Genomic DNA, 141,550 nt, shown 5'->3' on the forward strand with positions numbered 1-141,550 from the left:
TGTAGAGGATATTTTTTTAATATTTGTATAATAAAATTTTTGGGGATTATATGCTTGCATCTTTATCCTTCAGCGCTTTCTGGAGCGGGGCTATCCATGGACCCAGAAAAGGGCTGAGAAAGAGGCCATCCTACGGTCTGCCCGGGCCAAATTAAAATTAAAAGGTGGGATCTGGCACGATCGCAAAGCTATACAAAAACAGTTTTGCGACCTGACACGCCTACACCCAGATCTGGTCGAAGAGTATAGTAAAAGATTATGCCCAGATACAATGCTTACATGATTTTTGTATCTCTCTCTACAACACTCAGTAATGTATATATTCAGTTATGCTGCTAATCTGTACAGATGTAGTATGGCTAACACACAACCTCTTAACTCAAATTTCTTAACTCACCACGTAATCTTGAAACAAAAGCTATTTTATAAAATAGCTTAACGCATTTAATTGCATTAAGTTTACATAACACGTCTCATAAAACATGTGTGTTAACGCTACTACATCCGTATTTCATCCCGTTTCAAATGATTACTTAATACCTGGTGTGACATGTACCAAATCTTCCGGTTACATCATACATCTCTACCTCGTTGAGATTGTATATATAGCTATACACACAGCGCGGTACTGATGTATGATGTCACCGGATGATTTCATACGTTTCACACACACATAAATATATATAGGTATTTTTGTTTATATCTACATAAACTGCAAACATCATTCAGTATTCCGGTCCAAGTCCCCAACCAATACATCCATTCCCCACATAATTTGCATGGGATTCAAGATTATATATATATATCTATATATATCAGCAGATCTTCAAAATGCGGCTTGGCTGGCAGCCTTAAAAAATTATATACCCAACATAACACCATCCAATAACCCCTTCTCTGATTTCCAAACTGTTGTTTGGTTTCCCTAAATGTCAATAACCCAGCCACAATACCCTATTGGGCACCTTCCTAACAAATCCCCTGTTGCTTCATCCTACCTTGTAACTTAGACTATTTTTACCCATCTATAACACTGGTTTTGGCATGTTATTTACCAACAAAATGAGGCAAATCCACTTTTGGTATAATTCATATAGGAATTTCTTGATCTTTACCTTTGTTATGAATTCTGAGTTGTTTGTCTAAATTCTTAACATCGTGTCATTATTACAGGTCAACCCATTCCCTCCGTCCGCCACCACAAAAAAAAGGAGGAGTGTGAGGAGCAGGCGGAGGGAGACCACTTCCCCCCAGATGTTAGCGCTATGGAGGAAGTTGAGACGGAGGAGGCCGGAACTTCCCAGCCACCAGATTCAGCCCCCCCAGCTCCAGAAGAGGAGGAGGAAGAGGTGGTCTACACCCCCCACCAGGAGGGTAAATATGTGCACACATTACTATAATTCGGTATACGTAACATATTCACAAGCATCCCAGGATCCCCTCACCACCCTGCATCTCCGGAGCTGCAACGCACATGTGTAATGAATCTGAAAAATAGCAGCCCTTAGTTAACATGGCTGCCTGTGTAGCTGAGCAGCATTTTCACCCCGGTTCACAAAAGTTTATGCCTGGGGGCAGGGTGTCTGTTGGTCCGTAATAGACTGTCCCTCTGCGTCAAGTCAGGTCCCGCTGAGGCCTACTCTTAATGGCCGGCTGTGAAGTGGTTAAAAGTGGCAACAATGAGGGAACAACAGAAACTAGTGTAATAATAAAATAAAATAAATGTGACATACTCTGTAAACTACCGAAAAACTATTAACTAACCAAATAAATAACATACTCTCTCCGAACTATCACTAAGCAAACCAAAATATAATTAACGTAAAGATCTAAAGTTATTGTATTTAGATGTAAATAGGCAGTGTTTAAACACATACTACACACAATGCACTAATTGTCTTGTAAGTAACCGTAATTGAAATAAATAAAAAAAAATCTTTTTTTTCTTCAGTAGTGAACAAGTGCAGAAAGCACTTGGAAGAACTTAAAAAAGATTATAAAAAAGACATGCTGGAAATGAAAATGCTGCGGCAGCGAGTCAGTAAGAAAGAGAGGGAAATGGAGCAAAAGTACCTTCTCAGATTTAACCAAATGGACAAGCTATTATCGGAGCTCAAAAAGTTGCCCTAGAGGCATGTTTTGTTATTATGTTTGTTATTAATACCGTTTTTCAGTTTGATACAGCGTTCTTTCGTTTTTTATAATGCAATGTTACGGTGTAATTTTATAAGTTAGCTGTAAGGCCACTTTATTCCAGGGTCAAACTCATCTTGATCAGGACAGACAGCAGAACAAACAGCAGTAGGTACATGGTAACACTGTAGTATATAGCCCACACATAACCCAGCAGTGTCAGGACCTACAACAGCAAGTATCGGTAACGGTAGAGTATAAGGCCCACACATAACTCAGCAGTGTCAGGACCTACAACAGCAAGTATTGGTAACGGTGGAGTATAAAGCCCACACATAACTCAGCAGTGTCAGGACCTACAACAGCAAGTATCAGTAACGGTGGAGTATAAGGCCCACACATAAGTCATCAGGGTCAGGACAGACTTCAGCATCAGCAGCAGGTGGATGTTAAGGGTCCAGTATAAGGCCTACACATAGCTTGGCCTAACTCAGCAAGACAGCCAGCAGCAGGTTCGAAGTATTCAGCAGGAATTTGTTCACATAAATGGGCCCCCACCAGACCAGGACAGCACCAAAAATAAACCAAGACACCTCTGACAGCATCATGTTGTAAGTGTGCAGCAGAAATGGGCTAACATGAAAAAAAATACACTATTTGACTTTCAAATTTTTTTGGTTAAATAAATAATTCTTTTTTTAAACAACAAAATGAGCTACACACGACACAACGCGTTCCTGCGACTGCTAGAACTTTCAAGATCGGGCACATCGAGTCTGTGGCAGATAAATATTTTTAATAACATTTTAACAATAACCGTCCTTTCTGGCTACTTTATTAGTTTGTCATGGAAAGCCACTATAGCTTTCATTATTTGACGGTTCCTCTTATCCATCTTCCGAACCTTCTTCGAAACCCGCTGAAGCAGCATATGGAGAGCCAATTGATCCTTTAGATGCTCCTTCTGGAACTTGGCCATTCGTTTATGGCATTTATAGATTACTGTATGTTTAAAATAAAATAAAATATTAATGCAATTTAGTTTAGAAGACAATTAGTGCATTGTGTGGAGTAGGTGTATAAACACCAGATTTACATCAAAATTCAGAAGTTACACATGTTTATGGTCATTATAGTGTTTTTTGGATTAGAGAAAGTTTGAATACAGTTTAATGTTATTTCTTTGGGTAGTTTATATTTTTTAGCTACTTATGCCACTTGCACACAACCGTATGCCCTTCGAGACATACGGTCCATGAGCATGCCATATGTCCCAGAGCGGCATACATCATGCACATGGGAGCGCACAGCAGCAGAGGTTACTATGATACTCTCCGCATCGTCCACCCGTGGGACTATAGTCCTGTGTTCATATGAGTGCAGGACAATCGTCCCATGGGTGGCCGATGCGCACAGCATCAATAGTAACCTATGGTTAATACACATTATTGGCATAGTAACCTATGATGCTGCGCACTCCCGTGCGCACGTTGTAAGCTGCTCCGGGACATAGAATGCTCATGGACCGTATGTCTCGAAGGGCATACGGTCGTGTGCAAGTGGTGTAAGTGTCTAAAGTAGCTAAAAATATAAACTATAAACAAATATAATAAATCTAATATTATTCGGGGAAAAAAAAACAATTCGAAATCACGATTTCGATCATTGCACCCACCCGTTGCCGTACTGGTGCTTATTCCTGCTTGGCCTGCCTGACCGAGGTAATAGTCTAAGCCCGTCTAGCCAAATTTTCGTTTATCAAACTATTAGAGATCGGCTGAATATTGCTATATGTTCTTTTTATTGGAATATCTGCGAATATTCAAAAAAACGAATATATAGCAATATTGCGAATATATTCCTTATTTAGAATATTCTTAATATTTTTATTTTTTATGTGTACTGTTAATCAACTTCAGCATACTCCTCCCCGACAATCGTTCCTGTCACCATGGGAACACCTGTGGGTTAGAAAATACCATTGGATCTGAGTTTTCCCTGAGATCGTGAAAACTTAGTTCCCATGGCATATTCTAACCCACAGGCATTCCCATGGTGATGGGGACGCTTATCTGGGAGGAGTATGCCAAAGTGGAATAACAGTACAGATTGAAAAAACAGACGAATATTCTAAATAACGAATATATTCGCTTTATTGCTATAACTTTGTTTTTTAGAATATTCGTCATATTCTAAAACAAGAATATATAGCAATATAGCGAATATTCGTAAAATACACATATAGACTGCAATTTAGCTAATATAGTGCTATAGTATTTTTTTTAATAGTGTATATTTTTTCTAAATCTGAAGTTCAGAAGAGAAAAAAAAAATTAGACTATGAAAAAAAGATTATAGCACTAAATTACAGTCTATATGTGTATTTTACGAATATTCGTTATATTGCTATAACTTTGTTTTTTACAATATTCGTCATATTCTAAAATAAGAATATATAGCAATATAGAGAATATTCGTAAAATACACCTATAGCCAACCAATGGGAAAGTTGCCTTATACAGTTAAAACTTAAATCACATATTATTCGCGATAAATATAATAATGACAAATTTTCAATTTCGACGAATATAAGACGAATATTCAATCCAATATTCGCGAAATATCACGAAATCGAATATGGCACCTCCCGTTTATCACTAGTTTGTTGGATTTCTATTACTCTACTACACCTGCTAGTAAATTATCTGCCACGTAGAAATATAATTTCTACCAAAAACAGTGATTGATCAGGTTAGTGATGTCTGACTGCTATTATTTTGAACACAACTGTATGTCCGGGTTCATCTAAATTATTTGCCATGTAGAAATATCATTTCTACCAAAAACAGTGATTGATCAGGTTAGTGATGTCTGGCTGCTATTATTTTGAACACAACTGTATGTCCGGGTTCAACTCTGAACCCGGACAACCCCTTTAACGGTGTTAGATTTGTTTGGAACATAACCACTTGGTCTAGAATCATTAGTTTACATATACTGGGCTTTAGCATACAACCACTTGGTTTAGAACCATTAGCTTTAATTGTACTCAGAGGCAATCCATAATGAGCAATAACGAGTCAGACCTGCTTGGAACGTATCGAACGCACTCAGAGGCAGTACATAAAGAAAGCTAAGCAATAAAGTGCTTACTATCTGGTGATCGGAAAAGTGCAAGTATTATCCATACAATAGTGCATATTATATATCACATTGTTGTACCTGCAAGAGAAATACAAACAATGGGCACAATACTTGAACGTTGCTGAAAATGTAAAGCGTTAGAGTGATAAGGCACATTTTTAATGTAATAGAATAGTGTAATAAGGCAATAGAGTCACTTTAGAGTCTCTTTCGTCTGTTCTTGAAGGTAAAGTACATTACACTCTGGGGTATTACACTTTGCATTTATAAGAAACCTGTACTGCCATGGACTGGAACGCTATCATCCGGTTCTGTTTGAGAACCCATGAAAGTTGAGTTTGAGTATGGAGGCCTCATGGTGAGCTCTTCAATCCTGCCTTTGCTTTGGAGCAACACAATTGCTGGTGTGATGATCTGGGGAGCCATCACATACGACAGTCACCCTGGCAGTGATACGAGGGACACTAGCAGCAGAGCGATATGTGCAGGACACCCAGCAGACACGTGTTCCTCTCATGCAGGGCTTCCAACTGCCATATTTCATCAGGTTAATGCCAGCACACAGCAAGGGTTTCACAGGTAAATCTCCTCGAGATTACAACACCTCCTTGTCACCAGATTTATCAAGAATTTATAGGACCCGCTGGGATGTCAGCTTCAGCAACCTACATTTTTGCAGGATTTACAGGCCTATCCGCAACATCTGTAGGTAAATGTGCCGCAGGATACCATACAGAATCTGTATGCCTCCATAACCAGTGGCGTAACTACCATAGCAGCAGACCATGTGACTGCTATGGGGCCCAGGGCAAGGGGGGGGGAGGCGAGTTGGGATCATCTCCTCTTATACTGGGGGTGAAAACTTGGTCAGAACTCTACCCTCTAAAGAAATAACACTTAGCAAACAAGTCAGTGGAAAAAATGGCCCAAGGGTCATTGAAAGGGGTTTGGGGGGCCTGGTTTGATCTTTGCTATGTCCTGTCCTGTTTTGGGGGCCTGGTTTGATCTTTGCTATGGGGCCCTTAATTCTCTATGTACGCCACTGTTCATACCCAACTGTATCTCATCTTGTATATAGGCTAGAGGTAGCCCAACAGGGTTCCTAGAGTCTCCTCTTCCATGATAAAGTTATCCTTTTCCCTCTAATATTGTGATCACTTACATATATCATCATTACATTCACACATAGAAAGTTTCATTGCATTCCAACAACTCCTTTTTGGGACAGTATGTTTTTTTTTTTAGCAATGAGTATATTTTTATTTCATGTACCGTATTTTCCGGCGTATAAGATGACTTTCTATTACTAGAAATTATTTTCAAAAGGTCGTCTTATACGCTGGGTATACTCAGATCCAATGGTATATTCTAACCTCCATGCGTTCCCATAGTGACGGGGACACTTGCCTGGGGGTTAGAATATACAGCACCACCTAGTGGGAGGAGCAGGCACGTGACGTCAGTGAGTGAGCGCCGCCCGCACTGCTTGTTCCCGGAGCTCTGAATAAGGTACCCTAGTAAAGAGATGAGCACTCATTTAAAGTTAAAGTTACATATTACAGTTAATAAATGTATACTCCTCTGAGCGTCGGGGAGGGGGATCTGTGGATGGCACTGTTTAGGGGGGATCTGTGGATGACACTGTTATGGGGAGGGGGATCTGTGGATGGCACTGTTTAGGGGGATCTGTGGATGGCACTGTTATGGGGAGGGGGAATCTGTGGATGACACTGTTATAGGGAGGGGGATCTGTGGATGACACTGTCATGGGGTGGATCTGTGGATGACATATATAGCATAAGATGCTATATAGTGTCATCCATAGATCCCCCTCATAGCAGTGTCATCCACGGATCCCCCTCCCCATAGCAGTGTCACCCACAGATCTCCCTCCCCATAACAATGCCATCCACAGATTCCCCTCATCATAAGGCTCCATTCACACGTCCGCAGAATGGGTCCGCATCCGTTCCGCAATTTTGCGGAACGGGTGCGGACCCATTCATTCTCTATGAGGACGGAATGGATGCGGACAGCACACAGTGTGCTGTCCGCATCCGCATTTGCGGTGCGCGACCCCGATCTTTAGGTCCGCAACTCCGCAAAAAGATAGAGTATGTCCTATTCTTGTCCGCAGCTTGCGGACAAGAATAGGCATTTCTATGGGGGTGACGGGCTGGTGTGTTGCGGACCCGCAATTTGCGGGTCCGCAACACACCACGGACGTGTGAATGCAGCCTAACAGTGCCATCCACAGATCCCAGTCAGTTCCCTGGACTGGAGAAGATCATCTTGAAGACAGGGAGGGCTGGGCATTCAGGGGTAGTCTTATACGGCGAGTATCACCCAAACCCTATATTTTTAATTGAAAAGTTGGAGGTTGTATTATACGCCAGAAAATACGGTACATTTAAGTACTATTTGAAATGTCCTATATATTGCATGGTAATATTTTGGCAGGATAACATATTTCTAGTTTTATATATGCAGAATGAAAGTTTTTAACTCTGCCTACTCCCTCTTAGGCCCCATGCACACGGCTGTTCCATGCACATGGGACCGCAATTTGCAGTCCCCAATGCACAGGAAACATCCATGCGGATTCCGCAGACGGATCGACACAGCCGCAATACGGGTACAGCTGAACAACGGCCGTGTGCATGAGGCCTTACTCTGTTATCCTATGTGGTGTTGTATTGTAAGGTTCTGGTGGCTATATCCTGGACATTGTCGGGTATATAAAACAAATGCTTTATATATAAATAAATAAATAAAATAATGGATCAAAAGAAAAATTATGCAAACGATATTGACCCGCAGACGGATCCAGACGGCCGCAATACGGATACAGCCGGACAACGGCCGTGTGCATAAGGCCTTACTCTGTTATCCTATGCGGTGTTGTATTGTAAGGTTCTGGTGGCTAGCCTGGACATTGTCGGGTATATAAAACAAATGCTTTATATATAAATAAATTAATAAAATAACGGATCAAAAGAAAAATTATGCAAATGTAATTGACCCGCGAGATGGACTTAAAAATTTAAAAAAGAGTTCAATTGAGAACCTGATTATTTTGTGCAATCAGTAAAACAGGGTACAAGCATCTATGCAAAAATATAAATGGTTTATTATACAATAGTTTAAAATACAATAAAAAATGAATCAACGTAAATTTCAATAATATACAATGATATGCAGTACCCAGAATTCGCCACTATATGGTGCCAACAAAACACTAAATGACAGATACGAGCCCTTGCTCTGCCCAAAATGATGACCAATCTCAGATATGAGGTAGTATTGCAACAAAATTTATAAATTATTGGCTTGACATCAAACTAGGGAATATAAAAATTCCCAACAGAGAGTTTCTCCAATATTAACTATCCCCTTTATTCAGTTATATGCATCATAACTGAAATCAGAGAAAATATTGATGTAGCAACTAACGTTACACGTCCGCAAATGAGCAGGTATCTGGCTAAGTATTAAGCCAATTAATTTAGATCAATACTACATAAAACAAAAATATACATTACCCAAGGGGGCAGTCAGCTCTCAAGAGTTTTTCCGATAATCCAAATCTTTCTCCAGAGATCTCTCTTTCTTTCTTTGTTTTTTTCCTTTTGCTGTCTTTCTCCTTTTTTTTTTGGGGTATCTGGGTATCTGGTTTCTTAACCCAAAACGTATCAGATTAACACAACCTCCTAGTTTGGAACTTTCCAATCAATGTTGGATGGGCGTGTGCATTGATAAGGAGCGTGACGTCATAATACTACCCAGAATGCACTTTTGCTACTGGTGTAGTATTAACTGCTCATATCTAGGTGGCACTGTTGTATACACTATAAGCATAATACCATTAAGGGTTAACTCATACATGCCTTGATATTTTTAATACTACACACCTCTGACATCTGGAGGCCTTGTCTTAGAGCCGAGGGACAAACTTTGATACATGAATGTATACTTTGAGGAACATCTAGAGAATTTTCACACTGTGGAATTCATGTTCAGATAAGAAATACAATGAAGCCTCTAAATCTGCAGGTGCCGTGTATCTTCTAACTGTCTAAATATATAATATTTTGTTACAATAACACTAGCTTTTTGAACGGCACAGTAATCTTCCCATGGACTTACTTCAGCCTACATGAAAATCCATACAAAATAGTGAATATAAATCAACATTGCTCTTAAAGGCAATGAATACCCATTATAATTAAAATAAGTAGATATAACTGTTTACACTTATGAAAAGGCACAAAAAATCCCCCTTCATTACAATATAATCCATTGCAATAAGTTGGGTTATGTTGGAATGTCCAAAAAGGCTTTTCATATGAATCCTTCAGAGACATTAGTTCTTGTTTAAACTGTTCATTACTCTCATGAAGATTTATTGAATGAGTCAATAACTTTGAGTGTAAGTTGGTGGTAACGACAGTATCCTTTACAATGGAATATAAGTCAGATAAATGTTTCTTTTGATTTTCCATCTCAGCATGTATACTCATCAGGTTCCTTTTCAGTGAACCAATCTCAAGTTCCAATGTCTTAATAGAGATGGAATTAACAGCTGATACACTGGTGGCAATGACAGTGCCCACTATACCAAAGATTTTGGCGGCTGAAATTGCAGAAATGAACCGCTTTGGTCGTCGACTTGTTGAAAACTGTTCTCTGGTCATGGTTTTCCTTGTCTGTTCCAGGATCTGTGTAATCCTTTCTTGGGACTAGCCGATGTGCATTTGATACCACATCTTTATCTCCGGAGACAAAATCTCAGAAATGTTGAACTATCTTTCGATGAAGATATGTGGATCCAAACTGACATAGATCTTTTGGAATAGAACCCTCTTATTCGTCAAGATGAATCCCGTGGTATCCTGCAGCATGATCTCAGATGAAGGGCCTGGTATAGCAATCGGCTCGGCCTGGAACTCCTTCCCCAAGATCAGGAAGATGTAGATAACGGCAACAACCTTCAATTCCATCTTGCGCCTATAATATATTGTATGACAAATATAAGTACATACAGTGGGATGCGAAAGTTTGGGCAACCTTGTTAATCGTCATGATTTTCCTGTATAAATCGTTGGTTGTTACGATAAAAAATGTCAGTTAAATATATCATATAGGAGACACACACAGTGATATTTGAGAAGTGAAATGAACTTTATTGGATTTACAGAAAGTGTGCTATAATTGTTTAAACAAAATTAGGCAGGTGCATAAATTTGGGCACCACAAAAAAGAAATGAAATCAATATTTTGTAGATCCTCCTTTTGCAGAAATTACAGCCTCTAAACGCTTCCTGTAGGTTCCAATGAGAGTCTGGATTCTGGTTGAAGGTATTTTGGACCATTCCTCTTTACAAAACATCTTTAGTTCATTCAGGTTTGATGGCTTCCGAGCATGGACAGCTCTCTTTAAGTCACACCACAGATTTTCAATTATATTCAGGTCTGGGGACTGAGATGACCCTTCCAGAACGTTGTACTTGTTCCTCTGCATAAATGCCTTAGTGGATTTTGAGCAGTGTTTAGGGTCGTTGTCTTGTTGAAAGATCCAGCCCCGGCGCAGCTTCAGCTTTGTCACCGATTCCTGGACATTGGTCTCCAGAATCTGCTGATACTGATTGAGTGGAATCCATGCGTCCCTCAACTTTGACAAGATTCCCAGTTCCTGCACTGGCCACAAAGCCCCACAGCATGATGGAACCACCACCATATTTTACTGTAGGTAGCAGGTGTTTTTCTTGGAATGCTGTGTTCTTTTTCCTCCATGCATAGCGCCCCTTGTTATGGCCAAATAACTCCATTTTAGTTTCATCAGTCTACAGCACCTTATTCCAAAATGAAGCTGGCTTGTCCAAATGTGCTTTAGCCCACCTCAAGCGGCACTTTTTGTGCTGTGGGCGGAGAAAAGGCTTCCTCTGCGTCCCTCTCGCATACAGCATCTCCTTGTGTAAAGTGCGCCGAATGGTTGAACGATGCACAGTGACTCCATCTGCAGCAAGATGATGTTGTAGGTCTTTGGTACTGGTCTGTGGGTTGACTCTGATTGTTCTCACCATTCGTCGCTTCTGTCTATCCGAGATTTTTCTTGGTCTGCCACTTCAAGCCTTAACTTGAACTAACTGTGGAAACAGACAGCTGAAATCTCTGAGACAGCTTTCTGTATCCTTCCCCTAAACCATGATGGTAAACAATCTTTGTCTTCAGGTCATTTGAGAGTTGTTTTGAGACCCCCATGTTGCTACTCTTCAGAGAAAATTAAAAGAGGAGGGAAACTTACAATTTACCCCCTTTAATACTCTTTCTCATAATTGGATTCACCTGTGTATGTAGGTCAGGGGTCACTGAGCTTACCAAGCCAATTTGCGTCGCAACCTCTTGTGAATTCTTGGAATTCCTGCTGCTCACAGCTTACACACATCACAGCTTACAGACGACGCAGATTGACGCTGAGAGGATAGGATCACTACTGGAGAAGACACATTAGTGTCTGTAATATAGACAACATGTTAGACATCTCCTCCTTGGCCTCAATTTTAGGGTCAAGAACACTGCAAGGCAAAGTAGCATTAGAAATCAGATTAGAGTCTTTAGCTCTGAGCTCTGACCCCGCCCTGCCTGCATTATGGGGCTGAGCTGGGTCCTGCAGTTGCCCGTAAAAAAGACTCACGCTGTTTTTCAGTGGACACCTGGGACATTTTACAAACGATCTCATGTAATTTGGCCACTTGATCTGCCAACTGATCCAATCGATTGTTTGGTTTGCACACAGTTTGGACTTGTGGTGTACCCTTATTAGAAGTGGGTGACCGACTTCTAGGTGAAGTAGGGGATTCAGGCCTACTTTCCTTCTGTTGTCTGGGCCTGTTATTCCAGCACCTGTATCCCTGGGGACCCCTATTGTAATATTGGGGATGGTAGTTAGACCTCCCAGCACCTTATTTATCCCCCTCTGGCCCACTGGGGTTCTGAGGTTTTGTTTGCTTGGGTTCTACCTGTTGCCGCTGGGTTTGTTGGACAGGTCCTGTAGACTGATAGAACTTACGTGGCTGCATTTCAAATTTGAAGCCAGGGTTTACCTTAGCTTCTGCTACTTTTTGTTCTGGGGACTTTTTATATCTCCTCTCACCTGTAGCATGGCATTCACTGATATTATACAGTGAGGTAGCAGCCGTCACCAACCTGTCCAAGGGAGCCTTGAGATCAAGATCTCTAGCTAGGCTAAGCTTAATTTGCATGGGCATTGCATCATAAAACAGTTGTTTGAACTCCTCAGACTCCCAGTTTGGGGATCTATACGCCAACCCATAGGCATTTTTAAGGATAGGGAGGAATTCCCGGGGACTCTGATTGGGTCTACATGTGAGTTTATAGATATCACGTTTTGCAGCAGTCATTCTAATTTGACCTCGTGCAAAACATCCTGCCAATCATGAATTCCCCTTTCCCTAAATGAAATAAAGTAGTGGCGATATTTACCATCAAATGCCCATGGTAGGAATCTCATCCTGTCTGCATCAGAATTCAATTTTAAAGAATCCATGGTGGACTGGTACAGTTCTAAGTGATTCTCTAAAAAGGGTTCTCCTGAAATTGCCAATTTGGGTACAGTGACATTCAGAAACGTAATGATACTCGTGGAGTTCTGATCCTTTTCTCAACACTGAGTATTTTTCTTTCTAGAGCACACCTCAGCATATGTTGGTCGTCTAAAACTCTCATCCCCCTGATGGGCAATGGTTGCGTGGTAGGGAATGGATCACGCGCTTTCCCACCTCACTGTCACAATCACTCACGCTATGCTCACTTCCATCAGACCCACTTGGCACAGGTGACTTAACCCTAAAATTTCTCTCTAGAGGAGAATGTGGAGGGGCACTTCTGTGGCCTTTTGTGTCGCTAGCGCCTAGTAAGGCAGTTATAGCTTGAAACGCCTGACTTAATTGGGTTAAGGCCTCCTGTGTAATCATGCCATCACCCTCGGGTGGCTTAGGGTCTCGGATGGATTGCGCTTTAAGAGCATGGGATGACATATCTATATTTTGGGGTGTGAGAATTGGAGGGTCTAGAGATCCCTCATGATCAGACAGATCACTTTCAACATTCGCTACAGTTTGGCTTAGTTTGTTTGCTTGCTGCAGACTGCTATAACGGATGTGCAGCTCCTCTGCCTCACTTTTTAATTTGTGATAGGCAGCATGGCTGTGATAGAGCTCGCATTTTAAGTCCTCGATTGATGCCTTTGCAGATTCTAATCTTTCTTCCATATGGGATACATCTCTTTGCATTTTGGTTATATGCACATCTACTCTCTGAGAAAATGTTGACCTCTAATAATGCATACAAAATTGATGGCAGCATCTTTAAGGGGTGTTGGTTTTTACTGGCGGTATTTTTAAGCACATCAAGATAAGTTAGATGTCTCCTGACTGTGCCAAATGGCGTCCATACATCCACACATTCTCTCTTGGCTTCTGCCTGCAACTCACTTATCCATGCAGCCACATCATGAACCAAATTTAAATGTGAATTTAGATATTCAACAACGTTAAGATTAACTGCTCCAGGCTAGATGGACTATCTCCTGGTGCAACATCGCTACCCGCTTCACTACCGGCTGCACTCATTTTCTTACAACAAAGTTATACACAGATCTATGAATAATCTGGTTAGCCAAGAAAAGTATGGAACGTTTTGCTATTTGCACAAACAATCAAAGAATTAACTCGATTCGGTGGGACCTGCATCTTATGTCGGGTATATAAAAAAAATGCTTGATATACCAGACAACATGAAGGTTGGTTTGTACAGGCCCAGACTAAGAACTTTACACTGTCCGATCATTGGGGCTGAAGATTTATAAGGACACTCATTGTTGTTAATTGTCCTGTGTAAATGTGCAAACACAGGTTAATAAGGTGAAAGCATTGTTGGTGCGACACCCAAAATCACAGTTTCTGAGCAGAAGATCGTCCTGTACAAATTGGATCTACTGCCTAGAAACAATAAATCTGTATGGGGACGAGCTTACAGACAATGCAGGTGTATGGAGAGGACGTATATGGAGGTGTCCCACATCAGGAAGAATATATAGGGGGTCATTTATTATCCTGAAATACGCCTATGTTAGGCGCATTTCAGGCGCAGATTGCAACTTTTCCCAGCTCACACCAGGTCTAAAAAAGTGGACATGGCGTGGACGGGGAAGGTCTGAATTCTGTTGAATTCTGGGGTAATAGAAGGACCCCCAATGTGTGTGATGAGCAGATATGAGAGGTAACCCTAAGTCTTGCCTGTACCCCGCTTATATATGTTATTATCTAGAAATTATTACCTGGCTTCTCCACTCGAACCATCTCTAGATCAGTTGCCAGTTTTTTTTCACGCCAGCACAAGGCCTTGTACTTTTAACTGTGAGACAGAGAAATGTCCTGACATGAGTCGCTACAGATGACAATATTCAGTTCCCCATCAGAATATACCCATGACCCCCCTCCCCCACTACAGGCTACAACATATGCAGGAATCTACAGGCCTCAGTCCTCCTTAGCAGAGGCCTGTCTGAGGGACAGTACAGAAGCTCCAGCCGCCGCCCCTGCACTACGGTAGTAGGTGCGGGGCAAGATGATGGTAAAGGCAGCTGTCACCTCTGTCTGGCTTCTGGGATGTCCCGAATGATCTCCATAACTTCAGGCTCATTGCCCCATATCATTAGAGCCCAATCAGGTCCATGATCTCTCCCTGCCATTGTGAGAGGTTCCTGGTCTGCTTTTCAACAGGTAAGGTGGCAGGTATCTCCTTTACTACTCTTGGACAGGGCAGAACCAACATTTCCTGATCTGGATGAGAGTCAGCAGTGCACAAGGAACAGCTCCAATATGGCCGATTAACCCCTATTTTACCAAAGTGAAGCAACTTGTGCAGTTTCTCACTTTTCAGCAACAAAATAGAAAGTTTTAAATATCAACTTAGGCCAATTGTAGTAAGACACAAAAGTTCACCCTGTGTGTGATGCGATTTTAATTAGGTTGACCATATTTTGCTTGTCAAAGAAGAAGACACCCCCATCCACACCCATCCTCCCTGGAATCGATTTAATCAATTTAGACTGGCTGACTCTACTTTCTAACAAAGTGACTTATAGGTGACGTCTTAAAGATTTCAGTTGTTGAGTTTCCCTTTCTTCTCCTTTTGGTCCAGACCATCATGTACAGATGTCTTTGGTCAGAAGTGTGCCACCTCCTCGGCTATATAAGAAGACACCAGGATTAATAGATGGCACACTATAGATGGGACTATTACAGATTTTACATTAGGGACCAGGAGACCAGGTTCAACTTCTGACTTCACTCATTGCTTCTGCAGTCAATCCCCTCCCTCTATAACAAAGAATCCCCCATCCACCTGCCACTTTCACACTGCCATCCTGGAGCATTTTCTAATATGGTGCCCATTTCGGTGCCAAAAATACTGTACTGCCAAGATAAAAGTACAAAAAGAAGCAGCTACAGAACTAGAAAAAGATGGGGCCTAATGCAGACTTTAGGCATCAAACCTCAGACCAGATTCCACCCCGATTTGCCCCGAATTAATTTGGCTATCTAAAACCCCCACCCCCTCTATCAATCAGACCTCAGATCAGTACTTAAATCATGACTTCTATATAACACCCCTTTCTATCAGACCTCAGATCAGACCCTAAAGTAATAGTCACTATAACACTCCCCCCCATCAATCAGACCTCAGATTAGACCCCAAAATCATGGCCCCTTTAATACTTCGCCTTATCAATTGAAACTCAGATTAGACCTCAAAGTAATGGCCCCTGTAACATCCCCTTCATAAATCAGACTTTAGAGCAGACCTCAAAGTAATGGCCCCTATAAAATCCCAGCTCCATTAATCAGACTTTAGAGCAGACCCCAAAGTAATGGCCCCCAGATGAGATAGATCACTCCTCACTCTCTTCTTTTTAAACTACTCTAACTAACTCTGCCCCTCCATTGGCATGAAGTTGGACCAGCCAAATTATACCCATAGGGGAGGAATGGGATGGTAAGTCACATTTCTGTTGCCAAACACTGCCAATAATACCCTATCTGCTGGTGTACAAGGTCATTACATTACACTACAACTATTTACAATACTAGTACTTCCAGGTCTGGGAAACTACACCTGGACCATTTCCAGGTGCTTAGCAGAAAATAATTTGGTGTCAAAACGCTTTTTATATGTCCTGCCTGTAGCAGCCAGCCACCATCGCTTTGTTTGCATTACTAAGAAACCTGTACTGCTATGGACCGGAACTGTATAATCTGTCTTTACCAATGAACTCGGTTCTGTTTGAGAACCCACGATAGTTGAGTTTGAGTATGGAGGCCTCATGGTGCGCTCTTCAATTCTGCCTTTGCTGTGGAGCAACACACTGTCCCAATTGCTGTTGTGATGACCTGGGGAGCCATCACATACGACTGGGTTGCCACCTTTCCCAACAAAAAATACCGGCCAAGTTAAGCCACACCCCAAAGGGTGTGGGGCATGACTTAACATGAGGTGTTAAGTTGCTGTCATACTATGGCTCCCAATAATATTAATGCCCCCCAGTAATATTAATGCCCCCATTAGTGCTGCACAGAAATAATAAGGACCCCATTAGTGCTGCCAAGAATAAATAATGACCCCATTAGTGCCCCCAGCAATAGTAATGCCCCCATTAGTGCACCCCAGAATTAATGCCCCCCATTAGTGCCCCCCAGTAAGAGTAATGGTCCCATTAGAGCCCCCCGGTAAATATAATGCCCCCATTAGTGCCATCCAGTAAAAAGAATGCCCCCATTAGTGCTCTCCAGTAAGAATAATGCCCCTATTAGTGCCCCCAGTAAGAATAATGCCCCTATTAGTTCCCCCAGCAATTGTAATGCCACCATTAGAGACGTCATCACGCTGGAGTGCAGGTCCTGTCCTGAGCTTCCAGTCAGCAAGCAGCGATCACCGAAACGGGAGCAAATGGAGGAGGTGAGTGCTGGGGGCACTAATGTGGGCATTATTCTTCCTTAGGGCCCTAATAGGGGCATTATTCTTCCTGGGGGCACTAATGGGGGCATTATTCTTCCTGGGGGCACTAAGGCCCCTTTCACACGAGCGAGTTTTCCACGCGGGTGCAATGCGTGACGTGAACGCATAGCACCCACACTGAATCCTGACCCATTCATTTCAATGGGTATGTGCACATGTGCACATAAATATAATGCCCCCATTAGTGCCATCCAGTAAAAAGAATGCCCCATTAGTGCATTCCTGTAAGAATAATGCCCCTATTAGTGCTCCCAGTAAGAATGCCACCATTAGTTCCCCCAGCAATTGTAATGCCACCATTAGTGCACCCCAAAATTATTGCCCCCCCATTAGTGCCCTTAGGAAAAATAATGACCCCATTAGTGCCACGAGGAACAATAATGCCCACTCCTGTAGCGGTCAGGGGAGGCCAAGCTGTATGCAGAGTGTAGCACTGCCCCTTCTGGCTTTGGATCGCGTTGAAGAGAGGCGCCACACACGGGACTTGAGTGTGATGTACGCTCGCGGATCGCGAGATTTGGATGCGCGCAAGAGAGAGGAGGACCGTCGCATTGCCAGCCAACCTCCACGGGGATAAATGCAAGTAAAGCCACTGACCTTACTCCTCAGCATGTAAAAAAAAAAATCCTCCATCAGCATTTAGTGTTTCCCTCAATAGTATCTCCGGCCTGCACCGCTCGTCTTAAAGGGCCATACAATTGTAACGGTTGCCTATAGCAACACCATTCAAAACTTGCATAAAGTCAAATTTAGTCTGCAGCATTTAAATAAACTGTCATTGCCATGTCTGTTCAGGAGGAAGCCGTGCAGCCCGACCTCAGCGGATCCCCTGCAGCAGCCGCAGCTGGCTCCAGTGCACCACCAGCCGTTGCAGCAGCCAGCATGATGCCACTAACCATGCCCTACTACTTTGGGGCCCGTTGCCCGTTGTTTCCCCCTGCACTCCGGGAGGTGAAGTCCTGGCCTAGCTCTGAGAGGAGAACACTGGGACAGATCTTTGAGAGACTCTACACCACCTTCGAACCCAAGACTGTGTCAGAGGTCAAAATGAGGTTATTCAGCACGAAACAACAAACTGGTGAGTCACTCAGAGACTTTGCATTGTCTTTACAAGAAGCCCTTAGAGCTGTGGTTCAGGTAGACCCCCCGTGAGGCAGAGAACCAAGACAGAACTTTGAAAGAGCAATTCATTGAAGGTGTTAACACTGACAACCTAAAGAGCCAGTCAAGAATGTTAGCTGCACAACACCCAAGTGTCACCTTCCTGGACTTTAAAGAGCTATCCATTAGCATTCTGGGAAAGAGTCCGCAGCCAGAGCCTCCTAAAATTGCTGAAACTCCTGTCCATATGCCTGCTACCCCTTCCACGTGTTGTCCGGTAGCCATTCAGGCAGCTCAAACTCCGGTCCCTAATGCCAAAGCAGTCTTGACAGAACATGTTAACTTCTTGACAAAAAGCCTGGAAAAGGTGTGTCTGAAATTAGAACAGTGGGAGAAGCCTTTATTATTGGAGGATGAGACACCTGTATGAAAAGAACTTTTCCCTCCTGACTACAAAGATATACAGGGAGTGCAGAATTATTAGGCAAGTTGTATTTTTGAGGATTAATTTTATTATTGAACAACAACCATGTTCTCAATGAACCCAAAAAACTCATTAATATCAAAGCTGAATATTTTTGGAAGTAGTTTTTAGTTTGTTTTTAGTTTTAGCTATTTTAGGGGGATATCTGTGTGTGCAGGTGACTATTACTGTGCATAATTATTAGGCAACTTAACAAAAAACAAATATATACCCATTTCAATTATTTATTTTTACCAGTGAAACCAATATAACATCTCAACATTCACAAATATACATTTCTGACATTCAAAAACAAAACAAAAACAAATCAGTGACCAATATAGCCACCTTTCTTTGCAAGGACACTCAAAAGCCTGCCATCCATGGATTCTGTCAGTGTTTTGATCTGTTCACCATCAACATTGCGTGCAGCAGCAACCACAGCCTCCCAGACACTGTTCAGAGAGGTGTACTGTTTTCCCTCCTTGTAAATCTCACATTTGATGATGGACCACAGGTTCTCAATGGGGTTCAGATCAGGTGAACAAGGAGGCCATGTCATTAGATTTTCTTCTTTTATACCCTTTCTTGCCAGCCACGCTGTGGAGTACTTGGACGCGTGTGATGGAGCATTGTCCTGCATGAAAATCATGTTTTTCTTGAAGGATGCAGACTTCTTCCTGTACCACTGCTTGAAGAAGGTGTCTTCCAGAAACTGGCAGTAGGACTGGGAGTTGAGCTTGACTCCATCCTCAACCCGAAAAGGCCCCACAAGCTCATCTTTGATGATACCAGCCCAAATCAGTACTCCACCTCCACCTTGCTGGCGTCTGAGTCGGACTGGAGCTCTCTGCCCTTTACCAATCCAGCCACGGGCCCATCCATCTGGCCCATCAAGACTCTCATTTCATCAGTCCATAAAACCTTAGAAAAATCAGTCTTGAGATATTTCTTGGCCCAGTCTTGATGTTTCAGCTTGTGTGTCTTGTTCAGTGGTGGTCGTCTTTCAGCCTTTCTTAACTTGGCCATGTCTCTGAGTATTGCACACCTTGTGCTTTTGGGCACTCCAGTGATGTTGCAGCTCTGAAATATGGCCAAACTGGTGGCAAGTGGCATCTTGGCAGCTGCACGCTTGACTTTTCTCAGTTCATGGGCAGTTATTTTGCGCCTTGGTTTTTCCACACGCTTCTTGCAACCCTGTTGACTATTTTGAATGAAACGCTTGATTGTTCGATGATCACGCTTCAGAAGCTTTGCAATTTTAAGAGTGCTGCATCCCTCTGCAAGATATCTCACTATTTATGACTTTTCTGAGCCTGTCAAGTCCTTCTTTTGACCCATTTTGCCAAAGGAAAGGAAGTTGCCTAATAATTATGCACACCTGATATAGGGTGTTGATGTCATTAGACCACACCCCTTCTCATTACAGAGATGCACATCACCTAATATGCTTAATTGGTAGTAGGCTTTCGAGCCTATACAGCTTGGAGTAAGACAACATGCATAAAGAGGATGATGTGGTCAAAATACTCATTTGCCTAATAATTCTGCACTCCCTGTATATCGTAGAGGCCCTGGCAGGAGCCCAAATGGCCACTTCAACGCCCGCAGGCAACCTATTTGCACCTACTGTCATATGTCAGGGCATACGGAAACAATGTGCTGGCGGTTAAAAGAGAAACCCTTGAGGCTAAGGACCGCCCCTCGAGAGGTAAACCAGTAGGTCCACAAGATCCCAACTGGATGCCCAGATATGTAAGATCCCGTCCGGAATTGGCAATCCGAATTAACGGAGTTCCCTTTGTTGCCCTACTGGAAACTGGGTCTCAGGTCACTACCATCCAACGCCCTGCATTTGATAAATACTGGGACCAGAGCCAACTTACGCAACCGCCAGAATCCTGGTTGTATCTTACAGCCAGCAACGGAAAACCTGTGTCAATACATGGTTATTGGGAGCCAACTCTGCAAGTAGGAGAAACCACCCTACCTCGACAAGGTATTATTGTTATACAAGACGGAGACAAAGATGGCTCTTCAGTAATCCTAGGAATGAATGTCCTTAGGTATTGTTACACCAAAATTCTTGAGGCATTACGCCAATCTATGCCTACTGCTGCATCTGCCTCCAAAAGGATTATACAACAGGCCATCCGTGTGCTAAGAGCACAACAGAAATTCGCCAATGAGAAAGGGGAAATCTGATGTGTCCGCATCCGAGGTAACCAACCTGTGATCCTTAAACCAAATACCGAGACACTCATATGGTGCCGTGCCGCCCTGGGAATTCAAGGTCAAGACTACCAAGCCATTGTAGAGCCCTTCGTGCTAGATGATCATCCTCTAGTCAGAGCTGCGAGGAGCTTAGTGACTGTCTCCCAAGGTAAAGTGCCTGTCCATCTCCTAAACTTGAATGATCACCACATTACCCTCACTAAACACTATCCTGTTGCTCAGTTATTGCAAATTTAGGATGTCATCAGCGTGCCTGCAATTAAAGTAGAACAATCTGCGCAGGGCTCCAGTACTTCCGAACATGCTCTGCCTGCATCATGGTGGGAAGAACTCAACATGGGAGACAGCTCTACGCCCAAAAACCAAATTGAAGGAGTTTTGAACATTGTGAAGGAACATCATCAATCCTTCACTAAGCACTCTACGGATTATGGGGAAGTCCGTGGAATCAAACATACTATCCCTACCGGCTCTCACCCTCCAATAAAAGAAAGGTACCGGCCTATACCACCAACGATGTACCAATCTGTGAAACAAATGATCTGGGAGATGAAGGATTCCAATATTATCCAAGACAGCCACAGTCCATGGGCTGCACCACTAGTTCTTGTCCGGAAAAAGGATGGAAACATCAGGTTCTGTGTGGACTACAGAAAACTTAATCAAATCACCCACAAGGATGCCTATTACTTACCCAGAATTGAAGAATCCCTGACAGCACTGGGGTCATCAGCCTATTTCTCTACTCTTGATCTGACCAGTGGATACTGCACAGGTACCCATGGCTCCTGAAGACTGAGAGAAAACAGCTTTTACCACCCCCATGGGCCTATTCGACTTTAATTATATGCCCTTTGGACTTTGTAATGCACCATGAACATTTCAACGACTAATGGAACGCTGCTTAGGCCATAGAAACTTCGAGACTGTCCTACTCTATCTGGATGATGTCATTATTTATTCCAAATTCTACGAAGACCACTTGAAACACCTTGCAGAAGTCTTCCAAGTCCTCATTAAACATAGACTCAAGATCAAACCATCTAAGTGCTACCTGTTGAAGCCAGAAGTCAAGTACCTGGGACATGTTGTCAGTGCAGAAGGTGTTAAACCAGACCCGGAAAAATTAGCTGTAGTCCAGAATAGGCCTACTCCTATCACAGTAAAGGAGGTGAGAAGTTTCCTTAGTTTTGCAGGGTACTACAGACGCTTCATCCCTCACATCGCCCAGATTGCTGAGCCAATTCAAGAACTCCTAAGAGGACATCCAAAGAAGTATCAGAAGACTCAGATACCCGTGGAGTGGAATGAAGACAGGGAAATTGCCTTCCAACTCCTGAAAAAGAAACTAACAAACCACCTGTCTTGGGATATCTAGATTACCAACAGCCATTCCATCTCTACACTGATGCCAACCAGAAAGGCCTCGGAGCCGTTCTGTCCCAAATGCAAGAAGGACACGAAAGAGTGATTGCTTACACTAGTAGATCCCTGAGAGGAGCTGAAAAGAATGACCGGAACTACAGCTCTTTCAAGTTAGAGTTCCTCGCACTTGTGTGGGCTGTCACCGTTCCTCCAGCCAGGTTTGGTATTTTTCATATGTTCATGCTTGTCACTGTTGTTTTTGTTTTTTTTACCAGGTTTACAGTGGTATTCCACTTACACTCTGGTTGTCCCTACTTTTCATTTATGTTTAATTTTGCATATGCCATTTTGTTGGCGCATATATACCTGCATGTAGGGCCATATTTAGCATATCTTTTTTTCTGGTGTATCACACTGACAACAGTGATTTTTTTGCAACATTATTACTGCATTATGCTTGGTACTGGAGGTTTTTTATCCACACTCCTCAGCATTTCTTGATTGATTTGAATCGCAACTTTTTAAAGAACTGTGTTCACTTCACAATTGCCAGAAAATCAGAACAACAGCTTACCATCCCCAAGGTAATGGACTTTGTGAAAAAATTAACCAGACCCTAATAGAAATGCTTAGAGCTGTGCCACCTGCTACCAAGAATGATTGGCCTACTCTTCTGCCTAAATTGATGTATACCTATAATAATATCATTCACTGTTCCACTAGATATACACCTTACTACCTAATGTTTGGTCGACAAGGTAAACTACCTGCTGACCATACTTTGGACGAACAAGTGCCTGATGCCATCAATCCATTGCCAAAAACTGATTGGGTGAGCGAGCACCAAAGATGTCTAGCTGATGCACAAGAAATTGTTCACCACCGCATGGAACATGCTCATAAAAGGCACCAAAAAGATTATGACCAATCTGCCAAAGCAGAGCCTCTTGAAATTGGTGATTATGTGTGGCTAAAGAACAATTATCGCACCAGCAAGTTGGACAGTAAGTGGGAAAGAGACCCCTACATCGTTTCAGCTATTCCCAATCAAGCAACTGACACCTATGAGATCACCAGAGAAAACAAATCACCTCAAATAGTACATCGCAATCGTTTAAAACTGTGTAACAATGAGAAAGATAATCCAGGAGGAATCCTTCCAGATGAAACTGTTGTAGAGGAACATCAGCCTCCAATTCAAGTGCCTGAACTGTTGAAAAACTAATGACAGAAACAGATCCTCTAAAATGGTTTCTTACACCATGGTTAAACATTGCTGTGCCTGCTCCAGTTAGTACAGTGTCACATCAGCCAGAGGAACCACCTCAAGAAGAAGTTTCAGTGGTGCAAGAAACTCCAGAAGTACCAAATTCCCTTTGCGCCAAGGCCAGAAGAAGGACCACCACTTCGCAGATCCAGTCGGATTACAAAGGGACAGCCACCTGCCCGTTATAGGGAGTATCTACTGCAAACTCAGAGGAGAATGCTTCCAGCTATCCTAGTTTAATGTGGATTACAATTTCGCTTCTTAGTGAAACCACAGAGCCAGAGTAAGAAACTTCTTGACTCTGATTATTTCCTTACTCCAATGACTCTCTACAGTTTTCTTTGTTTTGTTGTCGCAACGTTTAAGCCTGTGCTCGGAGAAAGACTCAAACGTACCTGAGCCTGTGTTGTTCATCATCTTTACATGCCCTATGCTCAGGGAACAGACTCATGCCCTGTGAGCCTCCTGACTTTCATCCCTGTTTATTATTTCCCCATTACGGACTATCCTGGTTTATTACTATTCCGCTGTGCCAGGTCAGCGCCCCTGTTCATCAGTCTCCAGAGAGAAGAAACAACAGCCCCTTTTCACTTGTTTACTAAAATTCTTGATGTTTGCCTGATATTTACATTTGTGCCTAACCAATTGCTTTTCAGTCTCAAGAAAAAGTATTGTTAAGGGTTATGGTAGTGTTCTTCATGCCTGCAGGATTGTTCTCTTTTTGTATTTTTCAGGAGACCTTCATCTTCGTGGGATGACACAGGTTAAACAAGGGGGTTATGCAGTGTCCCACTACCCACATGGGTACTGCAAAGTCATAGTGTTATGCTTTGTATGCTTTATATCATCTGTGTTATGCCGCAGTGCATCTTTATGCATAATCCCTGCCTACAGATGTGTTAGATTTCATTAAACTGAGCCTACCACTAGGGGGAGACAACACATCCCATATATATAGCCCAGCTCAGGCCTAGTCTTGGCAAATTAGTCTTAGCTCTCAGTCTGGAGTCTTCAGCCCTGAGCTGAAGTGGTCCACATACTCAGAAGGATATTAATTCAGAAAGCACTAGAGAAACAGACATCCAAAGGGTTACGGCCATCGCTATACACGCCTTAGGACCTTTGGAGTCAAAAGTGAAGGATTTACTGGCCTCCGGCAGCCTCACTGGCCTGCACTGGGATAACAGAGACCAGCGTAGAAGTCTTCTACCAGTAAGCATAAAACTTATATCATTAATAGCCTGAGAGACAGACATCACACATGTAAGCAGTGGACATCTTGCACTTTACCTCTGTCCATCTTAAAGAGACTGTATTTCATATCTGGATGTATTAGAGACTGTTTTATACTTGGATGTTACCGTTACCAGGAGCAACGTTTAGTAAAAGTTATAGGTTGGAATGCACCATCCTTGTCTCAGTCTCCAATTTCTCAGTTAACACTACAGTAAATGGTTGTACCACCATAAAGGTACTGGCGTCACGACTACAAGGGACCTTGCCATAGGCACATTAATGCAGACCATCAAGGGCACCTCAAACCACCATCTGGCCTGTGTACCTTACACCATAGTGTGCCCCAGAGAATTCCTGTGACGTTCTCCTCTTCACTTATGCAGGCCTGCCCAGGGACGACATAACCGTGAGTAACCAGAACTGTATTTACCTCGGCCCACCTAATGCTCACACCGTGACCTCACGTATAATTGGTTTATTTTTTAAATAACTAAACATCTCCAGGGACACAATATTACACGTATGTTCCAGAGTGGGCATTTCTGCGATGTATTGTGGAAGATGCTGAGGAGAATGGGACTTGACTTATTAATGGAGAGGGAAATATTGGGAGGTATAGTGACTCCGTGGCTGGTATGTGTAATTTACAGGATGTTTTTGCTCCTGTTGTAGGCTATGAATATATTATATATCTGCAGGGTTTATAAGCCTATCATAGCTGATTGTGTGTCACAGCAGGAGGTAGAGCAGTGGTCTCCAAACAGAGCCACGTGTGACTTGCAAATCATGGCTGAACGATTAGCTGTAAAGCTGTTGAGTTATGACCATAAGCAGCGGCTACAATGGTTGCAGCCATATCCTAACCCCCAAAAACATATTCTGTCCCAGTTCCTTAAAGGGGCTGCTCACCTTTGGAGGCCTTTCTATCAGACACCTCCTCTCTACCCCCACATCACATGGACCTGCAGAGGGAAGTGTACTTACCTGCTCCCCACTGGGTTTCGGCTCCTTTGGTTCTGTCACTGCCTTGTTGCAGTCTCCGTATGTCAACATCCGGTTTGATTAGTGTCTTGTGGTCATGTAGGTCACATGACATATCCCCTATGTGTCACATGAACCTGACACATGGGGGTCACGTCACTGATGTTCAATGTGAAAAGTGTTTCTGAATTATTATTTTTTATTATTATAATAAAAAAAACTGAATTCTCATCTTTTCACCAAGAATATTTTATTTTGCACAAAAAGTGAACATATTCATATCTTGGCTATAGCTGCATTATTTGGACCTCCTAGATTGAAATGGGAATCCTAGAGCATCACAGTGAAAACCCACAGACTTCAATTGGAGTGTTTGTTCTGCACGAGCGACCAAAGCAGTGCAAGTCTCTAAGGTTTTATCTATTGATCCATGGTCAGTAGAAAAACAAGGATGTGTGAATAGACACATTAAAATCAATGGATACATGTGTTTTTTATAAAGAACTGGTGTGTGAAATAGGTCTACCCCGAGGGTCAGGGGCGTAGCTAAATGCTCATGGGCCCTGGTACAAGAGTTCAGCTTGGGTCACCCCCCTTCCTTCTTCAGCAGTTTGTAAAGGGGCAGGGAAGCACATAGCCTTTCTGCTGCCTGAGGTAAAAATTGAAACGACCCCCCCATACCAACTGATGACCTATCCTCAGGACAGATCATAAATATCAGAACAGCGCGTGTCCGACCCCGGCACACCCGCCGATCAGCTGTTTAAAGAGAAGGCAGCACACATATGAGAGATTCTTTCTCTGCTCTGTTTACCTGCTTGCCGCAGAAATTTCAGTGGTGAGCAGGTAAACGGAGCAGAAAAGGCAGCGCTCATAGGAAAAAAAAAAGCCAACAACCCCTAATTGTAAAACATTACATACAGTGCTACAGAACTTACAGGAGAATACAGCCCACATATGTACCTCTTACATCCAGTGATGTCTCCTTAGACCTTCAGACCCCTACTAGACTTCAAGATTACCAATGAGACCCCCATTAGACTTTCAGACTCCCATATCAGACTTCAGACCAGACTTCCAGACTCCCATTAGACCACAGATCAGACTAAAATAAAAAATTAACTTACCTCTCCTGGTACGGCGGTCTCCCCGTTCTTTTCTCAGGTCCCGCGCAGCAGCTACCTGACTGCCTGCAGTGTCAGGTGACAGTGCGCTCTGTATGTCCTGATGCTGCAGGCAGCCAGGACACAGCAGCACGGGCCCCGAGAAGAGCAAGCAGGAGGAGGGGTAAGCACAGCACTCACTAGTATTCCCGTTATAAGATGTATTGCATCTTATAAAGGGAAAATTACAGTACCATTGGCAAGGGAGGCCCTCTGGGCTGTCGAAATTATCTTCTATATAAAATATAATCTTCATATAAAAGAGAGGATCCTAGAAAAATAAAATATAAAATGATCGGATCCTCTAGGCTGACATATCACCTCTAAGTTCTTTGATAAGGAATCTTAATTCGTTTTGTGCAATCAGTGAAACAAGGGACAGATATTTATGTAAAAATATATGTAATAATTTATTTATAAATGAGTAAAATCCAATACAAAACAGACATAAGATAAATGGAAAGAGAAATTTGACGCACTACCAACAAACCACAACTAGATGGTGGTGTAACCCAGTATTACTTTCTCACAGCACAAAACTATCAAAAAGCCAATTAAATATATATTATAAAAAATTGAAGATAAAAAGGATAAACATGGATTAATATAGGAAGAATAACTGATCTTTATGACCAATCAAAAATATATATATGATATTAATATGCTATTATACCCCACTCAGCAATCAGACTATGGAAATATAATTTCCCAAGGTTTTTTCCTCTACTTAAATAATGTCTAATCTCCCATTAGCAATATGCATCTTTGCTAAGAGGACAACTTGGGAGGTGTTTAACACTATATGTTCCCACAGTATGGGAACTCTTGACTATATGCTGAGAGGAATATCTTATTAATACCACGATCAGTAAGCATAATATACGTTAACGGGTCAAGGATGAACAGGAGTTTCGGGTGTTATCAGTTCTCAAAACTTTTCCAGTAGAAAAAAATTCATCCAAGTTTCTTTGTGGTAAATCCTTCTTATGGACAATTTTCTCTGTGCCAATGTTTCTTTGTAGCAAGTTTTCTTTTTTTGTGTTGTAGTATTTTTTTGTAGTTGTAGTTGTCCTAACCTCTTACATGCATACTTTATACCCCATGCTATCTAAGAACTCATCCCCTTCTAGATTAGGGATTTCCAATCAGACAAGGTGGGTGTATTCGTATGCAGATAAAAATGACGTCATTTTAACCCTTGAAATACTGGTGAAAATGACATACTATTATCTATCTACCTCCAGATGGCACTGTTGTACCACATAATAATTTCAGACATTTTAAGAATTAACACATATAAATGGCTTCATTATACAACTTAAACTTTAACTTCTCCCACCTTATATTAATTAGGAGGGATTCTTCTTTGACACTTTAGAATCACTTTCCCAGACATCACGGATCCAACTTGACAGTTAACATACCATCTTATTTATGGTCAGATAAGAGAACAATAATCTTTTAACTTTTCTCCTGGTTTGTGTACCCTAACTGTCTCAGCTATTGAGTAATGATGTGTGAAATAACATCAGCTACTCTGAATGGATCCTACTAGGAAAATTCAACTTAAATGCTCTTCTACATCTCCTAAGATTTTATATTAACTTAGTGAGATACACATGGTATAAAATACACATTAACAATATTTGGTTAGACCTATATACTATATAATATAGTATCATCAGATACATTGTACAACAGGGCCCCCCTGGCTTAGGGACCCGGTCGCAACTGCCACCGCTGTGATCCCTATAGTTCCGTCAGGGTGAAGGGTTAAAGGGCATCTGTCAGCAGGTTTGTACCTATGACACTGGCTGACCTGTTACATGTGCACTTGGCAGCTGAAGGACATCTGTGTTGGTCCCATGTTCATATGTGCCCGCATTGCTGAGAAAAGTGATGTTTTATCATGTGCAAATACACCTAAAGGCTCTGCTCGCTCTGCAACTGCCACGAGGTCTATACTTTCATTGACAGGGCCAGGTGTGATCACATTTACACTGCCTCATCCTGTCAACTATAGTGGAGAGGGCAGGGCAGTAGCAGAGAGAGCAGAGCCTCTAGGTGTAACAACAACGTAGTATTAGCATTGGGGGCCAGTATTAGACTAAGGGACAGTATTAGGAGTCAGTATTAAGGCTAGGGGTCAGTATGGCGTAGTATTTGTATAGGGAACCAGTATTAGATCTAGGGTCCAGTATGAGACATAGGGACAGTATTAGGGGGTCAGTATTAGGGTTAGGGGTCAGTTTGGCGTAGTATTAGCATTGGGGGCCAGTATTAGATCTAGGGTCCAGTATTAGGGTTAGGGACAGTATTAGGGTCAGGGAAGGTATTAGGGGTCAGTATTAGGGGCAGGGGCGGACTGTAAACGTAAAGTGGCCCTGGAAAAAAATTATAAAAATGGCCCTGTTTTGTAGTCGGGTCCAAATTGATGAAAGGCAGGGCCAACACAAGTAGGTGAGGCCAGCAATACCATATTGTGGTATATTATACCCCCAACAAATCCAAATACCACAATCCGTCACAAAATACTGCCAGCAGTACAAAATACATTACTAAAAACTTCCATGGGCCAGCGGTCTGAAGGGCTCAGGCGGCCCCCTGGGCATCGGCCCACTGAGAAATTTCCCTGTAGGTCTATGGCCAATCCATCCGTGGATATAATGGAGATATCTGGTCACTTGCATGCAACATTCAAGTGCCACATTTAACTGTATGGCAGGAATTATACCAGGAATTGAACCAGAAGTGAACCGAAGGTAATTCCCTTTCCATTACACATCCTGTCATCATTATCCTCTCCATCTCTATCTCCTAAACATGTTTTCTTTTGTATTCACAATCATCGTCTCTCCATGCCCCTCAGACTATTTCATTACCTCACTATTCCTACACCAGACAAAGATCTATTTATCTCAGCATCCCTTCTATCCTCTCACCCAGCTACTTCTGCTGAACTCCTAAACACTCAAACCTTCTCATCTAAACACACTTCCACCTCTTCCTTAAAGAGGTTGTCTCACTTCAGCAAATAGACTTTATTATGTAGAGGAAGTTAATATAAGCCACTTACTAATGTATTGTTATTATCCATATTGCCTCCTTTTCTGGCTGGATTCATTATTTCTTCTCATTATACACTGCTCGTTTCCATAGTTACAACCACCCTGCAATCCACCAGTGGTGGTTGTGCTTGCATACTATAAAAATAAGTGCCGGCCTCTCTGGTGCCCGGGAGAGCGCACATAGGCTAGTGCTTTTTCCTATGGTGTGCAAGCACAACCACTGCTGAGGGATTTCAGGGTGGTCGTAACCATAGAAATGAATCCAGACAGCAAAGGAGGCAATATGGACAATCACAATACATTAGTGCCTTGTACTAACTTCCTCTACATAATAAATGCCACTTGTTGAAGTGAGACAACCCCTTTAAGGCTACTTTCACATCAGCGTTTTTCATTCCAGTTTTGAGAAACTGGGGTGAAACACTTCCGTTTTGTCCCCATTCATTGTCAACAGGGACAAAACAGAACAAACCAGATCAGTATGCATTCCGTTCCAGTTTGTTCCATTTCACAGACCGGACACAAAACCGATTTACAATGATTTTTAAGCCGGATCTGGTTTGTTCAGTTTCTATTTATTATGATCGGATCCGGATGTATTAAATGATACTGAAGTGTTTTATTCAGGTTTTGAGATCCTGTGGTGTATCTCAAAACCTGAATAATAAAACGCTGATGTGAAAATGATGATTACTCACCGGTAATTTGATTTTCCAGATCCCACGACAGCACCACGAGAGAGGGAGGATTTGCACCTAGAGACAGGAAATCTACTGAATAAAAAGGCGAACACTCTCCTCCCAATTCAGTGTGATATCCAAGCATCTGAGGAAGTCCGCCCATATAATGTTTAGATGATCGACAATAATTCCAACTTATACAGTACAGACCAAAAGTTTGGACACACCTTCTCATTCAAAGAGTTTTCTTTATTTTCATGACTATGGAAATTGTAGATTCACACTGAAGGCATCAAAACTATGAATTAACACATGTGGAATTATATACATAACAAAAAAGTGTGAAACAACTGAAAATATGTCATATTCTAGGTTCTTCAAAGTAGCCACCTTTTGCTTTGATTACTGCTTTGCATACTCTAGATGAGCTTCAAGAGGTAGTCATCTGAAATGGTCTTCCAACAGTCTTGAAGGAGTTCCCAGAGATGCTTAGCACTTGTTGGCCCTTTTGCCTTCACTCTGCGGTCCAGCTCACCCCAAACCATCTCGATTGGGTTCAGGTCCGGTGACTGTGGAGGCCAGGTTATCTGGCGCAGCACCCCATCACTCTCCTTCATGGTCAAATAGCCCTTACACAGCCTGGAGGTGTGTTTGGGGTCATTGTCCTGTTGAAAAAAAATGATGGTCCAACTAAACGCAAACCGGATGGAATAGCATGCCGCTGCAAGATGCTGTGGTAGCCATGCTGGTTCAGTATGCCTTCAATTTTGAATAAATCCCCAACAGTGTCACCAGCAAAGCACCCCCACACCATCACACCTCCTCCTTATGCTTCACGGTGGGAACCAGGCATGTAGAGTCCATACGTTCACCTTTTCTGCGTCGCACAAAGACACGGTGGTTGGAACCAAAGATCTGAAATTTGGACTCATCAGACCAAAGCACAGATTTCCACTGGTCTAATGTCCATTCCTCGTGTTCTTTAGCCCAAACAAGTCTCTTCTGCTTGTTGCCTGTCCTTAGCAGTGGTTTCCTAGCAGATATTCTACCATGAAGGCCTGATTCACACAGGCTCATCTTAACAGTTTTTCTAGAGATGTGTCTGCTGCTAGAACTCTGTGTGGCATTGACCTGGTCTCTAATCTGAGCTGCTGTTAACCTGCGATTTCTGAGGCTGGTGACTCGGATTAACTTATCCTCCGCAGCAGAGGTGACTCTTGGTCTTCCTTTCCTGGGGCGGTCTGCATGTGAGCCAGTTTCTTTGTAGCGCTCGATGGTTTTTGTGAGTGCACTTGGGGACACTTTCAAAGTTTTCCCAATTTTTCGGACTGACTGACCTTCATTTCTTAAAGTAATGATGGCCACTCGTTTTTCTTTACTTAGCTGCTTTTTTCTTGCCATAATACAAATTCTAACAGTCTATTCAGTAGGACTATCAGCTGTGTATCCACCTGACTTCTCCACAACGCAACTGATGGTCCCAACCCCATTTATAAGGCAAGAAATCCCACTTATTAAACCTGACAGGGCACACCTGTGAAGTGAAAACCATTTCAGGTGACTACCTCTTGAGGCTCATCAAGAGAATGCCAAGAGTGTGCAAAGCAGTAATCAAAGCAAAAGGTGGCTACTTTGAAGAACCTAGAATATGACATATTTTCAGTTGTTTCACACTTTTTTGTTATGTATATAATTCCACATGTGTTAATTCATAGTTTTGATGCCTTCAGTGTGAATCTACAATTTTCATAGTCATGAAAATAAAGAAAACTCTTTGAATGAGAAGGTGTTTCCAAACTTTTGGTCTGTACTGTATATCATTTTTTTTTGTTTATGCTACACCCATGTGAAAATAGGAGAACCAGAATAACTCAGAAGGGAGGGAAAATAAGGATGCTGTTGTAGGCTCTGGAAAATCAAATTACCAGTGAGTAATCTTAATTTTTCCCTTCACCCACGACAGCACCACAAGTGATTTACCAGAGGAAAATTCAGGGTGTGAGAGCTGAAAGAAGTCCCTTTTCCCCAAAAGAAGACTCAGAAGAGGAAGAGCTCAAATCAAGCCGATAGTGCTTATAAAAGGTTGTATGAGAAGACCAGGTAGCCGCTCTGCAAATATCCTCTATGGGGACTGAGGATCTTTCCACCCAGGAGGTAGCAACTGCCATGGTAGAATGTGCTTTAAGACCCAGAGAGATGGCAGAAACAATCCATCTAGCATTGGAACTTTTGGTGGCCGCCTTTCCTTTATTCACTCCTTGAAAGAGGACAAAGAGTGAAGAACTTTTTCGCCAAGAGAATTTTCTTCTTCCGACCTTGGGTTTTTAAAAAAGGTAGGAAGTACAATCTCCTGGGACCTATGAAAATTTGAAGCCACTTTTGGAAGAAAGGCTGAATCTGGACGAATTAATACTTTATCTTCTAAAATTGTAGTGTATGGAAGATTCATGGATATGGCTTGGATTTCATTAACCCTACGAGCTGATGTTACTGCTATTAGAAGACATAATTTTAAGGTCAGACATTTAATGGAGCTGGCATCCAAAGGTTCAAATGGTGGCTGAGTCAAGGCCTTTAAAACTAGGTTTAGGTCCCAAGGAGGAGGTCTATGTGAGGCTATCGGGGTGGATCTGGCTACCGCCCTAAAGAACCTAGACACCCACGGGCACCCTGCAATATCTTGATCAAGCAAAGCCGAAAGAGCCGAGACCTGAGCTTTTAAGGTACTACCCGCCAGACCTAGTTCTTATCCCTTCTGAAGGAATTCTAAAACTAGGTGAATGGGAGCAGAAGAGGATTTCCTTAAACTGGATATGCGAAAAATCCAAAAATGTTTTCCAAACTCTAGCATAAATGGCCACTCTTACCTCTTTCCTACTCTTAAGCAGAGGAGAGATCAAGGCATCAGAAAATCCCTTGCTACCTAGTAATCGCCTTTTAAGTTCCAGGCAGATTTTTTTATATCTGGGTGAAAAACTGGGCCCTTATTAAATAGGTCTCGGATCTCTGGAAGTACCCAAGGGTCTTAGAGCGACATGATCCGAAGCCACATGAACCACGATCTTCTCGGCCAAAACGGGATAACTCTTGCGCCATCCTCCCTGATTTTGCTTAATACTCTTGGAATCAATGGGAGAGGAGGAAAGGCGTAGGCTAGGGGAAAATTCCAGTTCTGGAGGAAGGCATCTATCCCACAAGGGGATCCCGCTGGATCTAGGGAGAAGCAATATTGCACCTTCTTGTTTTGGAACGTAGCAAAAAGGTCAATTACTGGATGGCCCCAGAGAACCGTTATTTTCTTGAAAAGGGACTGGTTCAGACTCCATTCACCCTGAGATAGAAAATGTCGACTTAGAAAGTCTGTCTGTCCTTTTTTGTTTCACTCCCCTGAGGATCGTCTGGGCTTCCTGCATCAGAATTTTGCACCTTGTACCCTCCTGTCTGTTCAGATAAGAGACCACTGTCCTGTTGTCTGTCATAATCCTGAGATTTTTTGCTCTTATTCTTGGAAGGACAGACCTCATTGCTAGACCTACTACTGCTAGCTCTTTTAGGTTGGAGGATCCCCTTCTTTCAGAAGGAAAGGATTTCCCACTGAGGAACCCTTGAGTGTAGCTGTGCCCATTTTACCGCCGGGATACATGACATGAGGGACCCTAAAATAGACATTTGCTTCCTTATAGAGACTACTACTGGATTTTTGGTTAGATCTCTGATTCTCTCTTGAATGAGACTGACCTTTTCTTCTGGTAGTACACGTTTTTGGGAAGACGAGTCTAGGATCAATCCCAGAAAAGTCTGAATTCTGGAAGGATGTGGTTTTGACTTTCTAGATTTAAGACCCACCCTAACTTGTCCAGAATTTCTGATACTGTTGAGACCACTCTTCCACAAGCTTCTTCTGTTTTTACGATGATTAAAAAATCGTCCAGGTATGGTATAAAAAGAATATCTTCCTCTCTTACATGAGCTGCCATCTCTGCTATTATCTTTGTTAAGACCCTTGGAACCATAGAAAGGCGAAACGGAAAAGCCTTAAACTGAAGATGTTGTAACTGTCCTCCTATTTTTACTGCTACTCTTAAGAATTTTTGATGCCCGAGGAAGATTGGAACATAATAATATGCATCTTTGAGATCGAGTACAGAAATGAAACAGAGACTATAAGATAAGTAATAAACTTTCTTTCTCCTCTCTTAGTCTCCATTTTGAACTTTTTTATTTGTAGGAATCGGTTTAACTTTTTTAAATTATAACTGTCATATATATTTTTTTTTCAGTATTGGATTGTGGTGATTAATATCACCTTGGTGGTCCTATTTCAACTTTTCACTGTGTACTCAATTACCCCTTAATTCCACATTTTTGTTCCCTGTACTGCCTATTTTTACCTGTGCTTAAAATAGGGTTGCTAGGCATGGTCCCTCTATCTGTTGAAGGATGGAGGACGCAGAAGCAGGCTGCATGCAGGCTCACATTACTGACAGCTAGGGACTGTAAGTAAATGATTAAAGCCAGGTCCTCCCCAGCAGCTGATAACAGTGCCTGGGCTGTGTGCACTTCACCCTGTCCCTGCACTTGGCAGACGCTCCCTCACTCAGCAGACTGGGACAATGCAGAGTCGAAGCAGCGCAGAGCAGGGAAGGGAGATCTGCCATCTGCTCAGTTTATAAATGAAAGCAGCATGTGGTAAGAGGACCCCTTTGTGCTGCAGGAGATTAACCCTTTAGGGGGGAGGGCTCTGGTTACTGACACTTTTGGGGGTAACTATTGTTACTGGCTAGTGAGGGCAGGCGGGATTAGCCTCAGGGTGAGGGCAGTGGCGGCCATCTTAACTGAATAGTGAAATTGCAGTTTTATGCAGACTGGTTGCTAAGGGCTGAATCTTTTTAAATATGGGGTAAGTCAGTCTAATAGTAACTGATTCTGGAATATCATGTTATTAGTAACTACATATATGAAAATTGAAATTAGGGTCTAAATGTGACAGTTATCCTTTAAGTGTATTATTGTTCTGAAAGAACCATCTGGTTTCTTTACCAAAAACAGGGGGCAGTAAAATCCCTCGCCTTCTTCCCCCTTTGGTACCGGAACTAAAACCAACTTCTTGACTAATTTTAGCACTTTTTCTTCCATAGCAGAAATTCCTAGAGCTGAAGTCAGATTTTTTGTGATTACGAATCTTACCGGAGGGACCATACGAAATTCTAGTTTTAGTCCGGTGAGAATGGTGTCTAGAATCCATGAGTTTGAAGAAATCTGGGACCAGGCTGGGAAAAAAAAAGCTTTAATCTGCCCCTTACCTGACTTCTGGCGTCATTGTTGATCCTGTTTCTTTTCATCTCCAAAGGATTGGTTGAAAAAGTAATTTCTACCCTTCCTTTGGTTCCTAAATCTGTCCTCCCTTGTTTTTTTTTTATCTCCTTCTTGATTACTCCTAAAGAGACGAAAAGGACGATTAAATCTACTCTTAGACGAGAAGGAACCCTGAAACCCTGGAAATATTTTATTTTTATCCTCAGCCTTGTCTAGTAGATCATCCAGTGTCGGGCCAAAAAGGTATTCCCCTGCACATGGAACATCACATAGCTTATTTTTTTATGGGAAGTCACCCACCCAGTTTTTTAGCCGAATTCAATAAAGCGGGAGATCTAGCTGACAACAGAATCTGCTGAAGCATCTGCCAGAAAATCTGCAGTTTTTTTTATAGTGGGCAAGGATGCTAATATTTCTTCTCTGGGACACCTGTTTTTTAATTGACTTTCCAGCTCAGAGAGCCAGACCATCAGGGAACGGGTCGTACAAGTTGAAGCTATACTTGTTCTGAAAGAAGAGGTAGACGCTTCCCAGGCCCTTTTTTTAAAAAGACTCAGCTTTCTTATCTAACGGATCCTTTAATATTCCCATATCATCTAAAATACTAGATACTTTAGATATAGCTACGTCTATCCTAGGCACCTTATCCCAAGTAGCACAGTCTTCTTCTTTAAAAGGATATTTTCGCTTAAGGTTTTTTTAAATATAAACTTTCCTGTTAGGTTTCTTCCACTCCCCTTTAATTAAAGGGGTTCTGCATTATTTTTAAACTGATAATCTATCCTCTGGATAGATCATCAGCATCTAATCGGCGGAGGTCCGACACCCGGGACCCCTGCCGATCAGCTGTTTGAGAAGGCAGCGGCGCTGGCAGTAGTGGCGCGGCCTTCTCGCTGTTTACCGCAGGCCCAGTGAAGTCACGGCTAGTATTAATGGCCTGGGTGTGGCTAAACTCCAATTAAGTGAACACAGCTTAGCCCCGCCTAGGCCATTGATACTAGTCGTGACGTCACTGGGCCTGTGGTAAACAGCGAGAAGGCCGCAGCACTACTGTCAGCGCCGCTGCCTTCTCAAACAGCTGATGTGCAGGGTTCTCGGGTGTCGGACCCCTGCCGATCAGATGCTGATGATCTATCCAGAGGATAGATCATCATTTTATAAAAACTGCAGAACCCCTTTAAGGCTGACACGTTCTTATGAAACGGGAAGGTGCTGTGGTGCCTGGATTCTAGACCCCCAAACATAATATCCTGGATGAACCTAGGTTCCTTTATTTCTTCAATGCCCATAGTTGATCTTACAGCTTTTAAAAGTCTATCCGTATCTTCTATTGGAAAACATGGTTTACCACTAATCTCGCCTTCCTCAGAAGAAGATAGGGACGAATTTCCAGAATGCCAACATAAGGAGGAGTGCATTTCATCTTTTTTTAGAATCAGATGAAATAAGCTCCTGTGCTGTATCTAGCCGCCTCAACTTTGGATCTCTATTCCTGGCAGCTTTTTTTTAGAGGAGAGAGAGGAATTGACCTCAGATCTGACCAACGCCTGAAGACATTTATAAAATGACGGCGATTCCTCGGCCACTGTCCTATCAATACAGCTCTGACACATCCTCTTCTCCCACTCAGACGGAAGGTAATACAGATTTACAAAGACCACACTCCTTATTCTTCTTTATTGAAACGACCTTCCTAGGTTTTGTCTGTGACACATTTAGGTATAAGGGTATCAGAAGAGAAGCAGGACTCAATATGCCCCAGAGCACTCACCCCTCATAGGTACCAGGGCTGGAGGGACTCCAGACTCTTCTATGTGCTTCACCTCCTCCATGCTTCCCACTGACTGCCAACCAGGATACTGATTAGGATGCCATTCTCTGATCCCCAGTGTGCCCTTCTCATAGGTGCTCTGTAATGACGTCACCTGCTGACGTGGCACGCCGATCCACGTGTTACAATCGCTTTCCCCGGCCTAACTCCTTGCCAGAAGCTCCTCCTCCTCAGGCCAGGAAGTCCGTGCCTTCTAGCGCATCAGCGATGCCGCCAGGCACTCCACGCTCCAGCACACAAGATGCTCCCTCTGGAGACTTGCTGTGCCTCTGCCCATCCCCATTAGCACACCAACCGATGCTGCATATTACCTCTGGGGACTGCAGGTATGCCCAGGGCCCTTTTCAGCCCAACAACAGGGGTCAGTATAGGAGCACCACCGGAGGAAGGATCTGAAAGTAACTGCAGGCTTCCCCAGAGACAGGAAACAACACTGAAATGGGAGGAGAGTGTCTCACTCCTCTAACCTGATTCACCTGACCACTGCTCCCCCAGTCTCTCTATGACAAGCATTATGGAGCTTTCATTCCATTTGCAACCAACTTTCCTACATCCACAACCTCTTTATTTCCCAGAAACTTACATTCCTAGGCCTTACAGAAATATGGTTGACACCCACTGACACAGCCTCCCCTGCCGTACTATCCTATGGGAAACTTCAGTTTACTCCCCACTCTGAAAGATGTGGTGGTGGTGTTGGCCTCCTACTATCAGGAAACTGCTCCTTCAACCCATCTCCACCCGTTCACAACCTCCCGTCTTTCGAAGTCCACTGTATCCGCATCTTCTCTCCCTTCAATCTCCAAATAGCCGTCATCTACTGTCCAATACTGTCCAATACTGCATTTTTCGACCATTTCAAATCCTGGCTTCTACATTTCCTCTCTGCCAACATCCTCACTATCATCATGGGGGATTTCAACATCCCAATTGTCACATACAACTCATCCAAACTCCTATATCTTACTGCCTCCTTTGGACTCACAATGGTCCTCCACAGCTACCCACAGAGACAGACACACTAGATCTTGTCTTCACCTGCCTCTGCTCCCCAACTAAATCACTCAATCTCTACCCGCGGATCACAATCTTCTTACGTTCTCAATCACTCTCAAAAGCCCAGATAGGCAATGTGAGCTGACAATTAAAGAAATATTACTTTCCATAAACAGCATACACATAGTATTATAAAGGGCTTGCGCAAGTAAACACAGTCTATTAGTATGTCAATCCTATAATGTTTACTTGCACAAGCACTTTACTATATAATACTGTGTATTGCTCCTATATGTATGCCATTTATAGAAAGTAATATATTTCTTTAATTGTCAGCCCACATTGCCTGCCTGCGTTTTGTCCCATCTTCTGTGACCATCTGAAAATTATTTTATATGTAATAAAAGACAAAAAACAAACATGCAATAATAAAGAAAGTTGAATTAGTCTTACCGGTAATTCCTTTTTCGCGAATCCTCCATGACGGCACCTTACTTGGAGATTATCCTCCTCCTCCAGCCAGGCAGGGACAGGAAGGTTCAAAAGGGCCCGCCTCCTCACTTATCTACAGTGTCTTCTGGACTTGACAGGCCCTAAACTTACACACTCATTCGTGACCTTCACCAGTTACTTATCTATTCACTGTTATACATATTAAACCTCATACATATAACTGTAGACTAATTATTTAATTTTATAACTAGTCTTTTTTTTTTTTTTTTATTTGGGGGGGGGGAATATAAGCGGTGCCGTCATGGAGGATTCGCGAAAAAGGAATTACCGGTAAGACTAATTCAACTTTTTCCCTCCCCTCCATGACGGCACCTTACTTGGAGAACTAACAGATTAGTCAATTAGGGAGGGACAACTGCTTGTAAAACTTTCCTACCGTAGGATAGGTCTCTTTTAGAATCAATATCTATCCTATAGTGTTTTACAAAGGTATGAGGATTCGACCAGGTTGCTGCCCTACAGATCTGATCCAAGGAAGCGGATGCTTCCTCCGCCCATGAAGTCGATACTGCCCTTGTTGAATGAGCCTTGATATTTACCGGGGGTCATTCTCCTATTGCTATGTAGGCTTCTGAGATGCCCGTGTAATAGAAGGTTTGGACGCTTTTAATCCTTTCCTACCCCCTAAGAATTGGACAAATAGGTTATTAGATTTTCTCCAGTCTTTAGTTTCTGATATATACTTCAGAACACACCTTCTGACATCCAAAGTGTGAAAAACCTCTTCTTTTTTAGATCTGGGATTTTCACAGAACGAAGGGAGAACCACCTCCTCCATTCTATGGAACTCCGAGACAACCTTAGGTAGAAAGGAATTGTCAAAACTTAGAATTATTCTGTCGTCCCTGATCGTCATGAAGGGTTTTTTAACCGAGAAGGCCTGTATCTCATTAACCCTACGTGCAGAAGTAATGGCCACTAGAAATACTGTTTTAAGGGTCAGATATCTGATATTTGCTGACTCTAAGGGCTCAAAGGGGGGTTTAGTGAGACCGGAGAGGACAGAGTTTAAATCCCACGGAGCGACTAGAGGTCTACTCCGGGGTCTGAGTCTGACGGTTCCCTTCATGAAGCGAATGATCCACGGATTAAGAGCTATTTTTTCATCTAAGTAGGCACTTAATGCTGAAATTTGAACTCTAAGAGTGCTAGGTTTTAACCCTTTATTAAAACCTTCTTGAAGAAAATCTAGAATGGACAGAATATTCCCCCTAGAGCTAGAAGTATTTTCTGAACACCAGGAAACATATCTTTTCCAGATTTTGCGGTAAATTTTATTAGTGACCTCTTTTTTGCTGGCTAGCATGGTATTAATTACTCTGTCCGATAAACCCTTAGATTTTAAGACTGCCCTTTCAGGATCCAAGCAGAGAGGTGCAGACTTTGCGTCTTTGGGTGGAAAACTGGCCCTTGACAGAGGAGGTCTTCCAATCAGGGTAGAATCCAAGGATCCTCCCTGGACATCTTTGCCAGGAGAGGAAACCAGGATCTCCTCGGCCAGTTGGGAACAATTAGGATTACCTCGGCCCTCTCTTCTTTTATTTTCCTGAGAACCCTTGGAATCAGAGGCAGAGGTGGGAAACAGTATGCCAGTTGGAAATTCCAAGGAAGAGCTAGCGCATCTGTTCCTGCACTTCTCGGATCCCATGGATCCAGGGAAAAATAAGTTGGTAATTTTGCATTTATTTTGTTTGCAAAAAGGTCTATTTGGGGAAGACCCCACCTTTGTGTTAAGGTCTGGAAAATTTCCTCCTTTAAACTCCACTCCCCCGGATCTAATTTCCTGCGGCTGAGGAAATCCGCTTGGATGCTTTGCGTCCCTTTTAGAAAGACCGCTGACAGGGAGAGGAGATTCTCCTCCGCCCACAGGAAAATCTTGTTGGCTAGGGCTTGTAGTTGTTTGCTTTTTGTTCCTCCCTGGTGGTTTATATATGCTACCACCGTCTTGTTGTCGGATCTTATTTGTACGTTGGACCTCTTTAACTCCTCTGAGAAGTAACTCAGAGCCTCCCACACCCCCAGAAGTTCCCGGTGATTTGATGAGTACCTCCTCTGGGATTGTGACCACTCCCCTTGGGCTGACACTGTTTGGAGATGTGCTCCCCAGCCCCATAGGCTGGCATCCGTGGTGAGGATCACCTGATCTCTCACTATGCATGGAACTCCCCTCTGTAAATTTAAATTTAATTCCCACCATTTTAGTGAGGACCGAATGTGATCCGGAATTGTTATAGGACTGTCCCGGGAATCTTATTTCCGGTTCCATATTTTTAACATAAACGTCTGAAGAGGACGGGAATGTATTTGCGCCCACTTCACTGCCGGGATACAAGCTGTAAAGGATCCTATCAGGGCCATCGTTTGTCTTATGGTGTGGGATCTTTGTTGCCTGAACTGTTTTACTTGGGATTGGATTTTCGTGATCTTTTCTGCTGGTAAAAAGCATTTTTGGCTCACCGAGTCTATGAGAATTCCCAGAAAAACTATTTTTTGCGTGGGAACTAAGTGGGACTTCTCCCGATTTAAAATCCAACCCAGTTCCTCCAGTCTGTCTATCGTTTTGGATAGATTGGTCTCTAGGTCTTCCTGGGAGTCCCCCACTATCAAAAGGTCATCCAGGTATGGAACTATCATTATTTTTTTCTTCCTCAGAGGGGTTATTGCCTCTAGCATGATTTTTGTAAAAAGCCTGGGGGCAGTCGTTATCCCAAAGGGTAGAGCTTGAAACTGGAAATGTTTTAGCTGCCCTTGGACCCATACCGCTATTCTCAAGAACGGTTGAGACCCTGGATGAATGGGTACATGAAAATACGCATCTTTTAAATCTATGGATGCTAGAAACTCCCCTTCTTGTAGAACTTTGACCGTGGCTCTTATAGATTCCATCCTGAATTTTTCGTACTTTATGGACCTGTTCAGAGCTTTCATATTTATAATGAGACGCATTTTCCCGTTTTTATTTTTTTTACCAAGAACACCCTGGAATAACAGCCCAGACCGACTTGGTCCGTAGGTACCGGAACTAAGACGTTCATCTGAACTAGAAATTCGATTTCTTGCTCCATGCAAAGCTGGAGATGTTCCGAGCTCTAAACTGGAGTCTGAATCCTTAATTTCCATGGTATCCCTGACCGCTTTTAATAGATCCTTTATATCATCAGATGAAAATAGATAATTTTAAAAATCTCCATCAGTCGGAATTATTACTATCCTCATCGCTATCTGAAGAAACATCAGAGGAAGATGAAGAGGTTTTTAAGGGGGATTTTTTCCTGGGCCCGTTTGGAAGTTGATGGAACATTAGCGGCTGCAGAAAAATCTGAGAAAGCGGTTTTTATTTCCTGCTTAATCAGGCACTGCAATTCCTCTTTCAGGGACGGGGCTTCTTCCCTAACAATGCTATCAATGCATTTCCCACAAAGTTTTTTAGCATAATTATCGGGGAGTTTGGCCGAACATACACGACATCTAGGAATTTTAGATTTCGGCGATGCTTTACAGAACTATCTGTCACTCTTCCATACACAAAAAAAAAAAAAGGGAGATGAGAAAGACTTAGTAACAGTGCAAGCAGCATTCCATACTCACAACCTGGATGTCACTCACAGCTACAGGTTGGTCCATAGCTTCCTCCTGATCCATATGTGCAGATGTCTTGAGGCTGCAGGATGCTTGCAAACTCTCTGGTCAGAGGCCGACATCAGACTTGACCAGGGCGCCAGTTTTTAAAACCTACATATGGCCGGAAGTCTCCCCAGGACCTCCGACGTCATCCTGGCCGGCAACTCTCCGGCTACCATAATTAGGCCCCCAGATGACATCACCGACCGGAGCCGAGAATCTCGGGCAGCCTAGAAACTGGAAGTACTCCTTTGAGTGTCCGGTTGCCGTGGCCTGCCACTACGCGCTAGCGCGCGCAAGTTTTGAATAGGGAGAGGACAGCGGCAGGCATCCAAGGAACAGACTTACTTGCCCAAGGTAAGACCGTGGCTGGCGCAATGCACCCGCCATAGCTCCCGACCGGAGCACGAACGTATTCCTATCTTCCGCCTGGCAGGGACAGGAAGACACTGAAGATAAGTGAGGAGGCGGGCCCTTTTGAACCTTCCTGTCCCTGCCTGGCTGGAGGAGGATAATCTCCAAGTAAGGTGCCCTCATGGAGGGGAAAATGTTACTTTATATATCTCCAGCTGTTGCCATTTCTTTGGTTCCTCACAAGACTACCCTTGCCTGCTCCTACCACAATGGACTACAAGAGATCATGCCTACTCTGGAACTCACTAACCCAGTACATCAGACACCTCTCTCCTCCCCCCCCATAAGTCAAATCTCAAAAGTAACCTCAATACCCACCACTTCAGGTAAGGCTACTTTCACACTCCTGTTTGAAGGAGCTCACGAGCGGACCCGAACGCCTCCATCCAGCCCTGATGCAGTCTGAATGGAGCGGATCCGCTCAGACTGCATCAGTCTGGCGGCGTTCAGCCTCCGCTCCGCGGACAGCTGAACGCTGCTTTCATATAAATATCCATATTTATTAGTACATCATTTAAAATCACTAAGCATGATTAACAATTAAAATAAAAACACAAATGACTGGTGATCCATGACTGTAGGTAGAATTATATATAAAGTGCTCGTGCAAATATATCATGGTCAGTACGTGCATTGCTCAGTGTGATGCTTTACATTGAGCAATGTACTTACTGACCATAATATGGTTGCACTAGCACTTTTTATTTTATCTACAATCATGGACCACCAGTCATTTGTGTTTTATTATTTTAATTGGTGTATTGTCAATCATGTGTAGTGATAATTTAAAATGTACTAATAAATACGGCTCTTCATATGATTATGGTGTTTATTTCAACCTGCACAAGTAAAAAAAAAAAAAAATGCAGTTTTATTCTCCATCAGCGCTATAGTGCCAGCCAGAAGTCCTGGGGACAGCGGCCTCCTTGCTTCAAGTCAAGGTACTCTAACCGTCCCCTCTTGCCTGAGTGCGACAGCCTACAGGGCGGCAATGATTCCCCAAGTCTCACACACGTGCGGTACACTGTAGTAATGCGCTATCCCATCTCCTGCTGCAGTTAGCCAGGTTTCAGCAGCACATGCGCAAGACTTGGGGAATCTTGGCCGCACTGCAAGCCGTCACTCAGACAAGAGGTGATGGTTAGGGGGCGCGGTTACCTTGACTTGAAGCAAGGAGGCCACTGCCCCCTTAACTTCAAGCTGGCCAGCACTATAGCGCTGATTAATAAAACTGCGTTTTTTTGAACTTGTGCATCAAACAGGATGAAACATTATTATTAACAGGCTGCTAGCTACTATGGGGTACTGCTGGCAGGTGTAGATGCATTTTTGAGGTGACAAGTTCCCTTTAAGTGCATCTATATTGTCTAATACCCTCTTGATGTACAGCAGTTTTGCATTACATACTGCACATCCATTAAAACAGGATTTTGCTGCTGCTTGTCTAGATTTACCCCCATCTCACTCACATGCTCCTTAGTATAAATTGTGTGGATAGTAGTGTTGTGGTCACATGCTTGACAGGCACCTCCTCTGGTTGACTGATTTTGCCCTGGATCTGATTTAAGGGGTTGTCCAAGTTAAAAAAAAATAGCACTGAAAATCTGATGGGCAGCAATATATAACTAAGCAAGTTTTATGCAAAAAAAAAAAAAAAGAAACCGAATATATCTATCCATCTCCATCCTCATTTCCCTGCTTCTTTTCTGGCCCTTTGTTTACATGCAATAAAAAACTCTGCCCCCTGCCCTGCTAAAGGAGTGGCCACAAGAGCTGCCCTGAGTGACATGTCTGCCTACTGGGAGACTCTGCAGCATGTTGTATGTGTAGAACTACAAGTCTCACCTGTATAATGACACTGCTAATACACAAAGGATCTTCCCCCTAACTTCTTGTGCAATGCTCTCTAGTCTGTCAGCTCTTGTGCCCAGAATTGTCACTGCCTGCTGCTACCCAGTCTGTGCAGCTGAATGGGTTAAGAATCCTAGGAGAGAGCAGACAGTAAAGGGGGCGTGGCCAGCATAGTGATGTCTTGTTTACAGGCTCGTAAATGAACTTTATCAGAGCAGGGAGAGAAGCTGAAATCACAGGTCATGTGACCCTCAGTCAAATCTGATAAACCAGGCACTGCAGATAGTGAATTGTAAAGTTGTTATATTTGCCTAGTTAGGAACATAAAAAATAAAAAAAACTCAAAACAACCCCTTTAAGCATAGCAACATCTTCAGGTAGCTGGTCGGTCCCAACTCTTCCAAAACCACCACCCATTCAACCGCAATGTATGCCACAGACATCGTGCCAACACAGGGCCTGCTCAATACTCTCTTCCAGGGCATAACATTCTTCTGACAAAACTGCAGATCGCAAGCACCACCTTGCTTATTCTTGGAATGAAGTGCTGCCCAGCTCCAGGAAAAAAAAACCTGGAAAGCACAGATTTAGCCTGTGTGATGTACTGTATATGTAGATGTGATCGGTGTTAAAAAAACAACCAAAGTTACAGGGTAATAACTGCCAGAAGCTAGGGCTTCTACAAAAAGTACAACACAAACAAAAATAACAAGTACTTTTTATTATATCATGTTGCACTTTACAGCTGGAATTCTGGGAATTCAAAAACCACATCTTTGCCTGTGAGTTTCTTGTAGACACCAGAAAATGTTTCAACCTTGATGGGGAAAAGAGAAAAAAAAAAAAGTTATAAAAAGTATTCAGGAGGGAACCAAGAACTCGTGCGACAATTCCCCACACCTCCTACAATACCATAAGCAGAGGTAAATGTGCATTCACAGCAGCGATCCAAATGTGTATATGTACCTTATTGAACCTTGCCGTCACTTTTCTGCATGTGCCAATACTCCATTGTATGCTGGTACTTCTATTCAGGGTGGGTTAGGGAGCCCTAAATAAATCTTATGAAGATGAGCTTGCCCTGGCTGGTGGCACTGCTCAGTGTTAAACTCGCTCAAACCAGAGCGCTTCGTGACATCACTAAACTGAGTTACAGGTATCTTGTCGTCAAAAAAATCTCCAATGCATTTCGGATAATTGTAATCCTTTGAAAGATAATTATTCAAAATGTGTTGGAGCTTTTTTTTGGCACTCCGATACCTGTAACTCAGTTTAGTAAGGTAGGATGGCTTGGCCCTCTTGCACCAGTTAGATAGGTGCTGTGGTTGTGGGTTCCTAGCCCGCAGAAACGTCAACATAGAAACTTCAGCACTCCAATCAATATGGTGATATCCAGGAGTCTGTCTTATGCAAGGCAACTCAAAAGGTGATAGTGTGATGTGTCGTCAACTTAGACCTTTTTCAAACACAAGTTGCCAGAGAGATTAGGGAGAAAGGATAGAAGATGTATTGAGCTGGTAGATGTGTATCCACACCATGAGTAACACTAGTTATGCTAAGTCAGTGTTACTCATGGCGTGGATACACATGAGTTGAGCTGGTAGACATTTATCCCTTTTCCCTAATCTCTGGCAACTTGTGTTCGAAAAAGGTCTAAAGCTACTTTCACACTAGCAGCAGGATGGATCCGACAGGCTGTTTACTCTGTCGGATCCGTCCTGCTGCCATTTCACCGTGCCGCCGCTCTGTCCATTGACTATAAAGTGGACGAGGCAGAGCTCCGGAGCAGCACAGCGAAAGGCTGCCTGACTAAAAGTACTGCATGTCCGACTTTAGTCCAGCGGCCTCTCATCGCGAACTGCTGTGCTGCGCTGGGGCTCCGCCCCCATTATAGTCAATGGGGACAGAGTGACGAAATGGTGGCAGGACGGATCAGACAGGGTGAACAGCCTGTCGGATCCGTCCTACCGCTAGTGTGAAAGTAGCCCAAGTTGACCAAACTGCAACACTCCCCTTTGAGTTGCCTTGCATAAGAAAAATAAAGACTTCTTGATATCACCATATTCATTGCAGTGCTGAAGTTTCCATGTCAGCATAACTCTGCTTCGTGACGTCACTAAACTCTGGTTTGAGCGCAAGTTAGCGAGTTTAACACTGAGCGGTGCCACCGGCCGGGGCAAGCTCATTGCGATAGATAACCATGGTGCGGTAGTGAATTGAAGCTTCTCACTCACCGCTCCATGGCCTCCTGACTGCACTGGCCAGGGCCTTGCGTGCACACAGTCAGGAGACAATCGCGCTGGCTGACGCTGTGTGTGACGTCAGGTCCCAACCAGTGCATGCTGGGAAGACAACGGGGGTCCATCTACTGCAGACTCCATCAGCCAGCCACACACCCTGCAGGAAAGGTACGTATATTAGCAGGGGCCTGAATCTACTGGGGGGGGGGGGGTGGCTATGGCATGGGACTGATGGCACTGGCTGTGGGACACTTCATCTTTACACTGTTTGGAAAAAAATCTGTTACACAATTTACACATCTTAAAAATTTCTTGAACAGTTTTGTAATTTGTATACATACAGAATATATCACAATATATTGTTATATCACATGCTTCAAATTACATTGTGGTCTAAAATCTATATCGCATCACCTAGCCCTAACATACACATTTGAATCGATTCTGTGAATGCACGTTTACCTCTGCTTATGGTATTGTAAGTGGTGTGGGGAATTGTCGCACGGGACCATACTATTGATATTAGTTTTCCTGTTTTTGCAGCAGTACCGCAGCATCAGCTACAAGTTTACATAGGATAAAAGCACCAGTGTAATAGTTTTTAAAAGAAACTTTTCTAGAAAATATTTTTGTATCCTGCATGGTTTGTCTCCTCAGTCATCGCTCAAGAGCTCTGAGAAGTTGTAGGAATATACAGGACACTGTCCACAGCAGCCAGAAGACTGGGGACAGGCATGATCTCCAACGTCGTGGAACGGGACTGTACGTCACTGCGCCACAAGACGCTACGCTCCCATACGCCACAAGGACAGAGCCTGCAGGAGCGACCCTACAGGATATCCACGTTGGTTAAGACAACACTCCCTCAAAAAGCTATGAAATAAAGAATGCAAGTCAATTCTAAGCACTAAGCAACACCTTCACAGGATAGGGTTGTGGGTAGATTGTGATAAGCTATCCAGAGTATACATGCACCCTGCGACTCACTGCAATGGCACATCTGCCTAGCAGAAGGGAGTGACCCCTCCTTACATAATTCCAGACACTAATCACAGGAGATCCTTCTGAAGTGACCCCACAGGCAGGGAAACCAGGCAACAACTGCAGTGCAAATAAGGGTTTTCTGACATTTAACTACAGGATAGATCATCCGCATCTGATCGTGGAGGTCTGACACAAGAGACCCCCACCAATCAGCTGTTTGAAAAGGCACCAGCACTTCTGCGAGCGCCGCGGCCTTCTTGCAGTTCAAGCACAGCGCCGTACATTGCAGTACAATATCTGCACATTTTCTATGAAGGATATGGATGGACCAAGTCTTCTACAGCAAGAAATTCTACCCAATCTGGCTAACAGACAAAGATAGAAAAGGGAGCCCCCCCCCCCCCCCCCCAACCAATTTTGTAATTCGATTGAGGGCACAGCCACACCAATGCTGCAGATTTTTGGTAGCAGAATTGCATCTGGAAAAAGCCACAGCATTTAAGCAGCAGACAAGATTAACAAACGAAGAGACTTCGGTTTGGATGTAACAGCCGAAGCTCGCTTCCCTCATCTGCTGCTTTCAACCATGGCACTGCAAATGTTACAAGTAGAGGAGGCAAGGAATTGTCCAAAAACAGCCTGAGAAAGAAAAGTGGCAACCAATGCAGAAACTGACTGCTGGCCACCAGAAAGATGCATGAAATACAGAAAATCTGGTCTTTGATATGTGAACATTTATGCTTTAAGGATGCTTTGATACAGCCAAAATAGCAGGGGTTGGTAGAGCAACGCTTTAGGAAATGACACTAGCCAGGACAATATATTCCACAGCTGTAGAAATCCCCCTAAGTGCCTTTGTAGACCTGACCAGAAACCAGATGATACAAGAGCCAATGAACTTTACCGAATTCAAACTACTACCTTGTGTTCAACATTGTTCTGTTGTGCCTTGTCCAGATGGACTTTGATGAGCCGACTGCCGTCCAACTTCACACGGATCCTCTTGCCCACAATTTCACTTGGGAACACCAAGTCTTCAAGGATGGCATCATGTACTGCTGTCAGGGTACGACTATGAAAAATTAAATCTTGTGTTTATGATGCCAGGGCAATTCTTTATGACAAGGGAAACAATTATACAAAATAGTATTTTTTTTTTTTTATGTGATTTTCCATATGACTGGACTTTTCTAACCCTCAATATATTTAGAAGTGTATCCTGCATGGTTTGTCTCCTCGGTCACAGCTCGAGAGCTCTGAGAAGTTGTAGGAATATACAGGACGCCGTCCACACCATCCAGAAGACTGGGGACGGGCATGATCTCCAACGTCGTGGAACGGGACTGTACGTCACTGCGCCACAAGACGCTACGCTCCCATACGCCACAAGGACAGAGCCTGCGGGAGCGACCCCTACAGGATATCCACGTTGGGGCCACAAGCCAGAGGACCTATATAGGCAAACACTACAGAAACTGCATAAAATCAGGTGAAAAACATGAGAATACAATGCAAAACTGGATAATGGTCAGAGGGCATGGTGCCGAAACCACAGCATTTTCTACCAGCATATATAATCGGGTTCCAGAAACCTCATTTGAACAGGACCTGTCACCACTCCTGACATGTCAGGTTCTGCAGTATCGTTGCTTATGTGGCGTCCACTTACTATGTGGTGCCATTTTTCTGTTATTCCTATTAGAAGCTACAAATAAATTGATTTACACTATACAGTGAGGGCAGTATACATGCAGGGACACCCCCCTTGACAAGGGGAATGGGAACACCCAGTAGTACATTTATCCTTAAACTGCCAACTCTAAAACACCCCCAAACTTGCATTCTGACACTGTGCTCCCATAAACCAGCAAAAAGATTTCTTGAGAGGACTCCAATTCATTTTACTGCCGTTGTCGAAGGCCAGCGTCAGAACGCATATGAATATGAAGATAAAAATTACAAAACCAGACTTTACGTCAGTTATACTACTCGCTGCTTGTAATAGTTGGGGGTGTTTTGGAGCTGACAGATTCCCTTTAACCCCTTCCAACCTCTGCCATACATGTATGATGGAAGTCATGTCTTTAAACATGGCACCCGAACAATTACAACACATGGCGATCAAGGGAGCCGTTCATTCACGTGGAAGGTCCATAGAAACACAGTGAACCTCCCATAGGTTACACAAAGACTAAAAAAAAAAGTGGTATGGCTATAATGGTACTGACCCAGAGAATGAATAGGTCAGTTTTAGTGCAAGGGGAACGTAGAAACAAAACTGCCATAATAGCGTTCCCCCTGAATTTTACACCATTTGGAATTTTCCAGCGTCCCACTGCATCATATGCAGTATTAAATGGTGTCATTAGAAAGCACAACTTGTCCCACAAAACAAGCCCCCATTATAGCTATGCGAGCTAGGGGGCTCCAGAAGGAAGCCAAAAAATGCAAGTGCTAAAAAAGGAAAATCCCAGGGTCTTGAAGGGGTTAGTCTTACAGGGATAATGGACAACATAGTTAGAAGAAAATAAGGCCCAAATTTGCCGAGGGAACAAGCATTTATTGCAATATTTCAGAAAAGGTTGGTCTTTAAAAAAAAAAAAAAGTTTGTCACATGTGGATTTTGACACATTCAGCACAGAAATACAAAATCTGCATCAAATACTTTCATGTGTCCAAGTAGCCTAAAAGTTCATATTCTCACCACTCCCGATGAGAAAACTAAAATGTATGCCGGTAGAAAAAGCACATGCTGATGGTAGTTTAGTATGGTCAAAAATGCTGAGCTTTCCTCTGACATGCATAGTATTACACTGTGCTAGATTATACCTGTGGATTTCATTTAGTATGTTTTTCAAAGTCTCATTTACTCAGAGCAAGTTTGACACCAGTCTATGATAGAATGGCCCCCAAACATAATTAAACCTTACCTTCTGGGACGCTTCTGCTTGTTTTTCGTGCGGCTTTTCCTTGTTGGTTTGGGCAAGATCCTTCTCTGCAAAGAATAAAAATGAATGCTTGCAGTATCTCACAAATTACCAATGCTTCTGAAGTATTTTAAATAACATGTACATCATGTACTTAAATTCTATCAATCTAAAATGAAGTTTAATACTATTCTCTGGGAGCCAGGAATTCTATCTAGAGACACCTTGTTCTTGTCACGGTAGTTGGAATGTGGACCTTCAATACACATACATGCTCAGATGGGCCTGTTACGTGTGGGATTAGGAGAAATAGCCATCAGTCCACAGCTAAAGGTGTATAGGCATATTTAGCAGATAAGCAAAAACAATGCAACAGCACTCTGCAAACAAAGGAATAGTGCAACTCGTACAGAAAATGTACTAATTCTACGTTATAAATGACTCAGCAAATACATTTTGTACAAAGGTAATTGTGCCTGTCCACCAGCGTCAAGGTGATCTCTTTAGGACAGGAACCTACACTAAATACTACCTCCGCTGGTGCTGTACTGGCCTCCATTAAATTCAGGTTCCACATGCATGCCAAGCCCACTCTATTTTGCCTCTCGTGGTGTCAAAAGGCTTACAAAAAACATGTGGAGCCTGCATTCCCTAAATAGAGGCCATTTTTACACCAAACAGGTATAGTGTGGGCTCAGCATGCATGTGGAACCTGTAGTCCCTTAAATATAAGAGGCCAGTATGGCACCAGAGGTAGTATTTAGTGTAGGTTCCTGTCCAAGAGATACCCTTGTCAGTGGTGGACAGGCACAAATAATTTTGTACAAAATGTATTTGCCAATAATTTTAGCACATTTTCTATAGGAGTATGGCGCTATTGTATTTACAATATTATTTGTGTTTGCAGAGTGCTGTTGCATTGTGTTTATTTTTGCTCTTGTGCTTTCAGCCATGGTGACGTGCACTTACACACAGGGTTAGTCAGCACATCCAAGATTTTGCAGATAGCTGTGCATAGTACAGCACTTGGTATACATTAGATCTGCACAGTTGTGTCCTGTTCCCAGAACTTCCCTCCCGTGACTTAAAATGGCTGCTTTTGACTTCGCTTCCCAGCAATTAAGGGTATAACTAATTCAAAGGCGACAGCCAATACGGCATCATTTCCTGTTAACTAAGGGCAAAATAAGGCCTCATGTACACAGCTGTGTTTTGCAGTCCACAAGCCACATATCTCAGCTGTGAGCGCAACACCGCCTACCCCACAGCTAAAGAAAAGGCTGATTTAACTTCCACAAAGCAGACAACAGGACAGGTTCTATTTTTTTGGCAGGATGGACTTACAGGCGTGTAGTTTGCATCTGTGCTGTGACCCCACTGAGATGAAACTACAGCCATGTTCATGAGGCCTAATAGTCTGAATAAAAGGGCACACTACATTTGAATTAACACTTGTATCCTGCATGGTTTGTCTCCTCGGTCACCGCTCGAGAGCTCTGAGAAGTTTTAGGAATATACAGGACGCCGTCCACACCAGCCAGAAGACCGGGGACGGGCATGCTCTCCAACGTCGTGGAACGGGACTGTACGTCACAGCCCCACAAGACGCTACGCTCCCATACGCCACAAGGACAGAGCCTGCAGGAGCGACCCCACAGGATATCCACGTTGGTTAAAAGTTATATATTTAGTTGACTCCACAGAGAAAATGTACTGACCAAGTGGTGGTTTCACAATTTTGGGTGAGCATCAGGCAAATTTTACCTACCAGACGACTCAGTGGGGAATTTAGAGATTTGTGGACAACTTGCCTATGAAGCCAGTCACTGTCAAGAAAATGAAATTTAATCCAGCATTCAATTGCTAGTGCTTCAAGACTGATCCAAATCTCAGCAAGTTCTTGCTTGTAAACCCTGCCCACCTTTGCCCTGACTGACAGTTCACATTTCTCGACATTGGTTTCAACAGAAATATCAGGCACCAAACATTCAGCCCAACGCAGGAACAGCATCAGTGTAATGCACATGCAGGGTTCTCAAGTTGACAGAGCTCTTGCTGGGACTGGACCAGATAAAAGTTCACATTTTTAATTAATAAAACAAAGTTCTAAGAACAGAAAATAGGAAACGTGTCCACATTCCCTACCGAGACCTGGGAGTCGCTTGGTACTCACAATTAACCTGATAGACCAACTAGGACAACCATATATTTCTAAAGGGACTTGACTGCTGGAGAAACTTTGCCTCCTCCCTGTAGATCTACACGTCATTACAGGGGGGGACTGAACATTGCATGGCACATACCTGAGCAATAAAGACTACATGCTTGCCACTGAACTTTTTCTCCAGCTCGCGCACCAGCCTGACTTGGATCTTCTGGAAAGATTTCAGCTGAGGGACTGGAACGAAGATGATTATTGCTTTTCTACCACCTCCAACTTCAATTTCCTGTGAGAAACAACAACATGTAGCTACCACTGGTGTCCCCCAAAACACACGCCATTTCATAACTGAATATCCTAGATTCTGCATCTACTGCAGTTTTATAGAAACTGAATTCATAAAATGTGATAAGTAGTATTGAGCGAACTTGTTATTAAGTTCGGCGTACAAGGTTCGGGTTATCTAAGAACTACGCTATGGATCCTGGTACCATGGACCATATAAGTTATGGTCCAAGGTAGCGGAATCCATAACGTGGAAAGCAGTGGGGACCAGAAAAGACAAAGACCGCTCACCAGTGGAGGCAAGCAGTGCTTTGCCATTTTATTAATTATCCACCCAGAAAACACCTACTTTCCTTCCAGTTCAGTGCTCTCCCTCTCGGATGTATTAATGAGCCGATTACTATTATCACGAGTATTTAACAGTTCTCGGACATGTTACTAGAAAACATGTAACCCACAGTAACAAATACTAGTGCAGACTGAATTCATTGTATCCTGCATGGTTTGTCTCCTCGGTCACAGCTCGAGAGCTCTGAGAAGTTGTAGGAATATACAGGACGCCGTCCGCACCAGCCAGAAGACCAGGGACGGGCATGATCTCCAACGTCGTGGAACGGGACTGTACGTCACTGCGCCACAAGACGCTACGCTCCCATACGCCACAAGGACAGAGCCTGTGGGAGCGACCCCACAGGATATCCACGTTGGATGAAGCCCTTTAGGAAATCTTGAACGCATGTTAAGCACTGTTATATTAGTGCTAGAGGTGACCTAATTTAAGTCGTACCTGCAGTTAGTAATCGCCACATAAATGGGGGAAGGGTGATGTATATCAGCCAAGGGGAGCACAACTTTTAAATAATCTTTGACAGGCTCAAAAGTCACAAGTAATCACCTTATGTGTACTGACCAATTGACCACCCCCTCTCCCCCAGTCCAGCCACTGTGCTGGACACTAGAAACAGAAGACATAGCCCAGCACACGGAGTCAGGTTGTACCTTAGCTGCAGTAATGTTTAGTTCCCTTAACTGAGCTTTCAGGTCTGAATTCATTTCCAGCTCCAGCAGAGCCTAGAAGGAAAAGAAGGAGATTGAATGATCTGTAGTTCACCAACAAAAGACATTATCAAAGAAATACTTTCATGTATCCTGCATGGTTTGTCTCCTCAGTCATTGCTCGAGAGCTCTGAGAAGTTGTAGGAATATACAGGACGCCGTCCACAACAGTCAGACGACCGGGGACAGACATGATCTCCAACGTCGTGGAACGGGATTGTACGTCACTGCGCCAAAAGACGCTACGCTCCCATACGCCACAAGGACAGAGCCTGTGGGAGCGACCCCACAGGATATCCACGTTGGGTTATAGTCAAGGGATGGTGAGAACATCTGCAGTGTAGTGAACAGCATCAAACAAAGACACATCAACGTATCTTCCGACATTAGACATGTGAAAGGATGCCATCAGTTCTCATGGGACAGGAACCAAACTGATTCCCAAACCCAAGTGGTGTCCACAGAACTGCCAGGCAATCCCTTTCTTTGTGACCCTTATCAGAAGGACTACGCCCCTGCATCACTAAAATCAGCAATCTAGGAGTACAGGCTCTTTATGGGGTTAGAAGCATTTCACCATTCTGCAGGCCCACTGTGAAGACCACACACTGTATAAATGAGAAGACAAACAACGCCATAATGGGATTACTGCGGTTTGAAGGGAGTCTTTCACCTAATCTGAGCGTTTTAGACTGCTCAGATCAGGTTATAGACTCTTTAACCCTCATTACGATCATACCCGTTTCTTATGTGTCCCTCGCCCAGATAATGAAAATAATACTTTTTAAACTTATGCAAATTACCTTCTGAAGGTGCCCAGAGGCGGCGTTACTGGGCGATGTGCCCAGAAAAACACACCTCCAGCCGGCGGACGTCACGAGCGGCACCAGAGGACGGCGGGCTGGGAACTGGCCCACACCTGCGCACTGCTCTGCCCATTATGGGCAGAGGAACATCCTTTCATATTGCGCATGCGCCAGCCAGCTGTCTTTAGTTGGCCGGCGCATGCGCAATATGAAAAGCTGTTCACCTGCCCATAATGGGCAGAGCAGTGCGCAGGTGCGGGCCAGTTCCCAGCCCGCCGTCCTCTGGTGCCGCTCGTGACGTCCGCCGGCTGGAGGTGTGTTTTTCTGGGCACATCGCCCAGTAACACCGCCCCTGGGCACCTTCAGAAGGTAATTTGCATAAGTTTAAAAAGTATTATTTTCATTATCTGGGCGAGGGACACATAAGAAACGGGTATGATCGTAATGAGGGTTAAAGAGTCTATAACCTGATCTGAGCGGTCTAAAACGCTCAGATTAGGTGAAAGACTCCCTTTAAAGGGTTGTCTGGTTCTTACAAGAGCCATAAATGTTATAAAATACAAACAAACCCCACCCGCCTCTTCAATGCTCCACCAATCCAGCACAGATGCTCCAGTCGTGCCCATGGTCAGATGCAGTACTACCGGCATCACGGCACATGTCTGAGGCTGTGAGGTGCCAATATACTGTCACTGCTGGCAGCCTGTGCTTAACTATGGGCTCTGGATTCCTCAGATGGACTGATGAGGGGAGTAGTGTGTTTATTGCATGATATGACAGTGTGGCTTTCCTTCAGAATAAGACGACCGCTTTCAGCATAAAAAAATACCCTACTGGATGTAACTGCCGCATGTGGACAAAACCCTGCCGCACACGGCCGCTAATCTATGCACCATATTGAAGGTAAGGCTACAGTTTCACCTCTAAAATTGTGCAGCCATTGGCTCCTACGGGTCATCAGGGCTTCCATGGCACACTGCTGCTGTGGCACGTTAAGCCCAGCCTTACCCAACTTTCTAAGGATACTTTCATACTAGCGTTTCTTTTCCGGCACCGAGTCCCGTCCTAGAGGCTCTGTACCGGAAAACAACTGATCAGTTTTATCCTAATGCATTCTGAATGGAGAGCAATCTGTTCAGGAGGTCTTCAGTTCAGTAACTGTACGGTTTTTGGCCAGAGAAAATATCGCAGCATGCTGCAGTTTTCTCTCCAGCCAAAAATCCCAAACACTCGCCGGAAGGCCTGAACCAGCATTAAAACTGCTGCATTCATAGATCGGTTCTTCCGGTCCGCATCTGGATTGCAGGATCCGGCAGGCAGTTCCGGCGACGGTACTGCCTGCCGGAATCCTCTGCTGCAAGTGTGAAAGTACCCCAATACCCTCTGTTTCAAGGTCTCAGCTATGTCCAGCTGCTGGATCTTCACGCATGATTATCGGGCACACGCGTTCATAGGCACGCTCATTCCCAATAACCAGCCAGTATAATGTCCGCTGATTGGCATCTAACATCAGGATGACAGACGCCCAGTTACACCTCTAATCAGGAACTAGCTGTCTATAAGGCCTCGCGCACACAACCATATCTTTGGTCCTTGCCTAATTTGCATTTTTTTCTTGCGTGGATCAAACATGGGACAGCATACAGATGTGCAAGAGGTCTAATCAAGAGGACTGAATGGGGGAGGAAGGACTGCGGTACCAATCGTTCCTCCCACATTCAGTCTGCATCACCCCGTGTGGTTAGGCCAGTGAAAACGAGCGCCAATGGATGCATTTCCATCCATCGGCACTTGCACTACATGAACATCGGGCAGTGTAGTAATAGTACCCCAGCCACATGTGTTGTATGACTTCAATAGCGCCCTGGCACAAGGACATTACACTGCAATCTACCCGACATGTGCCACCAGGAGCTGTGTCAGCCGCCAACCACAACTCATTGCTGGGGCTTTCAAAGGCTAAGTCCACAGATGGGTGGGCTCGGCTACCCACCAGAAGGTCCGCTGGCGACCTGATGTAGCACTCACCTGGGAGATGCCAGACTCAAACTCGTCTGGCTTTTCGCCATTAGGCTTCACGATTTTGGCGCTCGTGCTGAACATGGCCTTTCTGGAAGAGAGAAGAGACACGTTAGTGGAGTCCTGATGCCCCCCCCATCACCCCCTCCCCACCCATTACACACAGTGCTGTATCCTGCATGGTTTGTCTCCTCGGTCACCGCTCGAGAGCTCTGAGAAGTTTTAGGAATATACAGGACGCCGTCCGCACCAGCCAGAAGACCGGGGACGGGCATGCTCTCCAACGTCGTGGAACGGGACTGTACGTCACTGCGCCACAAGACGCTACGCTCCCATACGCCACAAGGACAGAGCCTGCGGGAGCGACCCCACAGGATATCCACGTTGGGTTCAGATTATCAGTCATCCCTTTAAGGCTTCCCTATACTAAGCAGATCCAGTCTTATAGAATAGTAAGGGGGGGCTCTAAACAATCAATGGACTAGGACTATTACTATTTACAGTGTGACACCCTCTCCGGCACCATGACCACCATTAGCCAAGCAAGCCCTTAAAGGGGTACACACAACCGCCATTACAAGCCCCCACACATCTATAGAGACCTGAGGGACCTCGCACACTGCACAGCATGGCGGCCCGGCTCTACTGCACTGTAATAACCAGTCACTCCCTGCACACGGTACATTCTAGCACAGCGGCAGGACCACGTGACCTCCCCGCGCTGCCTCAGTCACCATCACCACCGCCCGCCGCACTCAAGTCTACAACCATCCGGCCCCATCCACCTCAGACACGGCGCTCCTCAGCCACATCCTCGCATCTGCGGGAAGAAGGGAGCCTTTACCGCCGGCGTGCGCAGCCATTTCGTGCCGCCAACCAAAGGAAGAGACAAATAAAAGAAACAATTGGCTCCGGACGAGTCGCCGCACTCACCGTCCTGTTTCAGTGACGGCCTAGGAAGAGAGCGAGATCCCGCGAGAGCGGCACAGATCTCGGCCGAACGCAAAGGATCGTGGGAAATCAGCGGCGAATATTTAACTGTGTTGCTCCACCCCTTTACGTCAGGAAGCTGGCGGAAGCGAGGCCACTAGTGAGGGCGGAAGTGGAGACGGGCGGAATAAAACTAATTCTTTTTTTTTTTTTTTAAGGGAATTGTGTTTTCAGCCAAAGGATTGCTATAAATATAAGGTAATATGAATCCATGGTGGCAGCTGTAGTATAGCATCCGATGCAGAAACCCAGGATCACGGGAGCTGCTGTGTAACTACAACTCCCAGCATGCACACCCACTCAGCTGTTCTTGTAACTCATATAGAAGTGAGAGGAGGATTCTGGGAGTTGTAGTTTCAGAACAGCAACCACAAGACGACGATGCAAGTAGTTTTTATTGCTGTTGCTTTGAAGTTAGTGGGTGGGAAAAGTAGCATATCCACCAGCTGGGATTTGCAGTTGAGAAAACTTGCTGCAGAATTGCCTACCGTAATCCGATCTCTACAGCTGTGCAGTGCAAAGATATGGATTATCTACCCTCAAGATAAAGTCTCTGTCACACGTCCCCGTTCATTGTAATGTGTGTATTCAGACATCAGTGTTTTAGCACGGTCCGTGGGTCCGTGTTTTTGGCACGGATGCAATACTCTATTTTGTCTGTGTTCACTGATCCATCACGCCCATTATAGTCTATGGGTCTGTGAAAGCCACGGATGCCATCCATGTTGCATCCATGTTTCACGGATCATTAGGAAGAGATTCTTCGAAAATAATTTTTCAGCGGTGCAGTCAGTGAAACACGGATGGCACATGGACAGCAAAAAACGGACACACGGATCCATCATGGACAGCTTCACAGATGCATCACTGACCACCTTCTCGTGGACTTCAGCATGGACACAGACGTGTGAATGAGGCTTAAAGGGGTTTGAATTAAGAAAATGAAAATACCGGTACTTAAATATTGCTTTCTTATAAATATATTCTCAAATACCTTTCATTAGTTATAATGGCTCGTTTTGTCCAGGGAGCAATCATAAGAGGAAATGAAATGGCCGCCGTCCTATTTGTGCACACAAAACCTGTCCTAATCACACAGGAGGACAAGTTACCCGTATTTTTCGCCCTATAAGACGCACCGACCCATAAGACGCACCTAGGTTTTTGAGGAGGAAAATAAGAAAAAAAATATTTAGAACCAAAAGGAGTGCTTTTGGTGGGCTTTGAACTAATGGTAGCCTGTGAATGACACTATTATGGGGGTCTGTGGATGGCACTGTTATGGGGGTCTGTGGATGGCACTGTTATGCGGGTCTGTGGCTGACACTGTTATGGGGGTCTGTGGCTGACACTGTTATGGGGGTCTGTGGCTGACACTGTTATGGGGTCTGTGGCCGACACTGTTATGGGGTCTGTGGCTGACACTGTTATGCGGGTCTGTGGCTGACACTGTTATGCGGGTCTGTGGCTGACACACTGTTATGGGGGTCTGTGGCTGACACTTTGATGGGGGCGTCTGTGGATGGCATAACACTGCTATGGGGGGGATCTGGGGGTGACATAGGATCTTATGCTATGTGTCATCCACAGACCCCCCCCATAGCAGTGTCAGCCACTGTGAATGACCCCCAATACAGGGGGTGGGGGCTGGCATCTACACTAGTTTTGTAATGGCAGCGGGGCCCAGTGCAGTCACTGTATTCTATTGCACCGAGCCCCGCTCACTGTACTAATCGTATCTACGGTAACTGCAGGCAGTGTTTAACTATAGAATATGTTCAATCCAGCAGCCTGTACTTACGACTGCAGGAGGCTGGGCGGGCACTGGCAGTGTAACTCACTATGTCACGTGCCCGCGCCGCCTGCTTCATTCATAAAGTGGGCGGAGCAGGCACGTGACGTAGGAAGTTATGCTGCCAGTGCCCATCCAGCCTTTTGCCTGCTATGGTCGTAAGTACAGGCTGCTGGATTGAATATATTCTATAGTTTAACATTGCCTGCAGTTACCGTAGATACGATTAGTACAGTGAGCGGGGCTCGGTGCAATAGAATACAGCGACTGCACCGGGCCCCATTGCCATTACAAAACTAGATGCTGGCCCGCCAGCCCCTCCTAGCTGATACACCTCCGACCGCGCTGTGCAGCATGCGGTGTATCAGTGTAAACGGCATTTGCCCCATAAGACGCACTGCCATTTTCCTCCCACTTTTTTGGGGGGGAGTGTGTCTTATAGGGTGAAAAATGCGGTACTTCACAACATTGAGGTAAAAAGCTGCCTCATCCTCCTCTCTGCTGTACTTGTCATGGATTATGATCTTGAATACAGATGATAGCTCAATCTCTGGGGAATTTATGAGGAGACATGAAGTACAGAGAGGACGGACTGTGGTAATTTGGGGCTGTGGTAATGGAGACTGTAAATAAGTGCTGCTGCCCATTAGCCACACCTCACCCTCCTTTCGTGTCTCCTCATCTCCATTCCCACAGAGATTCACCTATATTCAGGATCATTATTCCTGACAGGCAGAGCAGAGAGGAGGATGAGGCAGCACTATGGCTCATTGTGGTGAAGTAACTTGTCCTCCTGTGTGATTAGGACAGGTTTTGTTTGTACTGATAGGACGGCGGACATTTTATTTCTCCTAATGATTGCTCCCTAGACAAAATAAGCCATATAATTTATAACTAATTAAATGTTTTTGTGAATATATTTATTATAAAATAATATTTCAGTATTTTCATTTTTTTAATTCCTGGAGAACCCCCTTTAAATCATTAATATCAGATCAGCTTGGGTTCCGACTCCCTTCACCAGCACCAACTAGGATTGGCAACCCAAATTTTTCTTTTTTCTGGACAACTTATCCCAAAATCACTGACAAACATTTTTATGGACAAATTGAAAAAACATAATGATAAGGGTATATAAGGGTGGGGTCACATCACGTTTTATGCCTCCCTTTCGATGTATACGTTAGAAAAAAAAAAAGGATCCAAAAATGCAGTACACCACGTTCTTATGTCTGTGGAGGCTCCAGTCCTGGTTTTTGCTCACAGTGATTGATGGAGATCACTGACCAAAACACTGACATGTGAATGAGGCTTAGGCCCCTTGCACACGACCGTTTGTATTTTGGGTCCGCAAAAAACGAATCTGCAAAAAATACAGATGACATCCGTATTTTACGGAACGTAACAGCTGGCCCCTAATTGAACAGTACTATCCTTGTCCGTAATGCGGACAATAATAGGACGTTATATTTTTTGCAGAGATACGGACATACGTAAACGGAATGCACACAAAGTAACTTCATTATTATTTTTTTTGCGGATCCATTGAAGTGAATGGTTCCGCATACGGTCCGTAAAAAAACCGGAATGGACATGGAAATAAAATACGTTTGTGTGCAAGAGGCCTTAAGTCTGCAGGACAATGAGGGAGCTGCTGCAGAGCTGACAGGCAGCAGGAGGAGAGAAAATAGTAAAAATATATAGAAATGTGACATTCACAGGTCGTGCTCCATTTTTTCTGGAAGAGTAAAAATACTCCTCTTACCATTTTTGAGGAGTATTTTCAGCCGATGAGGAGTACGAAAGTTACAGTAATTCAGATAGTTAATACGAAGGGCTACATAACATTAAGGGGTTACTATTTATGCAGGGAAACCATTACTAGTATCTAGGTCACTGTTGCTCTGAGGGGGTCGGTACCACTGAGGTCACTGTTGCTCTGAGGGGGTCGGTACCACTGAGGTCACTGTTGCTCTGAGGGGGTCAGTACCACTGAGGTCACTGTTGCTCTGAGGGGGTCGGTACCACTGAGGTCACTGTTGCTCTGAGGGTGTCGGTACCACTGAGGTCACTGTTGCTCTGAGGGGTCGGCACCACTGAGGTCACTGTTGCTCTGAGGGGGTCGGTACCACTGAGGTCACTGTTGCTCTGAGGGGGTCGGCACCACTGAGGTCACTGTTGCTCTGAGGGGGTCGGCACCACTGAGGTCACTGTTGCTCTGAGGGGGTCGGCACCGCTGAGGTCACTGTTGCTCTGAGGGGTCGGACCACTGAGGTCACTGTTGCTCTGAGGGGGTCGGCACCAGCTGAGGTCACTGTTGCTCTGAGGGGTCGGTACCACTGAGGTCACTGTGCTCTGAGGGGGTCGGCACCACTGAGGTCACTGTGCTCTTGAGGGGGTCGGCACCACTGAGGTCACTGTTGCTCTGAGGGGGTCGGTACCACTGAGGTCACTGTTGCTCTGAGGGGGTCGGTACCACTGAGGTCACTGTTGCTCTGAGGGGGTCGGCACCGCTGAGGTCACTGTTGCTCTGAGGGGGTCGGTACCACTGAGGTCACTGTTGCTCTGAGGGGGTCGGCACCGCTGAGGTCACTGTTGCTCTGAGGGGGTCGGTACCACTGAGGTCACTGTTGCTCTGAGGGGGTCGGCACCGCTGAGGTCACTGTTGCTCTGAGGGGGTCGGTACCACTGAGGTCACTGTTGCTCTGAGGGGGTCGGTAACCACTGAGGTCACTGTTGCTCTGAGTGGGTCGGTACCACTGAGGTCACTGTTGCTCTGAGTGGGTCGGTACCACTGAGGTCACTGTTGCTCTGAGGGGGTCGGTACCACTGAGGTCACTGTTGCTCTGAGGGGGTCGGTACCACTGAGGTCACTGTTGCTCTGAGGGGGTCAGTACCACTGAGGTCACTGTTGCTCTGAGGGGGTCGGCACCACTGAGGTCACTGTTGCTCTGAGGGGGTCGGTACCACTGAGGTCACTGTTGCTCTGAGGGGGTCGGTACCACTGAGGTCACTGTTGCTCTGAGGGGGTCGGTACCACTGAGGTCACTGTTGCTCTGAGGGGGTCGGTACCACTGAGGTCACTGTTGCTCTGAGGGGGTCGTACCACTGAGGTCACTGTTGCTCTGAGGGGTCGGCACCACTGAGGTCACTGTTGCTCTGAGGGGGTCGGTACCACTGAGGTCACTGTTGCTCTGAGGGGGTCGGCACCACTGAGGTCACTGTTGCTCTGAGGGGGTCGGCACCACTGAGGTCACTGTTGCTCTGAGGGGGTCGGCACCGACTGAGGTCACTGTTGCTCTGAGGGGGTCGGTACCACTGAGGTCACTGTTGCTCTGAGGGGGTCGGTACCACTGAGGTCACTGTTGCTCTGAGGGGGTCGGTACCACTGAGGTCACTGTTGCTCTGAGGGGTCCGGTACACTGAGGTCACTGTTGCTCTGAGGGGTCGGTACCACTGAGGTCACTGTTGCTCTGAGGGGGTCGGCTACCACTGAGGTCACTGTTGCTCTGAGGGGGTCGTACCACTGAGGTCACTGTTGCTCTGAGGGGGTCGGTACCACTGAGGTCACTGTTGCTCTGAGGGGGTCGTACCACTGAGGTCACTGTTTGCTCTGAGTGGGTCGGTACCACTGAGGTCACTGTTGCTCTGAGGGGGTCGGCACCAGCTGAGGTCACTGTTGCTCTGAGGGGTCGGACCACTGAGGTCACTGTTGCTCTGAGGGGTCAGGTACCACTGAGGTCACTGTTGCTCTGAGGGGGTCGGCACCACTGAGGTCACTGTTGCTCTGAGGGGGTCGGTACCACTGAGGTCACTGTTGCTCTGAGGGGGTCGGTACCACTGAGGTCACTGTTGCTCTGAGGGGGTCCGGTACCACTGAGGTCACTGTTGCTCTGAGGGGGTCGGTACCACTGAGGTCACTGTTGCTCTGAGGGGGTCGGTACCACTGAGGTCACTGTTGCTCTGAGGGGGTCGGCACGCTGAGGTCACTGTTGCTCTGAGGTGGTCGGTACCACTGAGGTCACTGTTGCTCTGAGGGGTCGGCACCACTGAGGTCACTGTTGCTCTGAGGGGGGTCGGTACACTGAGGTCACTGTTGCTCTGAGGGGGTCGGCACCACTGAGTCACTGTTGCTCTGAGGGGGTCGGCACCACTGAGGTCACCTGTTGCTCTGAGGGGGTCGGTACCACTGAGGTCACTGTTGCTCTGAGGGGTCGGTACCACTGAGGTCACTGTTGCTCTGAGGGGGTCAGTACCACTGAGGTCACTGTTGCTCTGAGGGGGTACAGTCACCACTGAGGTCACTGTTGCTCTGAGGGGGTCGGTACCACTGAGGTCACTGTTGCTCTGAGGGGTCGGTACCACTGAGGTCCACTGTTGCTCTGATGGGTCGGTACCACTGAGGTCACTGTTTGCTCTGAGGGGTCGGTACCACCTGAGGTCACTGTTGCTCTGAGGGGTCGGTACCACTGAGGTCACTGTTGCTATGAGGGGGTCGGTTCTGACCCACTGAGGTCCATGTGTGCTCTGAGGGGTCGCACACACTGAGGTCACTGTTGCTCTGAGGGGGTCGGCACCACTGAGGTCACTGTGCTCTGAGGGGGTCGGACCGCTGAGGTCACTGTTGCTCTGAGGGGGTCGGTACCACTGAGGTCACTGTTGCTCTGAGGGGTCGGTACCACTGAGGTCCACTGTTGCTCTGAGGGGTCGGTACCACTGAGGTCACTGTTGCTCTGAGGGGTCGGTACCACTGAGGTCACTGTTGCTCTGAGGGGGTCGGCACCACTGAGGTCACTGTTGCTCTGAGGGGGTCGGTACCACTGAGGTCACTGTTGCTCTGAGGGGGTCGGCACCACTGAGGTCACTGTTGCTCTGATGGGGTCGGTACCACTGAGGTCACTGTTGCTCTGAGGGGGTCGGTACCACTGAGGTCACTGTTGCTCTGAGGGGGTCGGTACCACTGAGGTCACTGTTGCTCTGAGGGGGTCGGTACCACTGAGGTCACTGTTGCTCTGAGAGGGTCGGCACCACTGAGGTCACTGTTGCTCTGAGGGGTCGGTACCACTGAGGTCACTGTTGCTCTGAGGGGGTCGGTACCACTGAGGTCACTGTTGCTCTGAGGGGGTCGGTACCACTGAGGTCACTGTTGCTCTGAGGGGGTCGGCTACCACTGAGGTCACTGTTGCTCTGAGGGGGTCCGGCTACCACTGAGGTCACTGTTGCTCTGAGGGGGTCGGCACCACTGAGGTCACTGTTGCTCTGAGGGGGTCGGTACCCTGAGGTCACTGTTGCTCTGAGGGGGTCGGCACCGCTGAGGTCACTGTTTCTCTGAGGGGTCGGTACCACTGAGGTCACTGTTGCTCCTGAGGGGGTCGGTACCACTGAGGTCACTGTTGCTCTGAGGGGTCGGACCACTGAGGTCACTGTTGCTCTGAGGGGGTCGGTACCACTGAGGTCACTGTTGCTCTGAGGGGGTCGGCACCACTGAGGTCACTGTTGCTCTGAGGGGGTCGGTACCACTGAGGTCACTGTTGCTCTGAGGGGGTCGGTACCACTGAGGTCACTGTTGCTCTGAGGGGTCGGCACCACTGAGGTCACTGTTGCTCTGAGGGGGTCGGTACCACTGAGGTCACTGTTGCTCTGAGGGGGTCGGTACCACTGAGGTCACTGTTGCTCTGAGTGGGTCGGTACCACTGAGGTCACTGTTGCTCTGAGGGGGTCGTCACCACTGAGGTCACTGTTGCTCTGAGGGGGTCGGTACCACTGAGGTCACTGTTGCTCTGAGGGGGTCGGTACCACTGAGGTCACTGTTGCTCTGAGGGGGTCGGCACCACTGAGGTCACTGTTGCTCTGAGGGGTCGGTACCACTGAGGTCACTGTTGCTCTGAGGGGGTCGGTACCACTGAGGTCACTGTTGCTCTGAGGGGGTCGGTACCACTGAGGTCACTGTTGCTCTGAGGGGGTCGGTACCACTGAGGTCACTGTTGCTCTGAGGGGGTCGGTACCACTGAGGTCACTGTTGCGCTGAGGGGTCGGCACCACTGAGGTCACTGTTGCTCTGAGGGGGTCGGCACCACTGAGGTCACTGTTGCTCTGAGGGGGTCGGCACCCACTGAGGTCACTGTTGCTCTGAGGGGTCGGCACCACTGAGGTCACTGTTGCTCTGAGGGGGTCGGTCACCACTGAGGTCACTGTTGCTCTGAGGGGGTCGGTCACCCTGAGGTCACTGTTGCTCTGAGGGGTCGGTACCACTGAGGTCACTGTTGCTCTGAGAGGGTCAGTACCACTGAGGTCACTGTTGCTCTGAGGGGGTCGGTACCACTGAGGTCACTGTTGCTCTGAGGGGGTCGGTACCACTGAGGTCACTGTTGCTCTGAGGGGTCGGCACCACTGAGGTCACTGTTGCTTGAGGGGGTCGGCACCACTGAGGTCACTGTTGCTCTGAGGGGGTCGGTACCACTGAGGTCACTGTTGCTCTGAGGGGGTCGGTCACCACTGAGGTCACTGTTGCTCTGAGGGGTCGGTACCACTGAGGTCACTGTTGCTCTGAGGAGGGTCAGTACCACTGAGGTCACTGTTGCTCTGAGGGGGTCGGTACCACTGAGGTCACTGTTGCTCTGAGGGGGTCGGTACCACTGAGGTCACTGTTGCTCTGATGGGGGTCAGGCTACCACTGAGGTCACTGTTGCTCTGAGGGGTCGGCACCACTGAGGTCACTGTTGCTCTGAGGGGGTCGGTACCACTGAGGTCACTGTTGCTCTGAGGGGTCGGGGTCGGCACCACTGAGGTCACTGTTGCTCTGAGGGGTCGGTACCACTGAGGTCACTGTTGCTCTGAGGGGGTCGGTACCACTGAGGTCACTGTTGCTCTGAGGGGTCGGTACCACTGAGGTCACTGTTGCTCTGAGGGGGTCGGTACCACTGAGGTCACTGTTGCTCTGAGGGGGTCGGTACCACTGAAAAACAAGGTGCTCAGATCCGGGACCCCCACTATATTTCTCAGCAAGGCCACTCACCCCGCCAGTGAGGATCGCGCGCCTCCTTCCTACCTTCAGAGCGGTGTGTCATAAGCTCTGGCACCCGCTCAAACTGACCAATAACAAAGCTCCTCACTGTAAGGAGCCTTGTTACTGGTTGTTTCAGGCAGCAGCAGCATCGCTGCGCTGACTGTGCCGTTCACAGCGCTGAGGAATGGCAGGGAAAAGTCTAAGGCGTATCGGTATGCCTTAGACATTTTCGAGGGAGTAAAATGGCCTGAACAGGCGTCTATGATGCTTGTACAGGCGTTATTGCGACCTCTGGCGACATTATCATCAATGTACGGACCCATGTAATAAAATGATGTTATTTTTACCACACAGTGAACGCTGTGAATACATTTCACAAAATAATGCAAAAATTGTTGTTTTTTAATCTTTCCCCCTAAAAATAAAATAATAAAAGTTGTTTACTACACTACTTATACCCCAAAATGGTTCCTAAAAAACCTACAACTAATCCCGCAAAATAAAAATTTTGAAGAAAAAATTTAAAAGTTATGACTGCTAGAACACAAAAGGGAAAAATATTATTAGCCCAGATTTTTGCTAATCTGACATGTGTCCCTTTATGTGCTAATAACTTTGGAACACTTTTACTTATCCAAGCCGTTCTGAGATTGTTTTCTCGTGACACATTGTACTTTGTGACAGTGTTAAATTTGAGTCAATATATTTCACCTTTATTTATAAAAGAATCCAAAATGTAAAAAAAAATTGAAAAATTGAAAATTTTCTAAATTTTAATTATTTAAAGGGGTTATCCCATCTTAGACAATAGGGGCATATCGCAAGGATATGCCCCCATTGTCTGATAGGTGCGGGTCCCACCGCTGGGACCCGCACCTATAAGGAGAACGGAGCAGAGAAAGTGGAGGAGGGCGCACTGCGCATGCGCAGCCGCCCTCCGTTCATTTCTATGGAGCCGCCGAAAATAGCCGAGCGCTGGCTCGGCTAGTTCCGTCGGCCCCATAGAAATGAATGGGAGCGTTGGCCGCGCATTCACTTCAATGGGAGAGGCGGGGAGCTGCGCCTGGTGGTGGTCGGACCCTGGGAAACCCGGGGTCCTCCAGCCACAACTCTCCCCGGCTCCGTTCTCGTTGTAGGTGCGGGTCCCAGAGGTGGGACCCGCACCTATCAGACAATGGGGGCATATCCTTGCGATATGCCCCCATTGTCTAAGATGGGATAACTTTTAAGACAGATAGTAATACATCATACAATGGTTATCATTCAACATTCCCCATATGTCTGCTTTATGTTGGCATAATTTTGTAAATGTCATTTTTTTTTTTTAGGACGTTAGAAGGCTTAGAAGTTTAGAATCAATTTTTCAAATTTCCAACAAAATTTCCCAAACCATTTTTTTAAGCACCAATTCAGTTATAAAGTGATTTTGAGGGGCTTACGTAATAGAAACCACCCATAAAGGACCCCATTTTAGAAACTACACCCCTCAAATTATTCAAAACTGATATTACAAACTTTGTTAACCCTTGAGGTGTTCCACAAAAATTAAAGGAATATGGAGGTGAAATTTAAAAATTTCACTTTTTAGGTAAAAAAAAAAGGTGTTTATGTTAATAAATTTTTTCTTGCAACACAGCAAGGGTTAACAGCAAAATAAACCTCAATATATATTACTCTGATTCTGCAGTTTACAGAAATACCCCATATGTGGTGGTAAACTGCTCTATGGGCACGTGGCAGTGGTCAGAAGGAAAGGAGCGCCATATGGATGTCACGGACGTTCCCGCGTCAGGTGGCAGGAGATCGGTGAGACTGGCAACACATGGTTTGATCTGAAAGGTTTTCCTTGTGGATCAATAGGCGTCTGTGTTGTTTCTTGAAATGGCCACACCCCTTGCCTGAGGTGTTGCTATTGTGGTCATTTAACCTTCCTTATTTATTGTTGCTTCTCCCACAATGTTGTGCGGTTTTTAGCTTCAGATTCAGTTGTGGATTGCTGGTGTGTGGATCTTGAGTTCCTGGTGCTTCCATAGCCCCTTTGAAGTTAAGTCTTTCCTTTCCCTTTTGTATTTTGTTTGGGTTCTGTGTGTTGCATTTCCCTATTGTTTGTATTAGGCCTGAAGGAGACTCCTGTTCGTCCTTCCATTTGGAGGAACAGGTAGTCTCGTCCCTGCCATTAGTACCAGGGTCCTATAGGGCTAGATAGGACTCTAGGTATTCCTGTATATGAACTCACCTATCTCTGGGGTCTGTTCATACTGGTAGTAAGTCAGGATCTTGGTTAGGGTTTTACTAGGAGGTGTCCATCTTCCTTCCCTAGTACTCAGGCCTGATTTCCTGTTCCCCCCTTCCCTCTTATGCTCAGTGTGGTGTTTCCCTCCCACACCGAAGCATGACAATGGATTTTAGAGGCAGGATTTCGCTAGAATGGTTTTTAGGCACTATTTTGTATTTGAAGAGACCCTGACGTACCCCTACAGTAGAAACCCTCAAAAAGTGACAGGCAGGAAGGAGCGCCATATGGCTTTTGCAGTGAAAACCAAGGTGCCATTGGTTTTTATTTTTTAAGTGATTGTCTTATGTGGGAGCTAATTTTTTGCGGGATGAGGTGATGGTTTAATTGGTACCATTTTGGGGTACATAAGACTTTTTGATCACTTGGTATTAGACTCTTTGTGAGGTAAGGTGACCAGAAAATGGCTTTTTTGACACAGTTTTTTTTTGTGATATTTTTAGAGAGTCGGTTGGTACAAACATGGCGATACCTAATATGTCTACTTTTCTTTTTCCCCCTATTTTTTACTATTTTTTTAACTTTATTTTGGGAAAAGGACACTTTTTTACTTGAATCTTAAATTTTAATTTTTTTTACTTTTTTTTTAACTTCTTTTTTCACTTTATTTTTTGTCCCATTCTGGGACTTCAACTTTTGGGGGTCTGATCCTTCTGTATTGTAATGCATTGGCTGTGAGTGTATTACCAGTGAAATACACTTACAGCTTCCTGCCTGTGAGATCCACAGGCTGACACGGTGTCCCATGAGTTGTGCGCCAACAAGATTTACTGCAGACACAGATTAAAAATCTCCAATAAAAAATACATTTTTGGGAGGGTTTTTCCAATTTTAACATAACTGTTAGGGGTACTCAACTGGCGGACCGCAGTCCAAATCTGGACCGGGCACGCCAGCTGTCCGGACCCACTGAGAAGAGAAAAGCAGAAGAGAAAGGACCTGCCATACAACGGGTGAGAAGAAGCAGGACAGGACCTTTGAGGTGTTCCAGCCAATTGATGTGCTGCACACAGGCAGCTTCACACAAACTACCAATGACTGGTAGGGAGGGAGGAGTTGGCTCCGCCTACATTGTTTCTGCCCTGAGTGAGTCTGTCTGTGATGGTGTTCTGTGGATGTGCAGAGCAGGTTTCTTCAGCTTCTGCAGTGGAGAAGTGGCCTCCACATGTAAGGAGGAGAGGTCTGCACCAGGTCAGGGCTGCAGGGGAGAGGATGGCTGTCCAGCACTGGGGGGAGGACGCCTTTCTCCTTCCTAATACATTTGGACGTGTGCTGGCAGCAATCTGTGCTTTCTTGGGGAGACTGTAAAAGCATGCCATCACGGGGTGATGGGGAAGCAGAAAATCTATTTCTGACTTATTAAAGGAGTATTCCCATCTTAGACAATGGAGGCATGTCGCTAGGATATGCCCCCATTGTCTTATAGGTGCGGGTCGTGCACCTATCTTGAGAACAAAGCGGGGAGCGCTGTGGCTGGAGGACCCCAGATTTCCCGTCCACCACCAAGCGCTAATCTCCGCCTCTCCCATAGAAGTGAATGGGAGCATGCCACGCATGCACAGCCCATGCTCCCATTCATTTCTATGGGGCAGACGGCAATATTTTCGGCGGCCCCATAGAAATGAATGGAGGGCGGCTGCGCATGCGCAGTGCGCTCTCCTTCACTTTTGGGGCTCCGTTCTCAATATACAGTACAGACCAAAAGTTTGGACACACCTTCTCATTCAAAGAGTTTTCTTTATTTTCATGACTATGAAAATTGTAGATTCACACTGAAGGCATCAAAACTATGAATTAACACATGTGGAATTATATACATAACAAAAAAGTGTGAAACAACTGAAAATATGTCATATTCTAGGTTCTTCAAAGTAGCCACCTTTTGCTTTGATTACTGCTTTGCACACTCTTGGCATTCTCTTGATGAGCTTCAAGAGGTAGTCACCTGAAATGGTTTTCACTTCACAGGTGTGCCCTGTCAGGTTTAATAAGTGGGATTTCTTGCCTTATAAATGGGGTTGGGACCATCAGTTGCATTGTGGAGAAGTCAGGTGGATACACAGCTGATAGTCCTACTGAATAGACTGTTAGAATTTGTATTATGGCAAGAAAAAAGCAGCTAAGTAAAGAAAAACGAGTGGCCATCATTACTTAAATTAAGGTCAGCCAGTCCGAAAAATTGGGAAAACTTTTAAAGTGTCCCCATGTGCAGTCACAAAAACCATCAAGCGCTACAAAGAAACTGGCTCACATGCGGACCGCCCCAGGAACGGAAGACCAAGAGTCACCTCTGCTGCGGAGGATAAGTTCATCCGAGTTACCAGCCTCAGAAATCGCAGGTTAACAGCAGCTCAGATTAGAGACCAGGTCAATGCCACACAGAGTTCTAGCATCAGACACATCTCTAGAACAACTGTGAATCAGGCCTTCATGGGAGAATATCTGTGCTTTGGTCTGATGAGTCCAACTTTGAGATCTTTGGTTCCAACCACTGTGTCTTTGTGTGACGCAGAAAAGGTGAACGGATGGACTCTACATGCCTGGTTCCCACCGTGAAGCATGGAGGAGGAGGTGTGATGGTGTGGGGGTGCTTTTCTGGTGACACTGTTGGGGATTTATTCAAAATTGAAGGCATACTGAACCAGCATGGCTACCACAGCATCTTGCAGCGGCGTGCTATTCCATCCGGTTTGCGTTTAGTTGGACCATCATTTATTTTTCAACAGGACAATGACCCCAAACACACCTCCAGGCTGTGTAAGGGCTATTTGACCATGAAGGAGAGTGATGGGGTGCTGCGCCAGATGACCTGGCCTCCACAGTCACCGGACCTGAACCCAATCGAGATGGTTTGGGGTGAGCTGGACCGCAGAGTGAAGGCAAAAGGGCCAACAAGTGCTAAGCATCTCTTGGAACTCCTTCAAGACTGTTGGAAGACCATTTCAGGTGACTACCTCTTGAAGCTCCTCAAGAGAATGCCAAGAGTGTGCAAAGCAGTAATCAAAGCAAAAGGTGGCTACTTTGAAGAACCTAGAATATGACATATTTTCAGTTGTTTCACACTTTTTTGTTATGTATATAATTCCACATGTGTTAATTCATAGTTTTGATGCCTTCAGTGTGAATCTACAATTTTCATAGTCATGAAAATAAAGAAAACTCTTTGAATGAGAAGGTGCGTCCAAACTTTTGGTCTGTACTGTAGGTGCGGGTCCCAGCGGTGGGACCCGCACCTGTAAAACTTTACATTTTGGCTTCCATAATCATAGGCATTAGGTGTTGCTGAAAAGTGTGTAGAGGGTTAATAAGTAAGATTTGATAGCATTTGTCATCACTCAGAATGTTGTGGCACATAGTAATGTATTGCGTCTTATCCATAATAAGTATGTTGCATCCCTTGTCTGAGGGTTTAATTATGATGGATTCATCACCTTCCAAGGAAAAGAGCCCCTCAAGTTCCTCCCTTAACATGTTAGAGTGGCGAGGGACCTTATTCTGTAGGTGACGTAATTTCTCTGTTACTACCTCTACAAAGACGTCCAAGGGAAACTTGTCACCTACGGGGGGGGAGGGGGGGGGGGTTTAGTGGATGGCAACTGTAGATTGGTATACGGTCCCTCCCCAGGATTCCTCTGTCCTTCTGACCATAGGTCTGCCAAGATGCAAACATCTGGCAGATCCTCTGGGTCAATCCCTAGTTCAATACATTGACGCTTGTCATGGGTCTGGAAGAATTTCTTCAGTTTTAATTTTCAGACAAAAAGATTAAAGGGCTTCTGTCACTCCACTAAACTCCTTTTTTTTTTTTTTGGTCTCCTTAAAATCCTTATGCTGCGATTTCTCAATATATATGGCTATTACTCTGTTTGGTTCAGTAGTTCTATCAAAAAACTGACTTTTATATTATGCAAATTACCTCTCTAGCAGCAGGTAGGGCATTCTCGATTCATAATGACGCCCCCTCCTCATGTTGATTGACAGGGCCAGCAGACGCGCTCGTCCTCTGACTGGCCCTGTCTGCGTTTTAAATCTCGCGCCGGTCTTCAGTTGGCGCAGGCGCACTGAATGGAGGAAGCTCGCTCAGCCGCTCCATCCTCAGTGCGCCTGCGCCGGGTGTACATGTGACGTCATCGGCGCAGGCGCACTGAGGATGGAGCGGCCGAGCGAGCGCCTGCTCCGACTGAAGACCGGCGCGAGATTTAAAACGCAGACAGGGCCAGTCAGAGGACGAGCGCGTCCGCTGGCCCTGTCAATCAACGTCATTATGAATGGAGGATGCGGCTGCTAGCAGCAGGTAGCCGCCCTACCTGCTGCTAGAGAGGTAATTTGCATAATATAAAAGTCAGTTTTTTTATAGAACTACTGAACCAAACAGTGTAATAGCTATATATATATTGAGAAATCGCAGCATAAGGATTTTAAGGAGACCAAAAAAAAAATAATGAGTTTAGTGGAGTGACAGAAGCCCTTTAATATCTTTGACCCACTCAAAAGACTGAAACGTCTGAGTGGGTACAAAGGAAAATCCCCTCTGTAACAGGGATAATTGACCCTCAGTTAGGCTGGTTTCACACGGGCGTTGCGGGAAAATGTGCGGGTACGTTGCGGGAACACGCTCGATTTTTCTGCACGAGTGCAAAACATTGTAATGTATTTTGCACTCGCGTGAGAAAAATCGCGCATGTTTGGTACCCAAACTTCTTCACAGAAGTTCGGGCTTGGGATCGGTGTTCTGTAGACTGTATTATTTTCCCTTATAACATGGTTATAAGGGAAAATAATAGCATTCTGAATACAGAATGCATAGTAAAACAGCGCTGGAGGGGGTTAAAAAAATATAAAAAATTATTTAACTCACCTTAATCCACTTGATCGCGCAGCCGGCATCTCCTTCTGTCTTCATCTTAGCTGTGTGCAGTAACAGGACCTGTGGTGCCGTCACTCCGTCATCACATGATCTTTTACCATGGTGATGGATCATGTGATGGACCATGTGATGACCGGAGTGACGTCACCACAGGTCCCGTTACTGCACACAGCTAAGATGAAGACAGAAGGAGATGCCGGCTGCGCGATCAAGTGGATTAAGGTGAGTTTAATTATTTTTTATATTTTTTTAACCCCTCCAGCGCTATTTTACTATGCATTCTGTATTCAGAATGCTATTATTTTCCCTTATAACCATGTTATAAGGGAAAATAATAATGATTGGGTCTCCATCCCGATCGTCTCCTAGCAACTTGGCTCTATACACCACCACAATGGATTTGAAATAAAACAAATAAGATGTGCTTTTACTGCAGATTGTCAGCTTTAATTTGAGGGTATTTACATCCAAATCAGGTGAACGGTGTAGGAATTATAACAGTTTCAATATGTACCTCCCACTTGTTAAGGGATCAAAAGTAATGGGACAATTGGCTTCTCAGCTGCTCCATGGCCAGGCTGTGTGTTATTCCCTCATTATTACAATGAGCAGATAAAAGGTCCAGAGTTCATTTCAAGTCTGCTATTTGCATTTGGAATCTGTTGCTGTCAAGATGAGATCCAAAGAGCTGTCACTATCAGTGAAGCAAGCCATCATTAGGCTGAAAAAACACAACAAACCCATCAGAGAGATAGCAAAAACATTAGGCATGGCCAAAACAACTGTTTGGAACATTCTTAAAAAGAAGGAACGCACCGGTGAGTTCAGCAACACCAAAAGACCCGGAAGACCACGGAAAACAACTGTGGTGGGTGACCGAAGAATTCTTTCCCTGGTGAAGAACAGTTGGCCAGATCAAGAACACTCTCCAGGAGGTAGGTGTATGTGTGTCAAAGTTAACAATTAGGAGAAGACTTCACCAGAGTGAATACAGAGGGTTCACCACAAGATGTAAACCATTGGTGAGCCTCAAAAACAGGAAGGCCAGATTAGAGTTTGCCAAACGACATCTAAAAAAGCCTTCACAGTTCTGGAACAACATCCTATGGACAGATGAGACCAAGATCAACTTGTACCAGAGTGATGGGAAGAGAAGAGGATGGAGAAGGAAAGGAACTGCTCATGATCCTAAGCATACCACCTCATCAGTGAAGCATGGTGGTAGTCTCATGGCATGGGCATGTATGGCTGCCAATGGAACTGGTTTTATTGTATTTATTGATGATGTGACTGCTGACAAAAGCAGCAGGATGTTTCGGGCAATATTATCTGCTCATATTCAGCCAAATGCTTCAGAACTCATTGGACGGTGCTTCACAGTGCAGATGGACAATGACCCAAAGCATACTGCAAAAGCAACCAAAGAGTTTTTTCAGGGAAAGAAGTGGAATGTTATGCAATGGCCGAGTCAATCACCTGAGCTGAATCCGATTGAGCATGCATTTCACTTGCTGAAGACAAAACTGAAGGGAAAATGCATCTCCAGGGATGAAACCCAGCGTCTGGTGATGTCTATGCGTTCCAGACTTCAGGCTGTAATTGACTGCAAAGGATTTGCAACCAAGTATTAAAAAGTGAAAATTTGATTTATGATTATTATTCTGTCCCATTACTTTTGGTCCCTTAACTAGTGGGAGGCACATATGCAGACTGTTGTAATTCCTACACATTTCACCTGATTTGGATGTAAATACCCTCAAATGAAAGCTGACAGTCTGCAGGTAAAGCACATCTTGTTTGTTTCATTTCAAATCCATTGTGGTGGTGTATAGAGCCAAAAATGGTAGATCTGTGTTGATGTCCCGATATTTATGGACCTGACTGTGTATATCTTACCATTATGTGATGCATGCCAGATTCGGAGCGCCCCCACCGCGTATGGGCACTTCCCCCTCCACGATTGGCCACATTTCTTAGCGCTTTCCTCCCACCTTATGTTCACCCTGATATAACGAGCGGGCACGCGCGGGTATACAAGCACCGGTTAGGCTGCACACCACATATGCAGCGAGACCGCTCCTACGCACAGTTAGGTAGATTACCAGTTTCAGGGCCACTCACTAGCTCCTGATGTGGTGTCCGCAAAAGGGTCCCAGGAAACGCGTTGAGCGAGTTAGGCTACTGATACTTATAAGGACATCTTGAAGCGGTCACTGGTCTCGGTCCGCCTGGCGTCCGCACTAGAGCGAGTAAGTCACTAGACGATCCGCAACAGGATACAGTGTTGTGGTGTCTTGGGGATCTGATAGTTTGTTTTCTCGGGGCACAGTACCGCAGACAGGGCTCACAACGGACTGTTGTCTATATAGTCCCTGCTCTGTTACATTTGGTTCTTTATGGTACGTGACTGTGGAAACACTATCACCCTGCGAATGAGGACCAATCGTCTCCCTTATCGACTGCAGGGTACACTCATTTCTTTTCTTGCTATATACTGGTCATATTTAAGGGTCACACGTGAACATCCATAGCGGGCACCCACTCTCTGCCATGATGGACCTCTATGCCTTATAGGATACTGGAGCTCTAAATATTACCTCCTGTATGCTTTGAGCTGTATACCCCATCTGCTTGTTTATGTAACCTCCCAAGGGTGAACGCTATGTATATTTTTATTTAATTTTTGTTTTAACCGTCTTGTGCAGGCAGTTAGACTTCTGTAAGTTAAGATGGAAAATTTGCCAATACGCACGCCTTTTTTCAGTAAGGCTACTTTCACACTAGCATTTTTACTGGATCCGGCGCGGTCCAGCAAAAACGCTTCCGTTACTGATAATACAACCATCTGCATCCGTTATGAACGGATCCGGTTGTATTATCATTAACATAGCCAAGATGGATCCGTCATGAACTCCACTGAAAGTCAATGAAGGACGGATCCGTTTTCGATTGCGTCAAACGGATCCGTCCCCATGCTGCGGTTTGCTCTCCGGTATGAGAACGGAATGCATTCTGGTGCATTCCGTTCTGTTCAGTTACGTTTTGTCCCCATTGACAATGAATGGTGACAAAACGGAAGCGTTTTTTAACGGTATTGAGACCCTATGACGGATCTCAATGCTGAAAAATAGTAACGCTAGTGTGGAAGTAGCCTAAGCTGATCCTTATTAGATGACCAGCACAAAGTGAAAGTACCAGTCACACAGAAAAACTGTTAACTCTTTGTGAAACAAAGTCTGAATATTTTTAATGAAGGCCCCCGGCGGCTGTTCTCGGACCTGCCTGCTCCCGGTGACCGCATTTGTTTCAGACCGGCTTACGCCACAGGCACAGGTAAGGGCTTACCTGTGCATCGCCGGACTTGTGAGTTAAGATGGCAGCCCGCATGTGTTCGCGGGCGAACAATGCGAACTGGCCATCACTGAAGACGATACGGTTCCAGTCTGTAGCAGTCCATTTTTCTCGTTCACAACACCACTGCAAAAGAAGGTGAAGGTGGATGACTCTGAATGGATGCAATGACACCAAAATTCCTTGTACTAAGCGCCTGGAAATGGTTCGGCCAGAGACAGGGGTGTGTAATGAAGGTGTCACCTGCGTCTGGATGATGGACAACGAAACTGTGGGAGCTTCTCGTACTTGACGATGGATTCATTCTCTCTACAGGTGGTCACCATGTATGTGTGCCCTCATGTAACCACTGCTCCCAACACCTCCGAACAGCTAGGTCAGAACGGCCTAGATGGCGGGGATGCGGGTGCCACAGGCTGTGAGACAAGAACACAGAACTCCAGAGGCCGGGCCCCTGTTGGAGGGCAGAGGAGGGCCAGCGGGTCCGGGCCATCCAAGAGCAGCAGTGGTAGCAGCAAGGTGTTTGGAACAGTATCTGACATCCCGCACCTGTCTGCAGGTAGCCTAAAGGGGTTTGCCACCACTGCAGAGGCTACCTTCCCCCTTGCATCACGTGAGTAACAGACAGGAGGGGAAGGCCGCTGCTGCTGCAGCCAGTACTTGGCTGCAGTGGCGTTGAAGCGGATGACGACAGCGAGGGGCAGCTGAGGCCTGGGATCAAACTATCACATAATGCAAGAGGAGCAGGTCACCACGGCTGCCAGAAATTGGCTGCAGCGGCGTCAAAGTTGAAATCCTTAGAGCACAACGGAGCAGCAGAGGCCGGGGAAAGAAGGAGCGGAGAGCCAGGGAGCAGGTCTGGACAAAAGGGGGAGGGGGGTTTGCAGAACCCCTTTAATATTTGGCACAGCCCCTTAATTGTATAAAAAAAAAAAACACCTTACACAATGATCTGCTTTGTGTATCAGCTCTTCATTGTTTTAAGATCTCTGCTTGCTGTTTATTCACATGCAGTGGCAGTGTGTGGCACAGTAAAAAAAACAAATGACATTCAATAACAGCAAGCAGCGATGCTGAAAATTCTAGGATACACTACTAATGTATTATTAGTACAGCGAGCGTACTATTCATTATACAGCGGCAGCTGAAACTAGAACAGCGCGGTGTATGCAGGATTATTGTGGAAGACCCCGGAGACTAGCGCTGGGCGGGAAGCCATTATTACTAATCTCTTCGGAGCCATCATTTACACAGGAGTCTATATGGGAAACCCCCTCCTCTAGCTGCGCCTGCGAGCGGTCTGGAGTTCTGACTCTCCTCGCTTTCCGTAGTCAGCGTGCTCGCCGAGCCCTCATAGGGTCAGCTGACCTCTACATCTGGCGTCCAATCAGGAAGCTGCGCCGCCGAGTGTGTAGGTGAGTGAGTGGATCAGTCAACTACAGCTCCCAGCATTTATCAGGGTATGATGGGAGTCGTAGACTGCTGTAGTGTTATAGACAGTGTTAGAGCGGACATGGGACGGGGTTGCGTTTTGATGCCGGTTTTTGTTAACCCTTTTATCACTGGACTCTTTGTGGTGGTCCTATTTGTGGGTGCCTGTAAAATGAACCTGTGCACAGGGACTGAGCAATATGAGGACAGCTGGTAGACTCCACTACCATTGCCTCCTCCCTGCGGACATGGTTACTGAGGAGGGGTCCCAAATCTAGGGCGAGGGACTGGTGACAAGTTGTGGAGTAGTTGCCGATTCCACACCAAACATCTTTGTAAGCTGCATGTGAGGAGGCTAGCCGGTTACTTTTAGCGGCAGGGGACTCCGGCAGGTGAACAGCCTGTCTGATCCGGGCTGCGGCTGGCTCACGCGTGCCCCCGGGCTGCGGCTGGCTCACGCGTGCCCCCGGGCTGCGGCTGGCTCACGCGTGCCCCCGGGCTGCGGCTGGCTCACGCGTGCCCCCGGGCTGCGGCTGGCTCACGCGTGCCCCCGGGCTGCGGCTGGCTCACGCGTGCCCCCGGGCTGCGGCTCCGTCTCCATTGACTATAATGGGGGTGGAGTTCCTGCGGCAGCACAGCAGCGCACACCAAGAGGCGGCCGGACTAAGGGTACTTTCACACTAGCTTTTTTGTTTTCCAGTATTGAGTTCTGTCACAGGAGCTCAATAACGGAAAAAAAATGATCAGTTTTAGGCCTCATGCACACAACCGTTTTTTTTTTAAGGTCCGCAAAAACGGGGTCCGTTTTTCCTTCCGTGGGTCTTCCTTGATTTTTGGAGGATCCACGGACATGAAGGAAAAAGTCGTTTTGGTGTCCGCCTGGCCGTGCAGAGCCAAACGGATCCGTCCTGACTTACAATGCAAGTCAATGGGGACGGATCCGTTTGACGTTGACACAATATGGTGCAATTGCAAACTGATCCGTCCCCTATTGACTTTTAATGTAAAGTCAGGAGTCCCTATTATACCATCAGATCGGAGTTTTCTTCAATCTGATGGTATATTTTAACTTGAAGGGTCCCCTTCACCATGGGAACGCCTCTATGTTAGAATATACCATCGGATTTGAGTTACATCGTGAAACACAGAGGCGTTCCTATGGTGATGGGGACGCTTCAAGTTAGAATATACTAAGAAGTGTGTACATGACTGCCGCCTGGCAGCACCCGATCTCTTACAGGGGGCTGTGATCAGCACAATTAACCCCTCAGGTGCCGCACCTGAAGGGGTTAATTGTGCATATCATAGCCCCTCCCTCCCCGGTTTGAATATCATTGGTGGCCAGTGTGCGGCCTCCCTCTATTGTATTATCATTGGTGGCCAGTGTGCGGCCTCCCCTCTCTCCCCCCAATCATTGGTGGCAGCGGAGAGTTCCGATCGGAGTCCCAGTTTAATCGCTGGGGCTCCGATCGGTAACCATGGCAACCAGGACGCTACTGCAGTCCTGGTTGCCATGGTTACTTAGCAATATTAGAAGCATCATACTTACCTGCTGCGCTGTCTGTGACCGGCCGGGAGCTCCTCCTACTGGTAAGTGACAGGACTGTGTGGCGCATTGCTTAATGATCTGTCACTTACCAGTAGGAGGAGCTCCCGGCCGGTCACAGACAGCGCAGCAGGTAAGTATGATGCTTCTAATATTGCTAAGTAACCATGGGGAGGGGCGCACACTGGCCACCAATGATAATACAATAGAGGGAGGCCGCACACTGGCCACCAATGATAATACAATAGAGGGAAGGAGGGGGGGGGGGCCGGGGGGAAGGGCGCACACTGGCCACCAATGATAATACAATAGAGGGCGGGGGGGCCGCGCACTGGCCACCAATGATAATACAATAGAGGGGGGGGGGGCTGCACACTGGCCACCAATGATAATACAATAGAGGGAGGGGAGGGCTGCACACTGGCCACCAATGATAATACAATAGAGGGGGGGGGGCTGCACACTGGCCACCAATGATAATACAATAGAGGGGGGGGGGGCGCACACTGGCCACCAATGATAATACAATAGAGGGAGGGGAGGGCTGCACACTGGCCACCAATGATAATACAATAGAGGGGGGGGCTGCACACTGGCCACCAATGATAATACAATAGAGGGGGGGGGGGGCGCACACTGGCCACCAATGATAATACAATAGAGGGAGGGGAGGGCCGCACACTGGCCACCAATGATAATACAATAGAGGGAGGGGAGGGCCGCACACTGGCCACCAATGATAATACAATAGAGGGAGGGGAGGACCGCACACTGGCCACCAATGATAATACAATAGAGGGGGGGGGGCCCCGCACACTGGCCACCAATGATAATGCAATAGAGGGAGGGAGGGGGGGCCGCACACTGGCCACCAATGATAATACAATAGAGGGAGGGAGGGGGGTCCGCACACTGGCCACCAATGATAATACAATAGAGGGAGGGGGGGGGCCGCACTGGCCACCAATGATATTAATACAATAGAGGGAGGGAGGGGGGCCGCACTGGCCACCAATGATATTAATACAGTAGAGGGAGGAAGGGGGGGCCGCACTGGCCACCAATGAAATTAAAACTGGGGAGGGAGGGGTCTGCCCCCTCCTGCCTGGCAGCCCCTGATCTCTTACAGGGGGCTATGATACGCACAATTAACAACTTCAGGTACGGCACCTGAGGGGTTAATTGTGCTGATCACAGCCCCCTGTAAGAGATCGGGTGCTGCCAGGCAGCAGGGGGCAGTCATATACACAGTTCGTAGTATATTCTAACTAGAAGCGTCCCCATCACTATGGGAACTCCTCCTTATTTTTATTTATTTTTTGAATTTTGAGAACTTCTTGCCAGTAAAAAAAAGAAGTTGCAGTGAGCTGTCCAGAAGTAAGATCAGTTGAAAACTGCATACCCCCCCCCCCCCCCCCCCCCAGAAATGACTGACACACCAATGGGCATCAAAATTGGCACAAAACAAGAGATTTAAAAGGGTTTTCTGAAGTTTTAATATTGATGACCCTGTGGATAAGTCATCAGTATCTGATGGGTGGAGGTCTGACACCCGGGACCCCTGCAATCAGCTGTGTTGAGAAGGCACCGGTACTCCTGTGGGTGCTGCGGTTTTCCCCGTGCTCACCAGTCACAGCACCGCACATTGTATAGTGGTAGTGCTTGGTATTGCGCTCGGTCCCATTCACTTCTATGGGACTGAACTGGGCTTAGGCCACGTAACCGATGAACATGACATCACATGTCTTAGGGAAAGCTGTGAGAAGGCCGCAGCGCTACAGACGATGCCTTGTCAATCCAAGTGCATCCTGCATACATTTCAGGCTCTCTTTAAAAAGAAACCCAACAAACCCCAAATAGAATAGTTGTAGAGATGGACGGTAGCAGGACGCTATGGAGAAATATATGGTCCACACATCGCAGTGGATGCACATTTTTAGAAATAAAAACTATGGATGTGCAGAATTTAGAGAACTACGGTATATTTTCATACAGCCACCCTTGCAGAGGACTGCCTCAGTATATATTACATGGTCAGGTTCTATCTGCTACATACTGATGAGTGTGCTATATAGTATATCTTTTACGTGTAAGGGTAGAAAACCTTGAAAAACAGCCAAAAATAAAATGCTAATCTAAGAGCAGTTTCTAAGTTAGCGCTAGGACACACTATGGCGGTATTCATATACTGGTGTACATCAGTTTCCTACATTAACCTTGACCTGTATGTTTCCTTCACTCTGCAGGATGTGGGGTGCTGGTGTCCCCTATACAGAGACTGTCACAGCTTAGTCCTTCTTCATAGGAGATGTTCAAGATCTCAATGAGCATCTTATCTTTAGCATTGCCGAGTATACGGTATACAGCAGCCACGATGTTCTATGCGGTGAGGAAGGGGCGCAGTCCAGGAGTCTACAAGACCTGGTAAGAAAGTCCTAAAATATCCCACATTGGTTTTCTGATTGGGGTGACTGTATTTATGGACTGCTGTAGTCCTCAGGGGTTCTATGACTATATCATAGAGGGCAGGGGGGTGATTATAACAGGTCCTCTGTAGGCAATAGTTGAGTCCTCTGACTTTTTATTTTATTTACTTATTACCCCCCCCCCCCCCCTTCATTTCTGTTCCCATCAAAGGGCAGAATGTAAAGAACAAGTGGACCAGTTTCCAGCAGCAAGGTACAAAAAGTTTGCTTCAGAGGAAGAAGCCTGGAAATTCGTAAGGGATAACCCGGAAGCTTCCTCCAGTCGTTTAGAAGGTGAGGGAGAATCCTCCGACTCTGACTCAATCTCTTGTCTTTTTTCCTTGACTTCATACATGGCTAATAACTAGTAAAAACACATTAAGGGTCCATTCACACGTCCGCAGAATGGGTCCGTATCCGTTCTGCAAACTGCGGAACAGGTGTGGACCCATTCATTCTCTATGGGGCTGGAATGGATGCGGACAGTACACTATGTGAGAGAAAACTTAGTCCAGCTCACCTTCCTGGTGGAATATGTGATCCCGGCTCCAGAGGCCCTAGGGGAGTGTTCCCTTAGCAGGCTGCAGGTAACTTGAAAAGAAAGGTCCCGGAGGCAATGGAGATCCTCTAAAAGCTCTTCTTCATTGTTCACATAAGAATAACGGACACAGCCACATCGTTCACAGCATAACGTTGACGCGTTTCGGGTTGGTACCCTTAGTCGTAACACTTTGCTATGTGTGACCCCACAATTTAAAGGAGTTGGAATGCTCCTCCCTCCAAAATCCAAGAAGGGGAGGGTGGAGCCTCCAACCCCATAGGCTATCACACAGTGCATCACACCTTTCGTTGAATACAACAATCACTAGTGTAATTGGTAACACACTGCGCTGCAGTTCTCACAGAGAATGATGTGGCTGTGTCCGTTATTCTTATGTGAACAATAAAGAAGAGCTTTTAGAGGATCTCCATTGCCTCCGGGACCTTTCTTTTCAAGTTACCTGCAGTACACTATGTGCTCTCCGTATCCGCATTTCCAAACCGTGCCCCCCGATCTTCCGGGCTGCAGCTCCAGAAAAAAATAGAACATGTCCTATTCTTGTCGGCAATTGCGGACAAGAAAAGGCAGTTCTATGGGGGTGCTGGCCGGGTGTATTGCGGATCCACGATACACTACGGACGTGTGAATGGACCCTTACTGTAGTACAGCGGTGACATCAGTCTTTTTATCACTGAAATATATTTATTGGAATACGAAAGCTGAACAAAATATTTCTAAATTCCTGTGAGTAAATGAGCAAGACTTTAACCCCATAAGGACCCGCGCCATACATGTATGGGGGGCTGATCAGGCGGGTGCAGGAGCTGCGTCCGCCTGATCATCGGCAGGGGTTCGGCAGTCGCAGATAGCCGGACCCCTGCTGTATGCGCCGGCATTGGTGAAAACACCGCTGCCGGCGCATTAACCCTCGCACTGCCGCAGTCAGCGTTGACCGCGGCACGTGTGGGATCATGCCAGGGGCGGGGTGGCCACCGGGTCCCCGTGCTGCTGTGATGGGGACCCAATGGCACGGAAGGCAGCCCGATGTCTTCCTTAGGCATCCTGGCTGCCTTCCATGACAGCCTGTGAGATCCAGCCCCCTGTATTACACTGATAATACACTTACAGCCAATGCATGACAATACAGAAGTATTCTAATGCATTGCAGAGGGGAACAATAAATAAAGTGAAAAAAGAAGTTTAAAAAAAATGTTTTAAAGGGTTTCTGTCACCTGAAAAATGGGTATTAAAGGGCTTCTGTCACCCCCAAAACTCATTTTTCATTTTTGGGCATATTAAAATCCTGATTGGACGACTATTCCCTATATAGGGCTCTTACCTTGTTCTGTGGCTTCGTTTCATTAAAAATCGAGCTTTTAAAATATGCAAATTACCTCTCTACCAGCAAGTAGGGCGTCTACTTGCTGTTCGCAGCCGCATCCTCCTTTTAAAAAAACGCCCCCTCCTCCAGTTGATTGACAGGGCCAGCGAGCGCTCTCCTCCTCCAGCTGGCCCTGTCAGCATTTCAAATCTCGTGCCTGCGCCTTACGTGTCTTCATTCGGCGCAGGCGCTCTGAGAGAAGGACGCTCGCTTCCTCAGCTCGCCTGCGCCGATGAAGTCTTCTCTTTCGGGTTTAGAGGTAACGTCATCGGCACAGGCGCACTGAGGGAGTGCTGAGGAAGCGAGCGTCCTTCTCTCAGAGCGCCTGCGCCGAATGAAGACACGTAAGGCGCAGGCGTGGGATTTGAAATGCTGACAGGGCCAGCCGGAGGAGGAGAGCGCTCGCTGGCCCTGTCAATGAACTGGAAGAGGGGGCGTTTTTTTTTAAAAGAGGATGCGGCAGCTACCAGCAAGTAGATGCCCTACTTGCTGGTAGTGAAGTCATTTGCATATTTTAAAAGCTTTATTTTTTTTTTATTTTTTTTATGAAATGAAGCCACAGAACAAGGTAAGAGCCCTATATAGGGAATAGTTATACAATAAGGATTTTAATATGCCCAAAAATGAGTTTTGGGGGTGACAGAAGCCCTTTAAGCTGGCTGACATTAGCGATGTGCTAATGTCAGCTGAACATAACTATATTAGAGCCATCTCACTGCCTAAAGCCTTTATTGAAAAAAAAATAACTTTTATAATCTGCTAATTAGCCTCTAGGAGCAGGGGGGGGGGGCGTTGAACCTGCTCCTAGAGGCTCAGTTTGCCCACCTTTTTTCACGCCCTTCTTCTCTTGATTGACAGGGCCAGGCAGCGCTGCTCTCTTCCTGCTGGCTGTGTCTGCAGTGTAAATCTCGCGCCGTTCAGTATTCAGCGCAGGCGCAGTGAGGAAGCCAGCAGCCGCCGAGCGTCCTTCCCTCACTGCGCCGAATACTGAACGGCGTGAGATTTTTTTAAAATAAAGGCTTTAGGCAGTGAGATGGTAAAAATAAAGTACAATTTTATTTATTTTTTTAAATAGGGAAAAAAGAAAAGTAGACATATTAGGGCCCTTTCACACCTGCGTTATAGTCTTCCGGCATAGAGTTCCGTCGTCGGGGCTCTATGCCGGAAGAATACTGATCAGGATTTTCCTAATGCATTCTGAATGGACAGTCCGTCCTTCAGGATGCATCAGGATGTCTTCAGTTCCGGAACGGAACGTTTTTTGGCCGCAGCAAATAGCGCAGCATGCTGCGCTTTTTGCTCCGGCCAAAAATCCGGAACACTTGCCGCAAGGCCGGATCCGGAATTAATGCCCATTGAAAGGCATTGATCCGGATCCGGCCTTAAGCTAAACGTCGTTTCGGCGCATTGCCGGATGCGACGTTTAGCTTTTTCTCAATGGTTACCATGGCTGCCGGGACGCTAAAGTCCTGGCAGCCAAGGTAAACTGTAGTGGGGAGCGGGGGAGCAGCATACTTACCGTCCGTGCGGCTCCCGGGGCGCTCCAGAGTGACGTCAGGGCGCCCCAGGCGCATGGATGACGTGATCGCATGGATCACATGATCCATGCGCATGGGGCGCTCTGACGTCATTCTGGAGCGCCCCGGGAGCCGCACGGATGGTAAGTATGCTGCTCCCCCGCTCCCCACTACTACTATGGCACCCAGGACTTTAATAGCGTCCTGGGTGCCATAGTAACACTGAAAGCATTTTGAAGACGGATCCGTCTTCAAATGCTTTCAGTACACTTGCGTTTTTCCGGATCCGGCGTGTAATTCCGGCAAGTGGAGTACACGCCGGATCCGGACAACGCAAGTGTGAAAGAGGCCTTAGGTATCGACCAGCTCTATAAAAATCACATGACCTAAACCCTAAGGGGAACACTGTCAAAAAAATAAAATATAAACTACTAAAAAAAACATTTTATTTGTCACCTCACATCACTAGAAGTGCAAAAATAGTACCAATCTAACAGTCACCTCATCCCGCAAAAAATGAGCCCCTATCTAAGACAATCGCCCAAAAAATTAAAAAATTATGGCTCTGACTATGGAGGCACTAAAACATGATATTTTTTTGTTTCAAAAATGCTTTTATTGTGTTAAATGTAATTTTTTTTTTTTTTAAAGTAGACATATTAGGTATCGCCACGTCCGTAACAACCTGCTCTATAAAAATACCACATGACCTAACCCCTCAGATGAACACCATAAAAAAAAAAAACGGTGTCAAAAAAGCCATTTTCCATATTCCAAAAAGTGTAATAGCAAGCAATCAAAAAGTCATATGCACCCCAAAATAGTGACAAACAAACAAACAATCATCTCATCCCGCAAAAATGATACCCTACCTAAGACAGTCGCCCAAAAAATAAAAAAAAACTATGGCTCTCAGAATATGGAGACACTAAAACATTATTATTATTTTTTGTTTCAAAAATGCTGTCATTGTGTAAAACTTAAATGAATAAAAAAAGTATCCCCTCCAACTTTCCTGTCTTTGGAGGGATAGCCTGTAGTACATTTGTCTCTCCCCGTGGTTGCCCTTAGTTACCTGCGGTCTCCGATGTTGACACGCGGTACAGTGGTGCGCGATGGCTGGAGGCTCCTGAGCACTGACGGGCATGAAAAAGATCACTTGGCCCGGGGGGAGGAGCCCCTGCTCCGCTCTATAGTGAAGGAAGCTCTAATCCAGAATGAGGCCTGGAGCGCACGTATGCGTCCTGATGCATCACGTGAGGTCGGGGGAGGTGCAAATAAGAGCACAGAACCCGGAAGTGAGCTTCCGGTGGTTGATTCCACTGAATTAAGTGTTTGCAGCAGTGTTGCTGACCGAGCGGACCGTTTTGAATTAGGAGAGCGGTAATCCTCTGGCAGCCACTATAGAGGAAGACAAGGACACAGCTGAAGATCCAGTGTCCACTCCGGCCTTGGTACCTATTGGAGGGGTGAGAGGCCTATGGCCATGTATACGTATAATTTTTTTCATGGCATTATGTATATGTGTTTTCCAGGGAAAGCCTAAAAAAGCTTTGGCTAAAAGGTAAAATAAGGAATGTTCTATATGTAGATGTTCCCTGGCTTCTGATTATGAAAAAAGACTATGCCAGACCTGCATTAAAAAAACGGTGGCGGAGGAGTCGCCGTCATTTTATAAATGTCTTCAGTCGCTGGTCAAATCCGAAATTGACTTGTCCCTGGCTTCGAGAAAAGTCAGTACATCTAAGGAGCAGAGGCCTAGGAAAACACAGCCTTTGAGTAACGTTTCCTCAGATTCAGAAGAGGGGGAAGATTTCCTATTCGGACAACTCCTTTTACTTTTCTGGAAATGAAGGAAAGGAGATAGGAAGGCCCTTTTTTCCAATTGAGGATGTAGATCGTTTATTAAAAGCGGTTAAATCAACTATGGGAATAGAAGATTCTAAGGAACCAAAATCAGTCCAGGATATAATGTTCGGCGGCCTTGAAACAAAACATCTAAGATCTTTCCCAGTTCATAAAAATTTGTTGACATTGATTACAGGGGAATGGGAAAGACCTAACAAGAGGGTTTATATTTAAAAAAATATAAAGAGAAAATATCCTTTTTCTAAAGAGGTTGCAGCACCCTGGAATAAAGCACCTAAAATACAGTACAGACCAAAAGTTTGGACACACCTTCTCATTCAAAGAGTTTTCTTTATTTTCATGACTATGAAAATTGTAGATTCACACTGAAGGCATCAAAACTATGAATTAACACATGTGGAATTATATACATAACAAAAAAGTGTAAAACAACTGAAAATATGTCCTATTCTAGGTTCTTCAAAGTAGCCACCTTTTGCTTTGATTACTGCTTTGCACACTCTTGGCATTCTCTTGATGAGCTTCAAGAGGTAGTCACCTGAAATGGTTTTCACTTCACTGGTGTGCCCTGTCAGGTTTAATAAGTGGGATTTCTTGCCTTATAAATGGGGTTGGGACCATCAGTTGCGTTGTGGAGAAGTCAGGTGGATACACAGCTGATAGTCCTACTGAATAGACTGTTAGAATTTGTATTATGGCAAGAAAAAAGCAGCTAAGTAAAGAAAAACGAGTGGCCATCATTACTTTAAGAAATGAAGGTCAGTCAGTCCGAAAAATTGGGAAAACTTTGAAAGTGTCCCCAAGTGCAGTCACAAAAACCATCAGAGCGCTACAAAGAAACTGGCTCACATGCGGACCGCCCCAGGAAAGGAAGACCAAGAGTCACCTCTGCTGCGGAGGATAAGTTAATCCGAGTCACCAGCCTCAGAAATCGCAGGTTAACAGCAGCTCAGATTAGAGACCAGGTCAATGCCACACAGAGTTCTAGCAGCAGACACATCTCTAGAACAACTGTTAAGAGGAGACTGTGTGAATTCATGGTAGAATATCTGCTAGGAAACCACTGCTAAGGACAGGCAACAAGCAGAAGAGACTTGTTTGGGCTAAAGAACACAAGGAATGGACATTAGACCAGTGGAAATCTGTGCTTTGGTCTGATGAGTCCAAATTTGAGATCTTTGGTTCCAACCACCGTGTCTTTGTGCGACGCAGAAAAGGTGAACGGATGGACTCTACATGCCTGGTTCCCACCGTGAAGCATGGAGGAGGAGGTGTGATGGTGTGGGGGTGCTTTGCTGTTGACACTGTTGGGGATTTATTCAAAATTGAAGGCATACTGAACCAGCATGGCTACCACAGCATTTTGCAGCAGCATGCTATTCCATCCGGTTTGCGTTTAGTTGGACCATCATTTTTTTTTCAACAGGACAATGACCCCAAACACACCTCCAGGCTGTGTAAAGGCTATTTGGCCATAAGGGGAGTGATGGGGTGCTGCGCCAGATGACCTGGCCTCCACAGTCACCGGACCTGAACCCAATCAAGATGGTTTGGGGTGAGCTGGACCGCAGAGTGAAGGTAAAAGGGCCAACAAGTGCTAAGCATCTCTGGGAACTCCTTCAAGACTGTTGGAAGACCATTTCAGGTGACTACCTCTTGAAGCTCATCAAGAGAATGCCAAGAGCGTGCAAAGCAGTAACCCTGGGTTCACACCTGAGCGTTTTACAGCGCGTTCAAACGCGCTGTAAAACGCTTAAGACATGAAAACCAATGCTTCCCTATGGGAAGGGTTCACACCTGGGCGTTTTACAGCGCGTACGAACGCGCTGTAAAACGCCCGACGCTCAAACAAGTACTTGAGCTTCTTTGGGGCGTTTTGACGCGCGTTTGTGGCCATAGGACACTGCAGTCAATGACACAAACGTGCGTCAAACGCGCGTTTACTATTACAAAAAACTGTGCATAAAAACGCGCGACTAAAACGCGCGTTTGAGGAACGCTTAGGTGTGAACCCAGGGTAATCAAAGCAAAAGGTGGCTACTTTGAAGAACCTAGAATATGACATATTTTCAGTTGTTTCACACTTTTTTGTTATGTATATAATTCCACATGTGTTAATTCATAGTTTTGATGCCTTCAGTGTGAATCTACAATTTTCATCGTCATTAAAAAAAGAAAACTCTTTGAATAAAAAGGTGTGTCCAAACTTTTGGTCTGTTCTGTAGATGTAGCTATTTCCAAAATAGCTAAAAAGACATCCTTACCTTTTGAAGACATGGGATCATTAAAATATCGCTTAGATAAAAAAATGATGTTTTTTTTAAAGGGGGCCTGGGAATCGTCTACTTCTTACTTAAGACCTTCTATTGCCTATACCCGTACTGCTCGTTCCTTAATAATCTGGTTGTCGGAGCTAGAAGATCAATAAAAAAATAAATGTCCTAGGGAGGAAACTTTAGCATGACTTCCAACTATTAAAAAAGCAGCAGATTTTTTGGGTGGATGCCTTGGCAGATGCAATTAAGTTAGCGGCTCATTCCTCTGCTCTGACTAATTCTGCACGCAAGGCCTTATGGCTGGAAAAACTGGAGTGGGGATCTGCACTCAAAAAAGAGGCTTTGTGCGGTGCCCTGTGAAGGAGAATATCTTTTTGGTTCATCATTGGATGAGTTGTTAGAGAAAGCAGCGGACAAAAAGAAGGAATTTCCTGTACAAAATGTATTTTCCTCCAGGGGAAGATTTAGTCGGTCCTTTCGTTCCCAGAGAAGAGGGGGCGGGGGGGGGGAAGGTTTCTTCTTTAACAAATCCTTTAGAGACAAGAAAAAAACAAGTAAACAATGACGCCAGGTGCCATGTGGGAGGAAGATTAAAAAATGTCCTTCCTGCATGGAAGCTAATCTCCAGGAGTCCTTGGATTTTAGACACTTTAAGTCAGGGACTAAAACTGGAATTTCGCTCTCTACCTCAGCCGAGATTTGTAATAACAAAATCCACCTGGATAGAAAAGAAATCTATAGTGTCAAAGTTCTATCCCTAAAAGAGAAAAATGTATTGGTACCAGTACCAAATTGTCAGGAAAGAAAAGGTTTTTACTCTCCTCTTTTTCTAGTCAAAAAACCAGACGGGTCTTACAGAACCATTATGAATTTGAAAAAGCTAAATCGGTTCTTGCTGGTAAAAAGATTTAAAATGGAGACTATAAAATCAGTGATAAATCTTTTGTTTCCAGAGTGCTTCATGGCAGTGTTGGACTTAAAGGATGCTTATTTTCATGTCCCTATACATCTGGAGCATCAAAAGTATTTACAGGTAGCAGTGTAGATAAAAGGGGTCATCAACCACATGCAATTCTAGGGCCTTCTCTTCGGGTTATCAAAGGCTCCCAGGATTTTCACTAAAGTGGTGGCAGAAATATCTGCTCATATTCGAGAAAAAGACATACTCTTTGTCCCATATCTAGACCATTTTTTTATTGTAGCAGAGACCAAGAAGGCCTGCAGCAGAGCAGTGCAAGAGGTGATCCGGATCCTGAAGATGTTGGGTTGTATCCTGAACAAGGAAAAAATCTAAACCGAATCCGCTTCAGCTTCAACAATTCCTAGGTCTGATTCTAGATTCGAGAAGGCAGATGTGTTTTTTACCAGAAGAAAAAAATCTTAAACCTAAGAACAAAGATACAGACCTTGATCAAACGTCCAAAAATGTCATTAAGGAAAGGTATGTTGATTTTAGGAAGCCTAACTTCATGCATTCCTGTGGTCATGTGGGCCCAATTTCATTCAAGGGAACTTCAATGGGAGATATTGACAGCCTGGCAAAGGGGAAAACAGCCCTTAGAATTTAAAATAAAGATCTCAGCTCAGACGTTACACAACCTGGGATGGTGGTTGAATGTAAATAAATTGAGTCAGGGAACACCATGGATAATAATCGATTTACTATGCTTGACGACCGATGCAAGCCCTTGGGGCTGGGGCACCAATATTCAAAATTTATCCTTTCAGGGACCATGGAAGGCGATTCTGAAATCCGCCTCCTCAAATATGGCAGTGAAATTTGCAATTCTGGAGGTCCTTCCGTTAATTTCAGGCAGGAACTTGAGAATAATGTCAGACAACAGAACATGGTATCTTATATAAACAAACAGGATGGTACCAGATGTCGAAGTCTGATGTCAATGCTCAGCGACATTCTTCAGATAGCAGAACAAAACTGCAATTCTATCTCGGCAGCCTACATAAAAGGGATGGAGAAGGTACAGGCAGATTTTTTGAGCCGTCATTTAATTTCCCAGGGAGAATGAAGCCTAAATCCGAAAATATTCAGAAAGATAGCAGACAGTTGGCGTCTTTCGTGTGTAGACCTTTTTTGTTTCGATTCAGAACAGAAAGGTAAAAAAAAAATATCTCCCTGTCCCCAGAAGGATTCCCCTGTGGTCTAGATTCTTTTCTCCACAGGTGGAATCTTCCACTAGCTTATGCCTTCCCTCCTTCCCCTTGATTCCCAGGGTTAAGGAAGTTGTCAGTGACGGATCCATCGGTTCTCCCAGCAATCCACGACCTTCTTTCTCAGGGGCCGTGTTTTACCCTCAGGTAGACAGTCTCCATCTGACAGCCTGGAACTTGAAAGGCAGCTATTAGCTAAAAGAGGTTTTTGTGATGAATTAATAAATACTCTCTTGAAAAGTAGGAAGGAAGTCACTGTTTCCATCTATGCTACAGTCTGGATTTTTTGTTGTTGTCATTTGCAGGGTTACACTTTACAGACCTCCCATGTCTGGCTCCAGTTACTAAGATCTTGTAGTTTCTTTAGACAGGGTTACAGTTAGGGTTATCCCCCAACACCTTAGAAGTTCAGGCTTCAGCACTATCGGCTCTTTTTAATGAACAGATTGTAGCAAATGCATGGGTCATATGATTTTTTTTTTTAAAAACGGTCACTAAAACAGCTTTGAAATTGTCACCAAGAGTATCTCTTGGGACTTGAATCTTGTTCTGAGTACCCTTACTAAACCTCCTTTTGAACCTATTGTGCAAATTGAACCTATTGTGCACAATGAAGATGTTTTCTCTTAAATTGTGTATCTTAGTGACAATTACCTCAGCTCGTAGAATTAGTGAGCTTCAGGCGATCTCTATTAATGCACCTTACACTACCATTTTAGATGATAGGGTTGTTATCAGACCTGACCCCGCATTTGTTCCAAAAGTGTCCATTAAGTTTCATAGGTCTCAAGAGATTATCCTTCCATCTTTCTTTGTGAATCCAACCCCAGAGGAGGAAGAGGCTTTCCATTGTCTAGATGTTAGGAGATGTTTACTTCATTACTTATCTAAGACTAAAGATGGGAGGAAGTCCTCCTTGATGTTTATTATTCTTTCCCTGAAGAAAAATAAAGGGTCAGCAAGCATCTAAAAAAAAAAACCTTGGCAAGATGGAATACTTCTGCAGTATCCCTGGCCTATTCATCTTCTGGAAATGAACCTTCAAAAGGCCTTTACACTCATTCTACTAGGGCAATCTCTACCTCTTGGATGGAAAAAGCTGGTTTCTCTATCGAGGATATCTGTAAAGCAGCAGTCTGGTCTTCACCTTCTACCTTTTTCAATCACTATCGTCTGCAGTTGAATTCACCTTCTGGTTTATCTTTTGGTTCTAAGGTGCTTTCAGCTATTATCCCACCCTAGGAGTTTCTTGGTTATCACTCTCGTGGTGCTGTTGTGGGTGAGGGGAAAAATGAAAATTTACTCTTGTCGGTAATTGGGTTTTCCTGAACCCACGACAGCACCCATATTTCCCTTCCCTTTTCTTTGGTGATGGGGTGATTATTCACGGGTGTATATATATATATTATATATATATATATATATATATATATATATATATATATATATATATATATATATATATATATATATATATATATTTATTTATATTAATTATACTAACTGAAGTTGCAGTGGAGTCTCCGCCTTTTTGTACTTCAGGTTTCCTGTCTTTGGGGGCGGATCCTCTCTCTCGTGGCGCTGTCGTGGGTTCAGGAAAATCCAATTACCGGTAAGAGTAATTTCATTTTTGTCACCTTGCATCACAAAAAGTGTAATACCAAGCGATCAAAAAGTTATATGCACCCTAAAATAGTACCAATCAAACCGTCATAAAAGAACCCCCTACATAAGACAGTCGCCCAAAAAATAAAGAAACTATGGCTTTAAGAATATAGAGACAATAAAAAAAAAAATTTTTATGCTTTATTATGTAAAACTGAAACAACTAAAAAAAGTAGTCATATTTGGTATTGTCGCGTCCGTAACAACCTGCATTATAAAAATATCACATGATCTCACCTGTCAGATGAACATTGTAAATAACAAAAAATAAAAACTGTGCTAAAACAACTATTTTTTTGTTACCTTGCCTCACAAAAAGTGTAATGTAGAGCAACCAACAATCATATGTACCAACAAAACTGCCACCTTATCCCGTAGTTTCCAAAATGGGATCTTTTTTTGGAATTTCTATTCTAGGGGTGCATCACGGGGACATGGCATCTTAAAATTTTCCCAGTGAAATCTGCCTTCCAAAAATCATTCTGCGCTCTGCTGTGTGCCCATACAGCAGTTTACAACCACATATGGGGTGTTTCTGTAAACTACTGAATCAGGGCAATAAATATTGAGTTTTGTTTGGCTGTTAACCCTTGCTTTGTTACTGGAAAAAATTGATTAAAATGAAAAATCTGCCTAAAAACTGAAATTCTGAAATTTCATCTACATTTTCCTTTTAATTCTTGTGGAACACCTAAAAGGGTTAAGAAAGTTTTTGTAAAATCAGTTTTGAATACTTTGATGGGTGTAGTTTCTAAAATGGGGCCATTTATGGGTGGTTTCTATTATGTAAGCCTTACAAAGCGACTTCAGACCTGAACTGGTCCTTAAAGTGGGTTTTGGAAAAATTTTTAAATTTTAAGATTTACTTCTAAGCCTTCTAACGTCCCAAAAAAAGAAAATGTCATTTCCAAAATGATCCAAACATGAAGTAGACATATGGGAAATTCAAAGTGATAACTATTTTAGGAGGTATCACTATCTGTTTTAAAAGCAGAGAAATTAAAATTTTGAAAATTGCAAGTTTTTCAAAATTTTAGTTTTACTTTTTTATTTATATAAATAAAAATGTAATATTTTGACTCAAATTTACCACTGTCATGAGCTATATGTGACGAGAAAACAATCTTACAATGGCCTGGATAAGTAAAAGCGTTTTAAAGTTATTTCCACATAAAATTACACATGTCAGATTTGCTAAAAATGGCCCAGCCCTTAAGGGGTTAAGGCAGACTATTAGTAAAACTAGGCCATAAAGTATACCAAAGTAAAAAGCATTGCTCAAAGTAAGCCACCCAATAGTTATAATAATCTTTTATATAGCACCACCATATTCCACAGTCCTTTATGATTCATAGGGTTCATGTTTTGGAGATGTTCTTGAGGTGCAAACGACAAGAGTGTGCTGGTATCCAAGTGATTTGATATGTGGAACAAAGGAAAGATCTGAGTAAAACATGGCCCCAAGACAGTGGTCATGCTGCCCGGGAGTTGTGATAGTACCGCAAACTGAAACTGAAATATCAAGTTTAGGTTGGTTAGTAGATGGGGAAAGACAAGAAGTTCAGGTTTTGAGAGATTCAGTTTTAGATACAAAGAGGTCATGATGTTAGACGATCACTGGTGTTTTGGAGTAAAGCTGGGGTGATGTCAGGGGATGAAGTGTATAGTTGGGTGTCGTCAGCATAGAGAGAGTACCGAAAGTCTGTCTGATGGGAGAACAGTCGAAGACCTAGTACTGAACTCTGAGGAACTCCAACATCAAGAGAAAGAGGAGAAGTAGAGCCATCGAATGCTACACTAAAGGAGCGGCCAGAGAGATGGGGAGAGAGCAGTGTCCTTATTAAGGCCAATTGAGTGGAGCATGGTGAGTAGGAGTTTGTAGTCGACCGTATCAAATGCTGCAGAGAGATCCAGTAGAATCAATAGAGAATAGTCGCCATCCCTTCTTGCTGTCAGGAGGTCGTTAGACACTTTAGTAAGGGCACTTTCTGTAGGGAGGAGAGGGTGAAAGGCAGATTATAAGGGGTCAAGATGAGAATTTTCAGAAAGATATTTTAAGTGAGAGTAGACGAGACGCTCAAGGAGTTTAGAGATGAACAGGAGGTTAGGCACAGGTCGGGTCAAGAGATGTGTGTGTTTTTGTTTTTTTAATTAGTAGGGTTAGAACAGCATGGTTTGCAAGAGAACGGAAATATACCAGAAGAGAGAGGGGTTAAATATTGTAATGAGGTGAGTGATGATAGTTGTGGAGAGGGACTGGAGAAGGTGTGAGGGAATAAGATCACTGCTGCAGGTATATTAGTTGGTACAGAGTCAGAGAAAAGTCTAGATAGCCTGAGATTATGCCATCTATAAGATTAGTAAATCTGGGCCTATGCATTTATTAACTGAAATGCACTGCTGTGCCTGTAATAAAGATGCTTATGAAAGTCCTCTGGAAAAGTATTGTCTCAGGCAGATCCTCCCAAAATCAGACCTAATGTTAAAGGGAGTATCACAGTTCAGACTATAACCCGTCTATAGGTATTGATTTTATATAAAGTGGCAAATTCTAGTACTCTAATTCACAGGCTACCACCCTTAAAACTTAGCTTTTAATGTTATCTAAAACATACACAAAAGACCCTCCAACATAGAACAAAATGATAAACAAACACAAAAAAATGGAGCGATAGCGCTAGATTAGTACTTGATGTTAGGATTAGTACATGGCAGGGGTAGGGCCTAATATTAAGCTATGGGCTCTCTCCCTATAGCTGACCCTGTCGCTATTTATGCCCTGCCTATAAACGGAATAGCCGCCCCGATAGGGGCAATCCCGTACCCTCCTGGGTACCCTCGGATGACCCTGATACGGGATGTCCCTGATAGCTAATGTAGGCTATCCTATTAATAAACCATCATTGTGATACCTAGCGACTATAATTGCAAAAAACAGATATACCATGAAAAAAATATATATTAAAACAGAGATTCAAAGATTGATTATCGCATAACCTATCTATCTCCTAATTGTAATCCATAGATGCTCATTGTCAATTGTCAAATAGCACAAAATCCCATCCTCTAATTTAACAGAGTGTTTGGCGTCAACCAAAATTGGTGAAATCAATATCCCTTTAATTCAAGAACATTAGGATGCCATCTAAATTGATGACCTCCTCGTCCCAACGCGTTTCACCCTTATTGTCTTTGCGTTCATCAGGGGACAAGTTACACACAGAATTATAGGGGTATAAATAGTGCCTTAATATTTAGATGTTATTTAAATTGGTAGTATATGACATTGATAGAAAATTGTCTACTTGCGTATCACGGACAAAATCACCCCTGTATCCCACAAAGTCGCCCCTGCTCAGTCAAAATGGAGACTGTGTTTTATGAGAGCAGAGTTACCCGTAGAGCGGTCTTTTCATATGCATGCGGCGTCCGATAACCTCCCGGCGTCTGCAGCAGTACAGAGCGTCGGTAGGCTACGTCTGGTGCTTTGAAATAGCCGCCGGCTGATTACATCACTAGGTCACATGATCGGGACCTGATCATGTGACTAGTCACATGATCGCAGATATTCAAAAGGTCCTTAGCCCTTGTATTCAGTATGATAAATGCATCTAGTGCTTCTAAATGGCCAGTTTAAGCTATAGTTAGATAAGAATCTAATAAGGAAGATGATGATACATAAGATTATTTGTTCTTCAAGTGACATTCTATTATTTAATTGTGTTAGTTATATCTACCAATATATTGCGATAGTATATCATGTGTCATAGAATTTAATTTTTTTTTATATCGTTTTAATCATTAAAGATGACAAATCTATTTTAAGAGTCTACATAGGGTGTTCCCCAGTTTACTATGGAGAGCAATTGTCAGTTAAATACTCCATATATGTGTCAGAAGATATAGGAACCCCTAAATATGATGATGGATCTGAACTAAAAAGCATGCAGTCAATCCCATCGTTTATCCCCTGCGGGGCCATGGTTTTGCGGGTAAAAATCCACCTGGATTCTTTTTGTTTCAAGATTTTATCCAGATTACCCCCTTGTATTGAGGGTTTGATGGTTTCAATTACTGAGAAATGTATTGATTTAGTATTTCCCTCATGATACAGTAGAACATATCTAGCTAGAGGTTTGTTTCGTCTGTTTCGTATATCCCCTATATGCTCTAAAATCCGTTTTTTTTAAAAGGCCTATAAGTCTTTCCTATGTATTTTAAATTGCACTCACATTTGTGCCAAATAGACCACTCCTGCCGTGTTACAATTGGCGAAGCTCCGTGCTGAATATATTTTATTTCCTGAGGTGTCCATAAAAGTGTTCCCTATATGAATAAAAGGGCATGTCTTGCACTTTCCACATCTGAACGTGCCCAGGCTCCTATTCTGGAGCCATGTGTTCTTATGCTGAGGTTCAAGATGGCTGTGGACCAATGTGTCCCCAATGCTTCGACCCCCCCCCCCCACTGCATACACTTGCTGTGCTGTCCACGGCAGTGTTCATATGTGGTCATATGGTGGAAACCTAGATTCGCCCAACCATCCATTCAGCATTGCATGCACCTGTCCTTCATGATACTGCGCGTACTCTGTTTAATTCAGCTCCACTTTCTCCTGTCCTATCTTGAGTCATCCCTTGTACTGTGCAGCCGCTGGAGAAAGCCTCCTGCGCAGGGCTAGTCCACTCCTGCTCATATGTCGTCTTCATTTGTCTGAGTGCGCAGACTCCAGGTGATGCATTCGGTGCATACGCTGTCTAAGCTCCCTCCTGCATCCAGCGAACTAAAAACACAGAATGATGGAGAGTGTGCTGAATGCAGTAGGGAAGCGTATACAGCGCATGCGCCAAACGCTTCATCGGGAGTGTGTGAACTCAGACATGTATGAAGAAGTAATGCAGGAGTAGACTGGGGATGCGCAGGACACTTCCTACAGCATCCGCGCAGTACAAGGGATGATGCAAGATGGGACAGGAGAAAGTGGAGGTGGGTGACACTGAGTATTCGAAGGGTGCACCCAGAGAGTCTACAAAGTACAATAAAGGATGGGAGTGCGCAATGCCAAATGGACGGGTGGGTGAATTTTGGCATCCACTATAAGACTTCATATGAATGGTGCTGCGAACAGCACAGCCACAGGGAATGCGACAAAAAAACAATTGGCAAACAGGAATCAGGAAAAAGGTAAATCATACAATGGAAACATTACATAACGTACAGTAAGGGCACATACAATCATAGAAAATCCCTTTAAGGGCAGAGAACAACCGCTCTACACTAATGTAGCTACATCGCTGACCATTCCAGACATAAACGGTTGGCGTCTACCACAGCTTGTGATGACTTGTTGGTAGGGATGAGCGAACTCTAACTGTATAGTTCGGGTTCGTACCGAATTTTGGGGTGTCCGTGACACGGACCCGAACCCGGACATTTTCGTAAAAGTTCGGGTTCGGTGTTCGTCGCTTTCTTCGCGCTTTTGTGACGCTTTCTTGGCGCTTTTTGAAAGGCTGCAAAGCAGCCAATCAACAAGCGTCATACTACTTGCCCCAAGAGGCCATCACAGCCATGCCTACTATTGGCATGGCTGTGATTGGCCAGAGCACCATGTGACCCAGCCTCTATTTAAGCTGGAGTCACATAGCGCCGCCCGTCACTCTGCTCTGATTAGCGTAGGGAGAGGTTGCGGCTGCGACAGTAGGGCGAGATTAGGCAGATTAACTCCTCCAAAGGACTTGATTAACTGATCGATCTGCAGCTGTGGATCATTGAGCTGCTGATCCTCAATTGCTCACTGTTTTTAGGCTGCCCAGACCGTTTGTCAGTCACATTTTTCTGGGGTGATCGGCGGCCATTTTGTGTCTTGTGGTGCGCCAGCACAAGCTGCGACCAAGTGCATTTAACCCTCAATGGTGTGGTTGTTTTTTGGCTAAAGCCTACATCAGGGTGAAGCTGTCACACCAAGTGCATTTAACCAGCAATAGTCTGTTTATTTTTTGGCCATATACTACATCAGGGGCAAGCTGCGCCTGTCACCAAGTGCATTTAACCCTCAATGGTGCGTTTGTTTTTGGCTAAAGCCTACATCAGGGTGAAGCTGTCACACCAAGTGCATTTAACCAGCAATAGTCTGTTTATTTTTTGGCCATATACTACATCAGGGGCAAGCTGCGCCCGTCACCAAGTGCATTTAACCCTCAGTAGTGTGGTTGGTCAAGCTATCACACCAAGTGCATTTAACCAGCAATAGTCTGTTCATTTTTTGGCCATATACTAAATCAGGGGCAAGCTGCGCCCGTCACCAAGTGCATTTAACCAGCAATAGTCTGTTCATTTTTTGGCCATATACTACATCAGGGGCAAGCTGCGCCCGTCACCAAGTGCATTTAACCCTCAGTAGTGTGGTTGGTCAAGCTGTGACACCAAGTGCATTTAACCAGCAATAGTCTGTTCATTTTTTGGCCATATACTACATCAGGGGCAAGCTGCGCCCATCACCAAGTGCATTTAACCAGCAATAGTGTGGTTATTTTTTGGCCATATCCCAGTCTAATTCTGTCACTAAATCCATACCGGTCACCCAGCGCCTAAATACTAGGCCTCAAATTTATATCCCGCTAAATCTCTCGTTACCGCTGTCCTGTTGTGGCTGGGAAAGTTATTTAGTGTCCGTCAAAGCACATTTTTTGTTCTGGGTTGAAATACAATTCCCAATTTAGCAATTTAAAAATTTAGTGGTTTCTGCTGTATCAGAGCTATTTGAAATCTATCCCTAAAAGGGTATATAATATTCAAGGTGCACATAGGGTCATTCAGAATAACTTCACACACCCGCTACTGTGCATTTCCAAGTCTAATTCTGTCACTAAACCCATACCTGTCACCCAGCGCCTAAATACTAGGCCTCAAATTCATATCCAGCTAAATCTGTCGTTAGTGCTGTAGCTGGGCGAGTTATTTAGTGTCCGTTCAAGCACATTTCTTGTTCTGGGTTGAAATACAATTCCCAATTTAGCAATTTCATAATTTAGTGGTTTCTGCTATATCAGAGCTATTTGAAATCTATCCCTAAAAGGGTAGATCATATTGAAGGTGCACATAGGGACATTCAGAATAACTTCACACACCCGCTACTGTGCATTTCCAAGTCTAATTCTGTCACTAAACCCATACCTGTCACCCAGCGCCTAAATACTAGGCCTCAAATTTATATCCAGCTAAATCTGTCCTTAGTGCTGTAGCTGGGCGAGTTATTTAGTGTCCGTTCAAGCACATTTCTTGTTCTGGGTTGAAATACAATTCCCAATTTAGCAATTTCATAATTTAGTGGTTTCTGCTATATCAGAGCTATTTGAAATCTATCCCTAAAAGGGTAGATCATATTGAAGGTGCACATAGGGACATTCAGATTAACTTCACACACCCGCTACTGTGCATTTCCAAGTCTAATTCTGTCACTAAACCCATACCTGTCACCCAGCGCCTAAATACTAGGCCTCAAATTTATATCCAGCTAAATCTGTCCTTAGTGCTGTAGCTGGGCGAGTTATTTAGTGTCCGTTCAAGCACATTTCTTGTTCTGGGTTGAAATACAATTCCCAATTTAGCAATTTCATAATTTAGTGGTTTCTGCTATATCAGAGCTATTTGAAATCTATCCCTAAAAGGGTATATAATATTCAAGGTGCACATTGGGTCATTCAGAATAACTTCACACACACCCGCTACTGTGTATTTCCAAGTCTAATTCTGTCACTAAACCCATACCTGTCACCCAGCGCCTAAATACTAGGCCTCAAATTTATATCCTGCTAAATCTCTCGTTAACGCTGTCCTGTTGTGGCTGGGAAAGTTATTTAGTGTCCGTCAAAGCACATTTTTTGTTCTGGGTTGAAATACAATTCCCAATTTAGCAATTTCATAATTTAGTGGTTTCTGCTATATCAGAGCTATTTGAAATCTATCCCTAAAAGGGTATATAATATTCAAGGTGCACATTGGGTCATTCAGAATAACTTCACACACACCCGCTACTGTGTATTTCCAAGTCTAATTCTGTCACTAAACCCATACCTGTCACCCAGCGCCTAAATACTAGGCCTCAAATTTATATCCTGCTAAATCTCTCGTTAACGCTGTCCTGTTGTGGCTGGGAAAGTTATTTAGTGTCCGTCAAAGCACATTTTTTGTTCTGGGTTGAAATACAATTCCCAATTTAGCAATTTCATAATTTAGTGGTTTCTGCTATATCAGAGCTATTTGAAATCTATCCCTAAAAGGGTATATAATATTCAAGGTGCACATTGGGTCATTCAGAATAACTTCACACACACCCGCTACTGTGTATTTCTAAGTCTAATTCTGTCACTAAACCCATACCTGTCACCCAGCGCCTAAATACTAGGCCTCAAATTTATATCCTGCTAAATCTCTCGTTAACGCTGTCCTGTTGTGGCTGGGAAAGTTATTTAGTGTCCGTCAAAGCACATTTTTTGTTCTGGGTTGAAATACAATTCCCAATTTAGCAATTTCATAATTTAGTGGTTTCTGCTATATCAGAGCTATTTGAAATCTATCCCTAAAAGGGTATATAATATTCAAGGTGCACATTGGGTCATTCAGAATAACTTCACACACACCCGCTACTGTGTATTTCTAAGTCTAATTCTGTCACTAAACCCATACCTGTCACCCAGCGCCTAAATACTAGGCCTCAAATTTATATCCTGCTAAATCTCTCGTTAACGCTGTCCTGTTGTGGCTGGGAAAGTTATTTAGTGTCCGTCAAAGCACATTTTTTGTTCTGGGTTGAAATACAATTCCCAATTTAGCAATTTCATAATTTAGTGGTTTCTGCTATATCAGAGCTATTTGAAATCTATCCCTAAAAGGGTATATAATATTCAAGGTGCACATTGGGTCATTCAGAATAACTTCACACACACACGCTTCTGTGCATTTCCAAGTCTAATTCTGTCACTAAATCCATACCGGTCACCCAGCGCCTAAATACTAGGCCTCAAATTTATATCCCGCTGAATTTGAATACAATACATTGGGCCAAATAATATATTTGTTGTTGTGGTGAACCATAACAATGAGAAAAACATCTAGTAAGGGACGCGGACGTGGACATGGTCGTGGTGGTGTTAGTGGACCCTCTGGTGCTGGGAGAGGACGTGGCCGTTCTGCCACATCCACACGTCCTAGTGTACCAACTACCTCAGGTCCCAGTAGCCGCCAGAATTTACAGCGATATATGGTGGGGCCCAATGCCGTTCTAAGGATGGTAAGGCCTGAGCAGGTACAGGCATTAGTCAATTGGGTGGCCGACAGTGGATCCAGCACGTTCACATTATCTCCCACCCAGTCTTCTGCAGAAAGCGCACAGATGGCGCCTGAAAACCAACCCCATCAGTCTGTCACATCACCCCCATGCATACCAGGGAAACTGTCTCAGCCTCAAGTTATGCAGCAGTCTCTTATGCTGTTTGAAGACTCCGCTGGCAGGGTTTCCCAAGGGCATCCACCTAGCCCTTCCCCAGCGGTGAAAGACATAGAATGCACTGACGCACAACCACTTATGTTTCCTGATGATGAGGACATGGGAATACCACCTCAGCATGTCTCTGATGATGACGAAACACAGGTGCCAACTGCTGCGTCTTTCTGCAGTGTGCAGACTGAACAGGAGGTCAGGGATCAAGACTGGGTGGAAGACGATGCAGGGGACGATGAGGTCCTAGACCCCACATGGAATGAAGGTCGTGCCACTGACTTTCACAGTTCGGAGGAAGAGGCAGTGGTGAGACCGAGCCAACAGCGTAGCAAAAGAGGGAGCAGTGGGCAAAAGCAGAACACCCGCCGCCAAGAGACTCCGCCTGCTACTGACCGCCGCCATCTGGGACCGAGCACCCCAAAGGCAGCTTCAAGGAGTTCCCTGGCATGGCACTTCTTCAAACAATGTGCTGACGACAAGACCCGAGTGGTTTGCACGCTGTGCCATCAGAGCCTGAAGCGAGGCATTAACGTTCTGAACCTGAGCACAACCTGCATGACCAGGCACCTGCATGCAAAGCATGAACTGCAGTGGAGTAAACACCTTAAAACCAAGGAAGTCACTCAGGCTCCCCCTGCTACCTCTTCTGCTGCTGCCGCCTCGGCCTATTCTGCTGCTGCCGCCTCGGCCTCTTCCTCCGCCTCTGGAGGAACGTTGGCACCTGCCGCCCAGCAAACAGGGGATGTACCACCAACACCACCACCACCACCTCCGTCACCAAGCGTCTCAACCATGTCACACGCCAGCGTTCAGCTCTCCATCTCACAAACATTTGATAGAAAGCGTAAATTCCCACCTAGCCACCCTCGATCCCTGGCCCTGAATGCCAGCATTTCTAAACTACTGGCCTATGAAATGCTGTCATTTAGGCTGGTGGACACAGACAGCTTCAAACAGCTCATGTCGCTTGCTGTCCCACAGTATGTTGTTCCCAGCCGGCACTACTTCTCCAAGAGAGCCGTGCCTTCCCTGCACAACCAAGTATCCCATAAAATCAAGTGTGCACTGCGCAACGCCATCTGTAGCAAGGTCCACCTAACCACAGATACGTGGACCAGTAAGCACGGCCAGGGACGCTATATCTCCCTAACTGCACACTGGGTAAATGTAGTGGCAGCTGGGCCCCAGGCGGAGAGCTGTTTGGCGCACGTCCTTCCGCCGCCAAGGATCGCAGGGCAACATTCTTTGCCTCCTGTTGCCACCTCCTCCTTCTCGGCTTCCTCCTCCTCTTCTTCCACCTGCTCATCCAGTCAGCCACACACCTTCACCACCAACTTCAGCACAGCCCGGGGTAAACGTCAGCAGGCCATTCTGAAACTCATATGTTTGGGGGACAGGCCCCACACCGCACAGGAGTTGTGGCGGGGTATTGAACAACAGACCGACGAGTGGTTGCTGCCGGTGAGCCTCAAGCCCGGCCTGGTGGTGTGTGATAATGGGCGAAATCTCGTTGCAGCTCTGGGACTAGCCAATTTGACGCACATCCCTTGCTTGGCGCATGTGCTGAATTTGGTGGTGCAGAAGTTCATTCACAACTACCCCGACATGTCAGAGCTGCTGCATAAAGTGCGGGCCGTCTGTTCGCGCTTCCGGCGTTCACATCCTGCTGCTGCTCGCCTGTCTGCGCTACAGCGTAACTTCGGCCTTCCCGCTCACCGCCTCATATGCGACGTGCCCACCAGGTGGAACTCCACCTTGCACATGCTGGACAGACTGTGCGAGCAGCAGCAGGCCATAGTGGAGTTTCAGCTGCAGCACGCACGGGTCAGTCGCACTACAGAACAGCACCACTTCACCACCAATGACTGGGCCTCCATGCGAGACCTGTGTGCCCTGTTGCGCTGTTTCGAGTACTCCACCAACATGGCCAGTGGCGATGACACCGTTATCAGCGTTACAATACCACTTCTATGTCTCCTTGAGAAAACACTTAGGGCGATGATGGAAGAGGAGGTGGCCCAGGAGGAGGAGGAGGAGGAGGAAGAGGGGTCATTTTTAGCACTTTCAGGCCAGTCTCTTCGAAGTGACTCAGAGGGAGGTTTTTGGCAACAGCAGAGGCCAGGTACAAATGTGGCCAGCCAGGGCCCACTACTGGAGGACGAGGAGGACGAGGATGAGGAGGAGGTGGAGGAGGATGAGGATGAAGCATGGTCACAGCGGGGTGGCACCCAACGCAGCTCGGGTCCATCACTGGTGCGTGGCTGGGGGGAAAGGCAGGACGATGACGATACGCCTCCCACAGAGGACAGCTTGTCCTTACCCCTGGGCAGCCTGGCACACATGAGCGACTACATGCTGCAGTGCCTGCGCAACGACAGCAGAGTTGCCCACATTTTAACCTGTGCGGACTACTGGGTTGCCACCCTGCTGGATCCACGCTACAAAGACAATGTGCCCACCTTACTTCCTGCACTGGAGCGTGATAGGAAGATGCGCGAGTACAAGCGCACGTTGGTAGACGCGCTACTGAGAGCATTCCCAAATGTCACAGGGGAACAAGTGGAAGCCCAAGGCCAAGGCAGAGGAGGAGCAAGAGGTCGCCAAGGCAGCTGTGTCACGGCCAGCTCCTCTGAGGGCAGGGTTAGCATGGCAGAGATGTGGAAAACTTTTGTCAACACGCCACAGCTAACTGCACCACCACCTGATACGCAACGTGTTAGCAGGAGGCAACATTTTACTAACATGGTGGAACAGTACGTGTGCACACCCCTCCACGTACTGACTGATGGTTCGGCCCCATTCAACTTCTGGGTCTCTAAATTGTCCACGTGGCCAGAGCTAGCCTTTTATGCCTTGGAGGTGCTGGCCTGCCCGGCAGCCAGCGTTTTGTCTGAACGTGTATTCAGCACGGCAGGGGGCGTCATTACAGACAAACGCAGCCGCCTGTCTACAGCCAATGTGGACAAGCTGACGTTCATAAAAATGAACCAGGCATGGATCCCACAGGACCTGTCCGTTCCTTGTCCAGATTAGACATTAACTACCTCCCCATAACCATATATTATTGGACTCCAGGGCACTTCCTCATTCAATCCTATTTTTATTTTCATTTTACCATTATATTGCGAGGCTACCCAAAGTTGAATGAACCTCTCCTCTGCCTGTGTGCTAGGCCTAAATATATGCCAATGGACTGTTGCAGTGGTGGCTGACATGAAGCCTGATTCTCTGCTATGACATGCAGACTAATTCTCTGCTGACATGAAGCCAGATTGTCTGTTACGGGACCTCTCTCCTCTGCCTGGGTGCTGGGCCTAAATTTATGACAATGGACTGTTGCAGTGGTGGCTGACGTGAAGCCTGATTCTCTGCTATGACATGCAGACTGATTCTCTGCTGACATGAAGCCAGATTGTCTGTTACGGGACCTCTCTGCTCTGCCTGTGTGCTAGGCCTAAATATATGCCAATGGACTGTTGCAGTGGTGGCTGACGTGAAGCCTCATTCTCTGCTATGACATGCAGACTAATTCTCTGCTGACATGAAGACAGATTCTCTGTTACGGGACCTCCCTCCTCTGCCTGGGTGCTGGGCCTAAATATATGCCAATGGACTGTTGCAGTGGTGGCTGACGTGAAGCCTCATTCTCTGCTATGACATGCAGACTGATTCTCTGCTGACATGAAGACAGATTCTCTGTTACGGGACCTCTCTCCTCTGCCTGGGTGCCGGGGCCTAAATATCTGAGAATGGACTGTTCCAGTGGTGGGTGACGGGAAGCCAGATTCTCTGCTATGGAACCTCTCTCCAATTGATTTTGGTTAATTTTTATTTATTTAATTTTTATTTTAATTCATTTCCTTATCCACATTTGTTTGCAGGGGATTTACCTACATGTTGCTGCCTTTTGCAGCCCTCTAGCTCTTTCCTGGGCTGTTTTACAGCCTTTTTAGTGCCGAAAAGTTCGGGTCCCCATTGACTTCAATGGGGTTCGGGTTCGGGACGAAGTTCGGATCGGGTTCGGATCCCGAACCCGAACATTTCCGGGATGTTCGGCCGAACTTCTCGAACCCGAACATCCAGGTGTTCGCTCAACTCTACTTGTTGGGTAAGAACTTGAGGTGGTTGAAAATAAATGCTTTCTTCAAATGTGTTGAATTCAAGTGTAAGATTTGTAATAAGTTGGTCACTGTAGGACCCCTCATGTAGTAATGTATGGCTTTACAGGTAGTTCAAAAGGCACGAGCACTCCTTCAGATGTGAAGCCTTCATATCGTGCCAAAAGACCACTTCCAAGCTCCATGTCTACAGAGCAGACGGCTCCTAAAAGAACCAAGCTCATCGACATCAGCTCCCTGCCACCTTTACCTGGACAATCCTTCGCCAATATGGGTACATTATACTGTTTTCTTCTCCCCCGATGAAATAAGTATGCCAATAAGTTGTATGGTTTCCACACACTTTTCGGGTGATTTATCAAACGGGTGTAAAGTAGAACCTGCTTAGTTGCCCATAGTAACCAATCGGCTTCCACTTTTCAGGAATTCAGGTGGAATCTGGTTGCTATGGGCAATACAATACGCAATACACTGGCTCGGCCGCGTGCACACCATATCACGGAAGATACAGAGCGCTTACATGGCATTTTCTTCTGTGATTCCACACCACAAAAAAATTGAACATTTTTATTTTATTATTATTTTGTAGTGTGGACGGGTTACTGACCTATTGCTTTTTTATTATTATTTTTATTATTATTTTATTATGATAATAAAAAAATAATATATATATATATATATATATATATATATAGATTATTATAATTTTTTTGCGTGGCGCAGACGGATCGCAGACCCTAAAATGATGCCTAAGGGTACATTCGCATCTGTGGCATGCCTTATCCAGCACAAATGCATGGAACGTTTTTTGTCTGGCTGCCCTGTCAGATCTGCTGTCGCACATGTGAACGTACCCTTACAATAATGATTTAATTTTTTTTGTTTTGTTTTGTTTTTAACGTGTTTTAATACATGTGTTTTTTTTAGTTTTTGTTTTTTAACTAAAGTCTAATATCATTTTTTCTGTAGATTTCTATTAAAAAAGCAATTTGGGGAAAAAATGTAAAACACAACCCAAATAGATATGTTTTGTATTTTAATAGTATGGCCTTTTGGAACAAGACTGTGTTAATGATTTTTAATATGGGGAAAGGGCGGTGATTTCAATTTTTTTTGTAAAAAAATAAGTTTTTACTTTCTCACTTTAAGGCTCCATTAACACATCCGCAACGTGTTTTGCAGAGCCGCGGATCCGCAAAAAACTGACAGCGGCAATGTGCGTTCCGCATTTTGCGGACTGCACATTGCCGGCACTATAGAATATGCCTATTTTTGTCCGCAATTGCGGACAAGAATAGGACATGTTCTATTTTTTTCAGAAACTGAATTGCGGACCCGGAAGTGCGGGTCCGCAATTCCGCGTCCGGGTAGCACATCGTGCTGCCCCATAGGAATGAATAGGTCCGCAATTCCGTTCCGCAAAATGTGGAACGAAATTGCGGATGTGTAAATGGACCCTAAGTCCCCCTTGGATCGCTTATCCCATAAACTGCAATGAATTACTATTGCAGTCTATGAGAGATTAATTATGTTCCTATTGAGCCGTGACACAGGCAGTGCTCCTAAGGTAAATTGCTGTGGTTGATCTCGGAGTATTTAGAAGGCCCAAAGCTGCCATAGCAACTGAATGGCTACCTTGATCTCTGTGCAGCAGAACCATTAGGGTCCCTGGGGAAAGACCTCTCAGGTGCCATGGTCTCAATTGACCCAGGCATCTGAGGGGTTAAATGTCTGTAATTGGTGTTATCGCTGATTACACATTGCTTCTAGGGGGAAAAAAAAATTAATCCACCCAAAGGCCCGATTTATATAACTGCTTGGTCTGGGAAACGCAGCCCTTATGACGGCCGTATGTCTTGGACTGACCGGGACTCTCCTGAACGGACTGCATCATAGCGATTTTATTTCAGTTCCTATCTGATTGCGGATCCATTAAACTGTACTCACATTATGGTGATGAGGTGAGTACAGTAGAATAGACTTGTGATCCGATAGGAACGACTGCATCATAAAATACTATGAGGCAGTCAGTTTGGGTCAGGGGAACCCTGGTCGGGCCGTGTTTCTGAGACCGTGCACAGTGGTGTGAATCGGCCCTTACAGTGCTATTGAGTGTATAATCATCATAATGTTTTTTCTTTTAAAGGAGACTCCACAATTGTGTACACCGATGGTTGTTGCTCCAGGAATGGCCGAAAAGAAGCACGAGCTGGGATTGGGGTGTACTGGGGTCCAAACCATCCATTGTAAGTGGAAGTTATAATTTCCTAGATAGTAGATTTTAAGCATGCAACGCCATGTGTGAACTTGATCTTATGGTGGCGTTATGTGGGAGCTGTGGCTGGCACTGAATCTGATCTAAAATTCCAGCAGCAAAAGACTGTGTGAACAGGCCCTTAGGCTGGGGCTACACACCAATCTTGGTTACGAAACCTGCCGCGCAACCAAGGATCGCTGTGTAGATGTGCAGCCATAGAAATCACGACTTGCAACCCGCTGACTGCAACCCAGGATTCCTTGATTCTGGGGTCAGTGGCGGCAGCTTGCGAGTCATGCTGTGACTCCATTCATTTCTTTAGCTGCACTGTTACACAGTGATCCTTGGTTGTGCTGTGATCGTCATGGAGCCCCTGCCTAATTGTGGAAATTATTTAATGCAAAACCAGTAGCAACTAATTTGGATGTTCATCTGGTTCTCGTGTGCAAGATAAGCAGATGCAGCAAAGTGCCAATATCTCTAATACATACATACTGGAAATTGTCCCAACTGGTCGAACCCTGTTCTTATGCCCTGTGAGGGTGGTGTATGGGTGTCAGACATGGCTCCCACACTATGGACTCAGTGTGGTGATGTACAATAGAGAATTGTGTGTCTGCCTACAGCTTTCCTCCTCAGAAACCTCTGGGCACCTGGTCATTTCAGCCGTTGTGACTTCTGTAGTGGAGATCTGCTGATTTGTGCAAATGATTTTCATGTCGGGGTGCTCTCCAAGTATAGAACAGACAGACAGAACCTGGACTGAACACCGACCCATTAAAGTCAATGGGTCAATTCACATTTGAGGGTTTTTTGTTGTTGTTTATCCACGGACCATCAGCCCATTCAGAGAAGATGGCAGAATGCACTGTCCAGCTCCTATTTTCCGGCAAGACCCACTCATTCACGTGGGCAGGTCTGTGAGAAAAACGCACCGCGTACGTTGTTTATCAGTGTTGGGTCAGCGTAAAAAAAACTGTCCATAGTCGCTTACCTCATGTACATCTTCTCCATTTTTATTTAGTTTTTTGTTAAAGGGGTTATCCGGATAGGTAATAAATATCAGATCGGTGGGGGTAGTTGCAGCTTAGCTTCATTGAAGTAAATGGGGTTGAGTTGCAATACCAAGCACAGCCTCTATACAATGTACTGTGCTTGGTAAACTGCGGGACCCAGCTGTGCGCATCAGAGCTCCAGTGAGCGTGGAGACTCCCTGTAACAGCTGATTGGCGGGGGTGCCAGGACTTTGACCCCCACCAATGTGATGATGATGATGATGACCTATCCTGATGATGAGTCATCATTATCAATACCTAGATAACCTCTTTAATTAGGACTCACTTTTGCCATGTAGACAAATCCCTCTGGTTTGTTTCCATCCTGTACGTAGCATTTCCTGTTTCTGCAACCAGTCAAATCCATGATGCACTTCTCCTTTCTCTGCCACCATCCTTAACACCCAGCTAGTTTATAGCTCCTCCCACCAGCTAGTTATATAGACACTCCCCTATCACTGCCCCTAATGCCCAGCTAGTTTATAGCTCCTCCCACCAGCTAGTTACATAGACACTCCCCTATTACTGCCCCTAACACCCAGCTAGTTTATAGCTCCTCCCACCAGCTAGTTATATAGACACTCCCCTATTACTGCCCCTAATGCCCAGCTAGTTTATAGCTCCTCCCACCAGCTAGTTATATAGACACTCCCCTATTACTGCCCCTAATGCCCAGCTAGTTTATAGCTCCTCCCACCAGCTAGTTATATAGACACTCCCCTATTACTGCCCCTAACGCCCAGCTAGTTTATAGCTCCTCCCACCAGCTAGTTATATAGACACTCCCCTATTACTGCCCCTAATGCCCAGCTAGTTTATAGCTCCTCCCACCAGCTAGTTACATAGACACTCCCCTATCACTGCCCCTAATGCCCAGCTAGTTTATAGCTCCTCCCACCAGCTCGTTACTGCCCCCATTGCTGCTTTGACACATCCATGACATAAAAAAGAAAGCTGAATGGACAACAGCCCAGAATGGGAGATAGGAGCAAAAAAAGTAAGAGAAATTACAAACGCCTTCATAAATTATATATAAAAGGATCTTGATACAAACCGGAAAACCCCTTTTAAAGGAGTTGTCTTGCTTCAGCAAGTGGCATTTATGATAAAGTTAATACAAGGCACTTACTAATGTATTGGGATTGTCCATATTGCTTCCTTTGCTGGCTGGATTCATTTTTCCAAAGCATTATACACTGCCCGTTTCCATGGTTACGACCATCATGCAATTGCACACTATAGGAAAAAGCAACAACCTTTTGTGGTGGCCAGGATTGTAGGAGTGTGCATAAGCCAGTGCTTTTTCCTATAATGTGCAAGCATGACCACCACTGATGGATTGCAGGGTGGTCGTAACCATGGAAACGAGCAGTGTCTAATGTAACATAGTTTATAAGGCTAAAAAAAGACATCTGTCCATCCAGTTCAGCCTGTTATCCTGCAAGTTGTGATGGAAAAATAAATCAAGCCAGCAAAGGAGGCAATATGGACAATCACAGTACATTGGTAAGTGCCTTGTATTAACTTTCTCTACATGATAAATGCAGTTTACCGAAGTGAGACAACTCCTTTAAGGAGCTGCACCCACCTGGACAAGTCAATTTGTGTGCAATATCATAATCACATTATTATGTTTGCCCCCTAAACAGGAATGTGGCGGAGAGGCTTGAAGGAAGACAGACGAACCAGCGTGCTGAAATACAGGTAGCTTACTTTAAACTGTAATTCTCCAAAGAAGCCTTCATCTGCACTATGTTTTAGTTTTTTTCCTCTAAATTCTGTGCTGATCAATTTCTTAATAGGTCTTGATAATGGGTGGAATTTTGTCTTTCTGAGACTCCAAATCCCCTGCATAAGAGCCGTATGCCCTCTGAGACATACGGTCCGTGAGCGGGCCATGTGTTCCGGAGCGGCAAACATTGAGCGCACAGCATCATAGGTTACTATGATGAGGTGCGCATCGGGCCGCCCGCTGGACTATTGTCCTGCACTCATATGAGTGCAGGACAATAGTAACCTATGATGCTGTGCGCACGATGTTTGCCGCTCAGGACCACATGGCCCACTCCTGGACCGTATCTCAGAGGGCATACAGTTGTGTGCAAGAAGCCTAAATGTGAGGTTAAATGATAAACAACTGCAAACACTTGGCTTATCACATAATAGAGATTTATCAAACTTTGTGAAAGAAAGTGTCTGTGTTGCCCATAGCAACCAATCCCTGCATTTTCTGTAATGCTCTGCTACAGTGACAACCAAGACCGTTTTCATAAACCCGTGCGGTGAATAGTCGGTGTGCTGTAAGCTCCCTCTAGTGGCCAGCCAGCATGTTCACTTCTGCTTGTAGATCTATGCTGGTGATCAGGAGCTCTGTATCAGAAAAGCGGAGCCCCACTCACTAGGAGTAATTATTAGAGTAGAATTATGGACCTATTTAAATACAACTAAGCAATATGGCATGCAAGCGTGAACATTCCCTTGAAAGGGAAGTTCGTGTTCAGATGTACCTCAATTTAGAATTGTATTTGGCAGCTGCAGATAAATCGAATTCTTTTGGTTCAATGGCAAACTACAGATGGCTACTTGCATGTTAGAGAATGTGAGACTGGGATTAGTGGCTTGTCAGAACCCCTCATATGTTTCTAAAAAGTGGGGCAGGGCCCTCATAAATATAATGTTTAGCCTGTATAATAGATTTCAGTAGGGCAGGATAGATAATAAAAAAAATTTTGGGCATTGATTATGTGTCCCCAGCATGAACACTGGACTGGAGCCGGTGCATGTTTCCCCAACCAGAGCCTTGCACTGGAGTCTCCCTGTCATCTGGCTGTTCAATGCCCCTATGGCTTCACTTATCAAACTGTGGTTTTCTGTGTATAAAGCTGTTCTGAGACCCAAATCGCACAAGTTTTTCCTAATAATAATAACTATAATTTATAAAAATAAATAAAATGTACATATCTATATTTATTTTTTATTCCTTAGTGGCTTTAGCTTTAAAATCTGCAGACAAATCTGCAGATATAATCTTAATTGGTTTGAGCCACTGAACTAGTAAGTTGCATGGTTGGTTATATTGCGAGGCTACAGTAGGTGTTGTGGGCATAAGGGCTCTTTTACAGTGGATTCTGGGATACAAGAATAAATGGGCTCAAACAGCTAAGTGAATAAGTGATTTACTGGATAATAGTAGTGATAAGATATACAGTACTGTGCAAAAGTTTTAGGTAGGCTTTGAAGCAATGCTGTAAAGTAAGAATGCATTAAAATAGAAGTGTTAATAGTTTATTTTTATTAATTAACAAAATGCAAAGTGAATGAAAAGAGAAATGTAAACTTAATAATATTTGGTGTGAGCACCCTTTGCCTTCAAAACAGCATCAGTTCTTCTATGTAAACTTGCACACAGTTTTAGAAGGAACTCTGTAGGGAGGTTGTTCCAAATATCTTGGAGAACTAACCACAGACCTTCTGTGGATGTATGTTTGCTCAAATCCTTCTGTGACTTTATGTAATCCCAGGCAGATTCAATGTGAGATCAGGGCTCTGTTTGGGGGCCATATAATCACTTCCAGGACTCCTTGTTCTTATTTATGCTGAAGATAGTTCATAAGGACTGGGCTCATTGTCCTGTTGCAAAATAAATTTGGAGCCAATCGGACGGCTCTTTGATGGTATTGCATGAAGGCTAAGAATCTGCCTGTATTTCTCAGCATTGAGGACGCTATTAATCCTGACCAAATCCTTAACTTGGTTTGCTGAAATGCAGCCCAAAACTTGCAAGGAACCTCCTCCATGTCTCACTGGTGCATTGTACTAGTCTCCTGCCCTTGGGCGAACAGTCCAGAGCGTCAGTCCAGAGCATCTTCAGCTTAAAGAAGGATAAATAGTCCTGAAAAAGATGATATGGCCCCACAGAGCCATGATCTCAACATTGTCAAGTCTGTCTGGGATTACATGAAGAGACAGAAGGATTAGAGGAAGCCCACATCCACAGATCTGTGGTTAGGTCTCCAAGATGCTTGGGATAACCTCCCTGCTGAGTTACTTCAAAAACTGTGCAAGTACCTAGAAGAACTGATTCTTTTTGTTAATAAGATATGTAAAAACCACACTAGCGCTATTACACTCGCTAGATCACTCACTTGGCTGCTGCAGTACCACCACCACTGTGGCATTTTGTTAATACTCCCATTTTTGAACGCATTTTTTCCACACCTGCCTAAAACATTTGCACAGCAGCAGTTACAGCATAAAGTAAAGAAAAGGTCACTTAGATCCATATCCCGGTAAGGTAATGTTTAGCTATTAGGACCATGTATGGAACTGTAACACTGCATTCCCTACTTTCTTCCAGGCAGCGTGTAAAGCATTAGAACAAGCCAAAAGCGAGAACATCAACAAGCTTGTTGTATTCACAGACAGTATGCATACAATAAATGGTAAGGCTCATACACTGTACAGACTCCTAAGGGCGAGTTTTTCTGTGTGCAAAAACCCAAGGGTTTTACAGTTTAAATGGGCTGGATCCACTTGTGGCTTTAACCCCATGTAATGAGCTAATCCACAAGCAAACGCCCCCGTAGTGACCGAGCAGAAATAAACTGCAGTCATTTGAACATCAGTGTGGACTCCCATTGAAAACAACGGGAGGCTGCATTGGCTACATAATAACCTTAGGACAAGGCCACAGTATTCTCCTTCTTCATTGTCTGGTTTTACCAGGTATCACTAAGTGGGTCCATTCCTGGAAGGGAAACAATTGGAAGATGAGCACTGGGAAAGAGGTTATAAACAGGGAGGACTTTGAAAAGTTGGACAGGCTCGTACAAGGGTTGGACGTGAAGTGGGTGAGTATGGACACGTGTATGTTCTCCTGTCTTCTTTACAACCTGTAGCTCCAATAAAGATATCTATGATGTATCTCTCCTCCTCTGTCAGATGCACATTCCAGGCCATGCTGGTTTTGGAGGAAATGAAGAAGCTGATAGACTGGCCAGGGAAGGAGCTCAGAAGCCTGGACAAGATACCAGTGACTCCTGAATGGACAATCAGTACTGAGGCCTTCATATAGTCAGTTATGATGTACAGTCCACAGGACTGCATGGACGCGAGGCATTAACACATCGAATATTGTAAAATAACAACAGGACATTAATACTGCCTTTGGACTTGGAAGATTTTATCATGGTCTCTTCAGTAATAAACTGGCCTTATAAGGCATCTTTTGTGGGTTCTGGATTATCGGGTCCCATGATGTCTGATTTTAAATTAATTTCACTACAGACCTCAACCATCTAATTATAATGTATAGAGGGAACCCTCTTCAGTAATGAAGACATTAGGAAGAATATAAGGTTGTATAGTCCTCTTTCTTTTTGGCCGCACAGGCTAAAACTTTTTTTTTTTTTTTACAGGTGAAACATATTTACTCCACATTTTTCCTCTGTAAAAACAAAAACCATGAGTGTGCAGTTTTTGCTGCTCTGGCTGAAAATAGGTCATGTGTATGCAGCCTTACTGAAGTCTGTTCTTATGGCTAGCTTACATAGAGCATGTAGTGTTACTGGTATACAGGTCCTTGTAAAAAAAATTGCATATTGTGATAAAGTTCATTATTTTCTGTAATGTACTGATAAACATTAGACTTTCATATATTTTAGATTCATTACACACCAACTGAAGTAGTTCAAGCCTTTTATTGTTTTAATATTGATGATTTTGGCATACAGCTCATGAAAACCCCAAATTCCTATCTAAAAAATTTAGCATATCATGAAAAGGTTCTCTAAACGAGCTATTAACCTAATCATCTGAATCAACTAATTAACTCTAAACACCTGCAAAAGATTCCTGAGGCTTTTAAAAACTCCCAACCTGGTTCATTACTCAAAACCGCAATCATGGGTAAGACTGCCGACCTGACTGCTGTCCAGAAGGCCATCATTGACACCCTCAGGCAAGAGGGTAAGACACAGAACGAAATTTCTGAACGAATAGGCTGTTCCCAGAGTGCTGTATTAAGGCACCTCAGTGGGAAGTCTGTGGGAAGGAAAAAGTGTGGCAGAAAACGCTGCACAACGAGAAGAGGTGACCGGACCCTGAGGAGGATTGTGGAGAAGGACCGATTCCAGACCTTCAGGGGCCTGTGGAAGCAGTGGACTGAGTCTGGAGTAGAAACATCCAGAGCCACCGTGTACAGGCGTGTGCAGGAAATGGGCTACAGGTGCCGCATTCCCCAGGTCAAGCCACTTTTGAACCAGAAACAGCGGCAGAAGCGCCTGACCTGGGCTACAGAGAAGCAGCACTGGACTGTTGCATGTCATTCGGAAATCAAGGTGCCAGAGTCTGGAGGAAGACTGGGGAGAGGGAAATGCCAAATGCCTGAAGTCCAGTGTCAAGTACCCACAGTCAGTGATGGTCTGGGGTGCCATGTCAGCTGCTGGTGTTGGTCCACTGTGTTTTATCAAGGGCAGGGTCAATGCAGCTAGCTATCAGGAGATTTTGGAGCACTTCATGCTTCCATCTGCTGAAAAGCTTTATGGAAATGAAGATTTCATTTTTCAGCACGACCTGGCACCTGCTCACAGTGCCAAAACCACTGGTAAATGGTTTACTGACCATGGTATTACTGTGCTCAATTGGCCTGCCAACTCTCCTGACCTGAACCCCATAGAGAATCTGTAGGATATTGGGAAGAGAAAGTTGAGAGACGCAAGACCCAACACTCTGGATGAGCTTAAGGCCGCTATCGAAGCATCCTGGGCCTCCATAACACCTCAGCAGTGCCACAGGCTGATTGCCTCCATGCCACGCCGCATTGAAGCAGTCATTTCTGCAAAAGGATTCCCGACCAAGTACTGAGTGCATAACTGAACATAATTATTTGAAGGTTGACTTTTTTTGTATTAAAAACACTTTTCTTTTATTGGTCGGATGAAATATGCTAATTTTTTTAGATAGGAAATTTGGGTTTTCATGAGCTGTATGCCAAAATCATCAATATTAAAACAATAAAAGGCTTGAACTACTTCAGTTGTGTGTAATGAATCTAAAATATATGAAAGTCTAATGTTTATCAGTATATTACAGAAAATAATGAACTTCATCACAATATGCTAATTTTTTAAGAAGGACCTGTATACACACAGTGGGCAATCTAAGTACTTTCCTTTGGTCTTCATTTTAGAACCTATATTTACAGTTGCATGTAAACGTTTGGGCATTCCTGGTTAATATCACTGTTACTGTGAGCAGTTAAGTTGAAGTTGAAGATGAAATGATCTCCAAAAAGGTATACAGAAAAGATTCCCTTTGTATTTTAAGCAAAAACAATTAATTTATTTATTTTTCTTTTACATTTTCAAAATAACAAAAAAAGGAAAAATGCCCAAAGCAAAATGTTGGGCACCCTGCATGGTTAGTAACTAGTAGCACCCAGTTTGGCAAGTATCGCAGCTTGTAAATGCTTTTTGTAGTCAACGAAGAGTCTTTCATTTCTTGTTTGAGGGATGTTCATCCATTCTTCCATGGAAGAGTCTTCCAGCTCTGTTAGATTCCTAGGCCATCTTGCATGCATTGCTCTTTCGAGGTCTATCCAGATTTTCAGTGATTTTTACTTTATTTTTCAGATCAGGAGACTGTGAGGGCCATTGTAAAACCTTCAGCTTGTGCCTTTTAAGGTAGTCTATTGTGGAGTTTGAGATGTATAGGATCGTTATCCATTTGTAGAAGCCATGCTGTTATCAATTTCAGCTTTAAGAGATTTCTTCTTTAACTTAATTGTTCACAGTAATTGTGACCAGGGTTGCCTAGACCTATGACACTGTATATATTCTGGTTTCATGCCTGATCACTTTAGGTTTGGTACCATCTATAGCATATCGCTCATACAAAAAAAAAAAAAAAAGCCTGATCTGTTTAAGGCTCCATTCACACGTCCGCAAAATGGGTCCCCATCCTTTCCGCAATTTTGCGGAAAGGGTGCGGACCCATTCATTCTCTATGGGGACGGAATGTGCTGTCCGCATCCACATTTGCGGATCCGCACTTCCGCATCCGTGCTTCCGTTTCCGCAAAAAAATAGAACATGTCCTATTCTTGTCCGCAATTGCGGACAAGAACAGGCATATTCTATTATGTCGGCAATGTGCGGTCCGCAAAATGCGGAAAGCACATTGCCGCTTTCCGTGTTTTGCGGATCCGTGTATCCGCAAAACACATTGCGGACGTGTGAATACAGCCTAAAGAGGTTGTCTGAGATCTTAATATTGAAGGCTCTGATTGGTGGGGTTCTGACTCCCAGCACCCCCACTCATCAGCTGTTTGAAGAGACAGCAGTGCTCCGTATGTGCTGCTGCCTTTTCCTAGGCCAGAGGCATGACGTTCCTCAGTAGCATGACCTAGACACAGCTCAGTCCCATTCAAGCGAATGGATCTAAGCTGCAATACCAAGCACAACCACTATACCATATTTTTTGTCCTATAAGATGAACCTAGTGTTAAAGAAGGAAAATAAGAAGGAAATGTAAATCAGACCTCACATCAGACCAAAAAAAAAAAAATCAACTCTTGTCTTCTGTTCTGGTTGTGACCTAATGCTGTAGCGGCAGCAGAGTGGCGGTAGGTTAAGACAGAGTGCTGCATTCACTGCTCCCCAGTCCTCGGTACTAATAAGCTCTACCATAATAGAAGTGCTCTTTTGTATTTGCCCTATAATGTATATAAGGTGTATTTGCCCTATAAGGTATATAAGGTGTATTTGCCCTATAAGGTGTGTATGTGTGTGTGTGTGTGTGTGTGTGTGTGTATATGTGTGTGTATGTATGTATGTATGTATGTGTGTATATATATATATATATATATATATATATTTTATTATACAATTATCTAAACAGACATGATTGTAAATCCCCACTTCATTAGTTGATCAACCAAAAAATGTATAAAAAAAATACAAAATATATATTAAAATATAAAAAATGATGATTATATATGATTTAACCAGGTCTCAGTCTGAACTTCCAGCAATTTATAAAGTCTTGTGTGTATATACACTCACCTAAAGAATTATTAGAAACACCTGTTCTATTTCTCATTAATGCGATTATCTTCTAGTCAACCAATCACATGGCAGTTGCTTCAATGCATGTAGGGTTGTGGTCCTGGTCAAGACAATCTCCTGAACTCCAAACTGAATGTCAGAATGGGAAAGAAAGGTGGGCTACAACAGCAGAAGACCCCACCGGGTACCACTCATCTCCACTACAAATAGGAAAAAGAGGCTACAATTTGCACAAGCTCACCAAAATTGGACTGTTGAAGACTGGAAAAATGTTGCCTGGTCTGATGAGTCTCGATTTCTGTTGAGACATTCAAATGGTAGAGTCCGAATTTGGCGTAAGCAGAATGAGAACATGTATCCATCATGCCTTGTTACCACTGTGCAGGCTAGTGGTGGTGGTGTAATGGTGTGGGGGATGTTTTCTGGGCACACTTTAGGCCCCTTAGTGCCAATTGGCCATCGTTTAAATGCCACGGGCTACCTGAGCATTGTTTCTGACCATGTCCATCCTTTCATGACCACCATGTACCCATCCTCTGATGGCTACTTCCAGCAGGCTAATGCACCATGTCACAAAGCTCGAATCATTTCAAATTGGTTTCTTGAACATGACAATGAGTTCACTGTACTAAAATGGCCCCCACAGTCACCAGATCTCAACCCAATAGAGCATCTTTGGGATGTGGTGGAATAGGAGCTTCGTGCCCTGGATGTGCATCCCTCACATCTCCATCAACTGCGAGATGCTATCCTATCAATATGGGCCAACATTTCTAAAGAATGCTATCAGAACCTTGTTGAATCAATGCCACGTAGAATTAAGCTAGTTCTGAAGGCAAAAGGGGGTCCAACACCGTATTAGTATGGTGTTCCTAATAATTCTTTAGGTAAGTGTATATATAGTTACTAGTGGCAATCGAGCATGCTACACAGCCAAGAAACGTACAGGTAAGTACTGCCACTCACTGTAATGCCGTAGCCATGTTGGTTAGTGGCATTACAGTGATTCGCTGACCGGAACGTGTCATTGGGTGCTATAAACACCCGATGACAGGAGGTTCGGCTCAGTGTTAGTCAGGGAGAGCTGTGCTGTAGAAGGGACAGATGGTGCAGGGAATTGATTCAATTAAATTTTTTATTTTTTTGTTAGGCAGGGTTAGTGTTTGAGACCCAAAAGTCCTTTTAAGGACTATTGTTGTATCTGGCAGCAATATATATTTCTCGCCCATATTCATTGGGGGACACAGGAACCGTGGGTATAGCTATGTCCTCTAGGAGGTGTTGACACTAGTAAAAGCTGTTAGCTCCTCCCCTGGCAGCTAAACCCCCTCCAGCTTGGAGAGAGAGAGCTTCAGTTTTTTCTAGTGTCAATAGGCGGCAAGACCTTCCTGCTCTGCAGGGTAGGTACTGGAGATTTTTTTATTTTCCTTCTTTTCAGGTGGGAAACATTGGTCGCCTAGCCTCCCTGTTCTTCCGGGGGAGCACGCCAGCGTTGGTCCGCCACGCTGCCTTCTCACAAGAAGACAAGGTGGACCAGGGCAGCCTCGCTCCCCTGCATCCCGCCAGCAGAAGGGTCACCTAGGTCCGCCAAAGAAAGACCCTCCTGCCACTCCAGTGACCCTGCTGGAAAAAGGTGACCTTGCGGGTCCACCTATGGAGGGTGAAGAGGATGATGATGAGGTGAGCAGTGATGGCCAGTTTGCAGTGTTCGCCTGCGCCGCGAGCCGTGCTGAAACACATGCGGTCACCGGGAGTAGCCAGTTCCGAGAACAGTCTTTAAACGTGTTTCAGAGCGGCTCGCGGCGCAGGCAAGGACTTAGCTCTGCATCGCCGGGCTTGGGAATAAAGATGGCAGATCGCATGTGTTCAGGAACACTGCGATCTGGCCATCACTGGAGGCGAGTACATGGGACTAGGTAAGTATGGAACCCTCTTCCCCCTCCCTCCCTCTGGCATATCAAAAGTTAACATGCACGGCTGCCAGGGGACTTTAGTTATCCTAGAAACGATACCCCCTAAGGCAGAAGGGGTTAATTCCGCTACCATTGATATCACGGATGCCCCCCTCTCACTCCCCCTCTAGGCCGACGGCTATTCCGGCTCATAGGGGGTTAATGAAAAGAGCGCCATGGCCTCTGGGGAATCACTGTTCTCCCATCGAAAGAGAGAGGAGTGCAGGCGACTCCCACTCCCCGCTATTCACCACAATATTCCACCCCTTTCGGGAGCGGGCACTAAGCATGCCACTCCGAAAGGGTTAATGCAGCCACCAACGATATCGCGGATGCCTCGTTTGTATAATGTGAGACTCCGGCTGCGGGGCTGGCTACCTCTGCCCAACTCCGGGCTCCAGCGGCAGTGTGTTTTCGTCCGGGGGCGGGCACCTCCGGCCGGTGGGGGCAATTTGCGCTCCGCTGCCAGGTCTCTTTTTTTTTTTTTTTTTTTCTCCCCCCCGGCCGTCCGGCAGTGTTCCCGTTGGCGGCATACTAGGCCGCAACTTCATCCCCTGGGTGAGGGGGAGGGGGGAGTGGCGAGCTGGCATGAATTCCTGCCTAGATGTTTCTCTCCCCAGAAGCCAGCTGAGTACTGCCCCATGTCTTCTAGGCACTTAACCCTTCCTGACCAGCCACTTCTTTTAGGCCGATGCTGGGTTAGAACGCAGTGCAGTTGCTGATATTCAAATTAACCCTTCATACGTTATCTCGGTCGTATAAAAAATGGAGGGTCCTCAAATAAAGAGCATTTAATACGGGCCCCGTTCCCCCTCTGCACACATCATAACCGTGCGGTACCAGACTGGGCCTGTGCCCTGTCCCGGTCACAGGAGGACCTTTCATAGTCCCAATCTGCCCTACACGGTCGCTTAATTGATAATTCTGCATGCACCTGCACAATACAGTGAAGGACCCCTGAAGGATTCCCAATACGCCCTCCGGGGCAGCTGTCCCGGTCACAGGAGGACCTTTCATAGTCCCAATCTGCCCTACACGGTCGCTTAATTGATAATTCTGCATGCACCTGCACAATACAGTGAAGGACCCCTGAAGGATTCCCAATACGCCCTCCGGGGCAGCTTGGCTGACAATCCTCCACCTGCGCAATCAAGGAGGACCTCTGACATTCCCAATCCACTCTCCTGGGTCGTTTGGTTGATAATTCTCCACCTGCGTAATCCAGTGGAGTACCTCTGGAAGTCTCAATCCTTCTGGGTCGTTTGGTTAATAATTCTCCATCTGCGCAACTCAATGGAGGACCTCTGGAAGTCCCAATCCACCCTTCTGGGTCGTGTGGTTGATAATTCTCCGCCTGCGCAATTCAATACAGGACCTCTGACCATCCCAATCCACTCTCCAGGGTCGTTTGGTTAATAATGCACCGCCTGCGCAATCCAGGGAGGGACCTCTAGAAGTTCCCATTCCACCCCCTTGGGTAGTTCGGATGATAAGTCCCCACCTGCACAGTCCGCGACTGCCAGGGGCATGATTCTGGAGGGGTAGACCTACGCGCAAGCGGAACACAGCAGGACATCTTTTCTCTTCGAAATCTCTGCACCCCCACCCTTCCTCCCTGGGTCACACTGACACACACTCCTTCCCCGGAGAGGGACAGTCCGAGGGGGGGGGGGGCGGGGAAATTACTGATTCAGACCCTGACGTGAATACGAAGCACTCTCCCAAGATTACGTCCACGGTGGCCGGCAGTACTTGTTGTATGCATTGCCCCCTTCCATAGGCGGAGTAATTGCAATACAGTACTTGCCTTATACATTGTCCCTTGCCATAGGTGGACTAAGTACAATAACACTGTTTTCAGTGCCGGGCGTATGCAATTCCACCACCTACGGAAGGGGGAATGTATCTCCACTGTGTTCAGTACCTGCCGTACGCATTAGCCCCTTCAATAGGTGGAGGGCCGACATTATCACTGGTTACAATGTGTGCTGTATGCATTACCCCCTTACTAAGGTGCACTCCCATGGGGTACAGGACTCGCCATGTGCACTAGTTCCCACCGTGGGCATTAACCCCCCTTTTTTATAAGGGAGTATTTCCCTACCACTGGCTTAAGTACTTTCCGTATGCATTCCACCTTCCATAGGTAGGGTAATTGCACATGGTCCCGACTGTCACGCTATCCCTCTCCATAGGCGGAGTGTTGCACTTCACCGTGCTTCCAGCTACATTACCCCCTTCCACAATTGATCCACTAACGGGGAATACCTAAACACCTTGGAATGCTGCAATTCAACTACGCCATGGCTCTACGTGCCTTCACTTATTTCACAAGGGGGCGTGGCAACAGTCGGTACCCTGCGGGTGCCCGGTACTTTTACTCTAGTGGTATATGGGTGCCGCCAGTGGATACGGTGGCTAATCCTTCTTTTCTTTAGGCGCTGCTGTTGGACATGATTATAACATCCACTGTCTTCTCAGTGGGTTGCCTAGCATCACTTGTGTCCTAGAGACCCCCCATCTCCTTGGGGCTCCACCATTCCAGTCGGTCATGATATTCTCCACCTCAATGCGGAGTGCGCAGACCATTGCACATATATGGTGAGTACGTTCCAGCGAGTCGTGTTCACGGACTCTATTCTCTATCCACCACTCCTTCTCTGTGGAAGTCGTTATGCTGGCACTCTGGTTTAGCTACTACAGCGTGTTCCCCCACACAGGTGCAGCTTTTTTGCTAATGCTCAAGTTTACTACTAACAAATATTTAGAAAGGCTCTACCGGCAAACTACTGGAGCTCGGCCCTTCAGTTACCAGCTGAAAAGTAGGAATAAATGAAATAGAAATATGGGCTGGCTCACAGTATTTTCACATGAAGTTTTATTAATAACTATACAAACAATCTTTGTGTCATCATATCAGCATATATAAATATATATATAAACATGTAAATTACATAAGTATGTGCGGAGCTCACGCACAAACTTGAATAGCTGGAGTACTCCTTAGTATAGGACCAGAGTGGCTATAGTGGGGCTGCAAGGAATGGTTACTTATGCCGCTTGAATGTCCAGGACGTGAGTCTCGATTGCCAGGTAATTGAGACAAAGTTGTAACAGAGACAAAGTTGTAACACAGTAGCTACAGCGATTCCAATACGTCCTTGCTGTAATTCTTACAAGAAAGGTTTCTCTGTTCGGGTATCCTGTAGTAAATCAGGACCGCTTTTTTTGTGTAAGCAATATTCCACTTACTTTTAGCTGTTAGCTTGCAGCGCAAGACCTCAGACCCGTTCGTTCACTCAGCGTCCCACGTGTCCAGTTAGGTAGTTGATCGCTGGAAGATGACGTAGGTGCCCGTGGCCGTCAAGCACACGGAAGATGGTTAAGCTGAGCTGAGCTGGTGGTTAGCTGGGCCTGTCTGGCCGGCAGTCGTGGATACAGCATGGTTTAACCTTAAACTTGTGGTGGTATTGGATATAGCAGCATAAGTTTTAGTCCTTTTAGTAGATGGTTGATGAATACAAAAAGCTTTCAGATGGTTTGTGGCGTCTTCAAAATCCTTGTAGATGTTGCAAAGGTTGAAGATTAAAGAAAGTCCTTTTCTTGCATATTGAGTAAAAAAAACGCACCTATAGCCTTGGTCTCAATACACACTAGACGCGTTTCGGAAACAAGTTCCTTCCTCAGTAGACAATCATAGAATGCTGCATGTAGACACAAAACTTGACTTAAATACCCTTTTAGGGTTAACATAAAAGCTGGACCGGATTGTGGACTGGGCTGATTATACAGCCTCATTACACATCTTCACAATATATACAATGGATTTCCACAAATTAAATACGGTATAAATCTCACTAACATATTTATATATCACTGTGTAAAATCCTTATTAGGTATACAGAATAGTTATGACACATACTGAATTATATCATGATAATCCGTATTGTAGTATTATAGGTTCAATGGAAAACATGAATCAAACTGTGTATGGAGCTGTTCTTATGTCTATAGCTTTCATCATGTATTACATTGATCCATACACTTCGGTACATGTTTACATTAATCAGAAAAAATGAAAATAAAATTAAAACTACATATAGAAATAAATACAATAAAAATATATATAACGATAAAAATAAAATACATATATGAGAAATAATAAAATATACTTAGAAAATTTATTAAATATAGACCTATAGATAAAAACATATGGATAAAAAACATAAAATAATCTCATGCTGGGACAGTTATATGTGGCTTTGAGGAGAGAAGGGAAGGGATGCAGGAGGGGTCGGTGCGCTGGAAAACAGCCCGGCACCGACTCCCCATGTAGGCCAACCCATCTCTCCTAGAGGAATCCAAAGATTTCAATCTCCGAGTTTAGACCCTGTGGCATCAAGGACCCAAACTCGAATATTTTCTTGGATTCCAATCTGGACATTTTAGCCACAAAATCTCCTCCTCTCCAGTCTTGTTTTACAGACTGGATGGCCATATATCTCATTTTACTTGGATCACCTGCATGGAATAGTTTAAAATGTTTGGATAAGGGATGCGTTTCAGATTGCTTTTTGATATTATTAATATGTTCAGATATTCTGGTCTTGAATATCCTTTTTGTACGACCAATATACTGTTTTGGGCATGGGCACTGAATGATATAAATTACTGACTTACTGTTACATGACAGGATATCTTTTATTTCCCATTTGAAGTTATTGGATGTTGACACTATTTGTTTTGTATTTTTGTCAAAATGTGTCTGTCTGCAATTCTGACAGCAGCCACACCTATAAAAGCCTTTTAAGTTATCCCAAGGAGTTATCATTGATTTAATCTGGTGTTTTCTTATGGTGGGAGCCACTTGTAATCCCAAATTGGGGGCCCGAGTGTAGACTATTGGCAGATGTGCCGGGAGTATGGGGCCTAAAACTTTATCGTCTTTTAGTAGATGCCAGTGATTATGGACTATATTACTCACCATTTTATAATCTTTATTATACGGTAAAATTATTTTGGCCGTGCTGTCTTGCTCTTGTGTGATAGCAGATGCTTCTTTGGGTTTAAAAAATAGGGCTCTGTCTAATTGCCTTACCCTTTGAATTGAGTTCTCCAACAAATTATTGGGATACTCTTTTTGCCAGAAATTGTGCTTTCATGTTCAGTGCCTCTGCCTCAAATTGTTCCTCTGCCGTACAATTCCTTCTCAAGCGCCTAAATTGGCTAAAGAACATTCAAGAGCCACCTAGGGAGGTGACAGCTTGTATTTAGAATAAAGCTATTTTTGGCCACATCTTTTTGGTACGTGCTGCAGACAAAAGTTTCATTCTTCTTTTCAATGTGCAAATCCAAAAAATCCACTGTGTTTGGATCAACATTAGCTATAAATCTCAAATTTAACCTGTTGGTATTTATATTTTCCATAAACTCCAACAGTGATGCATGGGATCCCTTCCAGACTAACAGAATATCATCAATGTAGCGCCGCCATAGGACCAGGTCCGCTCCAAGCTTTGGGGTAATGATGTCTTTTTCCCAAGCTGCCATGAATAAATTGGCATAGCTCGGAGCGAACCTGGTACCCATGGCGGTGCCTGTAGTCTGTAAATAATAATTGGATCCAAATTGGAAATAATTGTGGTTTAGCACAAAATTGATCCCGTCCAGTATAAATTGAAGTTGTTCAGTTGCAAGGTTCCCTTTGTGACTCAGAATTTTAGACACTGCCTGTATACCCTGATTGTGATTGATGCTTGTATACAGAGAGCTTACGTCCAATGTAGCAAGCATCCAATCTGGGTGACAGTACATATTTTCCAACAGTGTCACTACTGTAGAGGTATCCCCAAGATACGAAGGAGTGTCTCTGACATAGGGTTGTAGAAACCTGTCCAGATATTGGGACAGGTTAGATGTTAATGATCCTATGCCAGAGACTATAGGCCGTCCCGGAGGGTTGGCCAAGTCCTTATGTATCTTGGGGATACAATAAAAGATGGATAATCTTTTCTGTGTGCCTAAAATGAAATTATATTCTTTATCGTTTAGAATTCCCGTTTCTTTAGCTTTGTTGCACAACAATGTTAGTTGTTTGCAATATGATGTTAGGGGATCCTCTTGCAGCTGCATATACGTTGAAATATCAGACAACTGTCTGAGGCACTCTTCATTGTATTTTACAGTGTCCAAGATCACAATCGCCCCTCCCTTGTCGGCTGGGCGTATTGTGATCTCTAGATCTTCCTGCAATTGCTTAATCGCCTGGATTTCTTGTTGGGAAAGATTTACATTTCCCTTTTGTTTTGGATTCAATTTTCTTATGTCTGCCTCAACAGCTCCTCTGAATGTGACCAATTCCTTACTTAGTTCTTGTTTGGGATACATCCTTGATTTAAGTTTTACATCGACATGTTGATATTTAATTGTCACTATTTCAGACTGATATATGTTTTTCATAAAATATTTTTTACAACATAATTTTTTGATATATTTTTCAATTCCAATATATGAATCGAATTTGTTGAGTTTAGCACTAGGGGCAAATTTTAACCCTTTAGACAACAATGCTTTTTGTGAAGGGGTAAGTTCCTTTATACTCAAATTGATTATATTATCTCCTATGATTTTACTAACTTTTGTTGTGGACCCTCGTTTGTTTCTACTTCTTCGTGTTCTCTTTTGCGTGTGGTGGTGTTCGATTGTGTGAAAGGATTGTGTATTTGTGCTTGTGCTGTGAATATTCTTGGTCGCATGTTCAATGGTGGATCCTTTGTATGTGTTTCTAATGTTAGTTCTTTGGGTGATATTGGTGTTAGGTCTAGTTCCTTGGATAGGGAAAAAGACCAAGGAATCTTGGGCTGTGGTGTCTGTTTCTCTATAGTATTCCTGTGGTGCTGTGATTGTGAATAGGCCCCTTTCTGCTGTTTCAGATGTTGATAATTTTGTTTGGGTTTGTATTTTTGATGTTCTTGTTTTTTCAATCTCGGACTTTTTACTAAAAAAGACGATGTACTGTAAGCTCCATTTGATGTTGCACCTATATCTGACTTATTTTTGTTCTTTGAGGAATTAGGAAACATTTTTTGAGTAATTTTTTGTATCATTGAGAACATTCCTAACTGGAATGGATACATCATTAGCTCCTAGTACATTAATACCAGATTTTGAGATGGAGTTTTTATGAGTATTACTCTGTTTTCGTGATGTTATTGCAAATTTTTTAATTTTTTTCTCAATAATCTCCTGTTCTATTTTATCCAATTTCATAAATAATTCATTTTGGAGTCTTAAATATTCATCATCCTTCCTAAAGGTATCCATAATTGCCCTTTTCTCTTTTATTAGTTGCTCTAACTCAACTATCAATTCTTCTCTTCTTTGTATTACTAGTTGTACTAGTGCAGTGGACTGTATTTTGAAAAAACATTCCCATTGGGAGTCAAATTTTTCCCCACATAGATCTGAGCGGACCATAGCTTGGAGCGGACCTGGTCCTATGGCGGCGCTACATTGATGATATTCTGTTAGTCTGGAAGGGATCCCATGCATCACTGTTGGAGTTTATTGAAAATATAAATACCAACAGGTTAAATTTGAGATTTATAGCTAATGTTGATCCAAACACAGTGGATTTTTTGGATTTGCACATTGAAAAGAAGAATGAAACTTTTGTCTGCAGCACGTACCAAAAAGATGTGGCCAAAAATAGCTTTATTCTAAATACAAGCTGTCACCTCCCTAGGTGGCTCTTGAATGTTCCTTTTAGCCAATTTAGGCGCTTGAGAAGGAATTGTACGGCAGAGGAACAATTTGAGGCAGAGGCACTGAACATGAAAGCACAATTTCTGGCAAAAGAGTATCCCAATAATTTGTTGGAGAACTCAATTCAAAGGGTAAGGCAATTAGACAGAGCCCTATTTTTTAAACCCAAAGAAGCATCTGCTATCACACAAGAGCAAGACAGCACGGCCAAAATAATTTTACCGTATAATAAAGATTATAAAATGGTGAGTAATATAGTCCATAATCACTGGCATCTACTAAAAGACGATAAAGTTTTAGGCCCCATACTCCCGGCACATCCGCCAATAGTCTACACTCGGGCCCCCAATTTGGGATTACAAGTGGCTCCCACCATAAGAAAACACCAGATTAAATCAATGATAACTCCTTGGGATAACTTAAAAGGCTTTTATAGGTGTGGCTGCTGTCAGAATTGTAGACAGACACATTTTGACAAAAATACAAAACAAATAGTGTCAACATCCAATAACTTCAAATGGGAAATAAAAGATATCCTGTCATGTAACAGTAAGTCAGTAATTTATATCATTCAGTGCCCATGCCCAAAACAGTATATTGGTCGTACAAAAAGGATATTCAAGACCAGAATATCTGAACATATTAATAATATCAAAAAGCAATCTGAAACGCATCCCTTATCCAAACATTTTAAACTATTCCATGCAGGTGATCCAAGTAAAATGAGATATATGGCCATCCAGTCTGTAAAACAAGACTGGAGAGGAGGAGATTTTGTGGCTAAAATGTCCAGATTGGAATCCAAGAAAATATTCGAGTTTGGGTCCTTGATGCCACAGGGTCTAAACTCGGAGATTGAAATCTTTGGATTCCTCTAGGAGAGATGGGTTGGCCTACATGGGGAGTCGGTGCCGGGCTGTTTTCCAGCGCACCGACCCCTCCTGCATCCCTTCCCTTCTCTCCTCAAAGCCACATATAACTGTCCCAGCATGAGATTATTTTATGTTTTTTATCCATATGTTTTTATCTATAGGTCTATATTTAATAAATTTTCTAAGTATATTTTATTATTTCTCATATATGTATTTTATTTTTATCGTTATATATATTTTTATTGTATTTATTTCTATATGTAGTTTTAATTTTATTTTCATTTTTTCTGATTAATGTAAACATGTACCGAAGTGTATGGATCAATGTAATACATGATGAAAGCTATAGACATAAGAACAGCTCCATACACAGTTTGATTCATGTTTTCCATTGAACCTATAATACTACAATACGGATTATCATGATATAATTCAGTATGTGTCATAACTATTCTGTATACCTAATAAGGATTTTACACAGTGATATATAAATATGTTAGGGAGATTTATACCGTATTTAATTTGTGGAAATCCATTGTATATATTGTGAAGATGTGTAATGAGGCTGTATAATCAGCCCAGTCCACAATCCGGTCCAGCTTTTATGTTAACCCCAAAAGGGTATTTAAGTCAAGTTTTGTGTCTACATGCAGCATTCTATGATTGTCTACTGAGGAAGGAACTTGTTTCCGAAACGCGTCTAGTGTGTATAGAGACCAAGGCTATAGGTGCGGTTTTTTTACTCAATATGCAAGAAAAGGACTTTCTTTAATCTTCAACCTTTGCAACATCTACAAGGATTTTGAAGACGCCACAAACCATCTGAAAGCTTTTTGTATTCATCAACCATCTACTAAATGGACTAAAACTTATGCTGCTATATCCAATACCACCACAAGTTTAAGGTTAAACCGTGCTGTATCCACGACTGCCGGCCAGACAGGCCCAGCTAACCACCAGCTCAGCTCAGCTTAACCATCTTCCGTGTGCTTGACGGCCACGGGCACCTACGTCATTTTCCAGCGATCAACTACCTGGCTGGACACGTGGGACGCTGAGTGAACGAACGGGTCTGAGGTCTTGCGCTGCAAGCTAACAGCTAAAAGTAAGTGGAATATTGCTTACACAAAAAAAGCGGTCCTGATTTACTACAGGATACCCGAACAGAGAAACCTTTCGTGTAAGAATTACAGCAAGGACGTATTGGAATCGCTGTAGCTACTGTGTTACAACTTTGTCTCAATTACCTGGCAATCGAGACTCACGTCCTGGACATTCAAGCGGCATAAGTAACCATTCCTTGCAGCCCCACTATAGCCACTCTGGTCCTATACTAAGGAGTACTCCAGCTATTCAAGTTTGTGCGTGAGCTCCGCACATACTTATGTAATTTACATGTTTATATATATTTATATATGCTGATATGATGACACAAAGATTGTTTGTATAGTTATTAATAAAACTTCATGCGAAAATACTGTGAGCCAGCCCATATTTCTATTTCATTTAATGCTCAAGTTTGTAGTCGCTGCAGTGGGACATCCCCCTCAGGTAGGGGTCCTACCCTGGCGCTAGTTAGGCAGTTGCTCCTGTTCAGCACCCTTCCAGGTAGAGTTTTTATGGGAGCTCTACTTCACTGAAGCAGTATAGTACGTGGCTTCTACGGATAGTCTCAGGCCCCCCTCACTTTGCGCTGACGGGGCAAGCGCTGGCTTCTATTGTGGGAGTGGTATTTGCATTACCACTACACACTTTGGTTTTTACTGCACAGCTCATTCGTCAAGTGGTGGACTCTTCTAGTACTGAATTCGGTGGCCTCTGCGGGTGGCCCCCTCCTCTGCTGCGGTATGGGGCTAGCAATACAGTGTGACTCCTCTCACCTGGCTTTTTTTTGCGCAGCCACTTAATCCTTGGCTACTTCTGTATAGCACCGGTCTCAGATGGGGAATGGGCTTCAGTCCTAGCCTATTCCTCTCCTGTCTTTTTCTCCTCTGTCTCATGGTTCATAGCCACCCCGCAAGCCTTGGTAGCTACTATGTTACTACCTTTCTCTCATCTGCTTTTGCACAGAGTATTCGTTTTGTGGCACTCTGGTCCCGACTGGTGGGCTGTGGTGCCCACCACATCCCTCCTTCTCCAGGGAATCCTTCCATTGGTCCTGGGTGTGCGAACTGTATCTACACGACAGATTACCACCTTTCTCTGCCGTGCAAGAGATCCGGAAGCATGCGGCATGGACGCCCCGATGTCTCCTTGACAGGAGTTCTCCCTCCTTACGTGTTTTCCCCTTCTCCCTCCTACTCGTAGTTCTACGGAAGATCAGGATGGAGGGCATTCCGACAATCCTATTCGATCTGGATTGGCCCCGTCACGCATGGTACGCTGACCTCGTTCTCCTAGGAGACGTCCCTCGGTCACTGCCACTCGGTGACTACCTTCTTTCTCAGGGATCGGTCTTCCGTCAGCATTTAAGGTCTCTTCGTTTGACGGCGTGGCCATTGAAACCGCCATTCTAACGCGCAGAGGGTTTTCGGCGGATGTCATCCACACTATGATTCAGGCCAGGAAGCCTGCGTTGTCCAGGATCTATTACAGCACCTGGAGGTCCTTCATGGGTTCTGTAAAATCCGAAATATTCCACCACTCTCCCTTTTGGTCCTGTCTTTCTTTAATTAGGGTTGGACCTTGGTCTGGCCCTTAGTTCTTTGAAGGGTCAGGTGTTGGCGCTTCTATTCTTTTCCAGCTCCCTCTGGCCCCCTTGGGGCCTGTAAGGACTTTTTTTTTTTCAGGGAGTGACACATATGGTTTCTCTGTACCGTCCTCTTTTACCGCATTGGGATCTGAATTTAGTCCTCTCAGCGCTCCAGGCTTCCCCCCTGGAGCCCTTGCGGGAGATTTCTCTCCGACTCCTGTCCTGGAAGGTAGTTTTTTATGGTCGCTATCACTTCCATCATACGGGTGTCTGAGTTGGCGGCGCTCTCTTGCAGAGAACCCTTTCTGGTTATTAATAGTGACAAGGTGGTTCTTTTCTTCCGAAGGTGGTCTCTGACTTCCGTATTAACGAGGAAATTGTCCTTCCCTCACTTTGCCCATCTCCTTCACGCCCTAAGCAAAAGGAGTTACACAATTTGGACGTTGTCAGAGCTCTGAAGATCTATTTCGCAGCCTCCGGTCCCTTCCTCCGTACGGTTCGCACGCTAAATTCGGTCTACAATCCCACGGTTCCTGTGTCCCCAAATAAAAGGAGATTTTTGTATAACTTACCAGTAAAATCTTTCTCTCTCTTCATTGGGGGACACAGCACCCACCCAGTATTGTTGTTCTACCACAGTTGTGGCAGTTGCTGGTTTGAACCCCGTTGGGTCCTTGGCATGGTTGGTGTTCCATGTTTTATTTTTTTGGCTGGCTTGGTTCTCTTATTGCTTGTGCACAAACTGAAGCTCTCTCTTCAGGCTGGAGGGGTTATAGCTACCAGGGGATGACCTAACAACAGCTTTTACTAGTGTCAATGCCTCCTAGAGGACATAGCTATACCCACGGTTCCTGTGTCCCCCAATGAAGAGCGAGAAAGAGATTTTACTGTTAAGTTATACCAAAATCTTTTTTTTAGCGCAAACTATACTAAATTGTGTGCATTACCGCCGCGACATTACCTGCGCTACATCTCCAGTATAACGTTAGCGCATCCAAAATATCAGTGACATTCAGTGTAATTTTTTTGCCGCTGGTGGCAGCAACATTACCTGTGCTACATCTTCTGTATAACGTTTGCCTATCCTAAATATCAGGGACATTCAGTCAAATTTATTTGCCATACACTTACAAAGCCTGCGCTACTCTACGTGTGACATACTTGCAAGCATATATACCATTTAATATGTGGAAGACGAGCAGTAAGGGACGGGGAAGTGGTCGTCCTGCTGATGGTGCACGCAGTGGCCGTGGCCCTGTGTGCGGTGAAACTGTAGCCGCTGTCAGAGCACAAGAAACACACTCATCCACAATACCTAGCTTCATGTCCCAGTTTGCAGGGCGGCGCAGGACACCACTCTCGATGTCACACCAGTGCGAGCAGGTGCTCGGTTGGATTGCAGCAGATAATGCTTCCAGTCGGTTAAGCACCATCCTGTCTTCCACAAAGTCCAATCTCAATAGCCAAGAGTCTGGTAAACAGAATCCTCACCCTGATTCTCCTTCCTCCCACCATGGAGAGTCTTTGCAAACAAGTGATCCCACACTTGGATATTCGGAGGACCATTTTCATTATTGCCATTCCTTAATTTAGGCCTTTCGCCAAGCCCGCTTGAAGAGGGACATGAGGAGATCTTGTGCCCTGATTCCCAAACTCTTGAGCATCCACAGTCACAAGAAGATGATGGTGGGGAACGGCAATTAGTGTTTTACCAGGTGGAGGAGGAGGAGGAGGATGATGAGACACAGTTGCCAAGAAGTCAACCGCAATTAGTGTCTCAAGAGGTTAATGATGAGGATGAGACACAGTTGTCAATAAGTGAGGTTGTTAGGTCAACAAGTCAGTAGGATGACCAGAGTTAGGAAGTGGAAGAGGAGGTGGTGGACGATCACTGACCCAACCTGGGAAGTGGCAAGCTGAGCGAGGACAGCAGTAGAGAGGTGGAGGGATCTGCAGCACCGCAACAGGCTGGAAGAGGCAGTGGGGTGGCAAAAGGGAGAAGGCAGGCCACACCAAATAGGCCTGCAACTGCACCCTGGAGCACACCCTTGCGGAAATCTCTCTTGTGTTCCGCAGTCTGGCACTTTTTGGATGAAAGTGTGGCCGATAAAAGAATTGTCATTTGCAACCTGTGCTGTACCAAAATGAGCAGGAGTGTGAACACTAGCAACCTCACCACCACCAGCATGATCCGCCACATGGCATCAAAGCACCCTAATAGGTGGGCCGAACGCCTGGGTCCACAATATGTGTCTGAGGGTCACACCACTGCTTCCTCTTCCCCTGTGTTACGTGCTGGCCAATCCACCTGTCCAAGACGCAGGCCCGGATGCCTCCCGCCCTGCACCTGGACTTTCGCAAGCACCATCAGCTAGCACATCGGACATGCAGTACTTTTAGTCTGGCGGCCTTTTGCCGTGCTGGAGCTCCGCTCCCGTCCCCATTATAGTCAATGGGGACGGAGCAGCGGCACAGCGAAATAGCGGCAGGATAGATCTGACAGGGTGAACAGCCTGTCGTATCCGTCCTGCCGCTAGTGTGAAAGTACCATAAGCGGTCATACCCTAAGCGGAACCGCCTGCCGGATCTGGAAATCCGTGTGCAAACAGATAGCATTTGTAGGCAGATCCGGATCCGTCTAACAAATGCATTGAAACACCGGATCTGTCTGTCCGATGTCATCTGGAAAAACGGATTAGGTATTCTTAGTTTTTTTTTGGGCATTTTTAAAGGTCTGTGCATGCGCAGACAGGAAAACCGGATCCGTTTTGCCAGAACACTTGGTGCCAGATCCGGCATTAATGCATTTCAATGGAAAATAATGGCGGATCCGGCAAGTGTTCCGGAATTTTGGACGGAGAAAATACCGCAGCATATTGTGATATTTTCTTCGACCAAATGCCGTAAGTGTGACTGAACTGAAGACCTCCTGATGCATACTGAACGGATTTCTCTCCATTCAGAATGCATTAGGATAAAACTTATCATTTTTTTCCCGGTATTGAGCCCCTAGGACAGAACTCAATACCGGAAAACTTTAACGAAAGTGTGAAAGTACCCTTACCGACTTAACGCGATTGATATCCAGCTGTCCCAGTGCAACTATCTTCTGGACGGGTACGTAATACCATACAGTCATATTGTTCGTTATCTATCAGCAAGGCAACAGCTACAGTCAGGTCCATAAATATTGAGACATTGACACAATTCTAACATTTTTGGGTCCATACACCACCACAATGGATTTGAAATGAAACTAACAAGATATTAGTTTTAATTTGAGGGTATTTACATCCAAATCAGGTGAACGGTGTAGGAATTATAACAGTTTGCATATGTGCCTCCCACTTGTTAAGGGACCAAAAGTAATGGGACATTATAATCATAAATCAAACTGTTACTTTTTAATACTTGGTTGCAAATCTTTTGCAGTCAATTACAGCCTGAGGTCTGAAACGCATAGACATCACCAGACGCTGGGTTTCATCCCTGGTGATGCTCTGCCAGGCCTCTACTGCAACTGTCTTCAGTTCCTGCTTGTTTTTGGGACATTTTCCCTTCAGTTTTGTCTTCAGCAAGTGAAATGCATGCTCAATTGGATTCAGGTCAGGTGATTGACTTGGCCATTGCATAACATTCCACTTCTTTCCCTTAAAAAACTCTTTGGTTGCTTTTGCAGTATGCTTTGGGTCATTGTCCATCTGCACTGTGAAGCGCCATCCAATGAGTTCTGAATCATTTGGCTGAATATCAGCAGATTATATTGCCTGAAACACTTCAGAATTCATCCTGCTACTTTTGTCAGCAGTCACATCATCAATAAATACAAGAGAACCAGTTCCATGACACTACCACCACCATGCTTCACTTATGAGGTGGTATGCTTAGGATCATGAGCAGTTCCTTTCCTTCTCCATCCTCTTCTCTTCCCATCACTCTGGTACAAGTTGATCTTGGTCTCATCTATCCATAGGATGTTGTTCCAGAACTGTGAAGGCTTTTTTAGATGTCGTTTGGCAAACTCTAATCTGGCCTTCCTGTTTTTGAGGCTCACCAATGGTTCAAATCTTGTGGTGAACCCTCTGTATTCACTCTGGTGAAGTCTTCTCCTAATTGTTGACTTTGACACAAATACACCTACCTCCTGGAGAGTGTTCTTGATCTGGCCAACTGTTGAGAAGGGTGTTTTCTTCACCAGGGAAAGAATTCTTCGGTCATCCACCACAGTTGTTTTCCGCGGTCTTCTGGTGTTGCTGAGCTCACCGGTGCGTTCCTTCTTTTTAAGAATGTTCCAAACCGTTGTTTTGGCCACGCCTAATGTTTTTGCTATCTCTCTGATGTTTTTTTTTTTTTTTTCAGCCTAATGATGGCTTGCTTCACTGAAAGTGACAGCTCTTTGGATCTCATCTTGACAGCAACAGATTCCAAATGCAAATAGCAGACTTGAAATTAACTCTGGACCTTTTATCTGCTCATTGTAATTGGGATAATGAGGGAATAACACACACCTGGCCATGGAACAGCTGAGAAGCCAATTGTCCCATTACTTTTGGTCCCTTAACAAGTGGGAGGCACATATGCAGACTGTTGTAATTCCTACACCGTTCACCTGATTTGGATGTAAATACCCTCAAATTAAAGCTTACAGTCTGCAGTTAAAGCACATCTTGTTTGTTTCATTTCAAATCCATTGTGGTAGTATATAGAGCCAAAAATGTTAGAATTGTGTCGCTGTCCCAATATTTATGGACCTGACTGTATATTGTTACATCCTATATCGCAAACATCACTAAAAGGAGAATATTTGCGAACATATTAAGTTTATTCTACTGCAATTTAGCACATTTGTGCAGCTACCAGTTGATCAGTCCATCATTAGAATAATTTTATAATATATTTATTGCAGCATATCAGCAAGACTCCATTATATTAACTGTGTGTGGAGAAATATATCTATACACACAAGACTTTATAAATTGCTGGAAGTTCGGACTGAGACCTGGTAAATCATATATCATCATTTTTTATATTTTAATTATTTTTTGGGTTGATCAACTAATGAAGTGGGGATTTTATATTGTCTGAGAGTTACAATCATGTCTGTTTAGATAATTGTATAATAAATATATTATATAAACCTTGTCCATCCATACAATTTGCCAGATATCTGAGTGCCTCCCTAATACTTATCATTTAATAGTAGAATCAGGTTGTTGTATGTGTCTTTTTTTTAATCTTAAATCCCTTCTCCCCCTCAAAAAACAGCATCCTGCAGATGTGGTGTTTTCCCTCCTATCGCCACCACTTGAGCAAATCCTACAGCTTCATTGTGTGAAGTTGCAGTTTTTCAAAGTGTTTTATTTTTAATACATATGGGCAACTTAAAAGGTGTGGTCTCTTCCCGGCCATTTGAATGGAGGAGACATCACATGGAGGTGATTTGTCTGGTCAGCAGCCATCTTGTGGACAGCACAGACGACTTTGTAAACAAGGGAACACCCCTTATGAAATATGGTGCAGAATTTCAACCAAGGCTATATTAGTAAGTGTCGTATAATCATCTCACAAACACATTGGTCAGCAGTAACCAGAAATTGGCCAACCCCTTTAATGTTTAATTACAGAGGTAATAGTGTGCACATAACGCAGCCTGACAACTCTTCCTTATGCAGTGACCCTCTATAAAGGTTAGTGACATGGTTCAGACTTGAACAGCCGTTAGTTGACAGATTATTTCAGTAAACGCTATGTATACCAGAAGGTTATATATGGGTAGGAAATAGTTAACTGGCAGCGTTTAGTTGTGGTGGGCTGGTCCCATGAGCCCCTGGTTAGTTGAGTGTGCTAGTGAACAGGACCTGTTCTGTGTGCGCTGCTATAAAGGTCTGAGAACTCTTCTACAGGAAAACACCATTCCTGAGAGGGGAAAACTGCCAGAAAAGGCAACTTTGCTAAGGATTATCCTCTAAGAGAGGGGTCAGCAACCTCCAGCAGTTGTGAAACTACAACTCCCAGCATGATCCACTTACTTCTATGAGAGTTCTGTGAACTCCCAATCAAGTGTGCATGCTGGGATTTGTAGTTTCACCACAGCTGGACTGCCAAAGGTTGCTGATCCCTGCTCTAATAGAAGCAAACGCTGAATATTTATAGATCGTTGAGGACCAAAAAGGCCATGCTGGACTGACGCAGTAAGGCCTTGTCCGCATTTCCAAGTCCGTGAAAAAAGCGTCCTTGTTTTGTCGGTGTAGGATTCGTGTGTCAACAGATGTTGCTCATCTTAAAGTTAATTTTCAGAGCATTTCCTATAATGAAAAACTGACACAACATGGATGCCACCCGTGTTGTGTCTGTGATTTTTACGGGCTCAAACTTCAATGGGTGTGTTTGGCCACAGACCAAAGCAGTGCCTGTCTTTTTTTTTTTTTTTTTTTTTTAACTGATCCACGGTCTGTGTGAACAGACACCTTCAAATCAATGTGTATATGTGCTGGCTGCAGCATGCTTCAGTAAAAACTGAAATGGGGAGGAGGCTTAAGGTAAATGCACGTTAATGCCTATAGACTTTGGGAAAAGCCTCATCTATCAAATACTGTGAGAACTGTGCCTATTGCTTGTATTTGTACTACATCATCTCAGCAAAGAGAGACTTAAATATAACCAAATGGGCCTGGACATTGGCTCCACCATCCACTGGCCCCTATACTTGCGCTCCTGCAACCCACCGCCTGGCGATAGTGTGTCTAACCATTTAATATATTATGCTCCACAGTGATGTCACCATGGGGTTTGTTTTACTTAAGAGTTCTACTGTGAGATCACAATACTGCATCCTCTTCCCTCACAGAAGTTATGTCGTCCTGGCCACAGGAGGATAGTATTGTTCGTATACTTTCTTTTAAAGACCATTTAAATTATCTGGGTTTAAAAATCAGAGTAGATCTGGATGGCTTTATTGCCTTAAACGTCAGCCCAGCGATTGACAATATTAAGCAGAAAGTTAGGGCCTGGCAGAAGCTCCCCCTATCCCAGGCTAAGTTTCCTTTGGTTAAAATGAGTGTGCTGCCAGTTATGCTTTATGTTATTGTCTCGTGTCCTGTCTGGATAAATGATTCCTTTTTTACCTTTTTGGAGAGAGTTATTAATGATCTGATTTGGGGGCA

At 44.7% G+C, this 141,550-nt stretch overlaps 2 protein-coding genes and 6 non-coding genes across 11 annotated transcripts; 1 reads left to right on the forward strand and 7 right to left on the reverse strand.

The window, feature by feature from the left end:
* Window positions 1–46,183: 46,183 nt before the first annotated feature.
* On the reverse strand, window positions 46,184–58,966 carry RPS7 (ribosomal protein S7). 2 transcript variants are annotated; one of them, XM_044291480.1, is made up of 7 exons: window positions 58,889–58,966; window positions 57,965–58,046; window positions 55,074–55,145; window positions 53,932–54,075; window positions 51,632–51,696; window positions 49,623–49,773; window positions 46,184–46,294 (listed from the first exon to the last, which is right to left on the reverse strand). In XM_044291480.1, exons 2-7 carry the CDS (start codon window positions 58,037–58,039, stop codon window positions 46,217–46,219), a joined length of 585 nt encoding a protein of 194 aa, XP_044147415.1. In that variant the 5' UTR covers window positions 58,040–58,046; window positions 58,889–58,966; the 3' UTR covers window positions 46,184–46,216. The 2 variants fall into 2 exon arrangements, with proteins under 2 accessions (XP_044147415.1, XP_044147414.1); XM_044291479.1 differs by having other exon boundaries at window positions 49,620–49,773.
* Window positions 48,345–48,566, reverse strand: LOC122937025. The gene has a single exon (XR_006389448.1). It is a non-coding gene; the product is annotated as a small nucleolar RNA SNORA73 family (small nucleolar RNA).
* Window positions 49,912–50,134, reverse strand: LOC122937029. The gene has a single exon (XR_006389452.1). It is a non-coding gene; the product is annotated as a small nucleolar RNA SNORA73 family (small nucleolar RNA).
* On the reverse strand, window positions 53,079–53,300 carry LOC122937026. The gene has a single exon (XR_006389449.1). It is a non-coding gene; the product is annotated as a small nucleolar RNA SNORA73 family (small nucleolar RNA).
* Window positions 54,561–54,782, reverse strand: LOC122937024. The gene has a single exon (XR_006389447.1). It is a non-coding gene; the product is annotated as a small nucleolar RNA SNORA73 family (small nucleolar RNA).
* On the reverse strand, window positions 55,215–55,436 carry LOC122937023. Its single transcript, XR_006389446.1, has one exon. It is a non-coding gene; the product is annotated as a small nucleolar RNA SNORA73 family (small nucleolar RNA).
* Window positions 58,122–58,343, reverse strand: LOC122937027. The gene has a single exon (XR_006389450.1). It is a non-coding gene; the product is annotated as a small nucleolar RNA SNORA73 family (small nucleolar RNA).
* Window positions 58,967–59,120: 154 nt separating the features above from the next.
* On the forward strand, window positions 59,121–117,284 carry RNASEH1 (ribonuclease H1). Of its 3 annotated transcripts, none has more exons than XM_044291477.1 (9): window positions 59,121–59,143; window positions 83,478–83,655; window positions 83,869–83,990; window positions 108,841–109,005; window positions 110,878–110,977; window positions 113,693–113,747; window positions 116,401–116,485; window positions 116,769–116,893; window positions 116,985–117,284. In XM_044291477.1, exons 2-9 carry the CDS (start codon window positions 83,540–83,542, stop codon window positions 117,084–117,086), a joined length of 870 nt encoding a protein of 289 aa, XP_044147412.1. In that variant the 5' UTR covers window positions 59,121–59,143; window positions 83,478–83,539; the 3' UTR covers window positions 117,087–117,284. The 3 variants fall into 3 exon arrangements, with proteins under 3 accessions (XP_044147412.1, XP_044147411.1, XP_044147413.1); XM_044291476.1 differs by lacking the exon at window positions 59,121–59,143 and adding an exon at window positions 79,601–79,669; XM_044291478.1 differs by lacking the exons at window positions 59,121–59,143; window positions 108,841–109,005 and adding an exon at window positions 79,601–79,669.
* Window positions 117,285–141,550: the final 24,266 nt, after the last annotated feature.

The sequence above is a fragment of the Bufo gargarizans genome, chromosome 4 (assembly GCF_014858855.1).
Source record: "Bufo gargarizans isolate SCDJY-AF-19 chromosome 4, ASM1485885v1, whole genome shotgun sequence".
In the NCBI taxonomy this organism is placed as follows: domain Eukaryota; kingdom Metazoa; phylum Chordata; class Amphibia; order Anura; family Bufonidae; genus Bufo; species Bufo gargarizans.

Coding starts and splice junctions, on each gene's coding strand:
- RPS7 (XM_044291479.1), bottom strand. CDS start 58,039: ATGTTCAGCACGAGCGCCAAAATCGTGAAGCCTAATGGCGAAAAGCCA. Junction 55,146..57,964: donor TTGAGTCTGGCATCTCCCAG/GTGAGTGCTACA, acceptor TTTTCCTTCTAG/GCTCTGCTGGAGCTGGAAAT. Junction 49,774..51,631: donor AAGCAGAAGCGTCCCAGAAG/GTAAGGTTTAAT, acceptor AATTTTTCATAG/TCGTACCCTGACAGCAGTAC.
- RNASEH1 (XM_044291477.1), top strand. CDS start 83,540: ATGTTCAAGATCTCAATGAGCATCTTATCTTTAGCATTGCCGAGTATA. Junction 113,748..116,400: donor ACCAGCGTGCTGAAATACAG/GTAGCTTACTTT, acceptor ACTTTCTTCCAG/GCAGCGTGTAAAGCATTAGA. Junction 116,486..116,768: donor CAGTATGCATACAATAAATG/GTAAGGCTCATA, acceptor TGGTTTTACCAG/GTATCACTAAGTGGGTCCAT.